Source organism: Schistocerca gregaria, chromosome 6, assembly GCF_023897955.1.
Source record: "Schistocerca gregaria isolate iqSchGreg1 chromosome 6, iqSchGreg1.2, whole genome shotgun sequence".
NCBI lineage: Eukaryota > Metazoa > Arthropoda > Insecta > Orthoptera > Acrididae > Schistocerca > Schistocerca gregaria.
Window position 1 is genome coordinate 577956360 of NC_064925.1, and position 121896 is coordinate 578078255.

Consider the following 121896-nt stretch of genomic DNA (forward strand, 5'->3'; position numbering starts at 1 on the left):
AGTGTATATGGTCGATAATTTTGATATTAAATTTCGCTACTCTTGTTTCTTCTACTCCTCATCAGTTTTTGTTTGGCTTTACCTCAATCCCTATCCTGAGCTCAGTGTACTGTTCATTCCAGTCTACAGTTCGTAGTACTTCTTCACTTTCACTAAGGATGGTAGTGTCACGAGCGTATCTTGCCATTGATTTCCTTTCGCCTTGAATTTTAATGCCTCTCCTGAACCTTTATTCATTTTCCTTATTTGTTCCTCAATGTAGAAGATGAACAGTGAGTGGGAAGGCTGTGTCCCTGCATTATTCCCATTTTCAATCAGAGCATTTCTCCCTTGTGGTTCAATTTTCTGTGACGAGCATGCATAAAGTATCATATTAATTCTGAGCAAAAGGTCGCATCATTTATTATAGAATAAAGTACACTTGTGTGCAAAACTTAAGGAAGAAAGTAACTTTTGCAAGATGTATCACTGCCGAGTGACATAGCTCGATGAAAACTTAGATAAAGTGTAGAACGAACTGATACGAAGTAGTAAAGGAAGTAAATGAAAGAAATATGCGGTGTGACGAACAGAAATGACACTTCTATTCAAAGCCAATACTGTAATCACACTGCAGTCACAACCATTTATGATGATCCCCCGGACATTACAAAAGGGGGGGGGGGGGGGGGCACGGTTCTCGGTAGGGTGTACGATCACCACGGAGCTGCAATGTGCTCCCATGCTGGCCACAACCTCGGTAAGGAGTTCTTGTGGCGTGGCATTCCACTCCCCTACCGGTGCGGCTGACAGCTTCTGGATGGTCGTCGGTGAATGAGGACGTGCCGATGTACGTCTGCCCAATGCGTCCCGTACGTGCTCAGTGGGATTTAGTCTGGGAAACAGGCAGGATAGTCCATTCGCAGGATATCCTCTCTTTGCAAGAGTTCCTCCATCTGCATCGTTTGATGAGCTCATCCACTGTCATCCATAAAATTGAGTCTTAGCCTAATGCACCCCTGAAAAGAGGCTCATGAGGAAGGAGCACTGAGTCAAAATAACGTTGACTGCTGAGTATACCGTTTTCAAAGATTTGGTGGCCAGTACGCCCATGCAACGTCATGCCTCCCTACACATCTACATGACTACTCTGCAATTCACGTTTAAGTGCTTGGCAGAGGGTTCATCGAACCACAATCATACTATCTCTCTACTATTCCACTCCCGAACAGCGAGCGGGAAAAACGAACACCTAAACCTTTCTGTTCGAGCTCTGATTTCTCTTATTTTATTTTCATGATCATTCCTACCTATGTAGGTTGGGCTCAACAAAATATTTTCGCATTCGGAAGAGAAAGTTGGTGACTGAAATTTCGTAAAAAGGTCTCGCCGCGACGAAAAACGTCTATGCTCTAATGACTTCCATCCCAACCCGTGTATCATATCTGCCACACTCTCTCCCCTATAACGTGATAATACAAAACGAGCTGCCCTTTTTTGCACCCTTTCGATGTCCTCCGTCAATCCCACCTGGTAAGGATCCCACACCGCGCAGTAATATTCTAACAGAGGACGAACGAGTGTAGTGTAAGCTGTCTCTTTAGTGGACTTGTTGCATCTTCTAAGTGTCCTGCCAATGAAACGCAACCTTTGGCTCGCCTTCCCGACAATATTATCTATGTGGTCCTTCCAACTGAAGTTGTTCGTAATTTTAACACCCAGGTGCTTAGTTGAATTGACAGCCTTGAGAATTGTACTATTTATCGAGTAATCGAATTCCAACGGATTTCTTTTGGAACGCATGTGGATCATCTCACACTTTTCGTTATTTAGCGTCAACTGCCACCTGACACACCGTACAGCAATCTTTTCTAAATCGCTTTGCAACTGATACTGGTCTTCGGATGACCTTACTAGACGGTAAATTACAGCATCATCTGCGAACAATCTAAGAGAACTGCTCAGATTGTCACCCAGGTGATTTATATAGATCAGGAACAGCAGAGGTCCCAGGACGCTTCCCTGGGGAACACCTGATATCACTTCAGTTTTACTCGATGATTTGCCGTCTATTACTACGAACTGCGACCTTCCTGACAGGAAATCATGAATCCAGTCGCACAACTGAGACGATACCCCATAGGCCCACAGCTTGATTATAAGTCGCTTGTGAGGAACGGTGTCAAAAGCTTTCCGGAAATCTAGAAGTACGGAATCAACTTGAGATCCCCTGTCGATAGCGGCCATTACTTCGTGCGAATAAAGAGCTAGCTGCGTTGCACAAGAGCGATGTTTTCTGAAGCCATGCTGATTACGTGTCAATAGATCGTTCCCTTCGAGGTGATTCATAATGTTTGAATACAGTATATGCTTCAAAACCCTACTGCAAACCGACGTCAATTACATAGGTCTGTAGTTAAACATCTGGACCACCAAAACGACCATGTTCGACAATACTGGGCATATATTGTGATATGTGGGAACGTGTAATTCACCGAGGAACATTGTCGAACGTGCTCGCTTTCACCAGATCCATACGTAAGCAAACGAGGAAGCGTAAAGCTAATAAAGGCAGGTTCCTCCATTTCCCCCCCCCCCCCCCAAGATGACGTTCACATTGCTGCGGTCCGCCTTAGTGGCGTCAGTCGCTGCAGAGGTCGTTGACAGCTGGAGCTGTTTCTGCATTCACTAACGAGACCGCAGGTGTAAGATTATTTAGCCGATCGTGCGTAAATGGAGACGTGCGGCCACATGCAGCCAGCTTCTGTTGCATTTCGTCCATCAACAGTTCCAGGCTACAGTTATCATCACCAAAGCAGAGCAACATTTGCTGCCATAATAGCAAACTGCAATTTACGAGTGACTGTCTGACAGTTAAATTCCGAGTGTCTAGGTGAAATTCAGATTCAAAGACTGAACTTAATAACTGACTCAGCCAGCCAGCCAAACAGAAATCTATAGATTATATACAAAGAAGCACCAAAGAAACTGGTACAAGCATGCGTATTCGAATAAAGACATATGTAAACATGTAGAATACGGCGCTGCGGTCGGCAATGCCTATAGAAGACAACAAGTGTCTAGAGCGGTTGTTAGATCGGTTACTGCTGCTACAATGGAAGGGTATCAATATTTAAGTGAGTTTGAACGTGGTGTTACAGTGGCGCACGAGCGATGGGACACATCACCTCCGAGGTAGCGATGAAGTGGGGATTTCCCCGTACGGCCATTTCACGAGTGTACCGTGAATATCAGGGATCCGGTAAAACATCAAATCTCCGACATCGCTGCGGCTGGAAAAAAATCCTGCAAGAATGGGACGAACTACGACCGAAGAGAATCGTTCAACGTGACAGAAGTGCAGCCCTTCCGCCAAATTGACACAGATTTCAACGTTGGGTCTTCCTCAACTGTCATCTATGTAGGCTTTCGAAGCCGAAGGCCCACTCGTGTAACCTTTTTGACTGTTGTTGTTGCGGTCTTCAGTCCTGGGACTGGTTTGATGCAGCTCCCCATGCTACTCTGTCCTGTGCAAGCTTCTTCATCTCCTACCTACATCCTTCTGAATCTACTTAGTGTATTCATTTCTTGGTCTCCCTCTACGATTTTTACCCTCTAAGCTGCTCTCCAATACTAAATTGGTGATCCCTTGATGCCTCAAAACATGTCCTACCAACCGATCCCATCTTCTGGTCAAGTTGTGCCACAAACTTCTCTTCTCCCCAATTCTATTCAATACTTCCTCATTAGTTATGTGATCTACCCATCTAATCTTCAGCATTCTTCTGTAGCACCACATTTCGAAAGCTTCTATTCTCTTCTTGTCCAAACTATTTATCGTCCATGTTTCACTTCCATAAATGGCTACACTCCATACAAATACTTTTAGAAAAGACTTCCTGACACTTAAATCTATACTCGATGTTAACAAATTTCTCTTCTTCAGAAACGCTTTCCTTGCTATTGCCAGTCTACATTTGATATCCTCTCTACTTCGACCATCATCAGTTATTTTGCTCCCCAAATAGCAAAACTCCTTTACTACTTTAAGTGTCTCATTTCCTAATCTAATTTCCTCATCATCACCCGACTTAATTCGACTACATTCCATTATCCTCGTTTTCCTTTTGTTGATGTTCATCTTATATACTCCTTTCGAGACACTGTCCATTCCATTCAACTGCTCTTGCAAGTTCTTTGCTGTCTCTGACAGAATTACAATGTCATCGGCGAACCTCAAAGTTTTTATTTCTTCTCCATGGATTTTAATACCTACTCCGAATTTTTCTTTTGTTTCCTTTACTGCTTGCTCAATATGCAGATTGAATAACATCGGGGAGAGGCTACAACCCTGTCTCACTCCCTTCCCAACCACTGCTTCCCTTTCATGCCGCTCGACTCTTATAACTGCCATCTGATTTCTGTACAAATTGTAAATAGCCTTTCGCTCCCTGTATTTTACCCCTGCCACCTTTAGAATTTGAAAGAGAGTATTCCAGTCAACCTTGTCAAAAGATTTCTCTAAGTCTACAAATGCTAGAAACGTAGGTTTTCCTTTCCTTAATCTTTCTTCTAAGATAAGTCGTAAGGTCAGTATTGCCTAACGTGTTCCAGTGTTTTTACAGAATCCAAACTGATCTTCCCCGAGGTTTTTCCATTCGTCTGTAAAGAATTCGTGTTAGTATTTTTCAGCTGTGGCTTATTAAACTGATTGTTCGGTAATTTTCACTTCTGTCAACACCTTCTTTCTTTGGGATTGGAATTATTATATTCTTCTTGAAGTCTGTGGGTATTTCGCCTGTTTCATACATCTTGCTCACCAGGTGGTAGAGTTTTGTCAGGACTGGCTCTCCGTAGGCTGTCAGTAGTTCCAATGGAATGTTGTCTACTCTGGGGGCCTTGTTTCGACTCAGGTCTTTCAGTGCTCTGTCAAACTCTTCACGCAGTATCGTATCTCTCATTTCGTCTTCATCTACATCCTCTTCCATTTCCATAGTATTGTCCTCAAGCACACCACCCTTGTATAGACCCTCTATATATTCCTTCCACCTTTCTGCTTTCCCTTCTTTGCTTGGACTTGGGTTTCCATCAAAGCTCTTGATATTCATGCAAGTGGCTCTCTTTTCTCCAAAGGTCTCTTTAATTTTCCTGTAGGCAGTATCTATCTTACCCCTAGTGAGACAAGCCTCTACATCCATACATTTGTCCTCTAGCCATCCCTGCTTAGCCATTTTGCACTTCCTGTCGATCTCATTTTTGAGACGTTTGTATTCCTTTTTGCCTGCTTCATTTACTGCATTTTTATATTTTCTCCCTTTTTGACTACGTGACACAACGCTTTACGCCTATTCTGGGCCCGTCAACACTGAATCCACGAACCAGCAGGGGACTGTTCGAGCTGGCGGAGGTTCTCTGATGTCGCGTGTGCAGTAGGAACGACTCTGATCGGACACATGTACCTAAGCATCCTGTCTGATCACCTGCATCCATTCGTGCATTCCGACGGACTTGGGCAATTCCACTAGGACAATGCGACACCCCACACGCCCAGAAATGCTACAGAGTGACCCCAGGAACACAGTTCTCAGTTTAAACACTTCCACTGGCAGCCAAACTCCCCAGACACGAACATTATTGAGCATATCTGGGATGCCTTGCAACATGATTTTCCGAAGATATCTCCACCCTCTCGTACTCTTACGGATTTATGGACAGCCCTGCTGGATTCGTGGTGTCAATTCATTTCAGCACTACTTCAGACATTAGTCGAGTCCGTGCCACGATGTGTTGCAGCCCTTCTGCGTGCTCGTGGGGCTCCTACACGATATTAGGCAGGTGTACCAGTTTATTTGACTCTTCCGTGTAGCAGCTTTCAATGTGTTGCATTATCTAAGGTATAGGACTTGGACTCCAGAGCACCATAGCTTGCAGCAATCAAAGCTGAGAATTATGTATACATTATTTTAATGTTTATTACATGTTTCACATTGTATTCCACATACTGACTGCTTCAGAGATAATACCCTGTGATCACATGAACCACAAGTGTGGAAGTCTGCTACCTCACACTGCAATGTTTATCTGTGGTTCTGGGTTAGCTTCCTGCTACCTTGGATGTTGGGCGCCAGATTTGCGTTAGTGACTGCTACATCACACAAACCTTCGTCATGAATCAGTTTCTTCATTAGTGAAAACCATACCAGAATCCCTAAAATAGTGCCTGAGATTAGCCTTGGTACACAAACAAAACACAGTGAGAAACTTTAATTCATTACAATTTGACCAATTTGCACGACATATTACGAATTATGCATACAGACCTTTCTCATTAATCTTCTATTTATCTGTGAAAATTGTATCGAAATCCACAGGAAAACTCGACAGGTATTTTAATTCACTGTATGTCAACCAATTTGCTCAAAATATTTATAAATTATACGCACATACGTTCCTCATGATTCAATCTGCCTGTTAGTGAAAAGCATACCAAAATCCCTACAATAATCCCTTAGGCTAGCCTACACTTACATACAGAAAAACGTGACAGGAAACGTCAAATTCTAGTCAACATAACGGAATAGATATCGGAGTGTCTGACTAAAGTCCTAAAGTCCTCCCTTTGGTTACGTACAGTACTGTTATACGAGGCGCTCAAACATAATGCGTTATCTAGTAGAGAATTACCTCCTCCATGTCAACTGCTAAGGACTCCGAAAAACTCGGATATGCAAAATCCGAAGAGCGTTTTTTCGCATGAGATCTTGGACTTATATATCTTTACTTCTGAAAAGCATTTTACTCCCCCCCTCCCCCCAACACTTGATAATGAAGTGCAGTCACATGAAGAATCAAAAGAAATTGGTGTCTAGATGGAGGATTTTTTGGCAGCCAGAATGCTGCATATTATCTTAGACAGAGAGTCGTCCACCGATACAGTAGTAACAACCTAAGGTATGCCCCAGGGAAGTAAGTCGCGACCCTCGCTGTTCATATTACATAGTAATGATCTGGAAGGTAATATTGAAATCTCCGACGTTTTGCTGTTGGTGCAGTTGTCCAGGATGAAATACTGCCTAGAATAAGCTGACCAGATTTTCAAAGTGGTGCAAAGATTGAAAACTTGCTGTAAACGTTCAGAAATGTAAAACTGTGCACTTCAGAAAGCGCGAAACGTAGTTTCATATCACTAGAAAGTCAATGTGTCACAGCTTGATTCATTCAAAAAATACACATTCCTGATTGCAGTATTTGTTGAGATGCGAAATGAAATGATCATGTACGCTCAGTCATAGGTGAAAGCGCTGGCAGACTAACATTCAGGATACTGGGAAAATGCAATCTGTCCACAAGGAGATTGCTTACAACAACTCTTGCGACCCTTGTAGAATATTTTTCAGGTGTTTGTGACAGACAGGGGATACTGAATATGTACGGTGAAGGACAGTGCAAACGCGCACAGATTCGTTTAACCTTTGGGACAGCGTCATGGAGGTGCTGGAGAACCTGAAATGGGAAACTCTGTAAGATAGTTGAGAACCACCTTGTGGAAGCCTGCTTAAAAAGTTTCAAGAATCAGCATAAATGAGGAATCTAGGATTATTATACTTCCTCTATGTATCACTCCCTCAGGGACCGCAAAGACAAAATTTGACTAATTATAGCAAGCGCAGAGGCAGTCAAGCGCTCACTCTTCTCCAACGTACATCAATGGAAGGGGAAGAAGACCTGATAAGTGATACAACAAGGGTACCCTCTACCAGGCACTCACAGTGGTTTGCACAGTATACACATAGATGCAGAAAAGGATGTGGCAGTCATTTGAAAAGACACCCAACGAATTTTGCACTGTGTGTTCGAATATATATCTTTTATAGAGAACCAGATACAAAGAAGTTTATATAGGTTTGTGGACTATTCCTGCAAAAGTTTTTTTTTTTTTTATCAGGCACTGTTATTACATTACTAATCAGAAGTTATAAATTTGGATCTATCAAAATGAACAACAGACGTGGGGTCGCTCTATAAAGATTGGAGGACGAAAATAAAGTTGTATGTAGCTTGCATGTGTGTGTGTGTGTGTGTGTGTGTGTGTGTGTGTGTGTGTGTGTGTGTGTGTGCCAGTGTGTTCTACAGATCTCAGAAGAAGTAATCTGCTAAAAGTGCTTTTAAAACTATGTTCTCCTGATCCTGTTGTGGCTACTTGAACACACATCACCTGGAACTTTTTTTGGTTTTTATCAGCAATAAAATGCTTAATCGTGGTAGAAAATACTTAATTGTGTGCTGCCCCTCTAAAGATTTGAGTAAAGTACAGTGTTATCAAAACCCTGTGTAGATCAGGGGTATGCCAAAGTTCATAATTTTTGCAAAATATTTGGCGTTCTAGCATCATTAACTTGTATTTTTTTGAGGTCTACAATGGGTTCTGTTTGCGACAAATTATCTGACAATATACTAACTTTAAGATAAATGGATAAAAAGTAGCATGTTGAACTAGTATACTGGTTCAAGAAAGAGAACTCTTCATTAGATTAAAACAACTTGGTACCTGCGTCCCTGTAGTTACAATAACACCAAAGTGACTATTCGTCAAAGAGAAAGTGGATTTTCAACACCTGAAGCGCTCCAAACAGCAACTAAAATGAAACAGATGCCTCACAGCATATGTGATAATCAAATACCTCGAGGCCACGGAGGCCGCCCCTTTGAAGTTACCTCTCTCCCTTTTCAACCAGAGAGATTGGCTGCCCACTCAGAAATGGCGCGAAAGCTCCACGTAGGGGTCCCTACAATCCCAGGTATCTAAATGTATAACAGACTCATAAAAAAAAAAAAACTGACCGCACTCAGTAATAAATTGAAGATCGTCTCATCTCTGCTGGGTGACATAGCCTGAAGGAATAGTTGAAGAGAATCATAGAACAATGTAAATTTAAATTGGGGCAGGGATAAACACAGGTTTGTTACATGCTAGCCTGTGTAAGAGTATTTCTGCTGGTCTTTTCTGTTCAATGTTCACTTCGAAACCGACATCCTGAGGTTGGTAGAAACGAAGACCAAGTGTGGTGTAGAGAAAAGAAAAGGAGGAAAATGAGTAATTTGACAAAAAACTGGGTTTCTGGTACTGCATGTTAGTGCTAATTCATTTGAAAAATACTGTTTTCAGCTTGTATAATATGAGCTTCTCAGCGTTTTTAGTTCTATAGCATACCTGTATAACTTTTTGTATTCTTCGATTACGTGTCTGTAATATAGTACGGAATTATTATTAGGCCTATTACCAGTACTTAAAATGAGTTTTCCTGTATCTTTGGTAAATTTATAAATAATTTGCTGATGCGGTTTAAAAATGTGTAAACATGATGCGTTTAATATGATTATAAACTAGCTAACTTTTAGTTTCCCTATTTTTTTTTTTTTAATTTTGCAAGTGTCAGTTGTAATTTTGATAAACGTCTTGAAACACGATCTATTTAAGTGGAATATGACGGAGTATAATCAAACATATCAGAGGTACAATAATTAAGTAAAAATAATTGCCAGGATAGTATATGTACCGTTAAAGTTTTCATTAGAGAAGACTGTGATTCCCTGGAATATTTATCAACTCAAGAGTAAGGAAGAATATATATCTTTGGTTGCTCTTACGAAAGCATAGTTACTCAGAGTCCAAAATCTGATTTGTCTACGGAATGACGTTTATGGTGAAACATGCGGAAAGTGCTTTTCTGTAGTAAGTGAGATGTGTCGTCAAATTCTGAATGGGCAGCAGATTTCAGTTTGAAAAATATTGAACGTGTCACCGTTGTTGCGACAGTCTGCGTATTAATTGAAAAAGAAAATTACATTTTACTCAAACGGTAAGTTTTTGTTTATGTTTACGTTTTGTATGTGTGATGGTTAAACGATGTGTCAAGTTCAGGATGAAAGCTGAAATGCTGTTTGGTTACACAGTGACCATTATTTTGTGCAAGGTTTTTAATATCTTGTCATATAGCTTGTGAAGCGCACTAATTAATTAGATGGACATAAAGTTCTTTTAGGACGTAAAATATTTTTATTAACTGCAGGGGAAAATAACGCACAAATGATGCCTAACATGTTGAACATTTAGATGACATAATATTGCTTAAAGTCTTTGAAGGCTTGAGTAATAAAGTGTCCTCGCTGCACAATCCGGGTGTGCATGGCCATACATGTGCTTAGAGGCGATTGAGCCTTTAGACAGGTAAGAAAAGAATTTGTCATTTCATGTGAGCCATTGTTATTCAACACGCTTAGGAAAACTGCTTCAAATTGTATTCAAACTAAGACAAGCTGCTATTTTTGTTACGATCACTTGCTGGCCGTTCGCATATACTGGCATGTGTAACACCGTTTAAATGGAAGCAGGTAAATAATTCATTAATACATCAATTCCACGCCCTGAGAATGTAAACGAGTATCTTATACTGCAAAATTTGCGTCTTCTCGTGCATCGCCCAGCGGTTGCTTCTTGTAATTGTTAATGTGTTTGGTTTTAAGTGCTGACATGTGAAAGGAGGCACTTTCCGTAAATATTCAGTCATAAGTAGATGTAAGAGTATTCATTACCGTACATTTTCATTGCGTTTAATATTGTTTCCAAAAACTGACAGCTATATTTGTTGCGTTTTTAAAAATTAACTAAGCCTTCAAATTTAATTAAAAAGTTGGTTCCAGATAGAAACTATTAGTGATGACTGGAAAGCAAAACGTGATAATGTTATCAGACAAAATAGGCAGTCAGTAGCATTGTTTAATATTAATGTTCTATGTGGGTAAAGTACCCTGATGAAGGTAAACAGACCGGCAACCAGTTACATAATCTTTAGTCCTTGGCTTTATCTTATCAGTCTGTGAGCAGCGGTAAGTTTAACTATGCAGGAAGGCTGTCATGGTCAGTCTTTCATTAGTGGTTGTGGAGTGTTGTGCTACAATGACACGAACAGATGCAATTTGCTGTCCTATTCTGCAGCTGCTGTGGGACTCATTGGCAAACATGTGCGATGTGTGGCCAAACACGAAAGGAAGGCCAGCTGTTCGTACTGTAGGAGTGCCACCTCCATCAGCACGCGTTGAGAACACTGAAACCTGGCAGCGCAGCAAGAAATTTACTGTGAGTCTATACTTCCTTTACTTGCTTTAGTGTGTTTATTCTTATGAGAGGAGAACCATTGTAAAAAGGAAGCAAATTTTGAGTGACAGAAAAGTTTGTAATATAAAAAATGATGCCTATCTTGTGAAATTCAGAATACAGTAATATAATAACTATAGTTTACTCCAAAGGTCATTTTCTTTCATTACAATGTCACTCTTTGTCACCCATATTTGTATTCAAGAAGTTTGCCTGGCTTTTGGAACACAAGTTTTGCTGCGTACTGAAGATTTTTTGTTTTGTTTAGGTCGCAAAGGACTCTTCAAAACAAAGGTTTTTATTTATTTTCTTCCTCTTCAATGCATTTTTAGTCATGAGTTTCAGAATCTGATGACTTGCTGCTTATGGCATTGTAGATGTTGAACTGCTTTTCATTGTAACACTGCATCTCATTCCTTTCATGCAGAAGGAAGCGTGGATTAGTTGTAAAGTTCCAGATTATAAATCCAAAGGTTTTGGGTTTGATCTGTGGTCAATCCTAGAATTTTTATCTGTCATGTCTCTTACCTCTGGCAATGTTTGTTGATACGAAAAATGCCAAGTTACACCATGGTTTACAATCCCCATTAAACTGTAGGTCATACAATAACTGGCTGTGTAAGTCAGTTCAAAAGTCGGCTCTACTAAACTTAACACTGTATGTATGATGGTTAATTGGTAGGGCCTTTGCATCATTGTCATATTGACCCAACCTGTGCATTTTGGACCTCTGCCACACATTGCAAATCATTATTTTATTCTTATTATTTGCTTTATTACCGTGATTGGGAGGGGGGGGGGGGGAAGGGGGTGGTGGCTTTTTCTCAACATGCAGGCAGACCTTTCATTTTTGTCAAATGTGGTTAGGTAACACTGTAACACTTCATAATAAATGGCTAGACTTTCCAGTTTCCTTGCACATATAAAAGGAATGTGCATTGATGTGAAAAGGAGTTGCTGGTTTTCATCCACGCTGTCAATACTGTTTGTGTTCTGCCCTTACTCTACTGTTGTCTACTGGTCAGACATGATACATTGTACTATCAAAAACATTCCGTTCTGTATATTTTCCTACATGTTTCCTGCACCGATTTTTGCAAGCTAAATGTTGTAATCATATAACTAAGAGTTAATAATGCACACTCTCAAACCTTGTGTATATTAGAACTGCAAGTATTTGAGTTTTATTCATGTTGTCAGTTTCCCTCCTTCAGTTTGCTTCAGGTAACTGTTCGTTTTGTGTATTTGTGAGTAATATCTGATTCGATATCAGTATAATGTTTTTCAGTAAATTCATCCCAAGCAGTGTCCCAAAAATGATACCCCTATTTAGTAGTAAATCCAAATGGTGTAAACGTAGAAGGGCTGCATGAATGGTCACACAGTGATCCTTGGGAGAAAATAATATAAATGCTTATGAAACTGGAAAAATCCTGTGAAGCTTTGTAAATAAGCTTCACAGGGTATTTTTCAAACATATGCCACTTCAAGAACTAGTGATAGGTAAGCCTGTGAAGACAATATTACAGTAATTGCAGTGCACACAGAGGCATTTAAGCAGTTATTTTTACAAGTTGAAAGAGAGAAGACCCTAACCTGTGGTACAGAGCTGAATACTCCGCACCATCCACATCACAATGGTTTGCAGAATTTGTTTGTAGATGTAGGTAAGTGTCACTACAGATGTTTGCAATGGAAGGAGAAGTTTCTAGTTCTTCAAATAACTCAATGTATGCATTAGATAATATGTAATATCCCATTGAAAAGCTCTAGTAAGTGTGTTTCATGAAAAATCAAAGGTGAAATAGGGTGACAGGTATCTTGCCACAATATTCCGGCTGACAGTCGTTCAGTCGTCTTAGAGAGTGTGGGATTCTGGATACGGATCCTAATATATGTAATAATTTCCAAGTTTTGAATATACATATATATATTTTGCCATAAAGACTGATACACATGAACACTCCATGATGTACAAAGGCAAATTGAATTAAACATGGCTCATCAGAGCAGTTAATGTTCCAAAGATTGTAATTTGTGTGGTCTATGTGACCTATCGATGCCACCGAGCCCACCTCCTCTCTCCCCGGAGTACGGAGTATGACCTTGAGCCCTGGGGGGGGGGGGGGGGGGGGGAGTCGTATGGGTGTCAGCGTCGGTGTGAGAAGTGGCAGGCGTGTGACTGGAAGCTCCATCTCTGTTCGGTCGGTGTGCAAAGGCGTGGAGGCCGGCCACCAGTCCAACTCATACTCCAAGGGAGGAGGTGGCATGTGAGCATGCCTTCCCCGAATGCAGACTGAGCCGTCCGAAGAAATGAAAGCTCGAGCACATGTCAGGTTGCACTCTTGTGGGAGGGACAAGCTGTGCACTATCTTGACATTGAGTTACTCAGTGAGGGTCAGGTCTGTGCTGTCAGTGAGCAGTACAAGCTCACGATTATCAAACACCATAATCGACATGTCGGCGACGCGGTCAGGTGGTATGTTGCAGCACAAAACAAAGGACGGGGCATCCACGTCTCTAGTACCTGAAATGTCTTCAAAACCTGTAAATCGGTATGATGATGAAATGCCTGAGGAACCCGCGAACTGCGGTGGTGAATCGTTGGATGGAGAAAATCCAACCCTACGTTGAACGGACTCATTAGCGGGTTCGTCAATAGAACATGTGCCCGGGCAGTCCGACTGGGATGGCACAGGGGTCTCGGAGTCTACGAAGGCAGGCTTGAGCTTGTGTAGAGAAACGGTTTGCGGGTAATCTTTTATCATAATATCGAACGTCATCTCACCCCTTTGGAGTACTTTGAAGGGGCCAGGAAACGGGGTTGTAAGGGTTGTCTGACAGTCGTGTCTGAGCATGACGTGAGCAAGAGCTTAGTGTGGTCGGCACATAAGTGTTAGGTGGGGAACGGCTGACAAGCGGGTGTAGCCAGGTGTTTCTAAAAGTGTGCACGCATCCTTCCGATAAAGTCTGGGAAGGAGGGGGAATCCCCAGGATCTTGGGGGAGAATTAGTTCCCCAGGTAAAACCAGGTTTCTGCCGAAAACAAATTCGGAAATTGTCCCATGTAAATCTGGTTTAGATGTAGAACGTAGGCCCAGCAACACCCAAGGAAGTGCCTCGGATCGGAGACAGTCGTGGCACCTGAGTACAGTTTCAAGCGTGTGGTGCCATCATTCCACCAACCCGTTGCCGGGTGGTAGGCTGTCGTATGGATGTTTTTAATACTGCAAAGATTACAGGGAATCATAAAAAGTGCAGATTTGAACTGTCTACTCTAGTCGGTCGGTTGTAATGTTGGACAGGCAGTCGAACCTAGTGATCCAAGAAGAAACAAATCCCTTGGTCACAGTTTCTGCTGTGATGTTGGGTAAGGGGACAGCTTCCACCCAACGAGACATTCGGTCTATTGTGGACAGGATATACTTGTGGCCCTCTGTCGGAGGCAGGGCTCCGATAAAGTCAATATGTATGAGCAGAGCCTGAGTGTCCTTGTCAGAAGCCCGTAGAGCAGAGAGGACGGATAAATTGATGATACTTCAAATGGCCTTGATCCGTGATGTAGTGTACGTCTGTCGTAAACTGAGAGACCAAGTCGAAGTAGTGGAAATGTCAAGGGGGGGGGGGGGGGGTGGAGGATCCTCTGGCGGGTTGCAGATCAGTGGTTTGTGATCAGTAAGAATGAAGAAAGGATGGCCCTCGGTGTCGCTGGGGAAATGTTTTATGGCCTCGTATACCACCAGAAGCTCTCTATCAAAAGTGGGATATTTATTCTGTGCTGAAGACAGTTTTTTGGAGAAGAAATGAAATGGTGAAACTGTGTCACCTTTGTCTGTTGTAATACTGCCCCGACCATGATGTCATTGCCGTCTGTAGTGATGAACAAATAGGCAGACGGATCAGGGTGGGCGAGTTCGACTGCGTGAGCTAAAGCTGTTTTAAGAGCCCTGAAACCTCTAGCATGGGTTCAGTCAAGTGGACTGGTTTAATGGCCGAAGTTTGTTTGGCGGATAGCGAGTCCGTCAGCAGTGCCTGCATGGTGGTGGCTGAAGGTAGATGACGGTGGTAGTAACTTACAGTACCTAGGAAACTTCTGAGTTCTTTGTACGTAGCTGGGGGTGGCAATGACACTATAGCCTGCACTTGGGATTTGGGAGGCTGTAATCCATCTGTGGAGACAATGTAACCCAGTAATCTCACAGAAGACTGACATGGTTGGAATTTCTGTGCTGACCTCGATGCCATTGGATGCCAAAGTCTGGAGGACCTGCGATAAATGATCTTCAGTCGATTTGTTGAAAATCAGTATGTCATCCAGGTATGCGAAGCACAACTCGATTCGTCATAAGATTGAGTCATCAAAACATTGCCGCATTTGTGCTGCATTCTTTAAACTGAATGGCATGAAGTTGTACTGGAACAATCCGAGCGGTGTGATGATCAGTCTTCCGGCACTACAGGAATCTGGCGATAAGCACGTTTGCAGTCAATCACACTGAAGATTGTGGTGCCCGATAACACATGAGTGAAATCGTTTGTTTGGCACGGGGTAATTGTCCATGACAGGGCAAGCATTTAAACATCTGTAATCACCACACATTTGAAAATAACCGTCGTGTTTGGTGCCGAGGTGAAATGGTGAAGACCAAACGGGAAAGTATGAATAGTGGGCGAGTCTTGAGTGCTCGGAAAGAGGAATGAGCGAACGAGTACTGCCTGGCGGTGTAGAAGGTGTGGAAATGGAACGGGCCCTGCCCCTGCCTGCAGACAGCCAGTAAACAGGAGGTGTAGTGTCACACAGCGATGGAAGAGGAGCTGGGTGTTTCTGGCGCAGGAGCGCATACAGCTGATCTGCGATGCGTAGGTGAGAACCGATAGGCTCTGAAGAGTGCAGCAGTAGGTGAATCTTAAGTCGGTAGGTAACTTGGCAGACCATTTTGCCCACAGAGTGATGTCTGGAATTGTGTGTTCACTCAAGACTGACCTGAGGTGGCGCCAAAGTTGTGATGGGGGGGGGGAGTGCAGTCCCCCAGGTGCTCCTCGTACAGAATCTTGATTATCAATTCCTGTGGTGAGCAGGCAAGTTGTCCAATATCGTTTTCTTGGCGACGTCTTACTTCGGTGGCGGTGAAGGTGAAAGTAGGAGGTCACAAATTAATCAGTGGTCTTGAAGGTGTGAGACCAAACATAGGAACTTGGAGTTGTCATCGGTCACTTGATGCAGCTTGAAGAGATGCTCCACCACTGTGAACCATGAAACTGGATTGTCCTCGTATAGGGGAGGAAGCTGGGGTAGACGGCCTGGAGGTGGGGACGTAGGTGGCTTCGGTGAGTCTTGGGAGGCTTGTGGTCCTGCTGCACAAGAGTTTATGCTGGGATCGGGCATCACCAGAGCGGAAATGTTACTAGCACACACATTCAGAACAATGGCTGGTTGTAATGTCTTTGAAGACGCCTGAAAACACGACGCGGCAGGCACAGTCAATACCATGGTAGCGAACAGGCGAGTAGCGCGTAATGAGGGCCCGTAAACTGGACTGGAAATTGCAGCATTAGCACTGACATTGTCCACCTTGGAAATGATGCGGAAGGAGTGAGCGGTTGTATGGTCGGAATAGAGGCCTCCGGCGGGGGGCGGTGGCCTGGGGCTTAAAGTGGCAACGATGAGAGTTTTCTGCGCATGCTGGCCACGCACCCTTCATTGTAGGACTATAAAATGCTGGTGAAACCTTTTGGCGGTCATACTGTTGTAGTACAATGTTGCTGGTTAAAGAGGCTATATTGGGTACACTTGTACCCACGTGGTTGCGAAACTAGGCCGCCGATCCGGTGGTTTGCTCTGACGAACTGGATGCATAAAAATCTCTGTTCCTGATTTGTGAGGAAGGAGATGCTAGTGTAGCTTAGTAATAGTTGTCTGCGTGTGCATTTTGCACAAATGGCGGCATTGCACATGGCACTACTATAACCGACGTTGTGGCGCATAGAGGATAAAAGCACATGTGTGAATTTTGGTCCCTTTGAACTTCGTATGAGTGATCGATTATCACACTATTTAGTAGAGCGTCCACTTCACTTTTCACTTGTTGTTGTGCATAATCCAGCGAAACAAAGCCTTGAGTCCATTGTTTGAGGTAACAGCATTACACTCAGTCGTTGTGGAGTTGTAAAGTAGAGGTTATCCTCGTCAAAGATCATAGATCATTGTCTGTTAGCTGTGAAATAACTGATGGCGGAGGGTTGTGTTGGCCTGGTCGTAAGACCTGGGCCTCCAAATCTTCGTAAAGGAAGTTCGGCGATGTAGCTGTGGCATTGAACGTGATACCTGTTGATTCTATAAGACTGGTGCGGATGTCGCATTGAACTTTTTGTCCAGTGTCACCAATATGGGAGTCTGGATACAGATCATAAGATACATAATAAACAGTTAGCAAGTTTTCTATGTACACATATATTTTACCATGAAGACTGATACACATGAACACTGCATGAAGTACAAAGGTAGACTGAATTAAACATGGCGGCTTGTCAGAGCAGTTAATGTTTAAAAGATTATAATTTATGTGGTCAATGTGACGTATCGACACCACAAGAATTTACTGATGGAAGATGCTGATTTTGTTTTGTCTTATTCTGTCAAACCCCTGTTACTTACAGTTAGGTTGGAGTCTCTCCATTGCAGATCAGGCGTGCACAACTGCTTGCCAGTTACATTGCACACGCTTGTAGTTCTCCTGCACATCCAAATCATTGTCTCCTTTTCCCACCCACGGCGGTTCATTTTCCGCATCGGCGGCCCAGGTCGGGGCTTACAGTTGCAATTCAGATCCGATCCCTTCTGTCTGAATTGGAGTCCTTGCCTTTGCCACCTATACTCGAGGTCGAATCACTTACACCTGGACCTTTCACATGGCTCAAAGGATTCAGTTCATCCCACAGCTCTCTGCCGTCACTTCATCTTGATTCTTGACATGTACCGAGGCCATGAAGTGATTTACAGTGACGGCTCAATGGCTGATGGTCAAGTCGGCTTCTCATGTGTCTGTGGAGGACATATTGAACACCATTCCTTGCTCGATGGCTGCAGTGTTTTCACTGCAGAGCTGGTGGCTATGTCTCATGCTCTTGAGCACATCCATTCATGCTCTGGGGAGTCGTTTCTTCTGTGTACTGACTCCTTGAGCAGCCTACAAGCTATCGACCAGTGCTACCCTCATCACCTTTTGGTAGCGTCCATTCAGAAGTCCATCTATTCCATGGAGCAGTCTGGTCATTCAGTGGTGTTTGTGTGGACCCCAGGACACGTCGGAATCCAAGGCAATGAACTTGCTGACAGGCTACACGGAAACTACTTGTGGAGATCGGCATTCCAATAACTGACCTTCGTTCGTTTTTACATCACCAGGTTTTGCTTTGGGAGACGGAATGGCATCATCTCAGTACACACAACAAACTGCATGCCATTAAGACTACGAATGTATGGCAGTCCTCTCTTAGGGACTCTGTGGCTCTGTGCCGGCTCCACATTGACCATGCTTGGCAGACCCACATCTACCGCCTGTGCCATGAAGACCCGCCTCAGTGTCGATGTGGCGCCCAGTTGACAGTGGCCCATATTCTGGTGCACTGTCCCACTTTGACTGCCCTGCAACAAAATCTTCGGGTACCGGACTATGGGTACTTTGAAACTTCCTGGCAGATTAAAACTGTGTGTCGGACCGAGACTCGAACTCGGGACCTTTGCCTTTCGTGGGCAAGTGCTCTACCAACTGAGCTACCCAAGCACGACTCATGCCCCAGACTCATAGCTTCACTTCTGCCAGTACCTTGTCTCCTACTTTCCAAACTTTACAGAAGCTCATTCTGGAAACATCCCCCAGGCTGTGGCTGAGCCATGTCTCCGCAATATCCTTTCTTTTAGGAGTGTTAGTTCTGCAAGGTTCGCTTGAGAGCTTCTGTAAAGTTTGGAAGGTAGGAGACAAGGTACTGGCAGAAGTGAAGCTGTGAGGACGGGGCGTGAGTCGTGCTTGGGTAGCTCAGTTGGTAGACCACTTGCCTGCAAAAGGAAAAGGTCCTGAGTTTGAGTCTCGGTCCAGCACACAGTTTTAATCTGCCAGGAAGTTTCATATCAGCGCGCACACCACTGCAGAGTGAAAATCTCATTATGGGTACTTTGTTTATGCGTCTGCACACCCATCCCTCTTATGGCATCTCAATACTATCCCCCATCATGGCATCTCTTTGGCTACAGGTGCCTTTTACACTAGCTTGATTGAGAGTCTGTACGCTGAAGCTGATGAACTATCACTGTCCTACTGCTGTGGCTTTCTCCTCGGCAGGTATGCATGCCGTTTGTCTGCCATGCATGGCTACCCATCCTATGCCTCCTTCGATGATTCCTTTGATCGTCAGTATGGAGCGCATCCCTCTTCTCTCTTACCTACTGGAGTCTGCTTTCGGCACATGCTACAGCAGCTAAACTTCATGCTAACTGCAGCTTTCCTGGTGGGTGTGAACTCTTCACCACCTAGGCATTGTGAAGTGGCCCATGCTAACCTTGGCCTTCGTTTGCTTTCGAAGGACACTGTTCCAGCCGAGGTCTAGTGCCTTCAGTTTCACGACCTTTGCACAGAACTTCACAATAGTACCTTTGTATACACGGATGGCTGTTGGACTGACTGTGGGGTCGGTTGTAGCTTCATCGTTGGCATCCGTGTTATTCGATATTGGCTTCCAGCCCACTGGTTAGTATTTACAGCCGAGCTATTTGCCTTGTATCGGGTCACGGAGTACATCTGGTGACGCAGCCTTTTCAATTGTATCCTCTGCTCAGACTCGCTCATCGTCCTTCAAAGCCTACTTGCACTGTACACTGCCCGTCTGTTAGTGCAGCAGGTTCAGGAAAAGTGTCTCTTGCTCACTCTTGTGATGTTTCTGTGGTTTCCTGGTCATGTAGGTCTGCCAGGAAAGGAAGCTGCTGCTGCCAAGGCTGCAGTCCTCATACCTCAGTACCTATAACCTCTCCGATGATCTCTGTGTTGCCGTCTGTCAGGTGGTGGTGTCCCTTTGGCATTGCCTGTGGTTCTTCCTTCACAGGAATAAGCTCTGGCTTATTAGGCCTCTCCCAACAGCTTGGACAACCTCGTCTCAGCCCTCCTACCGGGAGGAGGTCATTTTAACTAGGCTGCGTATTGGACACTGCCTTTTTAGCCATCGTCATTTGCTAAGTTGTGCTACCCCACCACTTTGTATACTTTGCGACCAAATTTTAACTGTTCACCACTTCTTGATGGAATGCCCATTTTTCAACTGTTTATGTTCCCGCTTGGGTTTGCTGTCAGATTTATTGGCCGTTTTAGCAAATGACGCGCTGGCTGACGAACGTGTTTTACTTTTTATCTGCCAACGTAATACGGTGAAGGCCATTTAATTTTTAATTTTGGATCTCCATTTCTAGATGGTGTCTTTTTAACTCTTTTTCCACGTGCCTGTTTTTAGCTGCCTTCTATTAAGTCAGTTGGGACTGATGTTAACTCCTGTCTGTCTTCGTGTTCTATTGTTTTGACTTGGGCGCATATGACCCCGCTTGTTTTTTGCACCCTAAAGTAAAACAAAACAAAACCTTCCATGCTGCATGTCTATTCTCACACTATTCTTTTTCGCCCTCCTTGGGGAACATGTCTGGGATGTCGTTGGAAATGTGTTCTGCATATTTAGTCAGCGCTATCAGAATAGTCTCTACACTGTCTTCAGTTCCTTCTTTCTTTTTTCATTCCCTTTCTCCTATCATTCCTCTGCTTCGGCATTTGAGGTTCCTCTTTTTCTTCTTTCTCCTCTTGCGCTCCTGAAGGCCAGCCCAGGTATCTGATGTGTAGCAGGTGATTACCAACCTCAGGTTGACAAGTAGGGTTTGCACGTACCCCCCTGGTAAAGGCAAGGCCTAGGGAAGTGCTATTGCCAAATCCACCGGTAAGTCCCTGAGCCGTTAGGGGTAAAACCCAATGGGACTCGGGGAAAGTAAAGCTAGCAACCTGCTTCCCTGGTACTTTAAATATGATGCTGGCAACAATCAGAGCAAAATGCCTCGGACTTTTGGAGATGATGGAGTCCCACCTCTAACTGACAAACCAGGGACTCCTAAGATACGACTTGGCAAGCAAATGGTAATGAGATGGGGAGCTATTAATATCAATGGGGGCTACTCTGGGAAGAAGGTAGAGCTGGCAGAGGCTGCAAGTAAGATGGGGCTGGACGTTTTACCTGTTAGTGACTTTCGGGTAAGGGGGTGAGAAAGAAGAGGAAGTGGGAGAATACAAGATCTACCTGTCAGGAGTCAAAGCAGGAATAGCACAATGGGGTGTAAGGCTTTACATCAGGAAAGAAATGGAACCCAGCGTAGTTGCAATAAGTTATGTAAATGAACGACTGATGTGGATAGATTTCAGAGTGTCTAGCAAGAAAATTAGGATAGTGTCAATATATTCGCATTGTGAAGGGACAGATCAAGATAAGATGGATAGTTTTTATGAGCTACTCAGTGATGTAGTTGTTAGAGTAAAGGACAAGGACAGTGTTCTGCTCATGGGCGATTTTAACGCCAGAATTGGAAATCGAGCAGAAGGATATGAAAAGGTTATGGGTAAATTTGGAGAGGATATGGAGGCCGACAGGAACGGGAAACAACTCTTGGATTTCTGTGCGACTATGGGCTTAGTAATCACAAACTCCTTTTTTAAACATAAGAACATTCACCGGTATACTTGGGAAAGCAGGGGAACCATATCTTTCATTGACTATATAATTACAGATCAGGAATTCAGGAAGGCTGTGAGGGACACACGTGTATTCAGGGGATTCTTTGATGACACTGATCATTATTTAATCTGCAGTGAAATTTGGATTGTGAGGCCGAAAGTGCAGAAGGTCAGATCCTTATGTAGGATGATAAGAGGGGAGAGGCTTCAGGATAAGGAAATTAGGCACAAGTACATAACAGCGATCTCAGAAAGGTACCAGTTAGTTGAATGTAGTCAATTACAGTAACTGGAAAATGAATGGACAAGGTACAGGGACACAGTACTAGAAGTGGCTAAAGAATGTCTTGGAACAGTAGTGTGTAAAAGTAGGATGAAGCAAACAGCTTGGTGGAATGACACAGTCAAGGCAGCCTCTAAAAGGAAAAAGAAGGCGTATCAAAAATGGCTACATACTAGAACTCAGGTAGACAGAGAAAGTTACGGTGAAGAAAGAAACAAAGCCAAACAGATAATTGCAGCACCCAAGAAAAAATCTTGGGAAGACTTTGGAAACAGGTTGGAAACTATGGGTCAAGCTGCTGGAAAACCATTTTGGAGTGCAATTAGCAGTCTTTGAAAGGGAGGTAAGAAGGAAATGACAAGTATTTTGGACAGGCCACGCAAACTGCTGGTGAATCCTGTGGATGCCTTGGCAGATGGAGGGAATATTTTGAAGAGTTGCTCAATGTAGGTGAAAATAAGATCAGTAATGTTTCAGATTTCGAGGTAGAATGGGATAGGAATGATGATGGAAATAGGATCACATTTGAGGGAGTGGAGATAATGGTCAATAGATTGCAGTGCAATAAAGAAGCTGGGGTGGATAAAATTAAGTCGGAACTCATCAAATACAGTGGAATGTCAGGTCTTAAATGGCTACACAGGATAATTGAAATGGCCTGGGAGTCGAGACAGGTTCCATCAGACTGGACAAAAGCACTAATCACACCAATCTTTAAACATAGAAACAGAAAAGATTGTAACAACTACAGAGGTATCTCTTTAATCAGCGTTGTGGGTAAAATCTCCTCAGGTATTGTTGAAAGGAAAGTGCGAGTATTAGTTGAGGACCAATTGGATGAAAATCAGTGTGGGTTTAGTCCTCTTAGAGGTTGTCAGGACCAGATCTGTAGCTCACGGCAAATAATGGAGAAGTGTTACGAGTGGAACAGGGGATTGTATCTATGCTTTATAGATCTAGAAAAGGCATATGACCGGGTTCCTAGGAGGAAGTTATTGTCTGTTCTACAAGATTATGGAATAGGAGGCAAACTTTTGCAAGCAATTAAAGGTCTCTACATGGATAGTCAGGCAGCAGCTAGAGTTGATGGTAAATTGAGTTCATGGTTCAGAGTAGTTTCAGGGGTAAGATAAGGCTGCAACCTGTCTCCACTGTTGTTCATATTATTTATGGATCATATGTTGAAAACAATAGACTGGATGGGTTAGATTAAGATATGTGAACACAAAATAAGCAGTCTTGCATTTGCAGATGACTTAGTTGTGATGGTAGATTCGGTTGAAAGTTTGCAGAGTAATATTTCAGAGCTAGATCAGAAATGTAAGGACTATGGTATGAAGATTAGCATCTCCAAAACGAAAGTAATGTCAGTGGGAAAGAAATATAAACGGATTGAGTGCCAAATAGGAGGAACAAAGTTAGAACAGGTGGACAGTTTCAACCACTTAGGATGCATATTCTCACAGGATAGCAACATAGGTAAAGAACTGGAAACGAGGTGTAGCAAAGCTAATGCAGTGAGCACTCAGCTACGATCTACTCTCTCTGCAAGAAGGAAGTCAGTACCAAGGCTAAGTTATCTGTGCACCGTTCAATCTTTCGACCAACTTTGTTGTATGGGAGCGAAAGCTGGGTGGATTCAGGTTACCTTATCAACAAGGTTGAGGTTACAGATATAAAAGTAGCTAGGATGATTGCAGGTACTAGTAGATGGGAACAATGGCAGGAGGGTGTCCCCAATGAGGAAATCAAAGAAAAACTGGGAATGAACTCTGTAGATGTAGCAGTCAGGGCGAACAGGCTTAGATTGTGGGGTCATGTTACACGCATGGGAGAAGCAAGGTTACCCAAGAGAGTCACAGGTTCAGCAGTAGAGGGTAGGAGGAGTCAGGGCAGACCAATGAGAAGGTACCTGGATTCGGTTAAGAATGGTTTTGAAGTAATAGGTTTTAACATCAGAAGAGGCACCAATGTTAGCACTGAATAGGGGATCATGAAGGAGTTTTATGAGGGGGGGGGGGGGGGGGGGCTATGCTCCAGACTGAACGCTGAAAGGTATAATCAGTCTTAGATGATGATGATGATGAGGGATGATGATGATGATGATGATGATGATTCTCAAGCACAACTGCTTGCAGCTTCGTTCCTCCATGGCTGTCTAGTTTGCATTAAGGCCCATCGAATGCTGAATTCTTCTCGTGATGTTATTTCCACTAGGCTGCTTGATGGTCTGACTGAGGCAGAAATCCAAACATACCTCTCTGATCATGGTGTCATTGCAGTCCATTGGGTGATGAAGAAGGTAGATGCATCCTTAGTGCTTGCACCAATCGTTTTGTCACTTTTGATAGTGTTTTGCTTCTGTCCAAGATATAAGCAGGCCCTGAAGTTCTCATAGTGCGACTGTACATTTCGAACCCGATATGTTGTTACCAGTGTCATCGTTACAACCGCACTCTAATGTCCTGTTGACATCCAGCAAAATGTGTATCCTGTGGTGTAGGGATGCTCATGAGGGCCAACGTCTGCCTCCCCCTCCTCACCACTGTATAAACTGTAATGGCGACCATGCCACCTATTCCCAAGGTTGTCCCACATATCTTGACAAGCATGCTATGCAGGAGATTCAGGTTAAGGAAAAAGTGCCTTACCCAGTTGCTTGCAAGTTGTTAGCTAGTTAAAAACCTTGCATTGTATCATCTGGCACCTACAGTACTGTTCTTGCTACATCTCGGTCCATGAAGAACATGACCATGCAGAAATGCAACAATACATTTAGCGCCATGATTATGAAATCCCCCAGCATCACGGGAGTGTTCCCGTCTCCTACTCCAGTTGTGTAACAAGCCACCAAACTTTCGCCTCATTGGCCACCTACTACATAACTGACAGGCTGGAAAGGTCAGAAGGAATAATCCCACGAAGACTTCCTATGTCCCACCAGCCTACAAGCATCTCAGTCTTCACCTGCAAATCTGCTAACCAGAAAGGCTCCAGTAAATCAAACAAATTAAAATGGTCTTCTCCTTCGCTGACTCAGAGTTCCTCTCTGACAGTGTCTTCATGTGATACCCTCACCTGGCCGACCTTTGTGTCCCCGTTGCGCACCACCAACTGTTTTTCTGCACTGTAATCCGCAGACAGACAGACAGAACGAGAATGCCAACACCTCTGTAGACCTCGTGGACCAGGATCCTCCAGCCTCTGTGCCTGTAGTAGTGAGTCTTTTAAGGTTGACACTTGGCAGCTGCTGAGGTGACACCCCTTCATGTTCCCTCGTCATAACTCTCCTCCAATGGAATGTTTGCAGCCTTCAGTCCAACAAAGAGGACTTATGGCTGCTCTTAGATCACTGGGTCCCCTTGTACTCTGCCTCCAGGAAACAAAATTGTATCCTCACGACTGCTTTGAGTTTACTCATGTCTCCCTGGTCTGCTATGACCTTCCCCCTGCGGACAGCATTTCTGTTATAAGGAAGTAATGCTGCTCATCCGGGATGATGATCACAGTCAACCCCTCTCCCTGACTACCCACCTCCAAGCTACTGCATTTCACATTTTCTTTCCTCACTTGACCTTATCCCTTTGTACTGTTCACACCCCTCCATCATTTGATGTCACCAGGGCAGACTTCCTCAAGCTTATTGGGCAATTACTTCATCCCTTTCTGCTGCTCGGCGACTTTAATGCACACCATCTCCTTTGGGATTCTCCCAGAACCTTTCCAAGAGGTGCCGTGTTGGCTGACCTTCTCAATCAACTTAACCTCATCTGCCTTAACAAGGGAGCACACATGCTCCTTTCAGACTCCAAGCACACCTATTCCCATTTGAACCTATCCTTCTGCATTTCCCAGCTTGCCAATCGTCTAGAGTGGTCTGTTCTCTCTGTACTGCTGCCTCTGTATCACGGGGTCCCGGGTTTGATTCCCGACCGGATTGGGGATTTTTCTCTGCCCGGGGACTGGGTGTTTGTGTTGTCCTCATCATTTCATCATCGTCATTATCTGTGAGAGTGACTAGATTGGATTGTGACAAGAAAATGGACTGTGTAAAAATTGGGACTTTGTACAGGTACTGATGACTGCAAAGTCGAGTGCCCCACAAACCAAACATCACACATCGTCATCTCTCTGACACACACTCAAGCGACCATTTCCCATGTGCTATCTGTTTGTTGACTCCGTCCCCACCTCTGTGTGCACTCAAGTGGCAACTTTCTAAGGCCAGCTGAAGGCTTTACTCCTGTCTGGTGACCATCGATGAACATTTTCCAAGTTGTGATGACTGGGTAGAATATCTTACAAATGCTATACTTACTGCCACTGAATGTTGGTGGCAAACTGCATTCATTATACAAGGTGCATTCCATAAGTAATAAGACCAAATTCATAAAAAAATCATTCATTGAATATATTCGTACAAATAATCAAAAATGTTCAAAATAGCACCCTCTTGCGTGTATACACTTCTGTAGGCGGTGTTTCCATGCCTGGAAGGAATCCTGGAATGCCTTTGCCGGAATGTCCTTTAGAGCTGATGTAACATGCGCCTGGATGCTTTCAGTTGTGTCCCAATGTTTTCCTTTCATGCCTCCTTAAAAAAAAAAATCTGCGGGAGTGAGGTCAGGACTGTAGGGAGGCTGACGAACCACTGGGGTCTCGGTCCTGGCCATGAAGTTGTTGACAATGAAGGCACTGTGACTTGGCGCATTGTCATGGTAAACTTCCCACATGTCCTTGATGTCGCTTCGGCAGTGCAAGACCCTCCTTTTCAGTCTTTTGAGCATTTCCAAGTAGAAAGCTGAGTTCACTGTAGCCCCAGTAGGTACAAACTAGTGGTGGACAATGCCTCTGACATCAAAGAAGACAATGAGCATGGTTTTGATCCTGGACTTGCTCATGCGTGCCTTCTTGGGACGGGGTGACGATGGGGTGTGCCACTCTGAACTCTGCCTTTTTGTCGCAGGGTCATACTAAAAAATCCACGACTCATCACCAGTGATAACTGAGTTTAAAAAATTAGGATCATTCACACATTTCCAACATCTCTCGGCACCGAAGCACTCGCATTTGCTTGCGTTCGTCGGTCAACACTTTTGGGACGAGTTTGGCACACATCTTCAGTCACAATGCAGCAAACGGTTGTTTTTGACATGTTTAGAGAGTGTGCTATCAATTGATGGCTCAGCCAGCTGTCGAGTTCAAACAATCGCGCACACGTGTCACATTTTCGTCCACTTGTGTGGTTGACGGCAGTCCAATGCAAGGTTAGTCAGTGATCTCCTCTCGGCTCTCCATGAACGACTTGTGCCATTGGAAAAATTGTGATTTGGACAAGCAATCAGTCCAAGAGGCATGCTGAAGTAATGGAAATGTTTCGGTGGCGGACTTCCCAAGTTTAACGCAAAATTTGATAGCGTATCGTTGCTCTACAGAATGATCCATTGTGCCGTGTTACATAAACTCAAAACGGGGTTGATGGAAATGCACGTCCTGACTGTCCAGCAGCTTGCAGCTGTTTGAGACGAAGAGCGTTTTGAAGCTAACAGCCCCCTCCATATAGCACAGCCAGTTACAACACGTTGTGGTGTACTGTTGCGTCAGAAAAACACTGGTCGCATTACTTATGGAACACACACTGTAAATAGGTGCATGCACATTGTCCTCGCATTCTTCGGTATGGCAAAAAAGCTAGCTGGATTTCATTTACTTGTTCTTTTAACAGTTCCACTCCCTCTTCCACCATGTGGGCCAACCTCCAAAGTTCTTTGGGACCAAGGTCCATCGCACAATTTCTGGCCTGTTAGTAGCGAACAATGTCAAAGTGGACCCAATTGCTATCCCCAACATCTTGGGCCACCATTTTGCTTGGGCTCCTCCCCCTATCATCTTGCCTCCCTCCATTGGAAATGAGCAGAGGAGGCTCGAGCGATACCCTTCTCTTCCCGGAATCATGAGTACTACAATATTGCTTTTACTATGAGGGAGCTAGATCGTGCTCTCACTTCATCCCAATCCTCCGCTGCAGGGCTAGGCAGTGTTCAGTCAGATGTTCAGCACCTTTCTCTTTTGGGTAAGCGCTTTCTTCTTCATATGTACAACTGCATCTGGGCAAGGGCATCTTTCCCAGATGCTGGCATGAAGACACTGTCGTACCCATACCTAAGACCGATACAGACAAGCACCTTCCTTGTTGCAACTGCTCCATTTCTCTCACTGGCTGTGTTTGCTCAGTGGTGGAATGTATGATTCATGCCCGGCTGGTATGGTGACTAGAGTCTCGCAATTTACTAACCACTGCACAGTTTTGAGCGTGCTGTTCTGCAGTTGAACATCTCGTCACTACATCCATCTGTGTAATGAATGGAAATACCAGACTGTGGCCATGTTATTTGATTTGGAGAAAGCCTACAACACCTGTTGGAAGACTGGTATCCTCCTTACTCTCTATATGTGGGGCTTTTGTGGCCACCTGCCCCATTTCCTTCAGGCATTTTTAAAAGACTGATTTTTCAAGGCATGTGTGGGTTCCATTCTGCCTTGTTGGACACCTTTACCCAGGAAAATGGTGTACCTCAGGGTTCCATCTTGAGTGTCATCCTGTTTGCTATTGCCCATACCCCTATAATGGCATGTCCCCCACTGGGCATCTCCGGCACCCTTTTCATTGACAATTTTACCGACTATTGCGGTTCTCCGTGGGCTTGTCTCATTGAGCTATATCTTCAGCAATGTCTTGATCATCTTGACCCGTGAAGCATCAACAGTGGCTTTCACTTTTGCCCTACGAAACTGTTTGTATGAATTTCTGGCGGCACAATTAGTTTCTTCCACCATCTTTACATCTTGGGCCTGTTGCACTTCTGTTCGCTGAAACTGAGACTCCTGGGTCTCGTGCTCGATAGGAAATTTTCTGGGGCCTCCCATGTGTCATACCTGGTGGCCTGCTGTACACGGTCCCTCAGTGTCCTACATGTCCTCAGCATTACTTCCTGTGGAGCAGATTGAACCACCCTCCTTTGTTTGTACTGGCCCCTTGTCTGTTCAAAACTAGACTATGGATTTTTCGTTTATGCATCTGCACGTCCTTCCCTCCTATGCCATCTCAATACTATCCACCATCATGGTATCCATTTGGTCACTGGTGCCTTCTACACTAGCCTCGTTGAGTCTTTATGCAGAAGCTGCCAAACTGTGGCTGTCCTACTGCTGTGACTTTCTCCTCAGCAGATATGCATGCCATTTGTTTACCATGCATGGCCACCCATCCCATGCCTCCTTCTTTAATGACTCCTTTGATTGCCAGTTTGGGGCACATCCCTCTTCTGTTACCTCCTGGTGTTTGCTTTTGGCTCTTTCTCCAGAAGCTGAACTTCAAATTACGTGTAGCTGTCTCGGCGGGTGTAAACCCTTCACCACGGTGTCTATGCGCAGCGGCCCGTGTTCATCTTGGCGTTTATTCGCTTCCTAAGGACACTACTCCAGCCTTGCTCAATCGCCTTCAGTTTCACAACCTTCACATGGAACTTTGCGATAGTACCTTTGTGTTCATTAATTCCTCTCGGATTGACCGTGCTGGTGGGTGTGCCTTCGTCATTGGCTCTGTTGTGTTTCGGTATCGGCTTCAGGAGCACTGATCAGTATTTACAGCAGAGCTCTTTGCCATGTATCCACGCAGTTCATCTGGCAACACAGGCTTTTCAATTGCATCATGTGCCAAATCTCTGTGAGCTTTAAAGCCTGTTTATGCTGTACACCGTCCATTCATTAGTGCAACGGGTTCAGGAAAGCTTTCACTTGCTCACTCTTGATGGAGCCACTGTGGTGTTTCTGTGGGTTCCTGGTCATGTCGATCTGACAGGAAACACAGCTGCCAATGCTGGTGCCAAGGCTGCAGTCCTCGTACCTCATCTCGCTAGTTCCTACATTCCCTCCGATGAGCTCTGTGTTGCCATCTGTCGGCTGGTAGCATCGCTTTCGCATGACCACTGATGGTAGGCCCATCCCTACCAAGGACAAGGTCTGATATAGACAGATTGGATACTCGTGTCAACTCGAAGACTGGCACGAATCTCCCTGCAGAGCTGCAGCTGTCGGACTGTATACTTGTATCTGCAAGTGGGGACTATTTAAATGTAATTGCCGCATCCCTGTTTTGCCAGGTCGATTCCTATCGCATAAGCCACAACAGAGACACGGCTTCAATGTGTAGCAGTCGGCTAACCAATGTCACAGCAGTTCTGCTTTGACGCTGCCTCAATGATACCATGAATCTGGTCTCCCTGCTGGCCAGGGTTGTGTGCTAACAGCCCAGCGCTTTGGGGACAATACTTGTTGTATCAGCAGGTTGCTCCATATGTAACTCCGCACGGCTGACCTCGGTATGAACTGCTCCCGTAAGGTTCTTGCATCTTGTATTAACTGTAAAGGCATCTGTTGGTTATTCAGACATACCAAGTAAAATAGTTTCAGGACATGAGTCCTCCCCTCTTCAGAAAACCCAGCTCAGTTAATAACAGGTCACGGTAATTCTGTAAAGAGATGGTACACACAAGTTGACGATTACATACAGTGCATTCAGTTTCTCTGTTGCACTAATTCAACTTAAACCACTTGGTTCCTTGTCAGTGCACCTAATCTGAATGGTTTTTTCTATAATTAGTCCACTGAACTTCTCCTGTTATCACACGTGGGCACAACTCTTCATTGAGTCATCACTCAGGAACAATTTTTAACAGTTTTTTTAACATGAATAGCCTGACTGCATTAATTCCTCATTTTCATACTCCTCTTTGTTTACCAGTGGCACTTCAACTAAATTGTACTAAACTTAGCATTATTTGCTACAGATAATCCAGTCCACTGGAGTTGATGTACTCTGTAGAAATACACCCCACTCGCGTTGCTATAAGTTTGCTAAAGTTCCATAGCTTGCCACTCATAGACTTCTCTACTTTGAATCATCATGCAACAGAACTAATAAAATAATGTTGCAAAGCTCTCTCTCTTTAAAAATTCCTGTAATAAATCATCTTTTCACAAAAAATGGCCCTACTCAGTTGATCCCTTAAGTTTGGCACTTCTTTTCATTACTCCCTATTTTTGTGTGTTATCCAGAACTTCAGCTTGGCAGCAAAAGTTTCCCTTGTGTTTCCCCAATAAATACCTCCTTTAAACTATTCTCGCACTAAACCCATGTACAGAACTAAGACGTACAATATGTTGACAGGTAGTTACACCTATTTGCCTCACTTTATTCGTAATCAGAGATTGACTTCTTCCTGCAATGCTGTGTTTCTCATGACAAATGATGATAATTAGCCTGAATTGAATCTTGGTAATTGTGCCCGTAGTTCAATTGGTTGCTCTGCCACGTGCCACCAAAGAACAATTTTTATATAACACTGCCTTCTACCTCCAGTAAATATTACATTGCAAGTGTCATCACTTTTGCGAACCTTCTTATCCTTAGGCACACATTCCTAAAAGGATTCAGCCATGCCGGCTGATCATTAGCTTGACAAGCATTTTTTCCTCTTCCTTTTCCTTTTCCCCCTCCTTCCCCCCCCTAATGAGCCGGTGCGCACTCAGGATCTCAGCATTTGTTTGCTGGGTACAGGCTTGGTGACCCGCTGGTTCCTGCTGGGAATTGGCAAGTGGCACCAGTCCTCTGTCATCGTAAGTTCTTGGCATGCCTCAGTGACCACCATATGGTGCAGCATTGGAACGTTGCGTGTTGCAGGAAACGGGGATCTTGGCTCGATCACCCAGAATGTAAGGATGGTAAAGATGTTTATAAAAACCTTACAGTCTCAAGGTGTGATGCGTGCCAATTAGATGCATGGCGGTCGAGCTGGAAAAGTCATTAGTGGGCAGCCTTCTGGGAACCTTGCCCTCTTTAGTTGTACAAGGCATGCGATGCGGGGCTCTGTTTAGGTGGACCTTTATTTATTTTCCCTAGCTGTTCACGGGATCGAGATGGGACCCTCGAAATTTTCTCTTCCTCCTCCCAGCGGAATGGGTGGGCACTGGTACATACCAACACCCATTCTAACGAGAGGACTTGGGTAGTTAGTTTTCCAGACTCAGTTGATGTGAACAGGATGCACAATGTTTGTCAGAATATGGTTGTAATATTTAAGAAGAAAAATCAACAAAGTTTCCTCTTTTTACACTCAAAAGGATTTAGAGGGGATTGCTGGACATTTAAAATCTGTTTAGCGAGTGCAAAATGGGATGCTGTTGGTAGAAATACCTATTTCACAAGAAGTAAGGAACTCCCAGAAAGCTCAGTGCTTTGGGAGTATGCAACTGAAACTGAACTGCACAACACCTTGAACTACAGCAAAGCTGGTGTGACTTGCAGCAATCTGGTTGACATTCATCAAGAAGCACTGAAAGCTGACTGGTCCTGGGAAGGCATTGTTGACATGAAGATGTTATGAAAAGGGTGGATGGCAATCTTGTCAAATCCGAGTCTTTTATACACACTTTTAATAGCAACAACTTTCCAGAGCTGGGCACTGATGACCACGCAGTTGATCGCCCCACAAACCAAACATCATCATCACACTTCCAGAGCATGTCAAAGCAGATTTCCTTTGCCTAAGTGTATGGCCTTATTTATTGAACCCAGTGTGCTGTTTTAAATGCCAGCATTTTGGACATACTATTCTCATGGTTGTAAAGGAGGAGACACTTGTGGCAGATGTGGTAAAGCCACACATGATGGAGTTGGTTGTTCCTCTCCTTCAAAGTGTGTCAACTGCTCCGAGAATCACCCTGTCTGGAGTATGGACTGCAGTGTGTTCCTTGAAGAATAAAAGACCCAGCAGATAACAAAGTGCGTCCCACATAGTGAAGCCAAAGAGATTTACAAGGCCGTGCAGCTGTTCGTGTTCGATGCGCCCTTTGCTTCCTTCCTCAAAAGCCAAGAAAGCTGATATCGCTACACAAGTGGAGGTTGCCGGTATCATCACCAGCACCTGCGCCTGTCAGTGCACTTGCGCAGCTGCAGTCACTTTGGAGCCCGCCGCCTCCAGGACTTCAGAAAAGGCTGTGCTTGCTGACATTGTAGAACTCCCTACCCCCTCCAAAGATCCATTTTTATCCATTGTCTGGTGCTGCCATTACCACTTCCACAGTTGTTGCTCTGAAGACTCCTTAGACAAATAAATCAGAGTCAACGGTGAAGAATCACCCACTGGCAGAGATAAGTACACAGTCAGAGATGATGTGGACCTCATCCTCTCTGACATCTCTCTCGAATCTTCTTGAGAGGTGATGGACCTTGATGTCACACTGGGGCCATCATCTTGCCCCAAGACTGAGCCTTCATCTATTGCGGTCTCCCTTCTGCAGTAGAAAGTCAGGATGAAAGTGCTACCCCCATGATAGGTGGCACCCATCCAACAGTGGAACATTAATGCGGTCAGGACACCTGTGGAGGAACTGAAACTCTTAGCAGAACAACATCCTCAGCCTGTGTATGCAGGAAACACATTTTAAAGTATCTAATGGCCCTGTGCAGTGAAACTATATACTCTGTACTCTGTCACAAGGATAACCTGCCTGGGGAAAGGGCCAAGGGAGGTGTCCTTGTGTTGTCTATAATCTGCACCATTGTCTCCCCCCCGCCACCCCCCCCCCCCCCCCCCCCCCGCCACCTCCTGCGGCTACTATTAACCTTCAAGTAGTTGCCTTTGAAATTCATGTGTGTTGGAGGATCACTGTTTGCTCACTATATTTACCTTCACAAGATGCAATAGACTCTGATGCTCTCACAGACCTTATAGAACAACTCCCCTGACCATTTCTCCTATTGGCAGACTTCAGTGCTCATCACGGTCTTGTGGAGCTTGACATCTACTTGCCCTTGGGGTCAGGTTTTGGAGAGCCTCACATGTCATGATCTGTGCATCCTCAACACAGGTACTCCCACTCTTTTCTGTGCCACTAGTGGGTCATTCACAGCTATAAACCTTTCTTCCTGCTCTTCAGCCCTCGCAGACTGTTCAGTGGGAAGTCGTTGATGACCTTCATTCAGTGATCACTTCCCACGCCACATTGACATACTGAATGGAGCAGCACCTGAAGAGAATCCAGAAAAATGGATAGTCAGCAGGGCTAACTGGACGCTGTCCAGCCAGTTGGCTGTGTTTGAACACTGCGAAAGTGCCCAGGAATGGGTGGCTCATGTTACACGAGTGATCCAACATGCAGCTGACTTATCCATCCCAAAGTCCTCAGGTCATCTTGGGGTTCAGTGAGTGCCACTAGACAATCCAGGACATGCGTGCAGCTCTTCGAAGGTTTAAATACTGTGCAACTGTATACAACCTCACAGCATTTTGGGGTTGCTAGGGTCAAGGCTCGACACATAATTAAGGAGAGCAAGAATAAATCATGGCAAGCATTCCTGGACTTCATCAACCATTCAACTTGTTCTACAGAAGTTTGGGAAGCCATCAGGAGGATTTCTGGTGAACAGTCATTTACAAATAGCAGTAGTGCTGAAATAGGGGTGTCTCCAATCAATACCCAAAGATGTCATTCAGATGATGGCAGAGCATTTTGCAGCCACTATTGTCAATACCAATCAGCATCTGGTGTTCGCTGCTACACTACAATTGTAGAGAAGGGCGAGTTGGACTTCAGATCCAACAATTATGAGTCTTACAGCTTCCCTTGCTCCATGTAGGAGCTGGAATCGACTCTGCCCGAGACTCATGATTCTGCACCCAGTTACTACCACATTCAGTACTGCATGTTTCAAAATTTGCTTGCATTGTCAAAGATAATCCTCCTCGAATGTTATAATTTGGTATGGCAGACAGGTCACTTTGCCAACTCGTGGAGAAAGGCAATTATGATACCTCTCCTCAAAGCAGAAAAGGACTGTACTTGTCTCAGTAGTTACCATGGTATCGCCTTAACGAGCTGTGTAGGAAAGACCCTGGAGCGAATAGTTAATCATCGTTTCGTCTGGTTGTTGGAGACCAGGCAACTCATTAGCTGATCACAGTTTGGATTCTGGAGTGTTTGGTTCACTGTCAACAACTTAACACTGCTAGAGGTGGCTATTCAGCAAACTTATCTACGTAAACTTCATTGTCTTAGCATATTCTCAGATATCAGTAAGGCTTGCAGTACTGCTTAAGGGTTTGTGGGACTCATTGTCTTCTCTATACTGTTGTGATTACCACACCTGAGAGACCTGAAAGCCAGAACCCAGAAGGCACTGAATATCTTAAAGTGCCTTAGCCACAGGTCTTTGAGAACAGACAGGGCGCAGCTGCTCCAGTTTTATAAGGTTTTTGTGTGTTCATGGCTAGACTATGGGGTCACAGTGAATGGGTCAGTGAGGCCTTCCTTTCTGGAGATTATTGAAGCTACTCACCTTGAGGGGGATTAGGCTGGCCACAGGTGCTTACAGGATCAGCCGCATACCCAGTCTCAGTGCTGAGGCTGGGGAACTGCCACTCAACTTCTGGTGGCAGCTCTTCTTGGTGTATCAGGCATGTAAGCTCCTTGCAGCTCTGATTTCATCTGCATACCACACTGTTGCTTGGCAACCTTTGGAACACCTTTCCTCTAATCATCCAAAAACAACAAAGCTGCTTGGGGTCTGTGTGCTGGAGTGATGAACACTTACAACCCCAAATCCAGGATTTAACCACCTTCACCATGGTTACTGCAGAGGCCCAGAGTAATTTTTAGATTTGGTGCAGTACAGGGGTGACTGCACTACTGCTAATGTTTTAATACAATATTTTCTGATATTATAACTGTGCACCACTACTCTACAGCTGTCTTTAGAGATGGGTGAAACAGGGGGACTCCATTGCTTGCTCTGTTGTTTTCCCGGATCATTTTCTCAAGGTCAGACTGCCTTGCAACTTTACTGTTTTTGAAGCAGAATTATATACGATCTTTTGGGCACTGGAGCAGATGAGATATGCTTAAAGTGCTAAATTCTGTGGCTGTTCAGCGCCTGAGTGCCATTCACTCTCCACAGTGCTTGTACCCAACAGAGAAAGTATTCCAGAATATCCAGGACACCCTCTTCTGACTATAATTATTGGGGAAGGAGGTGTGTTTCTGCCTGGTACCAGGGCACATGGGTGTTGTGAGGAACAAAGAGGCAGATGTAGCAGCCTAGTGGATGTTGTGATCCTCAGTCATTTCAATGTGCTATCCTGCTACATACTACCTCCTTGTGGAAGTAACAGATAATAAGCTGCGTATAGTAAAGCCCACTACGTTGCCGTGGCATACCTCCTTCCAGCCACAATGACTGGATGAGATTTGCCAATATATTGCCCTCTATTTTAAGTGATTTTGAAAAGAATATATTAGAGTTTTAAGGTTTTTGGTATCTGTCCAAATTGTTTCTGCAAATTTTGGTAATGTTCTTAATGTGTTAACAGGGGGATGGACTCACCCATGTTGTAAGTAGTCAACCAGTCACATTTCCCATTTCCCTGTGCCCGTCTTTCAGCTCTTCTGTGGTTTTACTTCTGTTGTAATCCCATGTCTGGAACCTTTCACCATTCTCTGTTGTATTACGGCCTTTGAGGTAGTGATTGTGTGGGTCAACATGAGTGAGGTGGGAGTGAGTGAATGAGTATCATTTTATGGGTTTAGTACTCACTGTGTGACAGCAATTTTAGTCATTTTGGTTATTTTATTGTTGTGCTTGCTGATGTAATAGTATTTAATTTGGTCCTTTACTACTAATGTGTAGTTGTCATAGTTGTGCATGGAAAATTCTGGATTGTTAAGAATTTTGGTTAGGTTATAAAGTAACAGGTTGTTGTTCATATGAAAGCAGCATAAAATGACATGTCTTGTAGACATGGTGTCATGTATACTCTGTCAGAGTGTTCTGTTTTTGTTCTACAGAGCCTTTTTGTGTGGCATATTTGTTGATTTTTTTTAGGAGCTTACATACTCCATTTTGAGTGACTTCTCTTGTTTGCTGACAAGACTGAGAATATGCCATATAATAATACTTTTGCACTAACACAAATGCAACTCTCACACACATGACCACAGTCTCTGACATCTGAAGCCAGACTATGAGCAGCAGCGCCTGATGGGAGAGACAAGTTTACTCCCATCCAGTTGCGTCTCTCATCTTGCGTTGCTGCTCGTAGTCTGGCATCAGCTGCAAGAGACTGTGTGTGTGTGTGTGTGTGTGTGTGTGTGTGTGTGTGTGTGTGTGTGTGTGTGTTTTCGACAAAGACCTTATTGGTGAAAAGCTCATTTTGTGACAATCTTTTTGTTGTGCCTATCTGCGACTCAGCATCTCTGTTTTATGGTGAGTAGCAACTGTCCTTTCCATATAATTGTTAAATTCCATCCTGGATTTTTCATTGTGCGATACGAAATTCATTCTCATCAATTTATGAATGGCATATTTTCACCTGTTGAATTTAGTGTGTGTTTCATTTATAATTCACTGAAGACTTCTTGGTGAGCAGTGAGTGATCTATCAACAGTTGTTATATTGGTACTCCTTTCTCCATTCTTATGCAGACTTTTCTCTGTGTTCATTCAGTCTTACATTAATTTGGTGACTAGGATGCACCCAAACTGTACCAAAGCCTTCTCTGCTCCACATCATTCGACATTCCTACACACAACTGCTTTTTCATTTGATTTTGTGACTCATTTGTTATATGGATTTATTGCCAGATTAAAGGTAAAGCTACCTTATTAGTAAAGTGTGTGTCCTTTTTCACATAATTTGCATATGATCACTGAGAAAGCTATTTATTAACATACAATTCATTATGTAGAGAAACTAAATTGTGATTATTCTATACGATTTCATTTGCAGGTTTACAAAGTGGTTGTCGGATGTGATGGGCGTAGCTGGTTTGTGTTTCGTCGCTACAATGAATTTTACAAATTGTCTGAAACCTTAAAGAAGCAGGTAATACATTTTCTGTCTATTATTATTGTCCAATGATAGATAATGGTGAAGCTAAAGATGTATTTTGGAATGTGGAAGTCCATTTCAGAAGATTATCTTAAGAAGTATGAGGGCAGATGATTGAACAACTCAGATACTTTAAATGTGATTGCAAATACATTGAGGCAATATGTGAATGCTATAGTGCATATACATTCGTTGGAAATGTTTAGTCAGTTTTGATATGTCCCCTTCATGCGGACATTTGGAGAGGTTCGACATATAATAAATGTTACTGATGTCGTTTTCCATATTTTTTCCCCCCCAGGTTCCAGCACCACAGCTAAAACTTCCAGGCAAGAAACTGTTTGGAAATAATTTGGATCCAACGTTTGTGCAGGAGCGACGTGAAGGTTTGGATGCATTTGTCCAGTCCCTAATGCAGGAAGGTGGTGGCAGACTTTTGCGTTTGTAAGTGTAAACAGAACTGAGAGATAAAAATGTGTTGGCAAAACCTATCATTTATATATGTTAAGCATCTGTTTCTATTTGGTCAGAACTATTGTTACTACCAGACTTTAACTGTATTTGGTCAGATTTTATATTCTAACATCTGCATGTACAGAGCAAAAGTTATTGCAGACAGAAATCTAGCTCTAAGGGGACAACAGGCTCTCCCTGTTCCCAATGTGCTGATGTTTCTAAAGTCAGTAGTAACAAATCTCACTCTTGGCAATAGCCCAGACCGCAACCTCATCCACTTCGCTCTATGCAGCCCTCTATCTACTCTCCTGCACATTCAGTTGTAGTGGATTTATTGCAAAGAAAAAAATTTTGTGTTAATACTATTACTTGATATCAGCTGGAGCTGTGAACACAATGAACTGGATAACAACACTGAAAGAGAAGTCTAGACTTCATAAAATAAGCAAAGTCCACATATATGTGACTAAAATGAAAAATATTAAGTTATTATTAATTTTACTGCTGAAGTACTATGAAGAGAATGTAATGTTCAAGGCTCCAGCAACAAACCATAACAGTGAAAGAATTAATTGGAAGGTATTTAAGACAGTTAAGTCTGTGGTATGCAAAAACAAAACACACAAAATGGTGAGGGGACAGTGATACTTATAAACACAGAAACAGGAATATATTTAGTGCAACACACACACACGAAAGAAGATGAAAAAGAATGAAACAAACAACAAAAAACCTGACATCTGAAGACGCTTTAGAATAAAGCAAAATGTATCTGGTCTTATTAAAACTTTCATTACAATTGTAAAAAATGGTAATTAACCTATCCAACTTGTATTCTTTCACAGTTCTAGGAAGTAAGAAAATTCACTTGCACAGTGCTGGTTTTGGCAGGTTGATGTAGGACTGCTCCCTGCCTTCACTGATTTTATTTCCCACTTAATGTTTTTGAAGAAAGTTTGTAATGGACAGTGTCAATAATTTACAAAGACTTAAGGAGATAAAAAATCACTAGTTCAGATATATTACCAGCAAACATCAAAAAACAATTCTGTGCCATCGCCATAATACTGTTACTGTAGACTAATAAACTGTTCCTCATCAAGTCATTGGATCTCCAGGAGTCATTTCACAAGATGGTGGTGGTCCCTTCCTTTATGTTACATAGTGAATGTTAGCCATATTTGTTTTTGAGACTAGTATTCGTGCAACATAGACGTAAGACCTGATTTAGCCCATAATTGTGGACGACGTCTCCGCAATGCCAGCAAATGCATTGTCTCCAATGGCAGCGTCTGGTGGAGCAGGGGCAGTGTCTTCCACTGCCGAATCGCATCACGGAACTCATGCTGGTTGTCCCAACAGTGCTCATATGTCAAAGGCTGCAATTCGGCAGTTTGCTTGGGGAATCACTACAGCATCTTCCGAACAGCCTGCATTTCCACTATGTGATTTTTCATGTCCTTGGTGTCCTAAAGAAAGATGTGTGGATGTCAGTTTCAGTTGGATGAGGAAATGCAAGGGTGGGTGCGATGATGGATGCGCAGTGGCCGATCATGTGCTACAACACAGGAATTGATCATCTCATCTCCCAGTAGGATAAATGTCTTAACACATGTGGTGATTACTTTTGAATGGAACCAATCCATGGTCCTGTTGTGGTGGGTGCTTGGTTTTCGTTTGACTGATCCTTCACACAGTGAGTGAGGAACATTAGTAGCTATCAGGAAACTACAGAGGTAGCACAATAACAATAATATTTTGGGTCCTCCCCCCCCCCCCCCCCCCCCCCCCCCCCCCCCCCGCCCCCCACCCTTTCTCAGTATCTGCTTTCAGTATTTACCAATGACAGTGCTGCACCAATAGCAGACTGAAGGTTTTTACACAGTAACTCCACTTCCCCCCAAAAAATGTGGGAAAATAGCCTTTTGTAAATGAATGTCACACAGTGCTCCAACTGTGTTAAACCATCCAGGGACATAAGTGGAATCCTGAAGATCTCAGCAGAAGGATGAAAATGTGTGCAGTGAAATAGTTTGGAAGAGGAGAGGGACATGATGCAGCTTAACAATTCAGATGATGGTTTTTCATCAGTGACAATGGCCACAAAAGCCTGCAGACTTGTAATCTTAAAATAACTGTACTTTTCTTTCTTCCTAATGTCCTCCCACTGTTGTTCTTTACTTATTTTTAAAATAGAATATGCAACATGCACTAAATTCATCCTGATACGTATCATTAACACATTTTATATTTACATAATATGAAACAGTTTCTGATCTGTGAAAGAAGACTTGAATGAACAAAATACATTCTTACATCTTCATAGTGAATGAATAATTGTGCTCAGAATTAAGACAGTTGGACTATATGCCCCAGAAGAGAGATGAGATGATGACTGAAGAACTCTAAGACATTTTCAAAAGACCCAAAGTAAGATGTGCAAAAATGGTTATCTGATAACAGGAGATTTAAAACAGGGTTCGGAAACACCCCCACGACAAATGTTGTTGGTTCAGTGTAATGAATAACAATAAATATAGGCTAAGGCATTCTCATAATAATGATTTAAAACTAACAAACACTTTCTTTGGGCATACATAGATCCACAAATACACTTGGTCAACCAGAGATTCTGTCACAATTGTGGTCTTCGTGAAGTCTTTGTGATAGAAAATAAACAGTCTTGGTCTATAGTGCAAGAGGCAAGAATATTGAGAAGTGCAGAGGCTTCCTCAGACCATTTCTTGTTAATCTTGAAAATGAAACTATGTAAAAGAAGGAAGATAATCATAAACAAACTAATTTTAAGGTACATTAACTTAGATAATAAACATTGACTTACTATATCAGAAAAAGCTTGAAGAGTAAATAAGTTTCAAATAAAAACTGAATATTGACATCCAGGAATGGAATAAAATAAAGGAAGCACTAATTAAAGCAGCAATGGAAGCATTTGGCACAAGAAAGATCCCCCCCCTCACAAGGGGTGTGCAATGCTGGGGTGATGAAATATGCAGCCTAACTGAAGGTAACAAACATGTGTACTTAAAAATGTTACATTTCCAATACGATCAAGGTGTTAGACTATATTATAAGAGGAAACCTGCTTTAGTGAAATGAAAAGCTGGGCAAGTTAAAAAACCATAGCTGGGAAAATACAGGGTGTTTCAAAAATGACCGGTATATTTGAAACGGCAATAAAAACTAAATGAGCAGCGATAGAAATACACCGTTTGTTGCAATATGCTTGGGACAACAGTACATTTTCAGGCGGACAAGCTTTCGAAATTACAGTACTTACAATTTTCAACAACAGATGGCGCTGCAAGTGATGTGAAAGATATAGAAGACAATGCAGTCTGTGGGTGCGCCATTCTGTACGTCGTCTTTCTGCTGTAAGCATGTGCTGTTCACAACGTGCAAGTGTGCTGTGGACAACATGGTTTATTCCTTAGAACAGAGGATTTTTCTGGTGTTTGAATTCCACCACCTAGAACACAGTGTTGCAACAAGACGAAGTTTTCAACGAAGGTTTAATGTAACCAAAGGACCGAAAAGCGATACAATAAAGGATCTGTTTGAAAAATTTCAACGAACTGGGAACGTGACGGATGAACGTGCTGGAAAGGTAGGGCAACCACAGAGGGCAACGCGCAGCTAGTGCAGCAGGTGATCCAACAGCCGCCTCGGGTTTCCGTTTGCCGTGTTGCAGCTGCGGTCCAAATGACGCCAACGTCCACGTATCGTCTCATGCGCCACAGTTTACACCTCTATCCATACAAAATTCAAATGCGGCAACCCCTCAGCGCCGCTACCATTGCCGCATGAGAGACATTCGCTAACGATATAGTGCACAGGATTGATGATGGCGATATGCATGTGGGCAACATTTGGTTTACTGACGAAGCTTATTTTTACCTGGACGGCTTCATCAATAAACAGAACTGGCGCATATGGGGAACCGAGAAGCCCCATGTTGCAGTCCCATCGTCCCTGCATCCTCAAAAAGTACCAGTCTGGGCCGCCATTTCTTCCAAAGGAATCATTGGCCCATTTTTCAGATCCCAAACGATTACTGCATCATGCTATCTGGACATTCTTCGTGAATTTGTGGCGGTACAAACTGCCTTAGACGACACTGCGAACACCTCGTGGTTTATGCAAGATGGTGCCCGGCCACATCGCAAGGCCGACGTCTTTAATTTCCAGAAAGAATATTTCGATGATCGTATGATTGCTTTGGGCTATCGGAAACATACAGGAGGTGGCATGAATTGGCCTCCCTATTCGCCAGACATGAACCCCTGTGACTTCTTTCTGTGGGGACACTTGAAAGACCAGGTGTACCGCCAGAATACAGAAACAATTGAACAGCTGAAGCAGTACATCTCATCTGCATGTGAAGCCATTCCGCCAGACACGTTGTCAAAGGTTTCGGGTATTTTCATTCAGAGACTATGCCATATTATTGCTACGCATGGTGGATATGTGGAAAATATCGTACTATAGAGTTTCCCAGACCGCAGCGCCATCTGTTGTTGACAATTGTAACTACTGTAATTTCGAAAGTTTGTCTGCCTGAAAATGTACTGTTGTCCCAAGCATATTGCAACAAACGGTGTATTTCTATCGCTGCTCGTTTAGTTTGTATTGCCGTTTCAAATATACCGGTCATTTTTGAAACACCCTGTATATTAAACATGGGTTACGACAGAGGTGGCCAAAAATTCTGCTCGTGAGCCATGCTCTTGTCCAAGGGCCATGGTGTTCAGCCTAGGTGCATGTTTATTCCACCGCCACCCCCACGCTTTTTGAGTAAGAGGAGGGGGAAGTCAAGGAAACTGCGAACGAGCTGCATTTAAATGGCAGTACTGTTGCCCGGCATATGATTTGGTTTTAAATTTCACTTTCTCTATGACACAGATCATAACTGAAAATTACTTTTGGCTTGCTAAAGACACAGACAATTGTACTGATTTTCACACTCAGGTTGTCACATAATGACTTGTATAGTTGACATAAAGGTTTTCTGACATCCAAATCTCTTGATGTGAAACACTCAGATCAGTGTCAAATATTGTGTGTCAATAGTCAACCAAAATACCGATTTAGTTCATGCTGTATACTATCGTCCAGTAGAATATGTGTAAATGGTAATTAAAAGTAACTCTTAAAACTACGGAGTGTAGGAAAAGCATATCTGTGAGCTGTTAATGTGAAGATCTGTGATAGATGAGTTGATAGAGCATCAGATCATTGTACGAAAGGGCCCGAGTTCGAAACCCAGTTTGGCGTTGTTGTTGTTTTTTAATCTCACTTGTAAACTGTTAAAAAAAAAATCGCTAAACTGGGTTTCGAACTCAGGTCCTTCAGTACGATGATCTGATAAGCCACAGACTTGCCTACCACAGATCTTCAAGACAATAGCTCGTAGATATGCTTTTCCTATACTCTGTAGTCCTGGTGTTACTTTTAATTACCATTTACACATGTTCTATTGGATGACAGCACACAGCACAAACCATATCGGTGTTTCGATTGATACTCCATCGACACACGTTTGGCACCAATCTGAGTGTCAGACATCTGTAGGTTTGGGTGTGAGTATCATACCTCATAATAATGTAAAAAACACTACACTGGAGAAACCAATGTTTCGGTCACAGTTACAGTGGTCTCTTTCTGGTAGACCCAGAAAGAGGTCACTGAAACCATGGTCGGAACAATTGTTTCTCTAGTGTAGTGTATTGTTGTTGTTGTTGTTGTTGTTGTTGTTGTTATTATTATTATTATTATTAATATATTTTTTATTGAAAACTTGTATGTCAACTGACTCTGGCTACGTACAGCAACACAATCGTGTGTCACTTATTTAGTTTCATAACTGGAAAAAACATCTAGCACGTGTGCGCGCCCACACACACACACACACACACACACACACACACACACATTGCTTGAAATATTGAACCACTTCTGTTACGTGTTTATGAAGATGTGGAAATTACCTGAGGAAAGCAGCGTAGATGTCCTGGACAGTTATAACATAATCCTTCTCATTTGTCTTTCCAATTGATTTTTTTAGACGGATGTAACTATAGATAGCTACATGGCCGCTTCTTGTGCAAACAGCCAGTGGACCAGTGAATGTCCTTAATACCCTGAACAAACAGAACAAATAGAAAGACTCTGTGAATTCAATTTACCAACTTATCTTGCCTTCATTGACTTAGAAAAAGGGTTTAATAAAGTAAATCGAAACAAACTGTGGGAAATTTAATTAAACAGAGGGATTCCATCTCGTCTTAAAGAGCTGTACAGGGTTTATACATGAATAAAACACTACAAATAACTCCTTTGTGTCCAATTTCACACACACACACACACACACACACACACACACACACACACACACACACACAAATTAAGCAAATCAGTAGCCTTTTTAGGACACAAGCTCATAAGAGAGAAAATCAAAATAGACAAGCAGATCATACTACAAGTTAAAACATTTAAATAATTAGGGTGCAGAATTACATTTGGGGAAAGTAATTAAACAAAAAACAAGTTTGACCTATTCAACTAGTTCTGTGGAACTAGAAACAGAATTTTGGGGAAGTAAGTCCACAGAGCTACTCTACTGAAGTTTTATAAGGTTATGACTGTACCTGCTCTGCTCTATGGATGCAAAAACTGGGCCCTTGAGAAGAGAGGAAAGGAAAACAGAAGCATGTGAAATAAACTTCTTTGATATGTGACTGGATATACTTTATCTATGACATTCAAGCTTGGACAGAATAAGAAAACATAATACACACAATTAAACAATATCAGTTAAGATGGAAAGAACCCCCAAACTGTGTGCCAGACGCAACAATCACTAAAACCATGAAACGGTATAAACCAAGAGGCAAAAGATTGTTTGGAAGACCAGTGAACAGATGGCTTAACTGATTTTGAAGGAGACAGAACAGACCTATAGGCTGGGTCTCTGGTGTAGGCAGTGATGGTGAAACAGTTTGTGAGGTAACGGGCGATTTGTGGCGCCCTGAAAATATTATAATTTTGGAGTTTGCGTGCCCACATGGGCCGCTCAGCAAGCCGGAGCTCGTCAGCAACCATTTGGTGCCAAACATTAGCCAGAGCAAGGGGGGTAGCCCCAGGGCGTGGTCCAGACCAACCGTGTGGATTGGAAATTCCACATTGATGCTGTGTAGAGGGAGGTGCTTTGTGTCGATGAAGGATATTTGTATGTTGGGGGTGCCAAAGATGGTGGACTTCGTGAAACCATAATGGCAGACATTTCACAGTTCATGTAGAAATTAATAATAGCCAGAGGAATCATGATAGCTCAAAAAGAAACTTGTACATTAACATTATTTTCATGACGATTCTGATGGTGTAATCAGATTTTCAATATCTTCATTAGTTTAAAGTTTATTATCTGACTGTAAGTTAAACAAGTAACACCCACCAACAAATTCACAAAATCTAAATGGTTCATCCAATTTTGTCGATCGATGTCTCTTTAGAAAGCTATTAGTGTAAACCTTAATTGGTATGAAGGCATGTAACTTGACTAGTATAAGAGTTATTGAAGGTCAAAGTGGCCGATTCCTATTGATGGCATCAGGCCCTAAGCACTCCACAGTTACGTGGCGGGAGGGGGGGGGGGTAGTAACATGCTTATAAATATATTTATTCGTTTATCTCTTCATTTATATCCTGTCATATACTGTTCATGAAGAAATTGCTCAAATATTTACTGTGGTTTAGAAAGCACAGAGGCATTAGGCTACTGGCCTACTTTTGTTTCTATTCCATTGATATATGTTTATTTAATTTGTTTATGGATTTAATAATTTGTGTTAGAGCACATTTATGGTCCAGCCATAGGAATATTTATTTAATTTCAAGTTATTTAAATGTAAATCCAGTCTTTCGTATGTTTTTCAATATGTTTGTGAGTGTGCATTGGCTTGGATACATGGCGGGAGTGCTCTCGCCAATCACAGGAGGATTGGGTGCACACAGGAGACAGGGTGTGCTGGATGGGAAGGCGCAATGGACGGGTGCAGGAAATACGTGGAGACTGTTGAGCAGTTTGCACGTGGTTGCGGGAGATAGAAATATTTCATAGTGCCGACTTGTGCACTTGAGATATTTTCATGGCTTCTGCAGTGAAGATGTATTATGCATTTAGAAGTGAATATCTCATGAGCTATGTTGTTGCTCATAACTAATTATGTGAAGTAGGACTCTGTTGTTTCCCCGTTATTCAACTTATATTTTATTTAATTGCTGGACATCAACACCAATAAGTGTTTTGCAGTAATAAATGGCATTCTTAAAGGTACTTCTGCTATCGTACTCATCATTTGAAGTTGTTAAAAATATTATCTGCAAATTTTATTTAATTGCAATCTTTGATTTATAAGTTTTTATTTTGCATTCAAAATTCACAGTTGCCAAGTGATAGGAACCTTCGACCATTCGATTCATGTGTATATTCATATTGTAGACTGTAGACTCAGCAGTATTTGGCTTGTAATGTGGCAACTATGTATCCCAGCCCCTGGACAGCAAAACCAGCCTAAACTTTTAATGTTTCAACTCTGAGTCTGAGGGTACGTAGTTGAGGGTCACATTTTTTAATTTGCAGTTGGAGGTTTCTCATCCGGGATTTGTCTTGCAGAGTGATAATTCCTTTGCTCTCTGCTATTCAGCATACTATGCGAAGTGTAAAAAACTTTGCAAAACCTGCAGAGATTTCTGTAGAGTGAACCTCGTACAAAACACAGTGTGAGATCAGCTTTTCTTTTCCCCTGCAAGTCGATTTCTGGAAATATTGAATTTATACAGTAATTTCCACAATTAACACATACTATTGAGAGAGGTCCTAATCCATCCCATTAAAGGCAGTTTGCGTGGGGGCTCAGAGTCTAAATAAGTTGAGTGCAGGGAACGGTTGCGGTTAGCGCGTTTAACAGACAGCGGTATTGGAGACAGTTGGAACACGCTGTAACCGCCAGCAGTTACAGTTACATCAGGTGACTTCTCTAGTGGTGGATGCAAATAAACAGCAGTACGAGGGCTGCGTCTTAGACTATTCCAGGGCAGTCTTCAATGTCGACTTCAACTACAACTGACACCGTCACCATGGCAGAGGGAACTGTGTCAGATCAGATAAGTGCATGTGCAAATAGTGAGATAGTGTTAAACTCTGAAGTTCAAGCTCCACTTGTAGAGCTTGCGAATATATACCTGGTATGTATAATTCTTAAAACTGAAGTGAGACGGTTAGTCCAAAATCAAAGTGCGAAAGTGTAACTAGTAGGAATTCAGGCAAGGGGAATGAATGTGTGGGAGATACGGTGTTTCAGATAATGCAAATGATCCAGGGGCTGGGAAATAATACGAATACGATGGCAAATAATATCAGTACAATTCGAACAGATATGGGTACATTGCGAAAAGATATGTGCACATTGCAAACAGTTGCGGATACAATCCAGACTGATACGGGTACAATGCAAACTGCAGTAGGTTCCGCTATGAAAGAGGAAGTTAAAAAAAATCGTGGATAACATTGAAAAAGCAATTGATAAATTAAAATGTGTCAGCGTGGATGTGGGGAAAATTACAGGTGAAGTTGTAATAGTAAAATCTAAAATCGAATCAGTGGAAAAAGGTATTGAGGGGGGAAAAATGGAACTTGGGGGCAAGGTAAGTGACTGTATAAAAGTGCAAGATGGTCATAAATGTAATATAAATTTAGCAATTAGTGACATTGACAATCATGTAGGTGTGGGGGAGAAATAAGTGGGCAAAATTAAAGATAAAATAGAGTCCTGTATTACTAGTGAAAATGAATTAAAAAAAAAAATGCAATAGCTAAAGTGATTTAAATTCGTTAGCCTCCCAACATGCCACGCCGGTTATAAATATTCCTTGGGCAGATACTGGATCTGTGAAGTGCTGCACACATGACGGGAGATATCGCCCAGTAAATTTCTTGGCTGCGTGTAGGGCCGCTTTTGTTCACTGCATGTCGGACGAAGCGAAAATAAAATATGTTAAACGGCCTGTGGAGGGAGACCCACAGTCCTGGGCAAATGTTAAATGTAGTTCGTGCGGTTCATACTAAGAGTTCGAAAAGTGTTTTTTGAATACATTTTGGAGTGAGGCAGAACAGATGCGGATCCAAAATGAATTTTTAAAAGGGCCGAGTTACAGGTACGGTAATGGGACGCTGAGAGCTTTTTGCAAGCGAGAACTTGGCAAGCTTATGCATGTGAAACGTTCGTTGGGGGTTTTAATGGAAATCACCATGTTAAAAAGGCAATTACCCGAAAATTTGCAGTGGGATCTTGTCCTTAGTCCATGTGATTCTGTGGACGAATTTCTAGAATTTGTAGGAAAATTACAGAGGGCTTCTGTGAACAGGACCCAAATAAAGAACGCAGATTTGACAGGGGAAATTCAGGCAAAGTGCAATTGCATAACAACCGGTCGGGAAACTGATGTACGCCACATCTCAGGTCCGAGGATTGCGATCTGAACAGGTGATGAAAAGGACTGGAGATAATGGTAATGGTAGAAATGTTGATAGGTTTGGAGAAAGGCGACAGATATGTAATATGAAATATGTTAAAGAGGAAGGCTACATAGGTGGCTCTTTCAATAAAAGCAGACGCGAACAGTGGAAGCATAGATTTGGGAGGGATTTATGTAAAAGTAATTGGAATAAATTTGTGGGGAATCATGTAAGTTGTGAACGTGTAATGAATGAGTTTGTGAATGGTGATGAATGGAACGATTCAGTGATTCAAAAAGAAGTTAAAGAGGAGATGAATTTTGTGAGAGCAAATTGTGTGGAGAGTTCTGAAGAGATGCTTGCAAATAATAGCAATTGCAGTAAGGAAAGTGTTGTAGTAGCAAGTATTTGTGAGTCGGCGAAAAGTGTCTATGTTAGGTGGGGGCTGCGCAGCTTTGGTCTCGCCAGCTGCAAGTGAGGGTGATCGTGTTTTGGTGGAAAGAGTCAGTGTCACTAAGGGAGGTGTAGCATTGGCCTCGCCTCGCCAGCAGTTGAAGTTAAAACTGTATCGGTGGAGGTAGATTATTTCTGTTAAAAGGAACAGAGTAATGGTAATTATGTAATGATGTAAAAGCTACTGGTATTGATACTTGGGAGGAAGGAATTCGTGCGTTTCTAGTCACGAATGAAGGCGAAACAAATCTTATTGATGAATGTGCGGATGTAAAATGTTAGTCATAGTATGAATGTGAGAATGTATGTACAGTAGGATAGGGGGTTAATTTGGATGAAAAGTGTCTAGAAATGGCAGTGTGTGCTGATTTTTGTCCGATTGCAGTGGAATGTAGCAAGTCTGGAAGTCCCAAAACTGTACAACGAGGTAACAGCTATTTGTGTAATGTAGTGGTGGGGGATAAAGTTGTGTACGATTCACGTAAAGTTAATTTGTTGATGAAGGAAAGTAAGGTTTCTGATGTGAATTTATGTGGTGATTTAAATGGTGTATTGGCAGATAAGGTTGCTGCGATGAATAATTATGGTAGTGATGGCTTAGGCATCAATGTATTATTTCAGGAAGATGGTGTTTAGCAGTGAATTGATGTGTAATTTTGTTGAAGCTGCAAGTGTCGATATTTTGGAGGGGAAAAACAGTAAAGTTGTGCATGCTGTGGGTAGAAAATTTAGAAAGGGCTGAAATAAATAGTGTGGATGGGGGTAGTTTGTGTAATGAAGTTCGTACGAATTGGTATATGGAGGTGGAGCGTTATTTTAGTGTGACTGTTGGCCATTGGTACGGTAGAACATTACGGTCGTTACTGCCGCATATGAGGAAACGAGAAGTTTAAAGTTGCTAGAGGTTTAGAAAAGGGAAGGAATGAATTTGCGGCGAAGGAAATATTTAATGAATTATTTTGGGATGTGTGTAAGATGGAATTGGAAGAGAAGGGACAAGACATAGGAAATGATTTATTAGGGAGAAATATTTACAACGAAATGAAATAGTAAATGTACAGCCAATTATTGAAATTAAAGTTGCCAAAAAAAATGGTAGATCTACTTCTAGATTCAGGAAGTAATGTGTCAGCGGTGTCGGAAAGTTTTATGAACATGATTAAAAACAGGAAACTAGTAATCTTCCCAGTCACTAGTGTTCAGATTAAACCAGCAGTTGGTGGTATGAGTAAGTTAATAAGACGACAAATACTTTTAGAATTTAAATGTGGAGAAAATAAAGTGGAGAGAGAATGTTTTATAGTAAATGGTATAGTAAAGGAGGCAATTTTAGAAACTGACTTCTTGTACAAATACGATACTTCGCTTAATTGTGTAGGGAAATGCCTAGAATTTGAATTTCAGAATGAAAAAAAGCAAGTAAAATGTAAAAGCCTTTTAACAGATGAAAATCAGATTGCTCATGCCATAGTTACTGTGAGGATTGGAGTAAGGAAGTCAATATGCATAACAGAATTAAGGAAGTGATTGATGCAGTCAAGGATGTATCAGAAGGGGAAAAGAAAGAGTTGCGTGAGTTGTTGTACCACTAAAAGAACGTATTTTTGGATCGACCTGGTAAAGTTACCGATTTTGAGTACTCTATACAAGTGGAAGCTCACAAACCAATAAAGTCCAAACAGTATGTACTACCTATAGCTGATCGGAATGCCGTCAGAGTTCGTTTAAAACAAATGTTGGATTGAGGTATAGTCAAACAAATGTAGGCAGGATTACTGCAATCCTGTCATTATTGTTAAAAAACGTGATAACACGGTCAGAATTGTATTAGATGCGAAAAAATAAATAAACTAATTGTAAGGGAATTAGACCAGCCTGGCAATATGGAGGAACTGCTGCAGAATTTTAACAATATCAATTTTAATGTCCAGTGTTGATCTGACCTTGGGATTTTGGCAGATCCCGTTGGCAGAGGAAAGCGGATGGTACACTTCTTTCCTTTCTGAACGGCAAAGTTAACCGGTTTAAGGTAGTACCATTCGGACTCACAATTTCTGTGGCAGTTTTTGTAACACCGTTGAGCCATGTCCTGGGGGAGAGTCTAATGAGCAAACTCGTGATATACATAGATGATATATTGATCGCTACAGAAACGTGAAATGAGAGTTGTCGAGTTCTGGAGGTACTCGTGGCTCTGAGGCAAGGTGGAATGATTTTAAAACTCACAAAATGTGTAGTTGTTAGAGTAGAAATTCAATTCCTGGGGCATATCCTTACTTCAGAAGGAATTTTACCTAGTTGCGAAAAATTAAAGTCCGTTGCCAAATGTAATAGATCCAAAAGTAGGAAACAAGTAGGAAACAACTGAAGTCATACTTGGGCTTGTGTGTGGTTTCTACAGAAAATTCTTGGGGGAGGGAGGAATGAATATTCCGAATTTAGGCAAATTGTTGAAGAAAAATGAAGCTTGGAGGTGGACCAAGGAATGTGAAATGTAATTGCAGGGTATAAAGAATAAATTGTGCAATTCTAAGATGTTGTACTACCCAGATATGCATCTCCCTTTCTGTTTAGCGTCGGACAGTTTGGCCTGTGGGATAAACTGTACACCGTAGTGTGGCATTCTCCAGCCGCATGCTAAATAAGCACAAATGGGAATCAGCATATCGGCGGAAATGCTCAAGATTGTGCATGGATTTAAGAAATTCCGCACGTATTTAGAGGGTAGAAAAGTGACAATGTTGTCGGACCACAAGACGCTGAGTTATCAGCAGGACTGCAGGATACTGAACGACTACTTAATGCGTTGGGCAATGTTCATGCAGCAATTCGAATACGAAATCCGCTGCGTCAAGGGTATTAAAATTGTAATTGTATGTGCATGAATTTTGTGGTGAGTGGAGGTAGGAAGAATTCATTAAATTCTAATTCTTGTGGGAATTTGAGCTTGCTGTGATTCAGTCGTTTGCCTTGTGACTTGGTTCCTAAAGTATGGTTTTCCGCTGGAGGGAATCTTGAGCGAGAATCCTGGTTGGGTTTGGGAAATGGTTTGTTGATGGATCTACTTTTCGTTTTTGTTGTAGAAAAATTTGTCATGATAAATGGTGGAGCTCGGAATTCAGAGGCAGACACGATTTCTGTGAGGCACTTGGTCAAAACACTGATGTGAGTTGATCAATATTTCATGCTAAAATCCATGTGAGCGTGTGTAGTGCGGCGGAAAAATTAGTGCAACAAGGCACCTTAGTGCTGAATGAGTGGCACGAGAAGTGCTTACAAAATCGCACATAAGTGCATTAAAATTGTTTTTATTTCTTGTCCATAACGTTTATGCATAACTGAAATGCAGGCATTTATTTAATATGCTGTTTCACTTATAATTTGTGTTGGTTTAAGTTTATTTCAAAATTCATGCTGCTCCCACACCACTACAAAATTTTTGTAAACGCTATTGGCCTGGCGTTTTAATAATTTAATTCCGTTCTTTATAATTTGATTTATATATACTTGTATGAATTGAAGGGTGTTACTTCTGAACATTCTGGCAAGCCAGAATGTTAATAAGTGGAGCTGTGTGAAAATATTCAAAGTTCGGAGTAGTTGGTGTGGCCGCATGGACCGCTCTGCAAGCCGGGTCTCTTCAGAAACTGCGTGGTGCCAAACAGAGGTCGGAGCAAGAGGAGTAGCCCCAGTGTATGGTCCAGGCCAACTGTGTGGCTGGGATTTCCATGTTGGCACTGTGTTGAGGAAGGTGCTTTGTGTCAATGAAGGAGATTTGTATGCCAAGACTGCCAAAGGTGGCAGACTTAGTGAAACCATAATGGCATACATTTCACAGTTCATGTAGAAATTAATAGTAGCCAGAGGAATCGTGATACCTCAAAAAGTAACACGTACATTACGATTATTTGTACGATGATTCTGATGGTGTTATCAGATTTTCAATATCTTTATTAGTTTAAAGTTTAGTATCTGACTGTAAATTATACAAGTAACACCCACCAACGAGTTCACAAAATCTAAACAATTTATCCGATTTTGTTGATCAGCATGTTTCTAGAAAGCTATTAGTGTAAACCTAAATTGGTATGAATTACAGGCATGTAACTTGAATAGTACACGAGTTATTGGATGTCAAAGTGGTCGATTGCTATTTATTACGTCAGGCCATAAGTACTCCATAGTTAAATGGAAAAAAAAAGGTAGCACCATGCTTATAAATATATTTATTCATCTATGTCTTTGTTTATATCCGATATATACTATTCACGAAGAAATTGCTCAAATATTTACTGTGTTTTAGAAAGCACAGAGGCATTAGGCTACTGGCCTACTGTTTCAAGTTATTTAAATGCAAATCCAGTATTTATTATGTGTTTCACTGTGTTGTGGTTGTGCCTCGGCTTGGAGACATGGCAGGAGTGTCTAGCCAGTCACAGCGCATGTTACAATAGTAGGCGACTACTGAAGTCAATGGAGAGACAGGATGGAAGTTGGGTAGGAGGATTGAGTGCGCACAGGAGATGGGGGGATGCTGGTCGGGAGGGCGCAACAGACGGGTGCAGTAAATACTTGGAGTGTTGAGCAATTTGCGCGTGGTCATGGGAGATAGAAATATTTTGTAGTGCCGACTTGTGCACTTGTGAGATTTCCGTGGCTTCTGCAGTGAAGACGTAGTTTGCGTTTAGAAGTGAATATCTCGCGAGCTATTGTGTTGCTCGTAACTAATTACGTGAAGTAGGAATCAATTGTTTCCCTGTTATTCAACTTATATTTTATTTAATTGCTGGACCATAAACACCAATAAGTGTTTTGCAGTAATAAATGGCATTCTTAAAGGTACTTCTCCTATCGTACTCATCATTTAAAGTTGTTAAAAATAGTACCTGCAGATTTTATTTAATTGCAATCTCTCATTTATAAATTTCTATGTTACATAAAAAATTCACAATTGCCAATTGATAGGAACCTCCGACCATTTTATTGATGTGTATATTCATATAGTATACTGTAGACTCAGCAGTTTTTGGCTTGTAATACGGCAACTACATATCCTAGCCCCTGGACAGCGAAACCAGCCAAAACTTTTAATATTTCAACTCTGAGTCCGAGGATACGTAGCTGAGGGTCACATTTTTTATTTGAAAGTCTGCAAGTTCCTGCTAATAAAACTATAATTTACACATTGTTAACAAGTTAATTGCTGGCTACTAAAAAATTATAAATTACATAGCGTCAGCTACTAGTGTGATGCTTCTTTATTTGGGTTGCTATCCTTCAGTCACCCTTCCTCCCTGCTCCCCTCTCCCCTTTAGAATGTCCATGTACACAGTACAAATATTTGTATAATTTCACTTGTAAGAGTGCATCTAAGTAAATAAATCTAATAGAGGGAAACATTCCACGTGGGAAAAATATATCTAAAAACAAAGATGATGTGACTTACCAAAGATGATGTGACTTACCAAACGAAAGTGCTGGCAGGTTGATAGACACACGAACATACACACAAAATTCAAGCTTTCGCAACCAACGGTTGCTTCATCAGGAAAGAGGGAAAGAGGGAAGGAGAGGGAAAGACGAAAGGATGTGAGTTTTAAGGGAGAGGGTAAGGAGTCATTCCAATCCCGGGAGCGGAAAGACGTACCTTAGGGGGAAAAAAAGGACAGGTATACACTCGCGCACATGCATCCATCTGCACAGACGTTTGTGTGTGTGTGTGTGTGTGTGTGTGTGTGTGTGTGTGTGTGTGTGTGTGTGTGTGTGTGTACGTGCGCGCTTTTGTGTACCTGTCCTTTTTTTCCCCCCTAAGGTAAGTCTTTCTGCTCCCGGGCGGGAATGACTTCTTACCCTCTCCCTTAAAACCCACATCCTTTCGTCTTTCTCTCTCCTTCCTCTTTCCTGATGAAGCAACCATTGGTTGCGAAAGCTTGAATTTTGTGTCTATGTTTGTGTTTGTTTGTATGTCTATCAACCTGCCAGCACTTTAGGTTCGTAAGTCACATCATCTTTGTTTTTAGATATAAGTAAATAATAAGAGAAGAAAGTCTTTAAAATGTGTATTGGTTTATTTTACGTGTTTCTACTGTCATTGTTTTTTGGATCTCAAAGGTGTATGCAAAGGAGCTATTCCTAGCTGCGGATGTGTGTTATTGGTGAGTGATGCTGTTACATCTGATCCCATGGCCTCTTATATATCCAGTATGGTGACTTCTGAGATGTCCTGTCCTGATACTGGCCGTGATGCCATCCTCCACCAATTGCGTACCCTCTCATTTGATATAAGTTGTGCAGAGAAAATAGGATCCAGCTGATTATTATAAAATGCAAGGCAGTATATGGGAAAAGCATTACCTATGAAATTTGATAATACTGAAATTCAACCCATCTCTCCTACTGAAATTAGGAAAATAATAAAATCACTCTCAAGTAAAAGCTCACATGGAATTGATGGTATTTCCAACAGAGTATTAAATGATTGTTCCCAACAGATAAGTCAGATTCCCAGCCACATATGTAGTAGCTCACTGAAACGGCATTTTTCCAGATGACTGAAGTATGTTATTGTTCAACCACTGCATAAAAAAAAGGAATAGGTCTGATGCTAGCAGCTGTTGTCTGTCTCACTTCTGATAGCTTTAGCCAAAATTCTTGAAAAAGTAATGAATTCAAGAGTAGCACCACATATTTGTCAAAATCAAGTACTAACAAATTGTCAATTTGGTTTTCAGGAAGGCTTTCAACAGAAAATGCTATATATGCATTCACTGATCAAATATTAAATGAATTGAATAACTGAACAGCACCCATTGGGATATTTTGTGATCTCTCAAAGGCTTCTGATTGTGTGAATCATGAAATTCTTCTAGATAGCCTTAAGTATTGTGGTATGAGTGGGACAGTTCACAAATGGTTTAATTCATGCAGAAGGTTGAAATTAACAGTACAGATAACAGATAGTCTGCAGAAATCAGTGGAGTCCTCTAATTGATATATATAAAAAATAGAAAGAAACTTCCACATGGGAAAAATATATTAAAAACAAAGATTCCAAGACTTACCAAGCGGGAAAGTGCCGGCAGACAGGCACATGAACAAAACACACAAACACACACACACACAGAATTACTAGCTTTCGCAACCGATGGTTGCTTCTTCAGGAAGGAGAGGGTGGGTTTTAAGGGAGAGGGTAAGGAGTCATTCCAAACCCGGGAGCGGAAAGACTTCCCTTAGGGGAAAAAAAAGACAGATGTACACTCGCGCGCACGCACACACACACACACACACACACACACACACACACACACACACACACACACACACACATATCCATCCGCACATACACAGACACAAGCAGACATATTTAAAGGCAAAGAGTAAGGGCAGAGATGTCAGTCGAGGCGGAAGTACAGAGGCAAAGAAGTTGTTGAAAGACAGGTGAGGTATGAGCGGCGGCAACTTGAAATTAGCGAAGGTTGAGGCCTGGCGGATATCGAGAAGAGAGGATATACTGAAGGGCGAGTTCCCATCTCCGGAGTTCGGATAGGTTGGTGTTGGCGAGAAGTATCCAGATAACTCGGACGGTGTAACACTGTGCCAAGATGTGCTGGCCGTGCATCAAGGCATGTTTAGCCACAGGGTGATCCTCATTACCAACAAACACTGTCTGCCTGTGTCTATTCATGCGAATGGACAGTTTGTTGCTGGTCATTCCCACATAGAAAGCGTCACAGTGCAGGCAGGTCAGTTGGTAAATCACGTGGGTGCTTTCACACGTGGCTCTCCCTTTGATCGTGTACACCTTCCGGGTTACAGGACTGGAGTAGGTGGTGGTGGGAGAGTGCATAGGACAGGTTTTACACCGGGGGCGGTTGCAAGGGTAGGAGCCAGAGGGTAGGAAGGTGGTTTGGGGATTTCATAGGGATGAACCAAGAGGTTACGAAGGTTAGGTGGATGGCGGAAAGACACTCTTGGTGGAGTGGGGAGGATTTCATGAAGGATTGATCTCATTTCGGGGCAGGATTTTAGGAAGTCGTATCCCTGCTGGAGAGCCACATTCAAGGTCTGATCCAGTCCCGGGAAGTATTCTGTCACAAGTGGGGCACTTTTGGGGTTCTTCTGTGAGAGGTTCTGGGTTTGAGGGGATGAGGAAGTGGCTCTGGTTATCTGCTTCTGTACCAGGTTGGGAGGGTAGTTGCGGGATGCGAAAGCTGTTTTCAGGTTGTTGGTGTAATGGTCGAGGGATTCAGGACTGGAGCAGATTCGTTTGCCATGAAGGCCTAGGCTGCAGGGAAGGGACCGTTTGATATGGAATGGGTGGCAGCTGTCATAATGGAGGTACTGTTGCTTGTTGGTGGGTTTGATGTGGACGCATGTGTGCAGCTGGCCATTGGACAGATGGAGGTCAACGTCTAGGAAAGTGGCATGGGATTTGGAGTAGGACCAGGTGAATCTGATGGAACCAAAGGAGTTGAGGTTGGAGAGGAAATTCTGGAGTTGTTCTTCACTGTGAGTCCAGATCATGAAGATGTCATCAATAAATCTGTACCAAACTTTGGGTTGGCAGGCTTGGGTAACCAAGAAGGCTTCCTCTAAGCGACCCATAAATAGGTTGGCATACGAGGGGGCCATCGTGGTACCCATGGCTGTTCCCTTTAATTGTTGGTATGTCTGGCCTTCAAAAGTGAAGAAGTTGTGGGTCAGGATGAAGCTGGCTAAGGTGACGAGGAAAGAGGTTTTAGGTAGGGTGGCAGGTGATCGGCGTGAAAGGAAGTGCTCCATTGCAGCGAGGCCCTGTCTGCCGGCGCTTTCCCGCTTGGTAAGTCTTGGAATCTTTGTTTTTAATATATATAAAAACAAAGATTCGAAGACTTACCAAGCGGGAAACCGCCGGCAGACAGGCACATGAACAAGACACACAAACACACACACAGAATTGCTAGCTTTCGCAACCGATGGTTGCTTCTTCAGGAAGGAGAGGGAAAGACGAAAGGATGTGGGTTTTAAGGGAGAGGGTGAGGATTCATTCCAATCCCGGGAGCGGAAAGACTTCCCTTAGGGGAAAAAAAGGACAGGTGTACACTCGCACGTGCACACACACACACACACACACACACACACATATCCATCCGCACATACACATACACAGACACCTAGTGCGCGAGATCGCCCAGGACTTCAAGACCGACCTGCGCTTCCAGAGCTCCGCAGTCATGGCCCTGCAGGAGGCCAGCGAGGCCTACCTCGTCGGCCTCTTTGAAGACACCAACCTGTGTGCAATCCACGCCAAGCGCGTCACCATCATGCCCAAGGACATCCAGCTTGCGCGCCGCATCCGCGGCGAGCGCGTCTAAACCGCACACCGCAAAAAATAGAAAAAAAAAGTGTCTGTGTATGTGCGGATGGATATGTGTGTGTGTGTGTGTGTGTGCGAGTGTACACCTGTCCTTTTTTTCCCCTAAGGGAAGTCTTTCCGCTCCCGGGATTGGAATGACTCCTTACCCTCTCCCTTAAATCCCACATCCTTTCATTTTTCCCTCTCCTTCCCTCTTTCCTGACAAAGCAACTGCCAGTTGCGAAAGCTCGTAATTCTGTGTGTGTGTTTGTGTGTTTTGTTCATGTGCCTGTCTGCTGGCGCTTTCCCGCTTGGTAAGTCTTGGAATCTTTGTTTTTAATATATTTTTCCCATGTGGAAGTTTCTTTATTCATGCAGATGCAAAGATAGATAGTTTTGCTGATGATGCAAGTATAGTAATCACACCCATCAAACAAGAATCTGCTGAGGAAATTGTAACCAATGTCTTTCAGAAAATTATTAAGTGGTTCTCTGCAAATGGACTCTCACTAAATTTTGAGAAAACATAATGTATAAAATTCTGTACAGTAAATGGCATAACACCATTTGATAAATGAATTGGATGAAACATGTTGATGATCTGCTGAAATGGTTAGGTTCAGCTACTTATGCTATTAGGGTTATTGCAAATTTTGATGATACACATATCAGTAAATTAGCCTATTTTCATTCACTGCTGTCATATGGCATCATATTTTGGGGCAATTCATAATTAAGAGAAAGTATATTCATTGCACAAAAGCATGTATCAGAATAATAGCTGAAGCCCACCCAAGATCACCTTGCAGACATTTATTTAAGGAACTCTGGATATTCACAGTCTCTTTGCAATACATATATTCACTTATGAAATTTGCTATTAATAATCCATCCCAATCCAAAAATTACAGTGAAGGGCATAGCTACAACACTAGAAGAAAGAACTATCTTCACTATTCTGGGTTAAATCTGACTTTGGTACAGAAAGGGGTGAATTATACTGCCACAAAGATCTTCGGTCAGTTGCCAAATAGCATTTAAAGTCTGACAGATAGCCAACTAACATTTAAAAACAAAATAATTTCAGAATGGCAATGCCATCTGCTCAATAGATGAATTTTTATATATGAAGTAGTAACTGAAAAATTAATTATTTTGTGTAAAGAAAACTTACGTTAAAGTGAGACATTCCACATCATTATGAAACATCGCATTCATGACCTACAGAAGAAGTATTAATGAATGAATGAATAATATGGATAATTGAATGCCCCTCTGTCACAATAACTTGTAGAGTCTGGGGAAGACAAGACATTGTACTATTTCGTAAAATGTATTAAAATTAGTTGACATTCTTCAAATGTCTTCTTTCGTTGATATAAATTACACTATTGATTGGAAGAAAGTACCTCATACAAAAATTTCTTCATAAATTATTTATATCTCTTTTATGGAAAATGGAGTCCGGGTCTGCTTATATAAAGCAGGATTGTTTAGTCTACCAAGTTGAGAAGCGACTGTCTTTAAAATTTCAAATAAATTACCTTCATCATGCAAGAACTGCTTTTCCATGTCTCTAAAATAATGACACACTACATCGATAAAACTTGGTCAGCCACAGATACTCAAAATATCACTTTAAACGGGTTTTCTTTTTAAGTGGTGGTTGATATCAGCTATGAGCATGTAAGATTTATTAATCTTTAAAATTCCTGTGACCACTTTCATGTCGAATGCATCTCTAACCTGAAACTGTTAATAAGTAAGCTTTGCAGATTCTGGAAATAAAGTTTGTGTAATCTTCTTGTTCTGTGATTATTTTCAAATGACCACTAAGATCAAATACACAGTGACGCAATAAAATGAAACTATTTCGCCATACTTTAAAAGATCTTAAATTTTTCCTTTTCCTAATTTTCCAAAACTTTGTGATGCTTCTTTACGAAGCAATAACACTTTCAATATAGGTTTCACTTAGTCATATTTCAAAATTTTCTAGCTCACTGATAGTTTTGGAGCAGTGTCCATTGTCAGCAATAGGTTAAAATAGAAGACCTATTCTTCCATCAACATATCAGTCATTGACTTTCAAATGTTCTTTAGAGGTAAGTCCAATGTCAAAAACTTCTGTATAGTTTGTTGGCACAATTATGAGGCTGTTCAATAGACATAGTTAACACACATTTAAATAACACACTTTTTATGTACAAGATATTGACATGACATACAGTGGTCATCCAAGCTCAAGACCTTCTTTTGAACTGATTCATTTTCATAAATTTGTGGGAAATGGGGTACTGGAGGTGTGATAGCAGAATAGTGACACACCAAAGAGATCAGATTTCTGCACTGCTAATTACTGAGCACAATATATGTGACTCGTGTGAGCATTACAAGCATACTGCTTCACTCCCTCCTCGGACAGCAATCTTCCTTTTCTCCAGTCAGAGATGTTACACTGCCACAAATTCATTTTAGGCACTGACTTTACATTAATACACAGAGGGGAAGCTGACAATAATGACAATTTGTTACTTCAGTGGTGTCAAATGAGACGTCATTGGAGGAGGTCTGTTGTGTTTTCTGATAAAAGCTGGTTCTGTCTGGGTGCTGGTAATGGCTGTGTACTGGTTAGGAGGTGGCCTGTTGGCATTCAGACTAGCTCTCTTTGTGCTGGACAACTGGACGTACACCTGGAATTATGGCCTGGCATGCAATTTCGTATGACAGAAAGTGCACTCTTGGGCTTACCCCACGCACCCTGACTGAAAATTTGTGTGTCAGTCTGGTGGTTCGACCTGTTGAGGTGCCATTCATGAACAGTTTTCCAGGGAGTGTTTCCCAACAAGATAACGCTCACCCACTTACAACTGTTATAACCCAAAATGATCTACAAAGCATTGACATGTTGCCTTGGCCTGCTTGATCACCTGCTTAGTTTCCAATCAAACGCACATGGCATATCATTGAACAACAACTCCAGCATTGCCTGCAGCCAGTATTAGCTGTCCCTGCATTGACAGACCAAGTGCAACAGGGGTTTAACTCCACCCCACAAACTGACATTTGGCACATGTACAACACAGTTCATGCACGTTTTCATACTTGCGTTCAACATTCTGATGATTACACTGGTTATTGATGTATCAGCTTTTCACATTTGCAACGGCGTATCTCGCACATTAACCTGTGGTCTGGCAATGTAATCACTTAAATAAGTTAAGTAGACCAATGGAATCTCCAATTTTCAGTACTCCACATTAATTATGTTTTGATGTTGTGATTTTTTTTTCCACAGTATAACAAGACTAAGGGTGGACCCAGTACTGATACCAGTGTGACACCTGCAGTGGTTAGTCCTCCATTTTGAAAATGCTGTTTCATTCTGTACACTCCCTGAGCTTCGTAATGTAACACACTGCATCCTTTTAAGTACATAGGATGAAAACTAGTTACCAACAAGATCTCTGATACCCCAACATTTGAAATTCTGTAGGAGAATACTGGGGAAAGTGTGATAAAAACTTTTGACAACTTGCACCAAATACCAGTGACAGTATTTTCTTTTCAGTTTTGTATAACCTAATGAATAAGGTGAAATGCATGTAATAGAGGCTTTTATCCAAGTAGTCTGATCTTTTTAATGAAAACTGTAATATAACATATGGATTTACAGAATGTATTACTTTTGTGTGAAGATTTTTAAAATTTCCTTTCTCAGTCACTGACTAGATGCATTATAATTCTGTATTTCTTGTAGGCCTGAAGTACGGGAATTCTTCCAGCTTGATCGTAATCTGGGTAGCTTATCTGAAGATGGGGAAGGTGATGGAGACAGCATAGAAGGTACTGATTCTACGTCAGAACCAGCACCACAAGTTAATTTAGGACCATCAGAACGCACTTCGTAAGTACTGCATGTAACTGCCCTCTATTTGTAAACTTCCCCAGTGGAACTCTTGACAACACATTTTAGTTCCATAGCTAAATTTTGTGATGAACTGTATATTGACTGCAGACAACTATAAAATTGGTGGTCTAGTGCCATTAATAATAATAATAATAATAATAATAATAATAATAATAATAATAATAATAATAATAATTTAGTAATGTGCTGTTACTGTTTGTCGAAGTTAGAAAATGCACAATTTTGCATTTTAATTTTCAGTGCTCGTCCAGCAGATTTTGAATTCCTACATGTCATTGGGAAAGGAAGTTTTGGGCGAGTTTTGCTGGCCCGACATCGTACAGAGCAACGCTTCTATGCTGTGAAAGTTCTCAGTAAGCGACTTGTGGTGAAGAGGAATGAGGTCCGCCATATAATGTCGGAGCGAAGTGTGTTGCTGAAGACATTAAATCACCCATTCCTAGTTGGCCTTCATTACTGTTTTCAGACACCAGACAAGCTCTTTTTTGTGCTTGATTATGTTAATGGAGGAGAGGTGAGAGTCTTACCATCCGTGATCCTGTAGCCACTAATAGAAATTGTTAAAAGTATCATTTTAAATTTTACAGAGAAGTATACAAAGTCATTTACTATTTTTGGTTGACACAGTTAATGTGAATAGTGAAACTAGATGTGACTCATACTTGTTAGCAGGGACCTCGCAAAATTCACATATTGCGATAAATGCGAATTCTGCCTCAATGCAACAATGCTTAATAACCTAGTAGCTGCTATTTCGCAGCGAATTGTATCCACATGAACTATCTTATCAGAGGTAATTTGAAATAGCATCCTATTCCATACATAAATATAAAAACTGAAACCAATTTTTGATGTTGATATTGCACGTCATCTGGCAAGCTGCCCTGCATGTGTGTGACTGAGCTCATTTTCCCACACCCCTTCTTCCCCTCTGGCACTCAAAATTCTAATTTTTTATGATTCTCAACTGAGTGCAAGTTGATAGTGTCTGCACTAAAGTCGCAGGAAAATAAAAGCTGTACATGTTTTTTGGCTACACTGAAATTCTTCCCCTAATGTCTGAACAGATATTTTCTCTCCTACTTCTGCGATTAGTGTCTTGTCGATTTTATCTGTAGTGTTGTCAAGGATGGGTCGCTTGGCTATGAATGCCCATGGAAGGTCAAAATTAATGTTCTGTGGATTTTGTAACTATCAGATTTGGTGGGAAAGAAAAAGGATGTTGAGAAACACATTAAATCAGAGAACCACTAAGTTCACTGGCGAGAAGATACTGCTGCATCTCAGCAGATACAATAATATTTTGAAAGCTTAAATATAGTAAAAAGAAGGAAAGAAACACAGATTACATCCGGGGAAGAAATTGAAGTGTTAGTGAAAGTAAATGTCAATTTCAAAAACTAAGGCTTTGTTTTTAGGCATGTAGTTCGATAACCTTTTAAATTTGTACATCTAGTTATTTACAAACAAACAAAAAATTTATATCCAAATTTTATCAAAAATAGATGCAAATTTTGCAAAAAATAGGTGCTACATTTTAAAGTACCTACTGAATAGTCATTCAGCTTTAATCCTCTTTACTTTTTAAGTAAAGCAGCTTCAGTTAAGTCCTTAAAATTGCCTTCTGAATACTTTTTAATTGACATTAAGGAAATCTCTTAGTTATACAGGATGAGCACAAAGTCTTGCCCTGATTATAAACATTTATAACAGAATAAGCATTTGACATAATAAGTTACGTTTGATGCCATTAAATAGCTTAGTGTTACTAGTTGTTGTGACCAATAGATGGTGCTAGTGTTCCACAACACTGACGTGGTCTGTTAGGTCACATTAGTTGCTGGCGAAATGGTGTCAAAGCAGGAGAAAGCGCAATGTGTGCTTTGGTTTCAGGAAACGAAATCGCCCATCAGTGTTCAGTGTAAATTTTGGGCTTCTTATGGATGCAGCCCTTTTGAAGTTAAATCAGTAAAGTAATGGTATGCAAACTTAAACAGGCAGCATTGAAGAGCATCCTCAAAGTGGCAGGCATCATGTGAGTGATGCAACTAATCGTTTCAACAGAGTCCGTCTAAATCAACTTGTCAAGTATCAGGTAAACTTCAAATATTGCAAGGAAATGTGGTGAAGATTCTTCATGAAAGGCTTAGGTTGCTTGCTTACAAAGTGCAAATCGTGCAGACCATTCAGCCGAATGATTTGCTGACACGTGCTGAATTTGCAACTGAGATTCTCATGAAGATTGATGGCACTAACGATTATTTAAATCCCATATGCTTTACCGATGAATCCACAATTCATGTCAATCGAATGCTAAATATGAGTAGGCATAATGTCCGCATATGGGATTCAGTCTCCACATGCTACTTAACAGTTATTGTGAAAAACTGAATGTTTGGTGTGACCTCATGCATAACAAGGTTTTTGGATCAATTTTCTTCGCAGAAAACATTTACTGACATTTTGCAACAGTTCATTGTCCCACAGTTAGAAGAATATCAACCATGGATGGCGACAGAACACGTTACGAAACACCTGGTGGGAACTGGAATACCACCTTGACATTCTCCGAACTACCAAGGGAGCACACATTGAGGTTTACTAACATAAGTGGTCCAAGGAAGGTGGGGGGAGGGGGACCCATGCTAACCTATGTAATGGCATCAAATGTAAATTATGATGTCACTGTTATTCTGTAATAAATTGTTATAATCGGGACAAGACTTTGTGCTCACCCTGTATATCTGAACCTATCTCAATAGCATTCGGTGCTACGAAAGATTTAGTTGTAACTATAATTTTTGTATTCTTGGTACATTGTTCATAACAAAGTAATATTTTCTTGACTGGTCAATAGTTTTGCATTATAATGGTCATTATCAGTTACTAGAGATAATGTTCAGTGAGCAAAAGGTTGTCTACAACTTCCGCAAAAATCATACTGCAATTATGAGTCAAAGAATGTTTAAAGGAGGCAGCAATAGAGAAGGAAGTGAGACATGCTTGTGAGCTATCCCCAGTGTTGTTCAGTCTGTATGAGGAAGAAGCAGTGAAGGAAACACAGGAGGTGATTGGAAAGGGACTTCACATTCAGGGAGAAGAAATAAAATCTTTGTGGTTTGTAAGCGACATAATTCTGTCAGCAAGGGACAATGAAGATCAGTTCAACAGGGTAGGTAGTGTCTTGAAAATAGGTAATAAAATGAATTCCAACAAAAGTAGAAAAGAAACTTTTAGTGCGTGGTCAGATTAATTAGGTGATGCTGAGAGCGTTAGGTTAGGAAATGGGACACTGAAAGTAGTAGATAAATTTTGTTGTTTGGCGAGAAAAAGAAACTGAATATGGCTGAAGTATGGGGAGTGTGAAATGCAGGTAGGCAGGAAAGAGAAAACCATTTCTGAAAAAAGGAAATTTAATTTTAGATATAAATTTAAATGTTGGGAAGTATTTTCTTAAGGTATTCGTCTGTAGTGTAGCCTTACACAGAAGAGGAACATGGACGATAAACAGTTGGAACAAGGAGAGACTAGAAAGTTTCAAAATGTTGTGCTACAGAAGAACGATGAAGATTACATACTTAGATAGTTAATAGGGCTATACTGAATCAAACGGGCAAAAAAGATCTTCATAGCACAATTTGACTGAAAGACTGGTCAGACACCTTTTGAGGTGTCAAGGAAGAGTTAATATGACAACGGAGGGATCTTCAAAGGTGTACAACTTCCAGAGGGAGGCCAAAGTTTGAATAGACAGTAAGGAGATTTAAATAGATACTATAGTAGTTAAGCAGAGACCAAGAGACTTGAACAATGATAGACTAGTCTGGGGAGCTGCAGCAGACCACTTAACAATGTAGTCAGCAACAACATAATGATTATTATTAGAATGTTGTTGTAAGATGCAGACACTTCAACTGGACTTTGGTCTTACTACAAACAGCTCCTCTCCAGTAGGTTTGTTGTTAACAGTAATTTTATTTTGAAAGCCTGCTCACTGTTCATATCATTACAAGGGCAACTATTTAGAAGGCAAGTAACCTGTGCGACCACATTTACGATTCAGTACGTACACAGTATGAATGTAGATTTTCAAGCTTTCCTGTGGACATGTTGTGAATAATATTCACAGGTTTGCTGCCAAATGATGATATGCAAATTCCTCGGTGCAACAGTCAGACATCTTCAGGTGGTTCTGTGCTGGTGGCTGGGTACATTTTTCTGACAGTATCCACACATTGACACTTTGTATATAGAACGTGCGCGTGAAGAATGCGCAATGATTTGCAGATATATGGCACCATACTCAAATTCTCTCTGCCAAAAATTGCAGAGCGGTCTTCCTGCATGTGCTCTGTATGCTATGTATACTAACAGTGTGGTCAGGTGGCACTCACTAAAAAAGAAAACAAATATTAGACCAGGAGATTATCAGCTGTGCAGATATGTATTGCTTCGCTAATGCAGCAATCCCAGAAAGACGATCCCGTGGATAAAACTTCTTCCATCTTTTCATAAATCATGTGATTTCCTGTACTCAGACAGTGCTCTGCAGTTCTCCAATTGGTGTAGGCCTGTATGTCACTGATGTTTGTGGTGGCGTTCTTGTACTGTGTGTTATGTCTGGTCTATATATGCAGTCCCACATTGACAAGGGGTGTTGTACACACTACATTTTCTCAGGCCAAGATCACCCTTAACCGAATCCAATAGGTTCCTCAGTTTTGCAGGTGGTCAAAAAACACACTTAATGTCATATCTTCCTAGTACTCTTCAGATTCTTGATGACATGGCACCAAAATATGGCAAAAATGCCAAAGTAGTGGGTGTCTTGGTATCTTCGTTCTGCTCCATAGACTGAACTCGCTTGGGCCTGAATACATTATTCACCTGTCTCTCAGAACAAGCATTTTATCGGGACACTGTCTTCAAATGTTGTATATCACTCGACAGGCTTTCAGGACCAGATACCACTTGCATTCTGTGAACTAACATACATAATACACTACCACATTGTGCAGGATGGTGGGAGATTGTGACCTGCAAATATGGATCTGTATGGGTTGGCTTGTGGTAGACATGGTGTCCCCGAGGTTCGATCTGCTCTCCTTCGTACCGAAACATCAAGAAAAGGTAAATTACCACTTTTCCTCACTTCCATTGTGAAGTTTATATTTGAATGGAGCGAATTTAAATGCTGAAGAAACATAGGTATTGTGTAAAGTCCATGTGGCCACATCACAAATGTATCACCCACATACCGCAGAAAACAACTGGGTTTCAGAGTGAAAACAAGAGGGTTTCAGGGTGGCTGACTGTAGTGCTTTTTCTTCAAAGTTCTCCATAAAATAATTGACCACCACAGAAGTTGGAGGGCTTCACATGGCTACACCGTCCACTTGTTCAAATTATTGGTCATGAAATAAGAAGTATGTTGAAGTAAGCACATGTTTAAAAAATGCCACTATGTCCTCCTCAAACTTGTTGCTAAATAGCTGTAAAGAGTCCTGCAAGAGCACCTTTGTGAATAAAGACACAAAGTCAAAACTTATTAAGAGATTGAATGATTGCAGCCTAAGAGTTTTCAAGTGACCTACGAGATATTCAGAGTCTTGAATATGATGGTCGCTGTTGCCTATGAGATGCCCAATAGTGAAGTCAGATATTTAGCAACAAATTAAGTAGGTGCTCCTATGTTACTTACAATGGGACAAAGAGGCACCCCATTCTTATGGACCTTGGGTGATCCATAGAGTCTAGAAGGAACTGCATCCTGTTGACGCAAACCCTTGGTGACTAGCACTGGAATCGAGCTCTTCCTGATGAGTTTCAAAGTCTTTCTCTGGATCCTACCCGTCGGATCACTTTTTAATTTACGGTATGCAGCATCATTGAGCAGTTTGTATATCTTGATACTATATTCTCTTCATGAGAGAAGCACAATAGCATTACCTTTGTTAATAGGGAAGATGATGATATCTTGGTCTCCTCTCAGTTCTCATAGAGCCTTCCTTTCAGCTGAAGTGGTATTAAAGTTGGACTTCTCACATGGGACTCGAGTCAAGATGCAGCATGTGTCATGCCTAATCTCTTCAGCAGCATCCTTAGGAAGTTTAAAAACAGTCTGGTCTATTCCACCTATCACATCTCCAATGGGAATTGTTCCTGGTGTAGATGCAAAATTCAGATCCTTCTCTGGAACTGAAACTGCAGTGTTGTCCACTTTGGCACTGGTTAATTGGACTGAACGGCAAGCTAAGGTTCATCAAATGACAAAATACGATCAACACAAAGCCCGAACACAAGAAGACATGCCAAGAAGATGTCCGTGTTTAATCTCGTGGAGAAGACTGTGGACAACTTTTAGTAAACAAAGTATACAGTGCATGCGCAGGAAAACCACTCCGCGATTTTCAACACAGGGCATTTGAGTATGGCACCACCTACCTGCCAATAATTGTGCATGCGTGATTTCCATGCTTGCGCATTCTTCACGTGCGTGTTCTATATACAGAGCATCGACGTGTGGATACCGTCATTTGTATCTAGCCACCAGCATGGTTCAACCACCTGAAGGTGCCGGACAGTTGCTCTGAGGAAATATTTTGGAATTTGCATGTCATCAGGCAGCAAACCCGTGAGACTACTTACAGTATGAATGTAATTTGAGGAAATGGGTCATATTGTAATTAAAGCTGTCAAAAATAAAGAATTTAAAGAAACCCTAACGTTTTATTAAATTTTAGGAGAAAATATGCTGCAGTAAAATTGAAGTTGATCTTACAAATTTGCATGTATAAAAATAAATAAATAAATAAATAAATAAATGAGTCTCCAAGTTGGCCCTGTTTCAGGAATACCACCATGAAAAAGAATTAAGTATTCTGTTTTATTGCTCCTTTCATCTGTCAAACAGAAACGAATGAGTTGGTAAGAACGTTAATATTGAAATAAGTTTCCTTTAATTTATGTCTGTGGTCACAAACTTTTTATTAACAGATTACCCGTTTCGGTCTATAATGACCATCATCATATCTGCAGCAAAAAAGGGGGAAAAAAACATAAACACACTCACAGATTGTCTACAGCTTAGAAACAATAAATAGACCATAATGAAAAGTACTACTGACAAATATATGCATTAGTGCACTTAAAGTATGTAGAGGCATACCTGTTTTATAAAAACAAAGTCCTAATGTATTGCAGCCATAGTGGCATCATCAAATGTTAAATGCAAAATCAGCATCAGCGTAGTTAAATATATGTAAATAACATCACATGCACAAGTCATGTTGTCAGTAGCACTACTGTTCAAAACAAGCTGCCGCACAGTGGCCACAAGGTGTTTGTGGTGTAAGTTCACCAGATGTCACTAATGTTGGCATACACTAATTTTCAATAATTAATTGAACAGCGTCTGTAATGAGCTTATGTTGTATCAAAGGCATTACAGTAATAAAAAGTGATGAAATAGAACACAACAAAAGTCAGATTGTTAAAAAGAGGAAGAGTTAAGAGACAGTAGTTGACATATGCTCAAGTGCCAATATTCTAGATAATGACAGAAGTAATAAACACCTCTGATAGTGCACAGGATAATATTAAAACCATAAAACAAATCGCTAAAGAAGCCACAATGAAAGAAAACATAGTGCTGCACATAATCGGCACCCTCTGTTTTGCATTGTCGGTAGTACTTTCATTATGGTCTATTTATCGTCTTTTAAGTGTATTTGTCTTTTTCTCATTTTTTGCTACAGATCTGATGATGTTCATTATAGGCGGAAACCGGTAATCTGTTAATAAAAAGTTTGTGACCATAGACGTAAATTAAAGGAAACTTATTGTATATGCGGGTCACTGTTTTATTCGTGACAGTGTCGCAGCTTGTAAAAGTTAATATTGAAAGATGTACAAGGACTAACCAAAAAGTAAGACATTTGAAATAAAAAAATTAACAATATAAAAAACAAATTTTTATATACATTTTTATATACATTTTAAAGGAACGCTATTAAGGTATTTATTCTACATAACTGACATTGAATTTGAGGCACTTCTCATACTGTGGCACAAGTTGTTCGATACCGTAGTTGTTGAAATCTGCCGCCTGCGATTGCAACCACTGGTTTGTAGTGGCATGCAATTCAGCATCAGTATCAAAACATTATACAGTGAACCATGTCTTCATTACTGGGAAGAAGTGATGGTCACTCGCTGCAAAATCTGAGCTAGATGGTGGATTATCAAACACTTCCCATCCAAAACTCGGTAGGAGCTCTTTGATGTAATTGGCCATGTATGGATGTGTGTTGTCATGAAAAACAAAATGCTTGCTCCAAGTTTTCCCTAATGCTTCTTTTGTATCATCTGCCTTAACTTTGTGAGTCTTTGACAAAACCCCTAAGAGTTAATCATTCTGCTGCATCCAGGGAAATCCTCAAGAACCACTCCCTTAGAGTCCCAAATCACAGTGGCCGTGAACTTTCTTACTGACAGCATTTGCGAACACTTCCTTCATTTCTTGGAAGAATTTGTCTCTTCATTCTGTCAACCGCCTTTTTGTTTCACAACTGACATGCTTATCCAAGTCTCATCCCCAGTTAAAATATGGTTTATAACCTTGTTACCACTTTTCTCATAATCTTCAAGTGGAGGTCAGTGGTGCAGCTGGTCTGGTTTTTGTGGTCTTCCTTTAGGATTGTGGGAACCTGCCTAGCACAATATTTGCAGTAAACAAGCTTCTCAACCACACACCATTTTCACTAATTTTGTCACCGATTTTCATCGTCAGTCAGTCGGTCACAAGGCTAGGCTTGCCACTGTGGTCATCATCATGGACATTGGTGTGGCCATTTTTAAAATCTGTGTACCATTGTCTCATTTGGCTGTCACTCATTATTTGTTTTCCTTACACATCAGAAAGTCTGTGATAAATTTCAGTATTTTTGCCATGATAAATACCAGTATTTTTGCCATTGTCTGCCAACAAAAAGCTAATCACAGAATGCACCTCACAAGTGACAGGATTTTCTAGTACCGCACACTTTTTAACGTGTCTTAGAAAGCAGAGTGATAGAGAGAGAGAGAGACAGGTGACATACTACCACCGATGGATGCGTATTGAGTGTAGGAACCTTATGGCACCAAGATAGTGGCTTTAGCCCTGCACACCACTACAGTGAACCAAAACTTTGGTTACTTTCTGGGTAGCCCACATAATAAAAAAGAAAACAAGCAACATAAAATATTTGCAGACTTGAGAAATGTGAAATTCCACAGGGCAGTTGCGAAATAAGAGGTAATGGAAATGTTGTACATAGTGTAGATACTGATGCGCCAAAACTTTATGACGACCTTCTTGATAGCTTGTTTGTCCTTTGGAATGAAATACATCACTGATTCTGCATATCAGGGATCTGACAGCTTGTTGGATGGTTTTTATCTGGCATTAGATGGCTGCGCATAGGTCATGTGATTCATGTAAATAACAGGCTGCTGATTTGTGTACATGGTGCTGATGCCTAATAGCAACCCAAATGGGTTCCATGGGATTTACATCAGGGAAGTTTGGTCACTGATTCATCAACACGAGTTCACTATGTTGTTGTTGTTGTGGTCTTCAGTCCTGAAACTGGTTTGATGCAGCTCTCCATACTACTCTATCCTGTGCAAGCTTCTTCATCTCCCAGTACCTACTGCAACCTACGTCCTTCTGAATCTGCTTAGTGTAGTCATCTCTTGGTCTCCCTCTACGATTTTTACCCTCCACGCTGCCCTCCAATACTAAATTGGGATCCCTTGATGCCTCAGAACATGTCCTACCAACCGATCTCTTCTTCTGGTCAAGTTGTGCCACAAACTTCTCTTCTCCCCAATCCGATTCAATACTTCCTCATTAGTTATGTGATCTACCCATCTAATCTTCAGCATTCTTCTCTAGCACCACATTTTGAAAGCTTCTATTCTCTTCTTGTCCAAACTATTTATCGTCCATGTTTCATTTCCATTCATGGCTACACTCCATACAAATACTTTCAGAAAAGACTTCCTGACACTTAAATCTATACTCGATGTTAACAAACTTCTCTTCTTCAGAAATGCTTCCCTTGCCATTGCTAGTCTACATTTTATATCCTCTCTGCTTCGACCATCATCAGTTATTTTGCCCCCCAAATAGCAAAACTCCTTTACTACTTTAAGTGTCTCACTTCCTAATCTAATGCCCTCAGCATCACCAGACTTTATTCGACTACATTCCATTATCCTCATTTTGCTTTTGTTGATGTTCATCTTATATCCTCCTTTCAAGACACTATCCATTCCGTTCAACTGCTCTTCCAAGTCCTTTGCTGTCTCTGACAGAATTACGATGTCATCGGCGAACCTCAAAGTTTTTATTTCTTCTCCATGGACTTTAGTACCTACTCCGAATTTTTCTTTTGTTTCCCTCACTGCTTTTTCAATATACAGATTGAATAAATCGGGGATAGACTACAGCCCTGTCTCACTCCCTTCCCAACCACTGCTTCCCTTTCATGTCCCTCGACTCTTATAACTGCCATCTGGTTTCTGTACAGATTGTAAATAGCCTTTCGCTACATGTATTTTACCCCTGCCACCTTCAGAATTTGAAAGAGAGTATTCCAGTCAACATTGTCAAAAGCTTTCTCTAAGTCTACAAATGCTAGAAACGTAGATTTGCCCTTCCTTAATCTAGCTTCTAAGATAAGTCATAAGATTAGTATTGCCTCACGTGTTCAAACATTTCTACGGAATTCAAACTGATCTTCCCCGAGGTCGGCTTCTACTAGTTTTTCCATTCGTCTGTAAAGAACTCGCGTTAGTATTTTGCAGCTGTGACTTATTAAACTGATAGTTCGGTAATTTTCACATCTGTCAACACCTGCTTTCTTTGGAATTCACTATAATGCTCCTCAAACCACAGTAGCACAGTTCTGGCTCCGAGACTCAGTTATACTTCTTAAAGTTGACATCACTGTTGGGGAAGATATCAAGCATGAAGCAAGTGGTAGTTTCACTGTCGTCCTACCTCTTTCCATAGATGCTCAAGAAAGTGGCACGTGAACATTCGAATGGCTTCACAGTTTTTGAGATACTTGTTCAGACTTTGCGTAATAATACTCTGCACTTTGTCAGAGTTGCTTGTCTGAATGTATTTCCTCTCTTGCAGCCCATATATTCTCTCTCCTCCGTTTATATACTTTCGTTACTGTGTCACGTGCCCACACCACCACCAGGCAGCACCCAATGTCACGGAGGGCAGTCGTAGTAACGTTCTGGCTTATTAGTGTATAAAGTAGAGAAAAGAATGCGAGGAACAAGTAATGGAGGGGAAGAACAAAACCACTTTGCTATTGATGTTTTGGTGTTTGTTTCCTTCTAATACTCTCTTGCTGTCTCTTCCCTGAAATGCAAGTTTAAGTGACTTTCTTGCTTCATCTTTTGGATAATCAAATTATATTTAACTATAACATTATTTCTGGTAGATTCGAGAAGGTAATATTTGTCAGCATTTGTGTATAGTGGTTTGCTACCAACAGCTAACATTTTTATCTATCACCATTTGGTTGTGGTTTCATTTCAGATATTTCCTTTGAAGGTACTTCTTATCAACTTGTATTAATAATACTGCTTTACTAATCACAGAAATACTGTACAGTAATGTTTGTTTTTTCTAATAACATTTGTTTACTGTAACCTCGTTGAAAATTAAAAAATGTAGGAAAGGATAATGATTTAATGGTCTGGAGTGCACGCAGACATTGGCCAATGACGCTATTTGCTGCTGCCCCTCCAGTAGACATCATGCAGAATACATGCTTGAAAATATCTTGGTTATTTGTGTTTTTCAGTTATTCGTGCATCTTGACCCCTACATTACCCTGAATAACAGAGTATACTGTACTATAAATGTAAGACAATGTCTATAAAAAGACAGAGAACTGTAAAGAGAGCTGTCATTGATGTCACTAAGTGGAAATTTTGCCGAAGTCTTACTGCAGTTCTTGATGATCATCCGACGACATTACTTTCCTGTATACAACAGTATTGTCAGTGATCATTGTTCTAGTCCCTACTGATGATATCTGATAAATTGTTTATGTACATGGAAAACATTAGATGTCCTATTGTGCTTCCTTGTCACACCTGATGTTACTTTAGTTTCTGTGGAACATTGCCATGCAGTATGATGTACTGGGTTCTACTAGTCAAATAATCCTCAAGCCAATTACGTATTTGCGTAGAGCTCTATATGATGGTGTATTGGTTAGTGGTTGCTGTTATACAGTGTCGAATGCCTTAGGAAATCTAGTAAGACCGAGCTGCCTGTTAACCTGCCTCTGTTATTTGCAAGAGGTGTGTGGATAAAGCAAGCTGTGCTTCACATAAGTAGCTTTCGTTTTCTGTGCCTATGCTGATTCCTGGAGACAAGCTTGTTTTCCTCCAGGAACAATGCGGTGTTTGAATTTATATATGCTCTGGGATCCTTCAGCAGGCAGACATCAGTGACCTGCACTCTTTTGCCAGTGACTATTGCTAAATCTGAGCTAGGAAATGAATTAATTCTGTACCATATCCAGTGTAACATGTACCTGGAATTCCACCAGAACTTGAAGATATGCACTGAGTAATCCTAATTATTTTTAGTACTTGGGCTGCTAATACTGATATCTCTCATTTGTGAGTCTGTAACGAGGCCAAACATTGGTATAGTAGTATCCTATGTTGCGAATATTTTGGAAAAGCGGAGCTCAAAACTTATGCTACACCTCCTTTCTTCAGTTTCAGTACTAGAAAGATTCATGAGACAAAATGGAAGATTTAGATCCCTTTGTTGACTTTATGTATGAACAGAACTTCTTAGGATTCTGTTATAAACCTTTCATCAGGACCTGAGTGTTACAGTTATTTTTGACATTACGTGTGGCCCTTTTCACAGTTACATGAGTTGCTGTTAAAATTTGTATCTGTTTGATCTCATTGCTAGTGGTCGCCATAGTCGTTGTTGTCACTTCTGTATTCACATTTGCTGAATGAGACCATTATGTCACAGTGAGCCTATGCCATCTTTTATTACTTTACGTATAACATACTTATCCAAACTGCAATTTGTAATGTCCTTCAACTTAAACCACATTTTTTCTACATTGGACAGAGCTAAATGAAATATTCTCAGGTCATCCATTAATTAACTTGACAATGACACACACCAGTTTTCCCTAACACACATACTCATGTAACATTGTGTGCACACTCACTGCAATACCTGCTTCCTTTATCTTATGGTTCCAGCTCTTACCTAACACTCACATTGTGACAAAAATGACAGTGTCAGTTGCAATAGAGGCAGTTTTTATGCCTTCAACCATATGCTTGAGACTATGCAATTTGACAGCTGTCATGACCTTGTGCATGGTTTTGTTGGAAAAGCAAATTATGGTAAATAATCCACAGCTAGGAGATTGTAATAAAGAAAATCTGCAGCTTTTTGATCTGCGTGGAAAGTGTGTCCAAAATGAAGCTACAGTCACTTATAAATAAATATGATACTGGAGAGTCCTGGGTGATGGGCAAATGATAGGAGTAAATGTAACCACTGAATATATAGGTGTTCAGTGGTAAACAGATATGTGAACAAGTATCTAACCTTTTGGATAATGTCTTTTCATGGAGCAGACTAATGCCCAGTTCTAGCAGTACACAGCCCAATCAGATCCAAGAAAATAGAAGATTGGGGAGAATAAGTTGAGGGCTTAAATTGAGGAGCTAGATAAGAGAAAGAGAGAAGCAGTTAACATTTGCAGAGCCTGTCGTTCAAATCTGTTAAAATTGCTGTGTTGTATGTTTATATTTTAATACCTAGCTGGAGTTTCACAAAGGGATGAATAATTTTATTCTGCAGCATGATCACTAGACTTAAGAGTTTTAAGTACAAAAAGAATGTACAAGAGACAAGAAAAAAATGCTGAAAGAGTAGGTGCTACTCTGAAAAAGAAGCAACAAAATCAAAAGTTGGGAGTATTTATTTAATGTTTTCTTTGTACAAGTCATTTACAACCATTCAGATAGAAAAAAAATTAAGGTGTAGGTCCTAAAAATCCCATGTCTTATCAATAAGTTTTTATTAGGTTTCATAATTGGATTTATTGCTGATATGTATATAGTAGTATCTACCAATATATGCTCTTATTGGCCCAACACCTTCATTGCCAATCAATTAGTAAATCTGTCGGATTTAAAGATTGAATAATTTCATGAAATTACTGTGTGACATATCTTTTTGTTTCAGCTGTTTTTCCACCTACAGCGTGAACGTGTGTTCACCGAACCAAGAGCGCGCTTTTATTCAGCTGAGATAGCAGCTGCTCTTGGCTACCTCCACTCACGTGGCATTGTGTATCGTGACCTTAAGCCAGAGAACTTGTTACTGGATGCTGAGGGCCATGTTGTACTTACAGATTTTGGGCTGTCTAAAGAAGGGTTACTGCCTACTGAAACTACCAACACTTTTTGTGGAACACCAGAATATCTTGCACCAGAGGTTCTACGGAAAGAGGTAATTTACTCACAAATCAGCCTTCATTTTGTGAAGTCAACTGCTGATACATAATTATGTTAATTGTTTGCAGGAACTGCATAACAACAAAAGATATTTTAAATGATAAGATTTATGTAATATTGGTTTAATGCAGTTTATACTTCATTGTGTAACTGAATGCAAAAGCAGTTTTTACACTTCTGCGTAATAATTGATCTATTTTGTTTCTCGGCTTCGATAAAATTAAAAACAGAAAGAAGAAACAACAAATAGAGGGAAGAACAGTGTCAAGAATTAGATAGAATTCTGGGGAAAGAAGTTGTATGTGAATGGAGACCATTATAAATATTTTACAAAAGGTGAAATCAACTTTAATGTGTTTCCAATTAGCACAGAAGGTGGGAACTTCATTGTTAGAAATGTATGGCAGAAACATGGCCAGAACGTGAAAAGGGATGTTGATACACACAGCATTCAAAAAATTGACAGCAAAAAGACAGTAATGAAAGGTTGTGAAAGTCATTGAATCTTTCCTATATAGTCAGATAAGAGTGGGAAAGTGTACTCTTAAAACTTGTGGAACTATTCATAAATGCTTGACAGGAAATTATTATATTGTAGAGATTAAAATAAATCATACATAAGTCCTTTTCTCAAAGATATAGAAAGCCAAATACAAGGAGCAATTTCCAAGCAAGGATAGTGTGCCTGGATCGCCAGTGAAGGAGAAAACTAAATGAAACTGGAATATCCATTGGTTTCATAGGTCTCGAAAAGTACCAAACGCCCAATTATTTGAAGTTTTACCTGAATGTGAACCAGTTATTACTGGTTTTTCCATTTTATCCTCACTCCAGTTAGAGTATTTTATACTAGACTTATTTCACTTTTATTTATAAAGTATTTTTTGTGGTCGTTGGTGGTTTTTGCTTCTTCTGTTCATATTCTGTAAACCATTGCTTCTTTCGACATTGTTAATGAAGGCTGAGGTCAAAAGACATAGTAAACAGTTATAAACATAAATACCACTGATTGTGGAACACTTGAGACTATAGTTCTCTTTCTCTTGTGAAGTTTTACAAAGTGAGGTTGTAATGGTACTTGAATTACATAACCATTACGGCACCTCACCTCAACCTCTCGATACCAGCAGTATTCTACTGTTTTTCTGTAAAATAGTTAACATATTTCTGTGACAACATTCAGATTTGATTTAATTAATGTAGAGGTACTTAGATACATCGATATGTATATATTGCAATGATATTATTCTTATGTGTATTCTTTATTTTGTCACTATCATCTTTGACGTACTTGTAACTCTGTTTTTTGGGCGCGTAAGCGGTTATTAGAGTGTCAAGCTTTGGTCGTCATGTTAAAAAAGACGCAAATTGTAGTCAGTTTATGAAATGTGAACTTTAACAGTGAGGAAGATATTTTCAAGTATGTTTTATATTGTGAAGTGATGTCTTGAAACGAGTTACGTGATATTGCAACAAAAGTAATAAAAAAGAAGTGTAACTTAAATTCGGAGTGCTGATTACTTTTTACATCACCATTGTGCTAACTTGCAAAAGGTTAATCTTCAAGAATGGTTTATGAAAGACATCTATAAAACATTTGAATATCGCAGAATAACACCTAGGCCTCTTTTCATCCGAGCTTGGAATCATCACTATCTAGATTTTTGACGATTGAGCCACGAATTCACAACGAGACCAGCGTGGGAAACACGAAAAGATGACTGCCTAGTTTATCCATTATTTCAAGAAATGACTTTATTAACTGCGCTCTAATGACACCTGCCACATAATATAACTTTGTTGTTGCCCGAAAATGCAATATTTAGCAGTGTGAGCAACACTACAATCATAATTAATTTTTGACCTTTGAAACTTCCTGGCAGATTAAAACTGTGTGCCCGACCGAGACTCGAACTCGGGACCTTTGTCCTATCATTTTCCACATATTCCTTTCCTCTCCAATTCTGCACAGAACCTCCTGATATCTTACCTTATCACTCCACCTAATTTTCAACATTTATCTGTAGCATCACATCTGGGGTGGGGGAGATGATGTGTCAGCCAACTTGGGACTCTTCTGGGGTCTCACTTTTCTGGGAGGGACAAGCTGTGCATTATCTTGACGCTGACGTTCTCGGTGAGGGTTGGGTCTGTCGGTGAGCAGTAAAAGCACACAATTACTTAACACCATTCTCGACACGTCGTCGACGTGGCCAGGTAGTACGTTGCAGCACAAAACGAAGGATGGGGCGTCTGCGGCTATACTACCAGAATTGTCTTCAAAACTTGTGAATGGGGATGATGATGACATGTCTGGGGAACCTGCGAACTGCTGTGGTGAATCGTTGAACAGAGAAAACCCAACCGTAGGTTGAACACTCATTAGTGGGTTCATCAAAAGAACATGTGCCCGGGCAGTCCGACTGGGACGATAAAGGGGTGTCGGAATATACGAAGGCAGGCTTGAGCTTTTGTAGAGAAAAGGTTTGCTGACAATCTTTTATAATAATGTCGATCGTCATCTCGTCCCTCTGGAGTACTTCGAAGGGGCCAAGGTAAGGGGGTTGTAGGGGTTGTCTGACAGTCGTCCCTGAGCTTAATGTGTGATCAAGAGCTAAGTGCAGGCGGCACGTAAGTGTCGTGTGGGGAATGGCTGACAGGCGGGTGTAGCCAGGTGTTTCTAAAGTATGCATGCATCCTTCCGATAAAGTCTGTGAACGAGGGGAAATCCCCGGGATCTTGGGGGAGAATTAGTTCCCCAGGTAAAACTGGGTTTCCACCGAAAACAAATTCGGAAATCGTCCCATGTAAATCTGGTTTAAATGTGGAACGTAGGCCCAGCAACACCCAAGGAAGTGCCTCGGATCGGAGACAGTCGTGGCACCTGAGTGCAGTTTTAATCGTGTGGTGCCATCATTCCACCAACCTGTTGCTTTGCGGGTGGTAGGCTGTCGTGTGGATCTTTTTAATACCAAAAAGATTACAGAGAATTGTAAAAAGTGCAGATTCGATCTGTCGACCCTGGTCGGTTGTGATGGTGGATGGACAGCTGAACCTAGTGATCCTTTGGCCGCAGACATTTATACGTATATTATGATCCATATCCAGTATCCCACATTGGTGACGCTGGAGAAAAAGTTCTACGTCTTCCAGAACTTCACCGGTCATATTAACAGGTTTCACGTACAACACCATGGCTACATTAGCGAACATTCTTTACAAAGATTTGGAGGCCCAGCCCTTACAACCAGGACAACTCAACCCTCTGCCATCGATTATTTTGCAGCTAATGGACAATGATCTATGATCTTCCACTACGATAACCTCTACTTCAGAAACTCCACAATGACCGAGTGTTACGCAGTTACGTCAATCAGTGGACTCGGGCTTCGTTTCGCTGGATTACGCATAACAACAAGTGAAAACTGAAGTGGACGATCGATCACTCGTGCAAAGTTCAAAGGGACCGAAATTCACAGAAGTGCTTTGATCCTCTACGCGCCATGACGTCGGTTACAGTAGTGCAAAGTGCAGTGCCGCCATTTGTGCAAAATGCACACACAGCCACCGGTCCCAAGCTACGCGAGCCTTGCCTTCCTCACGAATCCGTAACAGATGATTTTATGCATCCAGTTCGCCAGAACAAACCACTGGATCGTTGGCCCAGTTTCACGACCACGAGTGCACCCAGCATATTCTCCTCACCCAGCAACATTGTACAACAACAGTGCGACCACCAACAGATTTCACCAGTATTTTATGGTCCTACAGTAACATTTCTACTCTAGTGATGCCGGATCCCAGCATGAACTCTTGTGCAGAGGGACTGCAGGCCTCCCAAGACACGCCGAAGCCACCTTCGTCTCCACCTCCATTCAACCTATCAGAGCTACATCCCCTATACAAGGACAATCCAGTTTCATGGTTTGCACTGGTGGAACACCTCTTCAAGCTGCATCACTTCACTGATGACAACTCCAAGTTCCTATGTTTGGTCACACACTTTCACGACTACTCGGGTTTAATTTGTGATCTCCTACTTTCACCTCCACCACCACTGAAGTAAGAGTTCCCCAAGAAAATGATATTGGACTGACTTGCCTGCTCGCTACAGGAATTGATAATCAAGATTCTGTACAAGGAGCACCTGGGGGACCGCATTCAGTCACAATTTTGGCGCCGCCCCAGGTTACTCGTGAGTGAACACACGATGCCAGATGTCACCCTGTGGGTGGTATGGGCTGCCAAGTTACCTACCAACTTAAGATTCACCTACTGCTGCACTCTTCATAGTCTACCCATCGCAGATCAGCTGTATGTGCTCCTGCGCCAGAAACTCACAGCTCCTCTTCCATCGCTGTGTGACTCTACACCTCCTGTTTACTGGCTGTCTGCAGGCAGGGGCAGGGCCTGTTCCACACCTTCTACACCGCCAGGCAGTACTCGTTCGCTCACTCCTATTTCCGAGCACTCAAGACTCGCCCACGTTCCATACTTCCCAGTTTACGTCCCAGAACAGGTCGACGATGACAAGTCTCCCCCGCTATCACAGTCACACTCACAGTCACAGGCAGTCACCGTCACCGCCACATCCAGCTCATCCGTACTGTTAGCCCAAGAAGTGCAGGTTACCTTGCCAACACCCAAACGCCGACTGCAGGACCTAAATTATGCAGAGTCCTGCGGGGAACTTCACAGGCGTCCCCTAACATAACTCCGTCCACCTGTCTCCTCGGCCGAGCGATCGTTTATTTGTGACAGGCATTTCGCCGCAGTTTGTCTACCTAATTGACACTGGTGCTGATGTGTCTATAATTCCCCGATCGTTGGCTCCTACCGACTGCTCCCTGCGAAGTCTCTCCTATGAGCTGTCAACACATCAGTGTTACAAACTGTCGGTTCTGTGAAATTGATGGTGCACCTGTCCCCTTCTCTGCATATCCCGTGGACCTTCTACGTCTCCAACATCGACGAACCAATTCTCGGTTTGGATTTTTTGTCCCATTGCAAGCTCTCTCTGAACATAGTCCAGCATCTGTATAGCACTCGGATACCGTGCTCCGGCACCCATTCTCCTCGTTTAATTTCCGCCGCAATATGGGATTTAGTTCGTGAGTGTTCCGCCCTCGAGGGGAAGATTGTGACCCGCGTCACTAACCTACTTTCAGAATACGACTCAGCGGTGCACCTCTGCCGGGAGAATAACAAGCAGAAACGACGCATTGCTCACACATAACAATGAGCTTGCTGCAGCCCGCATCTCGCTGTTGAAATTGCAATCCGCAGTTCCTTCACCGGATTGAACTTCACCACCGAGCATCAGTTCGAACACTCATCAGGTTAATTCAGAAACATTGATTGCGTGTGACAATTCGCGTTCAGTGACCTCCGCACCACCTAAGCGCCCACTACACGCAGTGCCTCATGTTTCAAACAGTGTCTCTAATAACAGTCGCTCACGCAGCACGACCAAGCCCGCTACACAGGCAGTGGCCCCACTTGTTGATAAACATTTCCCCTCTCCTGCGCGCCAGTCAAGCAACTTGGCAGCCATTATTGTCCCTCGTGCTATGCCAGGGTCTCTCTCTCTCTCTCTCTCTCTCTCTCTCTCTCTCTCTCTCTCTCTCTCTCTCTCTCTCTCTCTCTCTCTCCTCTCCCCCACACCAGTTGCACAAGGTTTAGTTAACAACACACTCTCTGCGTGCCCCTCTCTGCTCCGTGCTGCATGATGCACAGCTGACCTCTACAAAAAAGCGCATGCCGCAATCGCGTAATAGGCATGTGACTTACGCGCTGCCTTTTCCCACACACGCTAACGGCTACGGGCTACGCCTCATCACGTCCCACTTGTCCCAAAACTCCACATCAGAACGTTACTCAGCCTCTCGTGCAGTTCTCAGTCTCATCTGTCACTGATGGAATGACACACAAGTTAATTACCATTGCCTGCCTATTAGACACAATGTTAGACGCCTCAACCTCATTAAGTGGCGCGCAGCCCAGCAGCAAATTAATGAACTTCTGGAGGCAGGCATCCTACAGCTATCGGACAGCAATTGGTCTTCACCAATTCACCTCGGCACCAAACACGATGGTTCTTTTCGAATGTGTGGTGATTACAGACGTTTAAAGGCTTGCACTGTCATGGAAAATTACCCCGTGCCAAACATAAACGATTTCACTCATATGTTATCGGGCACCACAATCTTCAGTGTGATTGACTGCAAACGTGCTTATCACCAGATTCCCGTAGTGCCGGAAGACATTCCAAAGACTACGACCATCACACCGCTTGGTTTGTTCCAGTACAACTTCATGTTGTTCAGTTTAAAGAATACGGCACAAACGTGGTAATGTTTCATTGACTCAATCTTACAACGATTCAAGTCCTGCTTCGCATACCTGGATGGCACAAAGTGACGATGTGGAAATGTGAATTGGGCGGGGTTGATTGGACAGAGGAAGGGGAAACTGAATGGTGATGGTTAAGGGGACAGTGGTTTAATGGAGACTGAGATCAGGCGGGTTACAGGAGCAAAGGATGCGTTGCAATGATAATTCCCATCTGAACAGATCAGGAAAGTTGGTGGTGAAGAGAGGGTCCCAGATGGTCTGGGATGTGATGCAGCCATTGATATCAAGCATATTCCACTCAGCTGCACATTGTGCCACTGGGTGGCTAAGTTTGTTCTTGGCCACAGTGTGGCAGTGGCCATTCATTCTGTAGACAATTGTGTAGTTGTCACACCAACATAAAAAGTTGTACAGTGATTGTAGCAGATTGGTATATTACTTGGCTGCTTCCAAGGTGACCCTGCGTTTGATGGGATAGGATAAGCCTGTGATCAGACTGGAGTAGGGAATGCTGGGTGAGTGGATATGGTGGGTCTTCTATAGAGATATGATCCCTGTGGCAAGGTGTTGGGAATGAGAGTGGTAAAGGGAAGGACTAGAGTGTTGTGTACATTGGGTGGGCGACTGAATATTGCTTTTGAAGAGGTGGGAATGAATTTGGGGTAGGATGTCCACCATTTCGGGGCCTGATAAATAATCAAAGAACAGTCGGAGGATATGGTTCAGTCGTTCCAATTGAAGACGATAATAGGGGTGCCCCTTTATAGCTAATTCTTGAGGGTGGTGGGAGGATTAGCACTGTATGATGATATGGCATGGGAAATCTGTTTGTGGACTGGGTTTGGTGGTCACTGCGTGTTAGTGAAGGCATCATGAGACCAGTGTACTGGGCAAGGGAGTTTTCATCACTGCACGTATGCCTTCCACTGATGGTGAGGCTGTATGGGAGGGATGACAGTTGTCTAAATGGAGGCATTGTTGGTGTTTAGTGAGTGTAAAATGTGCAGAATTGTGGATGGAGCCATCAGAGGTGGAGGACAATGCCCAGGAAGGTGGCACATTGGGTTGAGTAGCACCAGGTGAAATGGGTGGGAGACAAGGTGTTGAGGTTGTGGGGCAATGAGGGTACAGTTTCTTGGCCCTGAGTCCAGACCATAAAGATATCATCCATAAACCTGAAACAGACAAGGAGTTGTTTTGGGAGGTAGGAAGGCTTCCTCTTCCTGTTGATACCACTATTCAGGCATTATCTTCCTCCCTCACTTAACCCCTTTTGGAATTTACTTCCAATTTAGCCTCACCAGCCTTCCCAGGTCCTTTGCTAAGTACGCTAATCTTTCAGCAGGAGATAGGACAGCCATACATTAACTCAAAACAGATCCTAATCTAATCAATCAGCCTATAGGCAAAGGCTCCACCACTGTCATGATGAATCATAGTGACTATCTGACAGAAAGCTTCTGTCAACTGTCTGACTCCTCCACTTACTGCCATAGGGTTTCCATCCCAGAAGTCCAACATAACCTTAAATCTCTTCTGAAATTCTTAGGTCCTTCCTAGGACCTCCTCTCTCCTGATCCATCTCTCTCCTCCACCCCAAAAACACTCTGCACACCCATCAATCTGGGATGCCCCATTTTAGCTGGTTATTGCGCTCCCACTGAGAGAATTTCCACTTTTGTCAACCAATAACTCCAACCAGTTGCCCGAAACCTAGCCTCTCGCATCAAAGATACTAACCATTTCATATACTGACCCCCCCCCCCCCCCCACCTTTCCCACCACACACCACCATCCACTTTACCTCCTTGAGCCTTACTTGTCACTGTTGATGCCATCTCCCTGTATACCAACATACCTCACATCTACAGCTACATTTACCTGTACATACATACTCTGCAAGCCACCATATGGTGTGTGGCAAAGGGTACATTGTACCACTACTAGTCATTTCCCTTCGTGTTCAACTTGCAATTAGAGCAAGGGAAAAATGACTGTCTACGTGCCTCCATTTGGACCCTAATTTCTTATATCTTATCATGATGGTCTTTATGTGAAAAGTTGTTGGCAGCAGTAGAATCATCCTGCAATCAGCTTCAAATGCTGGTTCTCTAAATTTTCTCAATAGTGTTCTTAGAAAAGAATGTTGTCTTCCTTCCAGAGATTCCCGTTTGAGATCCTTATGTATCTCTGCAACTTGCATGGTTTTCAAACCTACAGGTAACAAGTCCAGCAACCTGCCTCTGAATTGCTTCGATGTCTTCCTTTAATCTGACCTAGTACGGATCCCAAACACAGCAGTACTCAAGAACAGGTTGCGGGCATCCTATAAGTGCTCTCCTTTACAGGGAACCACACTTTCCCAAATTTTTTCCACAATCCTCACATGCTCATTCCATTCCATATCACTTTGCAACACTACACACAGATATTTAAATGATATGACTGTCAAGATGGGCCTTACTACTGCTGTAGGCAAACATTGCAGGTTAGTTTTTCCTACTCATCCACATTAACTTACCTTTTTGTAAATTTAGAGCCAGCTGTCATTCATCACAACAACTAGTTTGTCTAAGTCATCTTGTATCTTCCCAGAATTACTCAGTGATGACGCATTCCTGTACACCACAGTGTTTTCAACAAACAGTCACAGGTTGCTGCCCATGCTGTCCATCATATCATTTATGTGTACAGAAAATAATAGCAGTCCTATCACACTTCGATAGGGCACTCCTGGCAGTATCCTTGTCTCTGACGAACATTTGCCATTGAGGACAACATACTGGGTTCTGTTACTGTAAAAGTCTTAGAGCCACTCCCATATTTTGGAAGTTATTCCATATGCTCATACCTTCATTAATAGTGTGAAATGGGACATCGTGTCAAATGCTTTTTGAAAATATATAGATATGGAGTCTGCTAGTGCCCTTCATTCATAGTTTGTCTACCATGTGATAATAGGACAAGCTGAGTTTTGTAAGAGCGCTGCTTTCCAAAACCGTGCTGATTTGTGTACATAGGCTCCTCAGTTAAGGATATTGGTCTGTAATTTTGTAGATCCATTCTTTTACCCTTCTTATGTAGAAGAGTTATTTGCACTTTTTTCCATATGCTTGGGACTTTGCACTGGCGAGAGATTCATGATATATGCAAGCTAAGTAAGTGACCAATGCCATTGAGTACTCTTCGTAAACTGAATTGGGATTCGATCTGGACCTCGCACCTTACTTCTGTTCAACACTTTCAGTTTTCTCTCTACATTAGGAATGCTTATTGCTATGTCATCCATATGAAAGTCTGTTTGATAGTCAAATAATGTTATGTTCATACAGTTCACCTGCATGAACAATTTCTTTAAAACAAAATTTAAAACTTTGACTTTTCTTGTTACCATCTTTAGCTACACCACCACATTGGTCAATGAGCGACTGGATGGAAGCATTAAACCCACTTAATGATTTTACATAGGTCCAGAATTTTCTCAGTTTCTTGGGCAGACATTTGCTGAGGTAAGATGGTGGTAGTTATATGCATTGTGCATATAAATCTTTACTGACCTTTGCCCATTGTCATTTGTGCATTTTCTTTTGAACCAAGAGTGCAACAGCCTTTGCTTCCTCAGAATTTTCCAGATTTCTTTGTTAAATCATGGAAGGTCTTTTCCATCCTCAGTCCTCTTACTAGGGACATACCGAGCTAGGGAGGGCGACGGTTCAATCCCGTCTCCGGCCATCCTGGTTTAGGTTTTCCGTGATTTCCCTAAATCGTTTCAGGCAAATGCTGGGATGGTTCCTTTGAAAGGGCACGGCAGATTTCCTTCCTAATCCTTCCCTAACCCAAGCTTGCGCTCCGTCTCTAATGACCTTGTTGTCGATGGGACGTTAAACACTAACCACCACCACCACCACTAGGGACATAGTTCTCCAGACCACAGTTTACATTCTGTTTAAACTTTGCCCATAATTCCTCTGCATCCACCCTACTGGAACTTAGTGATGTCAGTCCACTGTCTAAAAGCGATGCTAGCAACTGCTTACCTGCTTTTTCTAACAGAAACACACTCCTAGCCTTCTTGACCGATTTATCAACTTTTGTAACTGCTGTTGGTATAATGATATTATGATTATTAATCCTAGTCTGTATACTGACATTGTTGATATTGTACACCCTGTTTGTCGCTACAAGGCTTAAGGTATTTCCAGTATATGTGTGCTGCTCAAGACAGTTTTTGAAATACTTGTTCAAAAGCACTTTGCAAGACTGTCTGTCTGTACCCCCTGCAATGAATCCATAGATGTCCCAGTATGTACTCGGCTAGTTAGTCACCTCCAATTGCATGATCTGGATATTTACGCACTACTGCCTGTAGACTTTCTTTGAATGACTGTAAAACTATCACAGTGGAATCAGGTGGCCAGTAAAAACCTTCAATAATTAACTTGGTTCCACTCAGACCTGTTATACATTACCAGATGACTTCACTGTCATACTCAACTTGGACCTCAATGGGGAAAAAAAAAAAATTGTTAACTGCAGTGAACACACCTTCTCTTGTGCCATCTAATCTGTCTTTCTGATACATGTTCCATGAATCGCCAAATATCTAAAAGCTTTCTACTTCGTGTTTCAGCCATCTCCTAGTCCCAAGAATAATTTTGACAGTCAAAGTGTCTTTACTCTGATTGTGATCTGACTTCCCGTTCTGCATATGAGCTGCCCAGTGTTCATCGGAGTTTCTCAGGGTGCACATAGCTGAAAAAAAAGTGGCTTCCGTTGTGTAGTGCACCCCAGCCTATCAAGGGGAGTCCTGCAAATTCCTATCTCTCAGCACAGATCTATAAATCTGCAGCTAAGACTGTCACAGAGTTGATGAAGCCTTTGATTGAGACCCTTCACTTGGCTCTGACCAAGTCTGGCAACAATGCTGCAAATTGTGAGCTCTGCTTGCACCATATGTGAGGCCAGCAGTCTTCACCACTTCAGTCATCCACCTGTATGAACTGAGGATAACCTCAGAACCTATGCGACAAGTGTTATTGGTCCCATTGTCAGCCCCTACTTTCAGACGACTCGCCCTTCATGCATGATAGCCTCAGGCAAGGCCATCTCTACATCTTGGTTGAGGCTCCCGGGCAGACATACCGAGTGCACATTGGCCATATCACCATACAGCCCTAACACTACCACCACCCCCCAAGAATCAGCTACAAAGGGGCACCCCTCTTATCACCCTGAACTGGAACAACTAAACAATATTCTTCACTAGGACTTCCACTATCTACCATGCCCTGAAATGAGGGACATTCTACCCAAGATCCTTCCCAACTATCCTGAAGTGTTATTCCATTGCCCACCCAACATACACAAAATTCTAGTCCTTACCTATGCCACTCCCACTTCCAACTCCTTGCGACAGGGGTCATATCCCTGGAAAAGACATGCCCAGTACATCCTACTCCAGTCTGGTCATAGGCTTATCTTCCACCTTCAGAGGCAGGGCCACCTGTGAAAGCAGTCACATAATATACCAACTCTGCTGCAGTCACTGCACCATTTTTTTGTCTCAAAGTGACAACCAACTAACTCTCCACCAGAATGAATGACTATCTGTGTCCAAAAACAAAATTTGACCATCTGGTGGCACAACATGCTCATTTTAATAGCTGCTTCACAACCTAGTTCATCTGGATTCCTCTCTCCAGCACCAGCTTTTGTGTATTACACAGAAGGAGTTACCTTGCAACACTTCTTTTGCCCCTGTAACCCTCCTGGCTTGAATCTCCAGTAACCCTTAACACACTGTTCCCACACCTCCCACTCAACAATTTGCCTTTCCTCTGTCCTATCACCTCATCCCAATCCACATCTCCATGTCGGCTGCTTCATTCGATGCTCATCACTGCCTCCGCCATCATCCCTCATGTACCTAGCTCGTACATCTTCCACTCCTCCCTCTCACATTCCTAGCCAGCAAACCATCTTCCTCCCTCTGAGTTGATGGGTACCCATGCTCAACCCCTCTTCCTGCCTGCCACCTCAATTTTAAAAGCAATCTACGGCATGGTTCTCAATGTGAGTCTTGTAGCATCTGCAAAGGAGTTGGATGGGCATCTCATTGCTGCTATCGTACTTATTGTATGAACCTGCTGTTGAATGTGCTGCTGTTTCTTGGACCTTCTCTACCTACTCCACCTCCTCTACTGATCCAACCTAATAAGGGTCGTTACACTGATGAGCAAAAGTAAAGAATGGTTTGAATAATAAAGTGCAGCAGCACTTAAATTTCGTGAGGATTCTTCCACCGACTTTGTCTGCAATATACTTCTCTTAACAGTTTTCATTGGGGTATTCCACATTTGGTTACTCCTGTTGTATACTCCTAGATTTCATCTGCAAGTGTGTTTGCTTCTCATTGTTTGTTATTTCAGTGTTGGAATTTTGTATAATAAAAGAAAAAAAGTGATGACAGTTTTCTTTCCTATCAGGGCTATGATCGCAGTGTGGACTGGTGGTGTCTTGGGGCTGTATTGTATGAAATGTTGCATGGGTTACCCCCTTTCTACTCACGCAATACTCATGACATGTATGACCGCATTCTGAACAAACCACTGAAGTTAAGGACTGGGATTTCGGAAAGTGCAAAAGACATTCTTGCCAAGGTTTGTATGCATTGGTTTAAAAAAAAAAAAATGCTGCTTTTTGTAACTGAAATAATGTCTTGAAGAAATCTCATTTCCTTGGCGGTGAGTGAAGAGTTAATTCAATGTTTAGTCCTCTGTAAGCAACATCTATCCCAGTACATGTACTACAAACAACTTAATACATTATCTTGTTGGCGCTCTGTTTATGTACTATGGCAATTCCACCAGATGTTCTATAAAATAATTTTTTACAGTCTTTTTAAACTGTAACTACAAGTGAGTGAAAGAGTATAAAAATAATTTACACTCGTGCTTTATTCCAAAATTTTATTTATGCCTTGTAAATGGCCAGTTGTGCTAGATCCTCATTTAAAGGCATCTTGTTCTTTGCTTTCTTAAAATTCAATGATTTGTTTTACACTCCATTGGTGATAATGTTGGTGAATATCTTGTAAGTTACAGATAGAAGGCTGGTAAGTATGTCATTTCCTACCTTGTTTATTTAATTTCTTGTGAAGGACTTTCAGCCTGATGATTGTGTTTCTTTATAGCTTTGCATCTATTTTTGCTCTATAACCTAAATAGAAAAAGATATTCGTGAATATTGCATATAAAATAATTAAGTACAGTAGAGCGTCAATTATCTGTATGTCGGTCAACCGAATGACCACTCAACCAAACTGTTACTTGCTCGCACATGCCACCTCCCCACCCTCCTTTCCCCTCCCCCACAACGCTGCCGAGTTGCCAACAATCGTAACCATTTGTGATCAGCCACAATCACTTGTCAACTTTGCCTTTCACCCTAGCATCACATCAACTAGTTGTCCAGAAAATGAAGTTGGATATGTATTGGCTGCTTGTGAAGCATTTACGTGTTTAGGTACTCCCTTGCAGTGATGGTTTGAAGCTCAAGTTGAAAATGACCCATATCAGATATGGTCGTGGAAAAGTACATGACTTAGCTGCTAGTAAGTGGGTAGGCTTGCTTAGACAGTCCCAAATTAAGGGCTTTTTTAAGCTTTGATTCTGTATATATTTAGTGTACATGGAAAATGCATATGTATTAGATACATTTTGTTTACTAGGCTGTACTACATACGTTCCTACTGTGCTTGCCTTTGTAATAATAAGAGATTGTAGTTTTGATAAATAAAAGTAGTTTTTTATTGGTAAATAAAATTATAGTTAGATTACCTGAATAAACCAGTTTTCCAAAGATCCGTGTCCCCCATTTAGTGTGGCTAATCAACACACCACTGTACTGGAATAACGATACAAAAGATGAACATTAAATTTCAGTGGTTGTGTTACTGTAAGAAGTGTTGGACAAAAGAAGTACAAATGTGACACCTGAAGAGGAGAATGGAGTAAGTGTAAACAAAATAGAAATGACAGAATTAGATAATGTACTACAGAAAGTGAAAACATGAAAATACCAAGAAAGGACAGCATAACCCCTGAATTGATAGAATATGCATGTTCTGACATCTAAATTCCTCCTTTTCATCAACAAATGCTGGACAACGAAAGAAATTCCAAACTGGTGTAAATTGGCCATGAGAACACCTTTGTTTAAGAAAGTAGACAGTAAACACTGAGGATTTTAGGGTCCTCTCCTTATTAAAAAATGGGTATGGAATATATTCGAAGATAACACAAGCACACAGTAATTTGGGAAACTATCTTACTGGAGGAGCAAACTGGGCTCAGGAAGGGTAGGTGCTGTTCAGATACATTTGTCATGAGATAATAAGTGAAAAGCATGTAGAATTTAATACACACACACATCTGCATACCACACACTTACTGAAATCCAGCAAATGTGCTAAAACTCCAAAATTGGCATTGCCAGAAAAGATAATATGAAAGTACGAGCAAAATTAGGATTACAACAAGTATGTCTGTTTGTCTCTAATACTTGTTAATTTCATTGTCATTGAAACGTTGTCATTGAGACAATGGCTGAACGAAATAAGGTTTCACGTCTATAACTTTATTCATCGACATTATGTAATACAATGCTTTTTGCAGATGACCAACTTCCTATAGCAGACATCAGAGACGTAATTGTAAGAGGCATTTCTAAATTAAAAATTACTGCCAAGATCTATAATCTAGCTGTCTCAACCCTACAAGACAAAAACCAGGGTTTTCAAAACTAAAGATCCAGTCCCTAGCAAAATATTAATAAATGACCAAAAAAATAGTGAGTGATTGAATTCAACTTCTTGGGAAATATAATCAGCTTCACAAACGAAAAAGACGCACCAAAAAAATGAAAGATTTTGTTATATTGATGAGACCATATACAGAACACAATAAAATGGTGAGAGGAAAGAAAGCCTGATAAAGCTCTACAAAAGAATTGCATCACCATCTATACTTCATGATAGTGAGACATGACAATAACAGCTGAAAATCAATGAAGTATACAAGCAGCAGAAATAGACTTCTCAGGAAGAGGTGCTGGCTATAGATTATCTGATATAACGAGTACAGCTGTCAGACAAGAACTAAGACTGAAAGGAAAAAATGTACAGATCAAAGAATGTCAAAATAAAGGAAGAGATCATGTCACTGAATGAATGAAAATGCAGTGCCTAAAACAGTAATAAGTTCTTGACAGGTACTGAAAAAATAACAGGCCACAAACTAGAGGACAAAACAGGCATATACGCAACTCTTGGAAGGAGGAGGAAAAAGAAGAAAAAGAAAAGTGTCTGGCACAAATTTGAAACTTACTGCAAATTGTCACATCTTATCCCATGAGTCTGATTTTTAATACAAGACAGGCAATTTTTTACTGGCATTTAGTTCTTGCGAAGTCTATTTTCGTATTGTTTTCTTGCATAAAACTGCATCTTGGAGAAGCATGTTGTTTTGTATAAACTGTCTTAACATATGACCTTTCTCATTTCTCACTTCACACCCTAACTTGTCCACTGAAAAAGGTTTTAAATTTTGCCCTACTTGAACATGACAGTCCTCTGTTACAATCTTGTTGGGAGATTTGCTGTCATTTATCAACTTCTGTAACTATCTGTAAAGGTCTTCTGCAGTACTTCGTCCTATAATCTGAGCATAGAGTTCGTTAATTATTAAAACAAGATTTCTATTGTGACTTATACTCATTCACTAGGTATTGATATTACTTTTAGTTTTCATATCAGTACTTCACCAGAATCTCATCTCCACTCTTTCCCCTGTGATGAAACATATGTTCTTTGTCTAGTTCTGTTTGGCTAAAGGCAAAATAGTTTTTTTGCTACACTGATGATGATCTTATTACAACTCTCTCAATCTTGTTCAGTTTTTCTTCCTGCTCCACCAATCTAACTTCATGGCCTGGAGTTCTACAATGTATTGTACCTAAATAAAAAGCTGGAGAATCAGTTGTGTTTCTAAGGTCTGTGTTGCCTGTTTAGCTCAAAATTCCTATAGCAAGGTGCAGGCACAAAAGTTACTGGAGTTATTCATAGTATACAGCAAATTGTGTGACTTTTTGAGAGTATACTTCCACCTAGATGAGAATACCAACATCCCAGCACCTTACGTGGGGCCAGTAGCGTCTTCAACAAACATATCTACATCTACATCCATACTCCACAAGCCACCTGATGGTGTGTGATGGAGCTACCCAACAACTGATAAACTATTTCAAAGAATAAAATTGCTGGAGAAATGTGTAAGACAAAACATTGCCAACATTTGTGAAAACCACATCACTAAGAAAGATTCGTGATGGAAAAAGTGCATGGCAGTACACAAATAAGGACTGCAGATCTTTGTGGTCTCTGACTTTGAGAGTTTAGTATAATTTGAAGCCCACTGTGTGCCAGACATACAAGATTACTTTAATAAACTGGCAAACTGCAGGGAGGGAATCATGACTGAAAATGCAGGGAAAAAGATTCTATAAACATGTGTCTGGAAATGCATCATTGCCATGGTAGATGCAACTGATGAATGAGAGTCCCTCTAATCACGTGCCATGTGTTGCTTGTGTGTTGCAGGTTATATCATTGATGCAGCATCCTGTAAGCAGCAGAATGGTCTGGTATTCATGTTGGGACAAGCAGAGATGTACGGTTACACAGATGGAAACGGCTGCGAGGTAGCATGGCTACATCAAAAACAAATACTCTCATGGACAACAATCTCATCACACAACTTTTCAAGCCCTTTTTGGGCATTTGTGTGATCAGACAGATGAACATGCAAGGAGATGGTAGACTGTGTACACCAGAGTTGGAGGACCAGGTTTTACAGGATTTCGATCCAAACTGTAGTTCAAGCTCCAGGCCAGTGGTCCACCAATATGGTGTAAGCCAAAGCACGGTTACGTGTATCCTGCATGAGAGCTGCTACTGTCCCTATAATCTGCAATGAGTGCAAGGATTGTCAGTAGCAGATTTCACTCAACAAGAAGGATTTTGTGGATGGTTTTTACACCAGACCACCACAATTATGGGGTTTCTGTCATCAGTGGTCATTTGTGGGCTGCAGACTAACCTTGGGAATGACTGAGGCATCTCATCAGTGTTGGTCCAGTATCAGTAATTGGGACAGGATTTTTTGGTGACCACATACTTGGACTGGTTATTATTCTACAATACTTTGACAGAGGAACATACCTGGACTTCTGTGGAATACTCTGCGTAGGCTGTTATTTCTGTAAGATGGATCATCATCGCACTTCCGCATTACAGTTTGCCGACACCTCAACATTATCTTCTCCAGACATTTGAAAGTGATGTGGTGGACACGTAGCATGGTCTGTTAGATCACCAGAGTTAAACCCCCAGACTTTTAGCTCTGGGATCATTTGAAAAGCTTTGTGTATGCTGAACCAGTACCTGATGTGCAGACCCTTCAACATAGTGTTCATGATGCCTGTGATGCTATTCAGAGCTGGGCTGGAACGTTTGAAAGAATGTGGCAATCCATGATGCAAGATGTGGCAGCATGCATTTCATCCTATGGACGCCACTTTGAACATATGTTGTGACATGAATGCGATGCTGTTCTGTACTGTTACAAGATTATTTGTTGTCATTGCATACACACCGTCCATTTCCAGACAACTGTTCATAGGACCTTTTCCCCTCTGTTTCCAGTCAGGAATCTGTCCCTGCATTATGTCGATTTTATCATTGTTCACCCTGTACATGCCAAATGAGTGGACCAAAGAAGCTGTTGTTTTGAAGAACACTTGCACGTACCTCACCACAAGGAACTAAGTGTTGTTGTGTTAAAAATGACATATGGAGTAGCATGGAGGACACTACTCCAACCTCAAAAAATCACTGAAATGATGCCTGTTCACATTACTTCAATAAATAGTAACGGACATTGCAATTACAACGAATGACGCTGCAGGCTATTACACTTCAAATTTGTCTATATGTTGCTCAGATGGAGGTTAACACGTCACATTCACCATGGAAGCATCTGACATTTGGAGCTGGCACTATAGGACAGACTGATGTAGGACTTGTTTCAAAACGATATTTGCCACTGCACGTGCCAGTTGCAGTTGCAGTGGTCATACAAACACTGGTCTGAGGCTTTCATGGGGTCTGGGCATAAGTATAAACCAGTACTCATAAACCAGTACTCAGCTAACTTAATGAGTTAGTGCTAGTATACTGTTATACACAGATGAGCCAAAACGTTATGACCACCTCTTTAATAGAATGTTTGTCCATCTTTGGAATAAAATGCTGTACATCACTGATTCTGTGTATCAGTGACCAGACAGTTTCTTGGTAGGTTTCTGTAGGTACATGGCATCAGATGTCTATGCACAGGTCACGTAATTCGCATAAATAACAGGCCACTGATTTTTGTACGCAATGGTGGTGCTCAATAGTGACCCAGATGGGTTCCATGGGATTTACATCAGCTGAATTTGGTCACTGAGACGTAGACACGAGTTTGCTATAATCAGGGTGTGTGAGCCCCAGCGCAACTGGGAAATCCAGAAACAACCTGGAAATTTTTTCATCTGGGAGAATACTGGGAAAAACACAGGATTTAGAATTCATTTTTCACTGTTTTATTTTGGAGTTAAATTTTTGTAATTTTGACGGGTAAGAACTGATACTCTAATAAAGAATTTTACTTTAGCCCGCTACTGCAGAATAATACTGCAGCAGTAAAACATAATCAAGGGAAAAACACCAATGCAAAACTTAAGTTACAAAGGAAATGCGCCATTTACAACAACAAAACATAGTGCACATACAAGTGTCTGCCAAAAGCAAACTGTGTCAAATGCTTGACCATGAAGACTATGTAATATTTCATAACAAACTGCTTTCAATGAGTGTGACATCACAACTGTTTAAATTATGTATGTTTTTAGGGTAGTTACCAGTTGCTCATGGGCATGCACAGAGCTGAAGTCAATTATGAGCAGCACCTTCACCTGCTTCTCACTGCTTGAAGTGTGGCTACATGTATAAGCAGTAGCTGCAAGCAGCCAGACACTGCGGGGAAAAATTTTCTGGCACTCCTAACCTGCCAGTTTCAGAGCAGTCAGAGTTGTAGAGGGGAGAGTCTCCATGTGACCCACATTTCTGTGTCATGATTTTGCTGTTCTCTCTCCATTTACAGCTCTCGTGTCAGATGAAAACAAAATGGGTTTCTATGGCCAGGTGCTATCAAACGAATTAAAATATATTTACATAATTATGGAAGCCTAAAATATGTTGTTGGTTTCAGTTCCATGTTATTGGCAGGCAAGCTTTAATGGCTTTGCAGAGCACTGCTGAAGCTATTTTTGTCAGTTTGCTAAAGAAAATGGCCTTCATTAATCTTTTCCACAAAGAGTCAATTTATTTGAAACAAAGTATTTCATTCCACATTATTAGCTAGTTTCAACAATTCGCTGAATTTCAAGTGCACATTTTATCTTCTGGCACATATGGCATTATGCCATAATAAAGAACCTAACGTGAGATAATACAGTAATGGTACTCCAAGAAAACTGGCTCCCCAAAAACCACAATGAAACCTTTAACAGAGTTTTACATATCTGCGTTATGTGAAACACAGTGTTTTTCGATTGCAAGGTATATTTCAACACTAGTGTCGGCGTCCCCTCTAGGCTTGACGTTATTCCTTAATTTGTGTTGTCGATGTCTGTTAATATACAGATTGCCATTCTTCAGTAAATTGTGGACTGGCAGGACACCATGTTTTATCATTTTTAATTCCCCATAAAGCTTTATATTTACTCCTGGAGTAGAATATAAACTGCCAGTCAGCCAGTTTCCTGGCTTCACAAGTAACCTTGTTAATTTTTAGAATGGAACGTAACAGTGTAATGAAAAGGATAGTTGCTACTCACCATATAGTGGAGACGCTGAGTCGCAGAAAAGCACAACAAAAAGACTCACAGAATTTGCTTTTGGCCAACAAGGCCTTTTTCAAAATTAGAAAACATACACACACTCACACAAATGCAACTTTGCACACACATGACCGCAGTCTCTGGCAGCTAGAGCCAGACTCCAGTCTGTTTTACAGTTCAGAGGGAAAGTATACTGATACTTAACATGGAGAAAGTATATTTTCACCCACAAAAAGTGTGTTTTTAACCTGGAAATCCAGGAAAATGCACGAATTATTATTATTTTTTTCCTTGCTGACGTATGCACCGTGTGTAATGCTTCTCAAACCACTGTAGCATGGTTCTGGCTCTAAGGCATGGACAATTATACTGCTTAAAGACAACATCACTGTCAGGGAAAACATCAAGCATGAAGGTGGTTTGCAGCTGTCAGCGTGTCTTCGTTTACTACCACAGATCCCAAGCAAGCACAACAGAATGTCTCTCGTAGTGTAATAGTGCTCCCACCAGCTTGCATCCATGGCGCACTGCATGTTTCAGGCCACGGTTCATCCCAATGATGGCGTTTGTGGAAACAACAGACTACCTAGTGTAGCAAAAATGTGAGTCACCCGAAGGGCCAACATGTTTCCATTGATAGACTGTCGAATCCCAATGGTCCCATGCCCACTGCAATCATAATTGACGATGTCTTTGGGTCAGCATGTGAACACGGAGGGTGGTCTACTGCAGAGCTCCATGTTCAACAATGTATGATGAACAGTGTTCACAAGCATTGTGCTGTTTTGACAGAGATGTCACAGATCTGTTCTACTGTCCTACTATACAGAGCATACAAGCTTCCAAATCCATGTTCAGTCAAGAGTCGTTAACGTCCAACAGTTTGGCACCTAGTGTTAGTTTCAGTGTTCTTCTACCTCTTTCCGCAGATGCTCACGACAGCACACAAACATTTGACCAGCTTCACTGTTTTCGATATACTTGTTCACAGACTGTGCATAATAATAATAATCTGCCTGTTGTCAAAGTCACTTACCTGAATGTATTTCCCCATTTGCAGCCCATATCTTCGCTAGGATGATCACCCGTCTGCTTACATACTTTTGTCGCCGTGTCACATGCCTGCAGTGCCTCCAGGCGGCACCGAACGTCACAGTGGGCAGGGCCCATAATGTTTTGGCCTACCAGTGCACACATCATCAAAGTTTGGTGTCATGTTGATCATTATGTATAGGTCTTGAAATTTTAATGAATATATGAATATTGGTGTGTGGAAGCTGATAGCATAACTTCCTATTATATTTCAATCCTCACTGAACAAATGCTATTTCCATAACAGTCACCATCTTTCTGTTATATCAAGAAAATGGTATTTCCCAAGGAAGTGTTGGAGGGTCATATTTTACCTTCAGTCAACAGTTTTATGTACATAGTGACAAATCTGTTTGAATGCTCTTTATGGTAAATGTATCAAATTTTTATTCTTTTTTTCCATTCCACATCTGACAACATACAAACTGCAGCTATTGATTTGGTAATGGAACGAGAGTACGTCAAAACAGGCAGGTTTTTAATAGCTTTAAAAATTCAGTCATCCCCCCCCCTTTATCTCCTTTGTGTTGGTGAACTTAAAAATAGTGATATTTGAGCCATTATAACAGTGCCAAGCTAGTAAAAATAATACTTTCACTCTCCTTGATTTATTCCAGATATTCAGTTCCCTTACTTCCTACTGCACAAATTTATGTATTGTAAGTAGCGACATTTCTCTCCTCCATTCTCTTTGATGATCTATTTACGAAACAGTGTAGCTCTTGAGTGATTATACTTGACACTCTTCTTTGTGAGACCTTGGCAGTTACAGTTCTCATTTCCCTCGAAGATGATATTTGTTAAGCATCTACTCTAAAACCTAAGCAAATAGAGTAACTGAAATAATTTCAGAGGAGCTGTATCTCACTTTTGTAATAGTTTTACTGTGGTTAAGGAAAAATAGTTTTTCTTGTATCTCTATGTTACAGTTATTACATAAAGACAACCAGCAGCGCCTGGGATCTGGTTATCGTGGATTCGATGAAGTAAAACTACATTCTTTCTTTGACTCTGTTGATTGGGAGTTGCTGCTTGCAAAGAAAATTCAGCCACCTTTCAACCCTAATGTGGTAAGTACCTTTTTACAATATTTCGATTACTCCTGAAATAATTATTGAAATCAAAATTTTCTTGAGCTTTTAAACTAAAAGATTTTCCAATGTGAAGGAAAAAGGCAATGTTAGAAATGGAAGTAAGCAAAAATAAATAGTGCCGGAAGGGAAGAAAAGGATATCGAAGTAATGTACAAGATACAAAAGACGCAACAGTTTAACTATGTACAGTAATAGGGAAGAGTAAAATTCTAGTGTAATAGAAAGTAACCTCGAGTGCCAAATCTAGAAACTGTTACCCAAATTTCCACAAGTAAAAAAAGAAAAAGAAATGAAAGAAACTGAGAAGTGCTGATAAATACATGTACCGTCTTCCTTTCTTGTCAACACTGCCTGTTTCCTTGTTAAACCCCGTGTTGCATTTGCTCTCTGATGTCTGCCTTTGACTTGATATACATAGCAGATTTATAACTGGGGGCACATGATCAAATGTAGCTTATTGTACCCACACACAGAAATAATTTCTATATTTTATAAAATAATGTTTTGAGTGGTTTCCATTAGGAGTTTGCTTAATACTCCCATCTTCGTTGTGTAAAAATAGTTCTCAGGAAAATAAAATTTATTTTATATAAACATTTAAAAATGAACATGAATGATAGTGGTTGATGTCATCAGGAAGGTGCATCAGAGAATTAATTTGTGTAATCATTTGTCTTCATGTAAAGTTTACCCTTAATATTGGAAAATTGTTTTATTGTTGGTACAAATATAAGATTGTGTGTACATTCTGTATTAGAAATCTGTGAGATAATAATTTTTACTGTAAATTTATAGAAATTGTGTGTTAAAAATAAAATTCAGATAGCAAGAACTGCAGTAAAATGCAGCAGGAATTTGTAAGAAAATAAGGCGTCCGTCTATAAGAGTATTAGTCATGTTTAAATTTAGGAGGAGGTTATGTAATGTAGTGGATGCATCTATGAAGGAAAGCTAATGAGAATGATCACAAAGGAGCAAGCCAATTGCTGAAGTTTTTAGATGTATGCCGTGTCAGTAGTTCACACTTGGATAATTAGATGTCATATTTTAATTTCTACATTGAATATATGTGTTGACTTTATTATACACAGAGAATGTAGAATTAATGTATTTTCTCATAGCATCAATCAGACCTGTAATACTTTAGTCCAAAAGTGACTCTTATTTGTCTGTACTGTACATGCCATACCTTGGGTTAGGGGGTCAGTGGGTGTCAAGGTTGGAAAGGTGAGGTGGTGGTGATGCAAGTGTCGGATGCTGAGCTCCAAGAGCTGGTGAGAGTTTGTTTTGCGCTTAAAGGCATCAGTGAAATGGTGATATCTATTATAATGTTTTAGTAATGAGATTACTACAGTTAATATTGTCATCTTAGCACCTAGGAAGTGAGCTGGAGTACTCACAAAGGCATTGGCTAGGAATGCTAGGCACAGCACTCCGGCAGCTCACATAGCTTACCACTGGTCAGGCACACTGCCTGATAGTGAGACAGCATGGAATATGTTGGTGGAGTCCAGTGGGGCGGCCTGCAGACACACCTCTTGAGGATATGATGGGCATCAGCGCTCTCATAGGTGGACGCATGCTTAAACTTACACATATTTCGTCTTCTGGAGGGCAGTTGTTGCGAAGGTGGAACACCAGGGCTCCCTCAGGTTGTACATCCAGGAAAGTGGTACGTGTACAACCTGACAGGTGGCACTCGGATGCCAGCCTAGCCAGCAGACGATGGCAGCTTGCAGTTACTCGTTGTGGCCCTACACCAGAAGAAGACTCAGTAGATCCACATCATCTGTCCATCACGGAAGTGATCCGTTGGTAGTGTCAGCATGGACCGATGAAGTGCAACTGCAGCTGATGGGCTGCAGCCTCGTAGTTTCTTCAAAAAGTAAGCAAGCAGTACATCAAGGTTCTCCAGCATAATTAACCTGTACCTAGAGAGACTGCCATACCATGGGGACTGCTGATGCAGATGGAGTGACCAGATACTGAGGATGAGAGTATTTAAACCTGGGTGTTGTAACTGGTTAGGCACCATTTGCCATCATTTAACCAGAGGTGTCAGTGGTTCTGTCCGTGCCGTGGTGCCTCTGTTATGGACAGTTTTCCCTGCATCTGCATTTCTCATCAGTACTAGAACACCTTAGAGGGGCAAACTCAGATGATGCATGCTATTACTCTGTATTGTAGAATTTGCAGAATGTTGTTCCAGGTGCTGTCATACTGTACCATTTGCACTTGCTATAGCTCTGCTCATTGTGTGGCAGTGAGTTTCAAATGTTGCCTGCTTTTGTGATATTGGCACTCTTTGTGTTCTCTAGATTGTGATTGTGACACAGTGTCTGAATCAGACTTGGTTCTTTTACCATCTACATTGAGAAAAATTTATTAATGCACCCAGGGATAGGGTTGCTGTCCAACAATGCTCCCTTCAAAAAAATCTTTCCCAAATATTGCGTTGGTGTCATCAGAAAAACTTCATGTACATAGGCTATATTTACAAAGGTTTAAATTTAGCAATTATTGTTTAACAACTCCTGAGAGTGGATCTTAGTGTTCATCACCACCCCAATCTCTGATTACTACAATCTAACAACAGTTATTATGACCAGTTACTCTAGTTCTTACTTACAACATAGGAAAAGATAGATTGCTACTTAACTTAAAGATGACACATTAAGTTGCAGACAGGCATAGTTAACAGTCTGGAGGAGGTGGGGAAGAGGAAGAGACAGCAGTGTTTGGGTCAGTAAGAGGGGGGAGAAAAGCACTGTCTGGCAGAGTATGCAGGGACTAGACAGGAGGTGAGATGTGAGGAAAATAAAGTAAAAAAGGAGAGGAGCAACAGGGTGGGAGACCAGAATGGAGAGGTGGTGATAGGACTGAGGGGGTGGGAACTGTCGGATGAAGAGTGTGGGGACAGTATGTTACCATAGGGTGAGGCTGGGATAATTATGGGTGCAGAGAATGTGTTGTAAGGATAACTCCCCTCTGCAAAGTTCAGAAAAGCTGATGGTGGAGGGGAGGATCCAGATAGCTCCAGTAGTGAAGCAGCCATTGAAATCAAGCATTTTATTGTCAGATGCATGTTGTGCCTCACAGTGATCTATCTACTTTGTTCTTGGCCGCAGTTTGACAGTGGCTGTTAATCATGATGGATAGCTGGTTGGTAGTTGTACCAATATAAAAAGTGTGCAATGACTGCAGCAGAACTAGCATATGACATGGCTGCTTTCACAGATGGCCCAGCCTCTGATTGAGTAGATAAGCATGTGAGAGGACTGCAACAGGAAATTCCGGGTGGATGGATTGGGCAAGTCTTGCACCTGGGTATTCCCATGATGCTCCTGGCAAAGGGTTGGACTAGGACATTGTGGAGGTTGGGTGGGCAATAGACCACCACTTTAGGAGGGGTGGGAAGGATCTCGGGGAAGGACGCCCCTCATTTCTAGGCATGATGGTAGGTAATCAAAGCCCTACGAGGGAGGGGGTTTAGTTGTTCTCATCTAGGGTGGTATTGGGCGATGAAGAGCACACTCCTCTGTGACTGGTTCTTGGAGTGGTGGGAGAATTAGGGGTGTGATGGGAAAATGCCATGGGAGAATTGTTTGTAGACTTAGTCTGTGGCGATAGTGCCTGTCTGTAAAGCCTTTCGTGAGACCTTCAGCATATTGTCCAAGGGAGGGATTTTCTGGTGTGAAATGGATGACAGCTGTTGAAATGCAGGTACTGTTGGTGGTTGGTGGCATTAATGTGGACAGATGTGTGTGGATGGAGCCATTGGAGCAGAAGAAGTCAATGTCTAAGAAGGTAGCACTCTGGTTTGAGTAGTACCAGGTGAAGTGGATGGGAGGGAAGGTGTTGAGCTTTGAAGGAATTAGGACAGTGTGTCTCGGTTCTGATTCCAGATCATGAAGATATCATCAGTGAATCTGAACCAGGCAAGGTTTGGCATTTTGGGAGCCTAAGAAAATCCCCTCTAGAGGCCCATAAACAGGTTGGCATCAAGTGGGTACCATGCATGTGACCATGACTGTGTTGCAAATTTATTTGTATACTTTCCCTTCCAAGGAGAAATAGTTGTGGGTTAGGATGAAGTTAGTGAGGTATAAAGGAATGAGCTAATGGGTTTGGAGTCTGAAGGATGTTGGGAAGGTAGTGTTCAACAGCAGTAACACCAGGGGCTTGAGGAATGTTGGTGTACAGGGAGGTGGTGTCAGCAGTGACAGGTAGGGATCCAGTAGGTAAATAAGTGGGGGTGGTGGAGAGTCAGTGAAGGAAGTGGTTGGTATCTTTGATGTGGGTGGCTAGATTACAGGTAACTGGTTGGAGGTTTTGGTTAACGAGGGCCAAAATTCTTTCAGTGGGCGCACAATAACCAGCAGCGGTGGGATGCACAGGATTGTTGGTTTTATGGATTTTGGGGAGCATGTAGAAGGTGGATATGCATGGTGTCATTGAGTGAGGAGGGGAAAATTCAGGGGAGAGGTTCTGGGAAGTGCCTAAGGGTTTAAGCAGGGACTGGAGGTTGTGTTGGACTTGAGGGATGGGATCACTCTGGTATAGTTTGTAAGTGGAGGAGTCAGATAATTGGCAGAGACATTTCGTCAGGTAGTCACTGTGATTTGTAACAACAGTGGTGGAACCTTTGTCTCCAGGTAGGATGGTTTAGGGTAAGGAATTCTGGAAGGTGACTGGTGGATGGATAGGTAGGTGGGAGGGAGTGTGGGATCACACTTGGATGTTAGTATCAACTGGGAGAGGCAGGGTGCGATGTTAGAATTGGGCTACTTTGGTTGGAGGGATTTGCAACAAAGAAGTGTTTCCATTGCATGTCTTGGGAGAAGGAGAGTAGGTCTGCAACAAGTCCAGAATGGTTAAATTTGGGTTAGGTCTAAAGGTGAGGTATTTGAATAGGACTGACATTTCTGTGGAGCTGAGGGTTTTGATGGAAAGGTTAACAATAATCTTATGGGAATGTTTGGCTCTGGATTTGGTGTAGTGTTGATAGGGAGTTTGGGGGATGTGACAAGTTGAAAAGGTTAGTGAAGGGCTGGGTTTAGGTGTTATGAGGGGTGGGCAAGCAGGAGCAGTGTGAATAGGATAGGGTTGGATAGTGATTCTCAGAGGTAGCAGTAGGATGTCAGCATGTTAGATAACTTATGGAGGTGGTGTCTGGAATGCTCCTCCAGGTGCTGGAGAGCAAGGGATTCAATTTCAGAGGTTTAATGTATGAAGCAGGTATCACACAGTAGCAGTATCTTTCAGAGGAAACAGAGATGGTTCTTAGATACCTTTGCTATGGAGATGTGCTTTCGCAGTAGCAAGTTTGTGAGGGCCAGGGACTGGCAGATGCTGAAAAGGTGAAGGTCGTTGTGAAAGGAGGGATGGGTCCAGAGAGGAATTTTTATGGTCAGACCATTAAATGATTCCATGGTTTAGGCAGCATATAAGGAATAGGATGTGGAAGTGCCTTTAAGCCCGGAAAAGGGGTATTTTTCTTTAGTGGGCAGAAAGATGGAGCAGGGGACTGTTGTGGCAGGAATGGTGTAAAGGAAACTGGAATAACATAGAAATTGGCAGTATAAGGTGTTGATGGTTGTGAGAGGAGTTGGATAAGAGCAAATATGCGAGAAAAATATGTAGAGAGATGCAAATATGTGAAAAAGTACAGTAACATGTGAGAAAAGAACAGATAATGTATGGGAGTACATGTATGTTGTGATAAGGGAAGAGAGGGGGGAGGGGTAGATCAAGGATCACAAGTTCATCTACATCTACATCCATACTTCGCAAGCCACCTGACGGTGTGTGGCGGAGTTCATGTGGCACTGGCAGGTGTGGCAAATAAAATGCTACAGAACATGAGGATGGGGGATGAAGTGGGAGCAGCAGGTATAAATATAATTATCAGAGGGAAGAATTTGAAGCATCAGATGCTGCATCAACAATTTGTACAGTTACAAAACCACACTTTGTGTGTGGTCGATCATTGATATAGTGTGGCTCGGGAGTTAATGTGGTTTGGAAGGTGATTAATAAACATAGGAAAGGAGAGTAAGTTTGAAAACTGAGAGGAGCAACGCTAGAGAGAAAGGTAACGAAGGAAAACATCACAGGGTAGTGGGATGGAAGAAAAGCCACTCAGCAATGGAAACTCAAAGTTCTAATAAACTGAATACTTGTGAAAAAACAGCTGAGGTGGGACACTTCAAAATGTCCTTTAACAGCCACGCCCAGTTGTAAAAACACTTATATTAGTAACATTCCAACGATAATAATCTTGAAAATTTTGAAGATGCGTGAACATCTTTCCCATAGTAATACATCGTTTTTCCTTTGTGATTAGCTCACTGATTGAGTGTAGGAGTTATGGCTCCAAGGAGACATTAAGAAATGTTAGATTCTGGGTTGGTAGGACACTCAAAGGTTTGTCTGGCCCGTACAACATTTGTGTTGATAACTTAAACATGGTCAAACTGGTAATGGTTGCAGGTAAACAATAATTACCCCCCCCCCCTGCTATATCACAAGTCATTGATCAAGAGACCACTGTTCTGTAATTCCATCATTTCCATGCTCCTAGGTTCCCCACCCTCTTCACAGTTAAGTATTATAGTTTCTGGAGACAGATGGAGTAAATCCAGTGGCTTCATATTTTCTGAAAGTGTGTGTTACTTTCCTACATTTCTGTGACACTGTGCGGTGTCATGTTCACCTCAGAACAGTTGTTCCTTACATGAATGTGTATCTGTTTGCACTATCCTAGTGAGACAACTAGTAAACACTTGTTTTACGCTCCCTGCATATCCTTTCTTGTCATGAGAGTATGTGCATCACCTAATTTTGTAATTATTACTACTACTTCAGTCTGTAGCTGCACTCATTTACTCATAGTTTCCCAATTCATCGGGTATGGATGAATGATGGTGTAGCATTGATAATACGCATTTTGATTTACTACCAGAAATTGGATTGATATAAGTAATTTTGTCTTATCTGTTGTAACCTCAGTGTTGGCTATGCTATAAAATAGTGCTAAATTCCTTTGTGTCAGTTTTACCAGATGCTGAAGTTCTGTTGAATAATCTCTGTGCTCGACACAATCTTTCCGTAAATGGTTGCAGTGGCATCAGTGCCTATCTTACTTGCCCACATACTGCACGGTAAATGGCTTCTCATATTCCTGCAACTTGATTTCTTGTGTCATTAATACTTTCTGCCAGTATCCATAACAGTCTAGAAATAGTATTTTGTCACAGTATAGTGATAGTCATATTCTCATCTAATTTACTCAATCATTTCGGAATGACTGCCAGGGAATTATTGATGCTACTGTGTGGCTCACTCATTCTGATAGTTCCTTAGCTACCTCCCATGTCCCTCTAGTGTAGCTCAGTACATTACGTTCTGGGTTCATTAGTTGAGTGGTATGCCATTATATCATAGTTTGCACTCTAATTATTGTATCTTGCACCTGCCTTATCATTGTAAAGTCCCACCTGTGTTGAGCCATCCCCTCTTTCTATGTATAGCTGCCTGCAGCACTGATTCTGTCACTGGCTATGTCTGTGTTCTTAACTTGTCATATGAAACTTGCAGCTCTCGGTATTCATAATTAGTCTCAGAGCCAATAGCTCCTATCTGTGCCTCTTCATGTAACTCCCTGAATGCCTCTTGTAGCCTGCAAATCTTGTTTCTGTCTTTCCAGGCCTCAAAAATTAATCATAGGGTCCAGTAAGGACTAGCCAGCAATACCATATGATTGTGTGGAAAACAAGTCTGGAGTTCAGTGGTTGGTTCAGAATTGCACTTCTCACTTCTCTGATGACATGTAGTAGTGTCATGAATACAATTATTCTTTAGGGTGTCCCTGCTGTTGAGCCACCTAATGGAAGGGAATGCCCATCAATTCCCCTCCCTTTTTTGAAAGGAGTGTCACATAACAAGCATAACAGTGACACACATTAATATCATATTAACCCCTAACATACTATACAAATATGTATCAAACGACAACAAAAAAATTAAGTACACTATAAACTAGTTCCTCAGTCTAAGTTTGCACAGTGCCCTGTGTGTAGCATGAGTATCTGATAGCATATTCTTCTTAACCTTCCTCAGTTTTTTTTACTTTACTGTTTCACTGTTACTGGAATTTTCAATAAAATATCTATTTTGCTATTGAATGGCTTTACTCCTCTGATGTGTAACACGGAAGTTTGGTAGGTAACTGGATCTAAACATTGACCTGGGAGGTCACCTTATGGACCAGTGTGTTCATTCTTGCCTTTAAAGTGATTTTGTTTTGGTTTTTTGAACTCTTTGCCAAACCTCGTGTATTCCTTTTGCAAATTTCTTCCCTGGCCTTACACCAGATGCTTTCAGTATGTTGGAGTGAGACAGCATTTTTTATCCAGACACCTCCTTGCAGGGCGAGAGACCACTTGCAGGGTGAGACACCAGTACTTGTATGGACTGTAGAATTGTATGTGTTGACGACACAACTAAAGTATATGGCCCAATGTACGTGTTAGCTGTTGACCTAATGACTTACCATGTTCGACATTGTTCCGTGAGCATGTCCTGTTTGTCAGATGTTTGCACATGAAATAGCCTCGTCCATAACTTGCGAACATGAAGTACACAGCATAGATGTTCCATATCAGATACGAAGTTATTATTTTGATCAGCTGATAAGGTTTCCAGCACAATTGATTTAAGAATCCAATTATTCACTAACACTGTAGAACTTGCTGGTCTGGAACTACTGTTATAGATATAAACCTTTAAATATGGTCAGTGATTGTTAATATGTACATATTGTCAGCTGGAATTCTGTTGAAGGGGCCTAAAGTATCAATCACTACCATTCCAAAGGGTTTGGACACCTCAGACAACTTTGAAGAGGAATTCTTTTATGGTTGAAATCTGGCTGCTGTTTCACACATCAAGCCTCATTGCGTTGTCTTGTGTGCCACCAAAACTTTTTGGCTCCCATGACCTGACAAAATATGGTCACATGCCTGTGGTAACATCATTTCTCGGTTACAATGGAACTGCTATGTACAGTTCAGATTTCGTAGATAAGCAAAGTAAGCCTACATGTGCTGTGAACTGCAGCTGCGACCGAAATTCCTGAGAGTCTTCATCAGCTGACTATTCTATCTGCCAGTCACTCACATTTTTCCTAAGCGGTTGCAGTACTGTAACCATTTGGCTCAAAGTGTCTGCATTTGTATGCTTTCTCCCAGGTTTGTGAACAACTTTGTAATCAAACTCGCTCAGCTTTAGAGCTCACCTGGTTAATCTGCTAGAGGGATCCTTCAAGCCCGGTCAGTTATTGTGATTGGTTATTACTTTGAATTTATGCACATATAGGTATCTAAATCCCATAGATCATCGCTAACATTTCCTCCTCTGTGGCTTGGTAACTGTGTTCTGGTCTATTTAACTGTCAAAATGTATGATACAGGATGCTCTTCTGTCAATATCCTGACTCAGAACACAATAGAGAGCAGTATTGCTAGCCTGACAAGGATGGATAAATTCATTTTCAAAATCTGGAAACACTATACTGGGTCTTTGATTAATGCATTCTTTAATGCTTGAAAGTTACATTCACACTCTGTCGACCACATAAATTTAATCCTTTTCCTTAACAAGTGATTTAACAGTTGATCAATTTGTGCAATGTCTTTAATAAATTCTTGGTAATAATTACGTAGGCCCAGATTGTAACTCTTCTGTTGTGTGAAGTTGCAAATTCAGAAGCTCTGATGCTAAATGGGGATTGGTTCCTACACCTGCCTCATTAGTGACATGGCCCGAGTACTTGACTTTAGTCTGTGCAAAATTATGTTTGTTAGTACTTAGCAAAAGACATATTGCTGTTAGTCTGTCAAGTGGTTCCTCCAGCCATTAACAAATGTTCATCCATGTCATCCAAACGAACTGTGTCATCGAGATACAACACACATTTTCTAGCTTTCGGATCAATCAAAATACCATCTAGCAAGCTTCGAAATGTGGCTGGCACTTTTTGAAGCCTGAATGGCATCTGACAATATTGAAAAGGCCCTCTGGGATTGAAAAAGCTGTTTTAAGTCTTACCTTGTGGTACAACCTCCATCTGGTGATACCCACTATGCATATCCATTGTAGAGAAATTGTCAAGCTTTGCCATGATATTTGTTATTGGATAGGCCTCACTGGTAGTTAGAGCATTCGAATATCTGTAATTGCAACAAAAATGATATTTCTTGGTGCCATCTGTTGACTTTTCTGGGACCAGGGCCACAGGTTCTCCCTGTGGACTATCACTGGCATCTTTAATATCTTCTGCCACTTACTGATCAATAAATTCTTCCATGAGCAGTTGTAAATGCTTCAGTGTGTGATATGGCTTCTTATAAGCTGGAGCATTATTCCCTGTTGGTATGCAATGTTGGGTAATTGGAGTCATGGGTAATAGACTCTGTACATTAAACAAATCCTTGAACAGTAACAATAGTGCTTCCATAACTTGCCTGTCACTGCCTGATGTGCGAGCCATTTTACTTTGTAACACAGTATAACTTCTGGTATGCTTGTGGCTGTGGTCGATGTATGATATATCTGTATCCTCTTCCTCCAAAATATCTAATGTGGCAATCATTAAGCCTTTCAGTAGATTCACATTGTCCATACCAAAATTATCCAAGTCAACCAGAACCATAAATATTCTCCACATATGTTACTTATGTGCGCCATGCTGCTTCTGTGTAGAAAACAGTACATTGATCCAAATGTCCGTTATTCCCCAGTGGTTCAACCAGGCTAAACATTTCCTGTGGTAAGTCTGTATTCCCAAATGCCCAAACTAATTTCCCCATGCCTGACGGCACCTTATCATAGAACCCATCTTGTTTCACTTGCAGCTTTATCACCTAGTAGAAACAAAGTTCCTCCAAGTTTATATTGAGCTGTGTTGTCCTTACTGAATCTATACCATTGCAACCCACTTCACATAATGTATAACAAGGAGCTTCTATCTTTTTCTACCCAGGAGATGTAGTGTGACAAACGATAAATGTGCCCTGTATCTATTAAAAATCTATGTTCCTTGTCACCAGCAAAACCCACAAGTAGCATTCCATCTCTGTATATAACTTGCAGTATCACATTTTATTGGGAACCTCTTCCGACAGCTGATTTGTTCCCGTTCATGTTTAACAAATATTTCTCCTGAGATTAGTTCTCATTTCTGTGCCCTGCACTCCTGTGCTTTGTGACTGACTTATCCACATTTGTAGCACTTTGGCCTATGACACTGTTTCTGCCTATCGTGTCCACTACTGTGACATCGTACTGTCAAAACACACACAACAGTCACTATGACCCTTTGTAAACTTTTGTCTCCTCTAAGTGCATAGCTATTCTAATACCCACAGCCAAATCCGAAGGATTCTCCATTCTAACCTTACTCAAGCACGCAGGGCTCTGTCTGGGTGGACACTTATTTCCCTAGCTGCTCGTGGGACTGAGATGGAACACTCGAAATCTTCTTCTTTTCCTCCCAGCAGGAAAGATGTACCGCCTGGGAGTTCTCACACCCATTCATCAAAGAGAGTGAGGGAGGCTAGTCCTCCTGATAATTAACTTGTTGTCAGTAACACAACTCAAGGAGTCATGAATCATAATGTCTTCGTAGTGATCAAGAGGAAGGAGGGGACGTTTGAAAAAGTGTCCCCCTTCTATATCCATAAAGGCTTAGAAGGGCTGGCTGGTACCCTAAAGCGTATTAAGCAGTTGCACGGGCAAAGCAAGTGGAACTCCTTAAGAAGTCGCAGAAATTGGGTGAGTACAACAACATTGTTGAGTTGCATAACTCCCTTATCTCCAGCAAAGGTGTGGTAACCTGCTTTGATATTATGGATATAGATGTTGCTAAACTCAAACAAGAATGGGCACCGCAGGAGATCATAGAGGGGGAATAAAGGACACACAAGAACAATGAAGAGACTGAGAAGACTGCCACTTTTATTGTGACCTTCAGTTCTCCAACGCTACCTGAACACATCGTGGCAGCTTTCCTCAGACTTAGGGTTCGGCCGTATGTACCTAACCCTATGTGATGCTTCAAATTTTGGCCATACAATGCTGAGTTGCAGAGCCGAAGTGACTTGTGGGAAGTGTGAAAGGCAGCCCATCAGCTGGGACTGACTGTCCATCTCCAGCAGTCCATATTAACTACTCTGGAAGCTCCCCAGTCTGAAGCCAAGCCTGCCCTGTTTTTGCAGAGGAACGCAAAATTCAGGAAATCAAAGTGACAAAGCGGATCCCGTATGCAGAAGCCAAAAAGGACTATCAGGCGATGAAACCCTCTGTCTTCGCCACTTCTTATGCTTTGTCGGTGCATAAACCTATGACTAAGGTTGACACTTTGACGCAGACGATGTCCAGTGTTCCCTTATCCACCTCTAGCGCCTGTACTTGCACCTGTATGTGCGAAAGTAAAGTGAAAGACATAGTGATTCAAACAGCTACAATGGAAGAGACCAGTAATGCTGCCACAGTGCACAGCCCAAAGGTACCCCAAAAGCAGAGTGTCCCTCAATGCCAAGCTTCTTCGAAGAAAAGTGGCTCTCACTTTCAAAGAGACTGACACACCTGTACTAGGAGGTTATCACCTTTATAGAAATGACAACCTTACTGGTGACAGGGCAAAAGGTGGGGGGTTGCAGTGTTCATAAAGGACACTTTTCACTCCTCACCAATTCCCTCAACACCACCACTACAAGCGATTGACGTCACAGAGTGCTCTGTGTACTTACCACCCCATGAGCCTCTTGATAGTGGGGTCCCCACTCATCTTCTTGATGAACTACCCCAGCCCTTTCTCCTTTTGGGGGGACTTACATACACACAGTGCACTATGAGGTTCTAAAACCACATGCTCCAGGGGTTGGGTACTTGAGGATGTGCTACACACAAGATCTTATACTGCTGAACATGGGTGAAGCCACACATTTTAGCACTGCTACAGGTTCGTCTACAGCCATAGACCCCTCCTTCTGCTCACCTGCTCTTTGGGGACACTGCTCAGTGGGCAGTGGACGATGACCTTCCTGGTAGCGACCAAATCACAGCCTGGATCCATCTGCCTGATGGAGCAGATCCTGAAAGAACCATGCTGCTGATGCATCCATCCCAAAGTCTGTGGAAGTGCTAGGAGGCAACCTGTCCCTTGGTGTTGCTTTGCAATCAGGAACAGGAGGGTAGCAATGCGCACATTCAATCGATGCTCTGCAGATGAGAATCTTGCTAACTTTCAAATGGCGCATGCAAAGGTGAGGAAAATATTTCGAGAGAGTAAGCAGAGGTCTTGGCAAGAGCTCCTGAAATCCTTAAATAGGTCCATACCTGCATGCAAAGTATGGGAAGCCATAAGGAGGATCTCAAGGCACAACTCTAGATCACCAATACTAGCTGTACGAATACAGGGGTCTCTTGTAACATCAACAACGGATATAGCTCAGACAATGGCTGAATCATATAAATCCATTACAGCCAATTCCAGCCAGGATGCCACCTTCCGTCGATATCAGGAGGCACAGGAGAAGGCTGATCTTGATTTCTGTTCCACCAACATGGAAGAATACAACTAGCCTCTCTCTCTCTGGGAGCTGGATTCTGCATTGTCAGTTGCTTATATGACCCCTGGAAAAGACCAGATAACCTACAGCATGTTGCAACAGTTGGACCGACGGTCGAAGGAAGCTCTCCTTCAGCTTTTCGATAAAATTTGGATAACTGGCAACCTTCGCAGCTCGTGGGAGGAATCTGTTTTAATCCCAATTTTAAAACCAGGAAAGGATTGGTCAGACCTAGCTAATTATCATAATATTAGCCTGACAAGCTGCGTAGGAAAGACACTGGAGCATATGGTCAATGGGCGCCTAGTGTGGGTTCTGGAAACCAGGTCCCTACTCAGTCCCTCCCACTGTTGGTTCAGGAGGTATCGTTCCACTCTCGATAACCTGACCGTGCTCGAAGCTGCAATTCTACAAGCTTACCTTTGTAAGCAACACCTTATCGGTGTTTTCTTCGATTTGGAAAAGGCCTACAATACTACCTGGAGGCATAATATTTTGTCGCGTCTCCATCAGTGGGGATTCCGTGGGCCTCTACTGACCTTCATAGGTCCTTTCTCTCGGACAAATATATTAGATACAGGGTTGGGAATGTCTTGTCTGACTGTTTTAAGCATGAGCATGGTGTCCCTCAAAGGAGTGTTTAAAGTGTCACGGCTTCCGCCATTGCAATCAGTAGTATTACAACCACAGTGTGACATCCAGTACTATGTTCATTATTTGTGGATGACTTCTCTATCTTCTGTGCATCCTCCAGCCTCACCACAGTTACTCGGCAATTGCAACTGACGATCAGATGGTTGGAGGAATGGTCTCACTCCACACGTTTTAAATTCTCCTTAGAGAAAACAGTTTGTGTTTCTTTTAATTGTTCCTGATCTCTGTTTAAGTTGCCTGTTTTAAAAAGGAGGGACACCGATCTCACTATTAAGGAAAAGGTGAAGTATCTGGGTCTTATCTTTGATGAGAAGTTAATATGGTTGCCACACCTTAAAGAACTGAAACTGAGATGTCTCGAGGTCTTAAAAAGGCCTTCATACCTTAAAATGCTGGATGCAGTTCACCACGAGGGTATTAGGCTGTCAACAGGGACCTACCACATGAGCCCTGTTGTTAGTTTGTGTATGGACGTTGGTGAGGCACTGCTGTCTATTCGACGCCTTCTTCTCGTGGTATGCCAAGCATATAGGGCATTGTCTGTTCCTACATCGTCAGCATCCAGTTACTGTGTTCAGCTACCACTTTAACAGCTGTTCGATCATCGACCACAAGCAACACGACCATTTGCGATCCGTGCAAGGGAGAGCCTTGAATTATTACAGGTGGGGGCATTAACGTCCAAAGCCAGGGGTGGAGTAGTGCATCTCTCTGGCTACTACCAAGGCCCAGATTGCTTTTAGAACTGACTGCTTACAAGAAGTATTGTTCACCAGACCATGTTTCTAAAACTAAATTTAATGAAATTTGACGTAGCCACCCAGATTTTATTACCGTCTACACCGATGATTATAAGCAGAGAGATGTTTACGGTTGTTGTCACATTCACTATCTTCAGGATAGGGCTCCTAGAGCAGTTTTCAGTTTATTATGCGGAATTGTTTGCTATCCTGAGGGCAATGGAGCAGATGAGGTGGCGCCGTGACAAAAAATTTATCATCTTCTCTGATTCTCTAAGTGCTCTTCTCGCTGTTGGACAGATGTACCCAGCAGATCAGATGGTGCAACAAGTGCAGGACATTCTCCTTCTCTTGCGTAGGCAAAAGAAGAAAATCATTTTTTGCTGGGTTCCGGAGCACATAGGCATCCAGGGAAATGAACTCGCTGATGCTGCTGCTAGAGAGACTCACCCCCTCCCTTCCTCCTGCCAGCTGTTAAGTCCCTCAGCAGGCTGTCACTTCATTTTTTGCCAGGAAGGCCGTATGTTGGTGGGAGTCCCAGTGGCTGGAAGTGAGGAACAATAAACAATGTTCCGTCAATAGTTCAGTACGACCGTGGATCACCTCCTTCCACTTGCAATGGTGTGAAGTAGTAGTCCTTACTCGGCTTAGTCCGTTGACACACGGTTTCCTCTTACACCGGGAGGAGCCCCCGGTATGTCAGAGATGCGCTACACAACTGTCAGTACGACATCTTTTAACCGAGTGTGTTTTATATGATGACCTGAGGGTTGAACTGGGTCTCCCACAGGATCTTCCCTCTATTTTAACTGATGACAAGGTGAGTGTTGTTCGTGTCTTAAAATATTGTGCTTTGTCCGGAATTCTTCCCAAAATACTTGGTGTGCAATCTTAATGTTTGACAAGAGTGGCTGGGTCGCATATTATTTCTAAGTCATCATCCAGCCACGCTTATTTGTCTCTTTCTTAAGAGCATCTTTACAGGTATTGTCTCGATGATTTCATTTAGTTATCCCACTGTGCCTCGCTGGAGTCTTATCACGGGCTTTTCTGAACCTCACCTTCCTATTGTTGCTTTACGTTTCCTGTGGTGGGATGAAACTTTTTCCAGTTTATTGATCTACTTCCATAGATTATGAAAATCTTCTTCCGTATAACATTAATGGAAGGGCACTGATGACCTAGCTGTTTAGCGCCCTCCACCAATCATCAACAACAATCTATGTGACACTTCTGCAGGAATGCCATAAAAAACACATAGAAAACCATATTTTCAGTTTCTTGGTGTAAGACCGTACTCACTTCTTCATTTCGTGTCAGCTCCTGTGTCTGAACATCAAGTCTTTGGATACTATCTGAGAATGACTCAATCCACTTGTTGTACCTCTGAGTTAATGTTTTCAATTTTTCCCTAAAGGAGAAAGATCTGTGGTGTTTCCGGTACATCTACTATAACACCTCAGCCAAATGTTGAAATGTTTGTGCATCCTGCAAGGTTTCAGTTAGGTGACATGCTGTAGCTTCCCCAATTAGTTGCAAACTGACCATACAAAAGCATGTTAAGTCAAACCAACCACCGACCTTGGCAGAAGCTAAAACATCTCTGAGAAACACAGGTATGTCTTCCATTGTCAGCCTGCAGTGCTTTTGCCTGGCTTCTGTAATGTTCTAATTCCCCACTCCTGCTCAAGTGAGGCTTGTAATCTACGTCTGTTCCATCATAGCAGCAAGAGAACCACTCTTGTTAGCAGAGCATTTTCCCATTGGCGTATTGCATACCATACCACTGCCTAACCGAAGAATATACAATACGAGGGAAGTGAAAATAATGTTCAAATTATAAGGTTCACAAAACAAAAGGAGTTACACTGATTCTCATGGCTAATCATAGCCTATGTACATTTGTTACAGTCCCGCACCACGTGACTCAAACATCAGCAAGTAAAATGTCTGACTGGCACAGTCTTGTTGCAAGGTAACTTGTGATCAAAAAGATCATAAAATTCACACCTGACAGGTGTCAAATACATTTTGTGACAATTGCCTGTGAATGTAGACAGGTCAGGAGATTCGCAGTGTTGTACCAGAGTTACTTTCAGATTGAAATGAGCATCTGTGCAACCTATCATGGCCAACAAATTAGCCAACAAATTATACAGTGAAACAAAAACACCTGCAACAATGTACAAAAATTATTTCTCACTCACCACTCTTCATTCTGAAGTGAGGACTAAATGATGAGCGAAGCTGATTGTGCAGACTAAAAGATGAGCGAAGCTGATTGTGGCAATGTCGAGGTGATGACCATTTGTTACAACGTGTGGGTAGTGAACACCACTTCTCACCATTTCTTGGATGGTGGCAGATGTCAGGAGGCCCACTTCTGTAGACAAGCTGTAACAGTCATCCCTGAGATCAGGTCAGTGGGCACCAAGGCTGGACAGATGAGGCAGTGATGTTATAAGTGTTGGAGACCGAACTCCAAGGGATAAGGTGTTAGTGTAACAGCAGTACCAGTAATAGCATTTTATTGAAATCAAAGCTACAATGAATATTGTCTTTTCCGGCATGCAGGAAATGGACCAGGCAGTTTGCTCAGATTGGCGATGAGTGACAGACACAGCACTCTGGCAGCCCACATAGCTTTCCACAGGTCAGGCACACTGCCTAACAATGAGGCAGTGCAGAGGGTGGTAAAGGGGTCCAGCAATGTGGACACGCCTCTGTGTAGACAGTAGGCCTCAGCACTTTCAAAGATGAATGCATCCTTATACCTGTACTCACAGCATCTTCTGGATGGGCGGTTGCTGTGGAGGCGAAAGTTCAGTGCTCCCTCACAACATTTAATGTACTGTCAGGAAGGCGATACGTGTGCAGACTGAGAGGCAGCACTCAGGTTTCCACCCAGCAATCAGAAGGTAGCAGCTTAGTCGCTTCGGCCTTTCGCCATAGGAATTCCCAGTTGGTCTGCATCTTCTGACAGTCACGGATGTGACCCGTCGGTAGTGGCATCATGGTGCGATGAATCCAATCACAGCTGGCAGGCTGCAGTCTTGGCACGTCACAGTTCTCTAGCAGAGTTAACCTGTAACCATTGGGATCAGTGCCGCAGGCAGAATGACCGGACACTGAAGATGAGTTGTCTGAAACAGGTATTTAAAGCCAGAAATCATGTCATTGTAGCAGGTTAGGTACCATGTGCTCACATTTAACCATAGGTATCAGCAGTCCTGTCTGCACTCTTATGTCTCAGTTATGGACAGTTTTCCCTACCCTGCAGTTCTCATCATTACTAGAACACCTTGGAGCAGCTGAGCTCGGATGTTGCATAGTATTAATGCGTATTGTAGACTTTGCAGAATGACTTTCAGAATGCTGCAATACTGCACAGTTAGCACTTCTTCTTACTATAGCTCTGCTTGTTGCGTTGCAATGAGTTAACAAGCATTGCCCCAGTTTTGCAATATGGGACTCTTCGCGTGCTCTAGATTATGATTGGGACACAGTCTGAGTCAGACGGTTTTTTCACTGTCTGTGTTTGACAAAAGCTTCAAAAATTTATCAGTGAGCTCTGTCGTACTGAAAGTTCTGCAAAAAAGCAACCTTACCTATAGGCTTCAAGTTGTCATTTAACCTCATATTTTCTGTATTCATTTCCCATTCTTATCTCAAACTGGAAGTTGTACAAGGTGGCCAGATAACAATGAAAAAGTTAAAACAACTAGAGCCAAAGGTGGGACTGTATGAAACTAATTGAATGACTTATTAAAATTTCATTGCAGAATCTTAAGGCTTTAGCAGAGATTTGCAGTCACTCTCAATCAAAAGGCGCAACACTGTAATTTAGTTAATCAAGTACATTCATTTGCTATTAAAATTTGAATGCAGTAATTGTTCTGTTTTATGTACAGTTTGTGTTGGCTGCAGAGAATGAATTTAAAACTTAATTTTTTTGCAACAACCTGAGCATTCTATCAATTCACATAAGTTTCTCTCTCTCTCTCTCTCTCTCTCTCTCTCTCTCTCTCACACACACACACACACACACACACACACACACACACACCCACAGTCATTCATGTCAAGTTCTTTTTGGCTGAAATCTAACTCATTTGAGTGTCTTATTGTTGTGCCTGCCTGCAACTCAGAATCTCTAGTACATATCATTGTGTAGGATAACAGCCAGAGGTGTCCTGAAAAACTATATGGAATGTGTGAACAAATGCATGTGGACATCCACGAGCATATGCAGGTGTAAAAGCAATCACCTGTAGATTTTGAGAGTCCATCCAACACAACAGGGTTGTTATTCTATTGTTCTCTTTTAAATTCTGTTTCAGAGCGATGTTTTAGACCTGCACAACATTGATCCAGAGTTCACATGTGAAGCCGTGCCAGCATCAGTAGCAACATCGGCTTCTCATAGGAAGGGATCTGCTCTTTCAGCCAGTGTGCGGATACCAGATGACATTTTTGCAGGGTTCTCTTATGCGCCACCTACAGATGAGATGCTCTGACGATTGAATTTGTTGTTAGTAGGTCAAATGGTTTTCCCCCCTTTACTTTTGTTCAGTGAAAGTGAGCAACCAACCAGTCTGTGCTGGGAATAGGACAACAGACACACATTTTTGTGGATTAGAGAAATGTAAATTCAAAGAATATAGGGACAGTGTAAACGTGAGAGTGGCAGTCATTTTGTGTGTGCGCACGCATGTGTGCTAGATCTGATATTTCCTAGAAGTCTGCTGTTCTGCAGTTAATGCAATTTTGATAGCAGACAGTATAGTTTTAAATATATTTGATAGTGCACTCTGTATATTATCATCAGACTGGAAACTTTGAGTCACTGTCAGTGCACATACATATCCTTCTTGCCAAAAAGGAACTGGAAGAAAGTTCAGTACATTCCATGCTGTCAGTGATCTAGTTTTGTAACATAGAATGTCTGTGATTTATATTTTCCTGTTATTTCCCTGAAGGAATGACTGCAAAAAATTGCCCAGTTTTTGTAAATGGAAAATCATTAGCATGACATTTAGTCCAATACATAAACTTCGAAATGGTTCCCCATGTTTCCAACCATCAATCATTTTCGCATACTTATCACATTAAGTGATAGTGAGACTGTGATAGTAAACTATAACAATGTTTTGTTTATACTGTAGTTACATTAGAATAAACCTGTGGTTACTTCACCCTGCCATTCCAAATGCAGGTATTAACTGCAATCACATATTCAGCAGTAGTAACACTTTTTTGTACTGTATTAAAGAACTGTGATGCTTTCATAATCTACTCATAATGTCTTCCTGGATCCTTAAGCATCTGGGTGGACTTCATATAAAGACAATAATTCGTCTTTCATGTTTAATGCCATATTATTTATTATTATTTATGCATAAACTAGTACTTATAAATGATCTACAAATGCCAGAACAATAGCAATTCTCGCATAAACTGATCATATAGTCAATTTGTTCCAAATTGAAAGTATTAATTTATACAATACAGTAATGCAAATACACAAATGCCCTTTTCCCATGTTTATGCACATGGGTGCTTGCCAAATAAAGTATGTAGTGGTGCTGTTTTACAAAATAAATTAGATAGGAAGATTTAAATGAGAGAAGTAATTTCTATATTTGAAAGTGGATACTTTAAAATTGTATGAAGAAATAAAGGTGTATTAATGTAGTGTCAAAAACTCTGATAGCTTTCTCATAGTGCCTTTGATGAAACACATTAATAATTTATAAAGTATTTTTTGTGAAATGTCTGGGTAGAAATGTATTTCTGAGTCGAGTATCAGTTTCTATAAATTGTGGTAGTTTGCAACATGTACATTATTTAATAGATTACTCCACTACCATTAAGTGGACTTTTAACTTAGTTGTTTCTGCTGCAGATACTGTGTGTTCAAATTTAAGCATCTTGATTATTGTAACCTTCATTCTTATCGTTATTATTTGATGGCACATTTATGTTTAAAGGTACTTAACAGCTCTTGTGGTTGTTGTTGCAGATCTGTTATATTAGTGTTCACTTTAGTTCCTCTCTGTAGTTCCAGCATTGTTCATGCTGTGTAAACTACAAACTGCTGTTATGTATACATAATTTTCTATTTTTAATAGATACTAAAAATAAAATATTTTACTTCTATTTATATAAAATTTTATGAAGTTATTGCATTTTAAAGATACAAATGCTATCTGATCATTTTTAACGTGGCAGATCTTGTACCACAGAACTTTTTGCTTACTGTTTGCACTTCATTTTTTACCTCTTTGCACAACTGATGTGTGTTATCATTTCAGACGATATTCTTTTACTATTTCACACTGTAACATGAAATGTGGTTTATACAGTGTTTGATTTATCATTGTGCTCGCTGTGCACAGGTGGGCAAAATGTTGGCATATTTACCACAAGATATTTGCCACCTTTTTGTCCTCTAAATGAAAACAGAACATACCTGACATTAATATTTTCCTAGTTTTAAAAGTTGAGGAGGAGAAATGTTTGTAAATCTAATGTAAGTACTGGTAATACATTTCATCAGTGATGTGCATATTCATTGCATTTAATATTTTTGTACAATGTCACTTTATACAGTATTGTTTTCTTAAATAAAAATAAATTGTTTCACAGAATAGTTTTTCGTTCTTCTAGTTGTTTATAAAAATGATCTTTTTTGTTATGCATTACTGAGCCAGATGCAACATTTAAAAAAATAAAGTACAAGTTTGTGATTGTTGAAAAAATAACCTCATACCAAAATTTTCTTTGTCACCATAATGGTCTTCAGAATCTTGTGAAAAGAACAGCTGATCAAAATGGTTTCTGACGCATCTTTCTTGTGCCACAGTGAATAGAATTATCACATCAGAATAATTGCATGCATCTTAAAACAACAAACA

The 121896-nt window shown here is 41.7% G+C and overlaps 1 protein-coding gene across 2 annotated transcripts; it reads left to right on the forward strand.

Moving 5' to 3' along the window:
* Positions 1–9605: 9605 nt before the first annotated feature.
* Positions 9606–121631, forward strand: LOC126278464 (serine/threonine-protein kinase Sgk2-like). Of its 2 annotated transcripts, XM_049978602.1 has the most exons (10): positions 9606–9839; positions 10976–11116; positions 38015–38110; positions 38418–38560; positions 62657–62803; positions 63068–63341; positions 77139–77405; positions 90250–90423; positions 99787–99927; positions 119320–121631. In XM_049978602.1, exons 2-10 carry the CDS (start codon positions 11000–11002, stop codon positions 119494–119496), a joined length of 1536 nt encoding a protein of 511 aa, XP_049834559.1. In that variant the 5' UTR covers positions 9606–9839; positions 10976–10999; the 3' UTR covers positions 119497–121631. The 2 variants fall into 2 exon arrangements, with proteins under 2 accessions (XP_049834559.1, XP_049834560.1); XM_049978603.1 differs by lacking the exon at positions 90250–90423 and having other exon boundaries at positions 9639–9839.
* Positions 121632–121896: the final 265 nt, after the last annotated feature.

Excerpts from the sequence above, each read along its gene's own strand:
- LOC126278464 (XM_049978602.1), top strand. The coding sequence starts at position 11,000 with ATGTGCGATGTGTGGCCAAACACGAAAGGAAGGCCAGCTGTTCGTACT. Across the intron at positions 62,804-63,067 it reads GGACCATCAGAACGCACTTC|TGCTCGTCCAGCAGATTTTG; the intron begins GTAAGTACTGCA and ends TTTAATTTTCAG. Across the intron at positions 99,928-119,319 it reads CACCTTTCAACCCTAATGTG|AGCGATGTTTTAGACCTGCA; the intron begins GTAAGTACCTTT and ends ATTCTGTTTCAG.